The sequence below is a fragment of the Bufo gargarizans genome, chromosome 8 (assembly GCF_014858855.1).
Source record: "Bufo gargarizans isolate SCDJY-AF-19 chromosome 8, ASM1485885v1, whole genome shotgun sequence".
In the NCBI taxonomy this organism is placed as follows: Eukaryota; Metazoa; Chordata; class Amphibia; order Anura; family Bufonidae; genus Bufo; species Bufo gargarizans.
In genome coordinates this window covers 199,346,850-199,473,543 of record NC_058087.1, presented here as the reverse complement: position 1 = coordinate 199,473,543, position 126,694 = coordinate 199,346,850, and the positions used below count along the sequence as shown (strand labels likewise).

At 44.2% G+C, this 126,694-nt stretch overlaps 2 protein-coding genes across 2 annotated transcripts; both read left to right on the top strand.

The window, feature by feature from the left end:
- The first annotated feature begins 10,361 nt into the window (after positions 1-10,361).
- On the top strand, positions 10,362-69,318 carry LOC122945268. The gene is made up of 11 exons (XM_044304290.1): positions 10,362-10,544; positions 30,290-30,462; positions 30,922-30,944; positions 31,922-32,183; positions 48,571-48,756; positions 52,597-52,622; positions 55,127-55,406; positions 62,168-62,362; positions 65,010-65,053; positions 67,625-67,904; positions 69,005-69,318. The coding sequence occupies exons 2-11, from the start codon at positions 30,387-30,389 to the stop codon at positions 69,232-69,234; spliced, it is 1,602 nt and encodes a 533-aa protein (XP_044160225.1). The 5' UTR covers positions 10,362-10,544; positions 30,290-30,386; the 3' UTR covers positions 69,235-69,318.
- A 22,737-nt stretch (positions 69,319-92,055) lies between these two features.
- Positions 92,056-118,534, top strand: LOC122945565. Its single transcript, XM_044304630.1, has 12 exons — positions 92,056-92,116; positions 107,925-108,125; positions 108,280-108,369; positions 109,015-109,080; positions 109,164-109,189; positions 109,833-110,097; positions 112,009-112,203; positions 114,332-114,400; positions 114,506-114,543; positions 114,969-115,254; positions 116,208-116,402; positions 118,403-118,534. Exons 1-12 carry the CDS (start codon positions 92,056-92,058, stop codon positions 118,432-118,434), a joined length of 1,524 nt encoding a protein of 507 aa, XP_044160565.1. The 3' UTR covers positions 118,435-118,534.
- Positions 118,535-126,694: the final 8,160 nt, after the last annotated feature.

Here is a 126,694-nt window from a genome sequence, read left to right as displayed (position 1 = left end):
TACCCACCATAATGTGTCCCAGTGTAAAATGCCACTGTACAGAGCCCTCCATATAACATACCCCTTCTTTGTGGCCTCAGTAGATGCCCTTATAGTGCCACCTAATATTGTGCCAGTAAAAAGTGCTCCCAATGATGCCCCCTGGCCTTAATGTCATATTCCCCCCCCCCCATGTCACATTTCTCCCCCTCCATGTCACATCACCCTCTTTGTGTCACATTTCTGCCTCCCCCTCCATGGCAGCACTCTTCCCCATGGCACATTTCTCCCCCTACATGGGCCTGGCAGCAGCACATCTTAACCCCCCCCCCCCTACGGTATATTTCTCCCCCGACACCCTCTCTATGATGGCACATAGATAATAACAGTAGGTTATTATCATCAGGCCCTAAGGTAAGGTTCACAGTATAGCCAGCCGGGGGGGGGATGGGCACAGCAGCCAGCAGGACACACACCGACCTGACCTTGGGCTTCTTCGGGCACCACTGTTTGTCTGTGGGCGCCGGCTGCAAACAGACACAGACACTGAGGTGAAGCAGGGTCCTGGCTCCTTCTCCCCTGTGGCTGCGCAGCGCTCTGAGGGCGGGGCTGGCGTTGCGTTCCGTCAGAAGATGTGCCTGTGAGGCGGCACGCCCCGAGCCCCGGCAGCCACTGCTCTCTTAAAGAGGTAAAGAGGGGCTCAGAGCAGCCGGGCCGCGGCGGCTCTTATTAGTCCGCTTAGCAGACCACCCGCGGAAGCCAATAAAATTGTACTTGCGGTTGCAGCGGTGTCAGTTCGGGTGGGAGCCAGAGCGAGGCCCCCACCAGCGCGAGGCCTTAGACGGCGGCCTAAGTGGCCTAATGGAAGAGCCGCTTTTGATGACCAATCATCCCAGTAAGGGGTGGAGCAGGAGAGGACTGTCTCCTCCGACACACTGGCCAGAATGGCGACCTGTCTGCTTGCTTGCTTGCTTACACAGTGACAGGCATATCCCTCTAAGAAGTGACGCCACTCCTCAAACGCTAGTTTATTAGCTAATAGTTCCCTATTTCCAATATCATAGTTTTTCTCAGCTGCAGATAATTTTTTAGAAAAGAAAGCACAAGAACGCCATTTGCCAGGAGACGGACCCTGAGACAGTACAGCCCCCACTCCCACCTCTGACGCATCGACTTCAACAATAAAAGGCTGGGAGACATCAGGTTGGACTAGAACAGGTGCTGATGAGGTAAACCTCTCTTTTAGAGAGGAAAAAGCAACTTTAGTGGCGTCAGACCATTTAGAAAAATCAGTCCCCTTCCTAGTCATGTCAGTAAGGGGTTTTACGATCACCGAATAATTTTTAATGAACTTTCTATAGAAATTTGCGAAACCCAAAAACCGTTGTAGAGCTTTAAGGTTCTCAGGAAGATCCCAATCTAAAATTGCCTGGACCTTCCCAGGATCCATACGGAAACCTGAAGCAGATAATAGATATCCCAGGAACTGTATTTCCTGAACGGCGAAGACACATTTTTCAATTTTCGCATATAATTCATTCGTCCGTAGGACCTGCAGTACTTGTCTGACATGTACTTTATGTGTTTTCAGATCAGCCGAATAAATTAAGATATCATCTAGGTATATTACCACAAACCTGCCGATGAGATGACTAAAAATATCATTAACGAAATGTTGAAAGACGGCAGGAGCATTGGTCAGGCCGAAAGGCATAACTAGATTTTCATAATGCCCCTCAGGGGTGTTAAACGCTGTCTTCCACTCATCCCCCTCCTTGATACGAATCAGATTGTAGGCCCCCCTAAGATCAAGTTTGGAGAACCACCTAGCACCCGCAGTCTGGTTAAACAGGTCAGGAATGAGAGGAAGAGGGTATGGGTCTCGGATGGTTATCCGGTTTAGCTCGCGGAAATCTAGGCAAGGACGCAGGCCCCCATCTTTCTTTTTAACAAAAAAAAACCCTGCAGCCACGGGTGAAGAAGAGGGTCTGATGTGTCCCTTAGCCAGACTCTCGGAGATATAATCTTTCATGGCTTGTCTCTCGGGACCCGAAAGATTATATAACCTGGTCTTGGGTAATTTTGCACCGGGAATCAGGTTAACCGGGCAATCATAAGGACGATGGTGGTAGCTTCTGACAACCCTTTTCAGAAAAAACGTCCTCAAAGTCCGAAATAAATGTAGGTAGGGTAGCTATGGAGGCGACTAAGCAATTGCTATTTAAGCAATTTTCTCTGCAATGCTCACTCCACTCCGATATCTCCCTGGCCTGCCAATCCACCACTGGATTGTGCGCTACCAACCAGGGAAGACCCAGCACCACCGGAGCGGGAAGCCCCTCCAGAACATAACATGAGAGCATCTCGTTATGGTGGTCCCCTACCCAAAGGTGTAAGTTATGGACAACATGAGTGAGGTTTCTCTGAGACAGAGGAGCAGAGTCAATAGCGAATATGGGAATGGGTCTCTGCAGCGTACAGAGAGACAAACCCATAGTGCGGGCAAAATGGGCATCTATCAAATTTACCCCTGCTCCACTGTCTAGAAAGAAAGAAATGGTCTCCGTCTTAGGGCCAAAAACAATAACCGCTGGCAACACAAATTGAGATGTTCGTATGGAGGAAACGTATACCCCCCGGCTGACATCCTCCGCACAGCCTGGGGTTAGTAGTTTTCCGACGGTCTTTTGTTTTTGAGAAAGGAAGGACAGACATTAATGAAATGACCCCTCTCCCCACAGAAAAAACAAGCCCCCCACCTACGGCGAACCTCAGGAGGACGGACCTGACGAGAAGTTCCTCCTAGCTGCATAGGCTCATCTAGGTCCGTACAGACTAACTGCTGCTTGGGAGGGGTTACCAATTGCTCAGGAATTTTCGATCTCTCCCTAAGACGTCTATCTATTCTGATAGAGAGGGACATAACAGCATCAATGGAAAGGGGAGTCTCATACAGCGCAAGCGCATCCTTAACCCTTTCGGATAACCCAGAGCAGAACTGACTCCTGAGAGCCGGGTCGTTCCATTGGGTATCCGTAGCCCACCTACGGAACTCCGAGCAATACTCCTCTACCGGCCGCTCTCCCTGTAGGAGTCTCCGTTACTTCGAATCAGCCAGGGCGACTCGGTCAGGGTCGTCATAGATGAGACCCAAGGCCCCAAAAAATTCATCCACTGACCGGAGAGCCTGGGAACCAGTGGGTAAAGAGAACGCCCAGGATTACGGGTCCCCCTGCAGCAGGGAAATAACAATCCCCACCCGCTGTTCTTCATTACCAGAGGAGTAGGGGCGCAGCCTAAAATATAACTTACAGGCCTCACGGAACGTCACAAACTTGTCCCTTCCCCCAGAAAATCTGTCAGGAAGGACAACCTTGGGTCCTGCAACAACCTGGTTACCTGTAGCAACCGCTGGGCTTGCGGTCTGTTGTAATTGCTGCTGTTGTTGGAGGACAGACGCCTTCAATCCTGCCACCTCCAAAGACAGGCCATGAAGTTGTTTTGCCAAAGCAGCAATAGGATCCATACTGGATTCTAAATAGAGAGAGAAAAAAAAATAAAAAATAAGGGCCAAAAAATAAGGGCCAGATATAATATCACAACCGGCGTGCCGATCACATGCGTGACACAAAGGGAGGGAAAAGGGAAAGCCCTGCCCAAGGGAGAGGGAAAGGTGGTGACCCCTATCTCCCTTTGAGGCTGGCACCTGACTGCCCTGACGTCCCTAGACAGGTTCCTCACCCGTACGCCGATCGCGTGCCTAAACCCTGGCTTTCCCTAAGATGAGCCCTAGATAGTGAACAGGGTGGTGGGAACACTAGTCCGCACCACTAGCTCTAAAGGAAAACACCAAGGGGAGGACAGACAATACAGACTAAACATATAATCCCAGGAGGGCAACAACAGGAGACAACAAAAAGCCCAACAGGGATCCGGAGGGAAGCACTCTGGAACAACAACCAGGATTCACAGCTCCAGTGGGTCAGTATAGAAGTCCAGGCAGGAAGCTCTATAACTGGCAACTAGAGAAGTGAGAGGAGAATATAAGGAGGCTGGGAGTGGCAGACAAGGAACAGCTGAGGAGGAGAAGCTACGGATCCCTGAGTGAGACAAAAAGGATAGTAAGGCAAACACAGAAAACAATCACTAAGAAACAGCGTGATATTTAGACATAGAGCGCGCAGCCACCCGCTGCGACTTCCTGACCCCGGGGTCTTTACACCCTCGTGACAGCAGTCTGGTGATTACTGGACAGCCACGCTTCTAGACCCTCACTGTCAAAGAAAAATTAGAAATGTTTTACTTTTGCCAAAAATGAGGCCAAATTACTTTCTTACCAGGAAACACTGTGTACACAGCGGGGTATTGCCGAAAATTGGGAACAATTCACAATCTTTAAAGACAGATAGTGATGCCTCATTCCCCATATGTCTACTTTATGTTGGCATAATTTTATAAATGCCAGGAACAGCCGGCCTCCTGCTGCTGATCGGGTGGGCGCTGCTCCTGTGACCGCCTGATAAGCGTGCCGCGGCTGTACGTCGCGGGCGGCAAGTCACTTTCCGCAGTGCTGTAAGTGGGGAAGGGATTAAACACCATTTTCCCACGATAACATGCTGTATGTTAACGCCGTCATACGCGCGTTCCCCCACAGCTATGAATCTGAGGGTCACTCATTTACAATTGGTGTCATGGAATTCAAGAGCTTGGGGAGGGGGAGGGGGAGAGAAAGACAAACATTTGTAAACAACTTAACAAAAAGAAACATTGTTTCCTAAAACATATGACTCAATTTTCAGGCCAATTGGAGCAACTTTAATTCTCGATTTGGGTCTGACCTGAACTTTCTTAAAATTTTGCGAATTGGACACAAAGTGAATCTCACAGAGTTCATTCCCATGATACGGTGGAGACATTAAGGAACAGCCCCGTACTGGTGACCCAGGGTGCCTCCAATGACGGCCAGCTGTGCCACTGCCAGGAGACACCTGAGTACACTATATTAGTCATGGATATTGGTCAGTTGGAACAATTTCCTTACAATTTGGATTTCAGGGCAGTCCAACCAAATATGAAGATGTGTCTGCAGGGGAGCACGGCAGGGGGTTTATACCAAACGTCCATCCAGAAATAGAAGATGCTTATCCGATCCAATCCAATATCTGGCTCTCATTTCTACTGGAAAGCTGGCTCCATGTTTAATTGTCTCTTTCCTCTGTATTTCTGAGTTCAAAGAAGATAGGCTTTCTATGGAGTTAAGGTAACTGGGTGAGAAACTGGAGGGCATCATAGAAAAGAAGCGGAGAGAGGGAAAGGGATGCCCATCTCTCCACCCCACACCATGGGGTCAGTGGCCCAGGTCGCCAGCACAGCGGGATGATACAAGTGATATGCCGGCCAGCCCGCTCCTCCATCATACTTCTATTTTGTGAGGAGCCATAAAGGTAATCATGGCTGTTGTGAGGTAGGAGAGCAGAAGACCCGCCTGGATGATGATGGTAGGGGAGCAGTTAGATAACTGGTGGGGAGAGATGTACATTCTGCCTTCATTCTGGGAAACCCTGGATCGGGAAGCGAGATTCTTGTGAAGTGCTTCTCACATGCTCCCCGCTCCTCATTTTATATGTATTTTTTATAGTTTTTATTATATTCCATAATTTATAATTAGCTGATGAACGAGAGTTTCGCTCCTTAATTGGGTAATTGGCAGCTTATTTACACCGCCAGATAATCGCCAACGAACATTACTATGAACACTTGTTAGCAATGATCTGTTCAATTGTCGGCCCATGTAAAAGGCCCTTTAGAGACATCTCCACAGAGAGACAGGCTGCGGAGTGACCGGCTACGAGCAGCATTAAAGACACTGCTGTGAGGTGAGGAACTACGGGACAACCAACTCCCAGAATACTACTAGGCCTGTACGATACCAGCTCTAAACTGAAGCCATCCAATTGGCCTCCATCATCCCTACTGGTGCCAGAAGATTGCACTTGAAATGAACTGCCATTGAATGTATTTGGAGTTCTACATTGCTCTTAGGCCTCTTTCACACGGGCGTGAGTTTTTTTGCCCGGATATGAGCCGGGTGCGTTGTGGGAAAATGCACGATTTTTTCTGCGCAGGTGCAAAACATTGTCATGCGTTGCACTCGCGTGAGAAAAATCGCGCATGTTTGGTACCCAAACCCGAACTTCTTCATAGAAGTTCGGGCTTGGGATTGATGTTCTGAAGACTGTATTATTTTCCCTTATAACATGGTTATAAGGGAAAATAATAGCATTCTGAATACAGAATGCATAGTAAACCAGCGCTAGAGGGGTTAAAAAAATAAATAAATTTAACTCACCTTAGTCCACTTGCTCGCGAAGCCGGCATCTCCTTGTGTCTCCGCTGCTGATGAACAGGACCTGGGGTGAGCTGCTCCATTAAATACAGGTTAAGGACCTTCGATGACGTCACTCCGGTCATCACATGGTACGTCACATGATCTTTTACCATGGTGATTCACCATGGTAAAAGACCATGTGATGACCGGAGTGACGTCATCGAAGGTCCTTAAGCTCTATTTAATGGAGCAGCTCACCCCAGGTCCTGTTCATCAGCAGCGGAGACACAAGGAGATGCCAGCTTCGCGAGCAAGTGCACTAAGGTGAGTTAAATTTTTTTTTATTTTTTTTTAACCCCTCTAGCGCTGGTTTACTATGCATTCTGTATTCAGAATGCTATTATTTTCCCTTATAACCATGTTATAAGGGAAAATAATATTGATCGGGTCTCCATCCCGATGGTCTCCTAGCAACCATGCGTGCAAATCGCACGGCATCCGTACTTGCTTGCGGATGCCATCCGATTTTCACACACCCCATTCACTTCTATGGGGCTTGCGTCACGTCAAAATCGGAAAATATAGAGCATGCTGCGATTTCAACTGAACGCACAAGTGATGCGTTAAAAACATCGCTCATGTGCACAGCCCCATAGAAATGAATGGGTCAGGATTTAGTGCGGGTGCCATACGTTCGCCGCACGGATCGCACCCGCACGGAAAACTCGCCCGTGTGAAAGGGGCCTTAGTAAACAGGTCTTCACTTCTGGCCCGATTCATCATTAGTGTTGATCGCAAATATTCTCATCGTGAATTTTTATCCCGAGAATTGGAACTTAGAGAATTCGCGAATATCTAGAATATAGTGCTGTATCTTAGTAATCGTGAATATTCTAGATTTTTTTTCCAGTACCCACGATCCCTCACTGCTTCTTGCTTGTGGGACAATGAGAAGGCTGCAATATCTTTGACTTTAGGAGTAGTGTTTTCCGATTGCAGATTTTCGCAATCAAGAAAATAATGACTAGAGATCACGAATTCTCGAATATATGATGAATATTCACCCAAATATTTGCAAAATATCTCAAATTTGAATATTGCCCCTGCAGCTCATCACTGTTCATCATTACTATATTTCCATTGCACTGATCCCCAGGGAGCAAAGGCCTGAGGGAGTACACAGTGACCCAAAACTTCATCAGGGCCGCTACCCCTCCCATTCTCTGCACTGGCTCCTACGGGGCTCTCTGCACATACCCCTCGCACATACCTACTGTACATACATACATAAAGACACATACTACATATACTGACAAAGGCCTCTCACCCAGGGCAATTCCAGAGAGTCCGGATCTGCTGTAAACCAGTATACAGTGAAGCTGGAATGGCAGAGACAATGTTGCAGTTCATGGCTGCCACAGATTTGTATTGTGCCTCAATGCAAGTCAATGGGAATGACCAAGCAGTTTCCAGACTTAAACAACTGCCTGACCCAGCTAAACCAGACAGTCAAAAGTTCACTGTGCCTGTTCCTTTCCTCCAAAACTTAGCTCTGCTTGGACCCTTATGGTAACTGTAAAAAATTACTAGCTTCTTAGGGCACAGGCTGGAAAGTCCAAACGTCTTTTAGTACAAACCGGATTCCAAAAAAGTTGGGACACTATACAAATCGTGAATAAAAACTGAATGCAATGATGTGGAGGCGCCAACTTCTAATATTTTATTCAGAATAGAACATAAATCACGGAACAAAAGTTTAAACTGAGAAAATGTACCATTTTAAGGGAAAAAAATGTTGAATCAGAATTTCATGGTGTCAACAAATCCCCCAAAAGTTGGGACAAGGCCATTTTCACCACTGTGCGGCATCTCCCCTTCTTCTTACAACACTCAGCAGACGTCTGGGGACCGAGGAGACCAGTTTCTCAGGTTTAGAAATAGGAATGCTCTCCCATTCTTGTCTAATACAGGCCTATAACTGTTCCATCGTCTTGGGCCTTCTTTGTTGCACCTTCCTCTTTATGATGCGCCAAATGTTCTCTATAGGTGAAAGATCTGGACTGCAGACCGGCCATTTCAGTCCCCGGATCCTTCTCCTACGCAGCCATGATGTTGTGATTGATGCAGAATGTGGTCTGGCATTATCTTGCTGAAAAATGCAGGGTCTTCCCTGAAAGAGATGACGTCTGGATGGGAGCAGATGTTGTTCTAGAACCTGAATATATTTTTCGGCATTGATGGTGCCTTTCCAGACATGCAAGCTGCCCATGCCACACGCACTCATGCCACCCCATACCATCAGAGATGCAGGCTTCTGAACTGAGCGTTGATAACAACTTGGGTTGTCCTTGTCCTCTTTGGTCCGGATGACATGGCGTCCCAGATTTCCAAAAAGAACTTCGAATCATGACTTGTCTGACCACAGAACAGTCTTCCATTTTGCCGCACTCCATTGTAAATGACCCCTGGCCCAGTGAAAACGCCTGAGCTTGTGGATCTTGCTTAGAAATGGCTTCTTCTTTGCACTGTAGAGTTTCAGCTGGCAGCGGTGGATGGCGCGGTGGATTGTGTTCCCTGACAATGGTTTCTGGAAGTATTCCTGAGCCCATTCTGGGATTTCCTTTACAGTAGCATTCCTGTTTGTGGTGCAGGGTCGTGTAAGGGCCCGGAGATCACGGGCATCCAGTAGGGTTTTACGGCCTTGACCCTTACGCACAGAGATTGTTCCAGATTCTCTGAATCTTCGGATGATGTTATGCACAGTTGATGATGATAGATGCAAAGTCTTGCAATGTTTTGCTGGGTAACACCTTTCTGATATTGCTCCACTATCTTTCTGCCAACATTGTGGGAATTGGTGATCCTCTACCCATCTTGGCTTCTGAGAGACACTGCCGCTCGGAGAAGCTCTTTTTATACCCAATCATGTTGCCAATTGACCTAATTAGTGTTAATTGGTCTTCCAGCTCTTCGTTATGCTCAAACTTACTTTTTCCAGCCTCTTATTGCTACTTGTCCCAACTTTTTTGGGATTTGTTGACACCGTGAAAATTTACGTAACGTATTTTTCCTTTAAAATGATACATTTACTCGGATTAAACGTTTGATCCGTCATCTACGTTCTATTATAAATAACATATTGACATTTGTCATCTCCACATCATTGCATTCAGTTTTTATTCACAATTTGTTTAGTGTCCCAACTTTTTTGGAATCCGGTTTGTATTAGCTAGTTGTGCATTAACCCTTTCTACAGTGAGGTGAAACTATAGTGTAATAACAGTGCAAATGCAATAAACATACTGTATAAATGCAGTTCAACAGTATGAAGCAGTATAAGTGCACACAACAGCATAAATTACAGTGCACGTTAACCCTCCCAAGTGCACTAAAATAGTTTGTTGATGGCTTTGTAAAAAGCAATTGGAGCAAATGTCCACAAACTCCCGAATTCCAAAGAACCCTTGCTCCAGGGTACTACATCTGCAGACAGGAAACAAGTTCTCATAGGTCATGGAGGAGCAGGTGATTGATACCCTTATTGAAGCTCACCAAGTTGCAGTGCTCCTGAGCTTGGGAGAACATCATAGAAGGTCGTGACAGGAGAAGCTGCTACAGGGCTGATCCTCATCATTCACCTAGTGCAGTGATGGGCAAACTGCGGCCAGCTGTTGTAAAATTACAAATCCCATCATGCCCTGCTGTAGGCTGATAGGTGTAGGCAGACTGGGCATACTGGGAGTTGTAGTTTTACAAGAGCTGGAGAGCCACAGGTTGCCCATCCCTGAATATTGTAAACAGCACCTTTAAGGCTTTGTGCCAATTTTCTTTTCATTGCTCATAAACCTGTAAGTAAAGAGTTGCGGAGGAGCTGGGAGAGGAATGTGCCTCATGGACTTTGACCAGAGACTGATGAATATTGAAATATGTTAGATAAATTGGTGTCTACGTTTGCAATGAACCGAGGCTGGGTGGAGACCTCTTTCTCAGATCCGGGAACATTAAGGAAGAGCAATCAGCTGAAGGACTGGACAACTGGTCTGCCTCGCTAATGCTGGGGTGTGGAGAGCACGGTCTCTGGAGGTGGATCCTGGCAAGTGAGTGACATAATTACATTAATGATCGATAAAGGAGGGGCACGACCCAGGAACCACCCAGGAAACCTGCAGACCTCGAGGAAGAGAGGAAACGTCTACACCCACAGGGGCAGCCGGAGCAAGATTTCCCATTACAGACAGTAAGAGACCAGAACCATTCCCGCTCCATACAAAACTGTGTATGGTGATTGCAGAGTCATCTCAGATAAGACGTCGGAGTGTCTCATGAACGTAGCACGAATGTATCCTACGAGGAAATGATTGATGGCAATGATGATTGGGTGACTGATGATGATGACGACTGGGAGATTGATGATTATTATTGGTTGATTGATAATGATTGTTTAATGAGAATTGTTTAATCTATATATATAAAGAAGGACGTATATATGTGTGTATGTATGTATGTTCCGCGATCACTCAAAAACGCAACCAACTATTTCAGCGAATCTTGGTGTACACATCCCTTACTACCTGGAAAGAAATCTTATGGGGTCTCAGCTCTCTAGGACGTATGTTCCTGAGATATTCCCAAAAAATGACCTGCATTACTTAATACAAGCCAGCAGGTCTTTCTCTTCATATCCCAACTGACATACACACGGTCACATGACCCTTATCAGCCAATGGAAGCTCGCAGGCCCTTAGTCTCCACATACACACAGTTTTACTCCAGGTTTCCATAAAAACCCAGCCATTTTTTTTTTCACTGCTGTAGGTCAGGTTTAGGCCAGGGCTGCACGACAATAAGTCACACGACACATAGGACACAACTACACTGCCACATGTGTCGCATGACATGGGACTCAAGAGATGCAGAAAAATCCATCTTCGTGTCGCAGTGGCAGCATGTCACATGTCACAGTGCGACACCATAGCCTATAATTATAAAAATTGTTCAGGTAATGTAGCCCTAGCATTAAAGGGGCAGGCCGCTGTGGAGGTCACTGTTAAAGAGGCGTTCACTGTGGAGGTCACTGTTAAAGGGGCGGGCACTGTGGATGTTACTGTTAAGGGGGCGGGCACTGTGGAGGTCACTGTTAAGGGGGCAGGCCGCTGTGGAGGTCACTGTTAAAGAGGCGTTCACTGTGGAGGTCACTGTTAAAGGGGCGGGCACTGTGGATGTTACTGTTAAGGGGGCGGGCACTGTGGAGGTCACTGTTAAGGGGGCAGGCCGCTGTGGAGGTCACTGTTAAAGAGGCGTTCACTGTGGAGGTCACTGTTAAAGGGGCGGGCACTGTGGATGTTACTGTTAAGGGGGCGGGCACTGTGGAGGTCACTGTTAAGGGGGCAGGCCGCTGTGGAGGTCACTGTTAAGGGGGCAGGCCGCTGTGGAGGTCACTGTTAAGGGGGCAGGCCGCTGTGGAGGTCACTGTTAAGGGGGCAGGCCGCTGTGGAGGTTACTGTTAAGGGGGCAGGCCGCTGTGGAGGTCACTGTTAAGGGGGCAGGCCGCTGTGGAGGTCACTGTTAAGGGGGCAGGCCGCTGTGGATGTTACTATTAAGGGGGCAGGCTGCTGTGGAGGTCACTGTTAAAGGGGTTGTCCGGGATCAAACTTTTTTTTTTAAATTAAAACATCTTACTCACCTTTAGTAGCCGAGTCTATGTTCCCAAGGTGGTTTGAGGAAGCTTTTTCACTGGATCATGGCTCCTACAGTCCCCAACAGATTGTTTACATTTATGTTCATCTGTCCGTTCACTTCCTGCCGCACTGCGCTGTGGGTCCCAGTGCAGAGCGGCATCTCCTGGTTTCTCTCTGCACCCGTCCCCTCATACATATTCATGCATTCTGTGGCTTGGAGTAATCTGCCTCCATTCATTATAATGCTCAATGCCCGGTGACGTCACCGGACTGTAGGGGCGGGGCTTAGCGAGATGTCGGCCGGCCAAGTTACCGCCCCTCCATCCTCTCTGCATACTTACCTAGGCTGCCAGTGATGTCACCGGGCTTCCTGAGCAGAGGGAGAGGAGGCTTTGCTCGCCTGCCAGGGACCCGGTACGTCACTGAAGACAAGAAAATACTCACTTCTGGCCAAGAATTGACAGGAGGAAAGCGGGGCTTGAGAAATATGTTACTACATGCATGTTTGTAATGTGTATGTTAGTAGATTACTGATAGACAAATGTCCCCAATCCCGGACAACCCCTTTAAAGGGGCGGACACTGTGGAGGTCACTATTTGGGGGGGGGGGGGGGGGCACTATTAAAAGGGCAACTGCTGTAGAGGTCACTGTTAAGGCTGCGGGGTACTGTGGAGGTCTCTGTTAAGGCAGCGAGGTACTGTGGAGGTCTCTGTTAAGGCAGCGAGGTACTGTGGAGGTCTCTGTTAAGGCAGCGAGGTACTGTGGAGGTCTCTGTTAAGGCAGCGGGGTACTGTGGAGGTCTCTGTTAAGGCAGCGAGGTACTGTGGAGGTCTCTGTTAAGGCAGCGAGGTACTGTGGAGGTCTCTGTTAAGGCAGCGGGGTACTGTGGAGGTCTCTGTTAAGGCAGCGAGGTACTGTGGAGGTCTCTGTTAAGGCAGCGGGGTACTGTGGAGGTCTCTGTTAAGGCAGCGAGGTACTGTGGAGGTCTCTGTTAAGGCAGCGAGGTACTGTGGAGGTCTCTGTTAAGGCAGCGAGGTACTGTGGAGGTCTCTGTTAAGGCAGCGAGGTACTGTGGAGGTCTCTGTTAAGGCAGCGGGGTACTGTGGAGGTCTCTGTTAAGGCAGCGAGGTACTGTGGAGGTCTCTGTTAAGGCAGCGAGGTACTGTGGAGGTCTCTGTTCAGGCAGCGAGGTACTGTGGAGGTCTCTGTTAAGGCAGCGAGGTACTGTGGAGGTCTCTGTTAAGGCAGCGGGGTACTATGGAGGTCTCTGTTAAGGCAGCGAGGTACTGTGGAGGTCTCTGTTAAGGCAGCGAGGTACTGTGGAGGTCTCTGTTAAGGCAGCGAGGTACTGTGGAGGTCTCTGTTAAGGCAGCGAGGTACTGTGGAGGTCTCTGTTAAGGCAGCGAGGTACTGTGGAGGTCTCTGTTAAGGCAGCGAGGTACTGTGGAGGTCTCTGTTAAGGCAGCGGGGTACTGTGGAGGTCTCTGTTAAGGGAGTGGGGTACTGTGGAGGTCACTGTTAAGGCAGCGAGGTACTGTGGAGGTCACTGTTAAGGCAGCGGGGTACTGTGGAGGTCTCTGTTAAGGGAGTGGGGTACTGTGGAGGTCACTGTTAAGGCAGCGAGGTACTGTGGAGGTCACTGTTAAGGCAGCGGGGTACTGTGGAGGTCTCTGTTAAGGGAGTGGGGTACTGTGGAGGTCTCTAGTAAGGCAGCGAGGTACTGTGAAGGTCTCTGTTAAGGCAGCGGGGTACTGTGGAGGTCTCTGTTAAGGCAGCGAGGTACTGTGGAGGTCTCTGTTAAGGCAGCGGGGTACTGTGGAGGTCTCTGTTAAGGCAGCGAGGTACTGTGGAGGTCTCTGTTAAGGCAGCGAGGTACTGTGGAGGTCTCTGTTAAGGCAGCGAGGTACTGTGGAGGTCTCTGTTAAGGCAGCGAGGTACTGTGGAGGTCTCTGTTAAGGCAGCGGGGTACTGTGGAGGTCTCTGTTAAGGCAGCGAGGTACTGTGGAGGTCTCTGTTAAGGCAGCGAGGTACTGTGGAGGTCTCTGTTAAGGCAGCGAGGTACTGTGGAGGTCTCTGTTAAGGCAGCGAGGTACTGTGGAGGTCTCTGTTAAGGCAGCGAGGTACTGTGGAGGTCTCTGTTAAGGCAGCGAGGTACTGTGGAGGTCTCTGTTAAGGCAGCGAGGTACTGTGGAGGTCTCTGTTAAGGCAGCGGGGTACTGTGGAGGTCTCTGTTAAGGGAGTGGGGTACTGTGGAGGTCACTGTTAAGGCAGCGAGGTACTGTGGAGGTCACTGTTAAGGCAGCGGGGTACTGTGGAGGTCTCTGTTAAGGGAGTGGGGTACTGTGGAGGTCACTGTTAAGGCAGCGAGGTACTGTGGAGGTCACTGTTAAGGCAGCGGGGTACTGTGGAGGTCTCTGTTAAGGGAGTGGGGTACTGTGGAGGTCTCTAGTAAGGCAGCGAGGTACTGTGGAGGTCTCTGTTAAGGCAGCGGGGTACTGTGGAGGTCTCTGTTAAGGCAGCGAGGTACTGTGGAGGTCTCTGTTAAGGCAGCGGGGTACTGTGGAGGTCTCTGTTAAGGCAGCGAGGTACTGTGGAGGTCTCTGTTAAGGCAGCGAGGTACTGTGGAGGTCTCTGTTAAGGCAGCGAGGTACTGTGGAGGTCTCTGTTAAGGCAGCGAGGTACTGTGGAGGTCTCTGTTAAGGCAGCGGGGTACTGTGGAGGTCTCTGTTAAGGCAGCGAGGTACTGTGGAGGTCTCTGTTAAGGCAGCGAGGTACTGTGGAGGTCTCTGTTAAGGCAGCGAGGTACTGTGGAGGTCTCTGTTAAGGCAGCGAGGTACTGTGGAGGTCTCTGTTAAGGCAGCGAGGTACTGTGGAGGTCTCTGTTAAGGCAGCGAGGTACTGTGGAGGTCTCTGTTAAGGCAGCGAGGTACTGTGGAGGTCTCTGTTAAGGCAGCGGGGTACTGTGGAGGTCTCTGTTAAGGGAGTGGGGTACTGTGGAGGTCACTGTTAAGGCAGCGAGGTACTGTGGAGGTCACTGTTAAGGCAGCGGGGTACTGTGGAGGTCTCTGTTAAGGGAGTGGGGTACTGTGGAGGTCACTGTTAAGGCAGCGAGGTACTGTGGAGGTCACTGTTAAGGCAGCGGGGTACTGTGGAGGTCTCTGTTAAGGCAGCGAGGTACTGTGGAGGTCTCTGTTAAGGGAGTGGGGTACTGTGGAGGTCTCTAGTAAGGCAGCGAGGTACTGTGGAGGTCTCTGTTAAGGCAGCGGGGTACTGTGGAGGTCTCTGTTAAGGCAGCGAGGTACTGTGGAGGTCTCTGTTAAGGCAGCGAGGTACTGTGGAGGTCTCTGTTAAGGCAGCGAGGTACTGTGGAGGTCTCTGTTAAGGCAGCGAGGTACTGTGGAGGTCTCTGTTAAGGCAGCGAGGTACTGTGGAGGTCTCTGTTAAGGGAGTGGGGTACTGTGGAGGTCACTGTTAAGGCAGCGAGGTACTGTGGAGGTCTCTGTTAAGGCAGCGAGGTACTGTGGAGGTCACTGTTAAGGCAGCGGGGTACTGTGGAGGTCTCTGTTAAGGCAGCGGGGTACTGTGGAGGTCTCTGTTAAGGCAGCGAGGTACTGTGGAGGTCTCTGTTAAGGCAGCGAGGTACTGTGGAGGTCTCTGTTAAGGCAGCGAGGTACTGTGGAGGTCTCTGTTAAGGCAGCGAGGTACTGTGGAGGTCTCTGTTAAGGCAGCGGGGTACTGTGGAGGTCTCTGTTAAGGCAGCGAGGTACTGTGGAGGTCTCTGTTAAGGCAGCGAGGTACTGTGGAGGTCTCTGTTAAGGCAGCGAGGTACTGTGGAGGTCACTGTTAAGGCAGCGGGGTACTGTGGAGGTCTCTGTTAAGGCAGCGGGGTACTGTGGAGGTCTCTGTTAAGGCAGCGAGGTACTGTGGAGGTCTCTGTTAAGGCAGCGAGGTACTGTGGAGGTCTCTGTTAAGGCAGCGAGGTACTGTGGAGGTCTCTGTTAAGGCAGCGAGGTACTGTGGAGGTCTCTGTTAAGGCAGCGGGGTACTGTGGAGGTCTCTGTTAAGGCAGCGAGGTACTGTGGAGGTCTCTGTTAAGGCAGCGGGGTACTGTGGAGGTCTCTGTTAAGGCAGCGAGGTACTGTGGAGGTCTCTGTTAAGTTAAGGCAGCGAGGTACTGTGGAGGTCTCTGTTAAGGCAGCGAGGTACTGTGGAGGTCTCTGTTAAGGCAGCGAGGTACTGTGGAGGTCTCTGTTAAGGCAGCGAGGTACTGTGGAGGTCTCTGTTAAGGCAGCGAGGTACTGTGGAGGTCTCTGTTAAGGCAGCGAGGTACTGTGGAGGTCTCTGTTAAGGCAGCGAGGTACTGTGGAGGTCACTGTTAAGGCAGCGAGGTACTGTGGAGGTCTCTGTTAAGGCAGCGGGGTACTGTGGAGGTCTCTGTTAAGGCAGCGAGGTACTGTGGAGGTCTCTGTTAAGGCAGCGAGGTACTGTGGAGGTCTCTGTTAAGGCAGCGAGGTACTGTGGAGGTCTCTGTTAAGGGAGTGGGGTACTGTGGAGGTCACTGTTAAGGGGACGGGCCCCTGTGGAGGTCACTGTTAAGGGAGTGGGGTGCTGTAAAACTCACTCTTAAAGGGGCAGGCTGCTGTGAAGGTCAAAATTAAGGGGATGGGTTGCTGTGGAGGTCCAATTTTAAAGTGGTGGAGCACTGTGGGGGGGTCAGTGTTAAGGGGTGGGGGACTGTGGAGTTCACGGTTAAAGGGGCTGGGTACTGTAGATGTCACTGTTATGGGGGATACTGTCGATTTCTTTTAACGACACACAAACATTAAATGAAATAGATTAAATATACCCGTGCAGAGCCGCGTCCTTCTGCTAGATGATGTTAAAATTAGAATATTGTTTTTTTTTTTTTTATTGATGATGATTAGGGATGTTGTTGGATGTTCAGGTTCGATGGGTTTGGCCAAACTTTGTTTCAAAGTTCAGTTCGGGTCCTGAACTTGACCCCAGACACCAAAGTCAATGGGGACCCAAACATTGGGGCTGAAAAATGGCTGTAAAAAAGTAGTAGAAAGGGCTAGAGGGCTGCAAATAGATCCAATATGGGGGTAAGAGCAGTACAAGTGTGGATAGGGAAATGACTTAAAATAACATAAAAATAAAAAATAATAATCTTGAACCAGGAGGCGGAGGTCCAAGTGGAGTAGGTAGTTGAGGAGGCTGTGGACGCGGTGGTGTAAGTGGAAGAGGCGGAGGAGGAAGCCAACACTGTTTTTGTTTTTCTTAGCTTTTTTAGATTTGTCTGTTAATTCTGTGTGTGACCTTTAGACATTTTTTCGGGTGCGGGCGATATACTTCTCTACTCTGCCCAAGGTACGGACAAGTCCTGAGGGATCCAGGCCTGGTTCACTTTAATGAACGTGAGCTTGTCCACATTGGCTGTGGAGAAGAGGATACGCCTGTCCGTGATCTCCCCCGGCGTGCTAAACACACGTTCCGAAAACACACTTGATGCAAGGCAGGCCAGCACCTCCAAGGCGTAAAGGGCAAGCTCAGGCCGCTGTTGGTGCAGGAACCCACCCTCTGAACCACCTGTGGAAGACTGGCCTGAAAACCATGGGAAGGATCCCTGTTCCTCCTCCTCTTCCTCCTCCTGTGCCACATCCTCTTCCATCATTGCCAGAAGCATTTTTTCAAGGAGACATAGTAGCGGGATTGTAACGCTGAGGACACCGTCATCAGCGCTGGCCATGTTGGTGAAATACTCAAAACAGCACAACACGGCGCACACATCCCGCATTGTGGCCCACTTGCTGGTGGTGAAGTGGTGCTGTTCTGTAGTGCGACTGACCCGTGCGTGCTGCAGCTGAAACTCCACTATGGCCTGCTGCTGCTCGCACAGTCTGTCCAGCATGTGCAAGGTGGAGTTCCACCTGGTGGGCACGTCGCATATGAGGCGGTGAGCGGGAAGGCCGAAGTTACGCTGTAGCGCAGACAGGCGAGAAACAGCAGGGTTGGAACGCCAAAAGTGCGAAAAGACTCTCAGCTCTAACATCTGGGGGTAATTTGTCTGGAACTTATGCACCACTAAATTCAGCATATTCACCAGCCAAGGGATGTGCTTGAAACCGGCTAGGCCCAGAGCTGCTACGAGGTTTCACTCGTTGTCGCACACCAACAGGCCGGGCTTGAGGCTCAGCGGTACAAACCACTCATTGGTCTGTTCTTCCATGCCCACCCACAGCTCCTGCGTGGTGTAGGGTCTTTCCCCCAAACATATGAGTTTCAGAACAGCCTGCTGTCGTTTAGCCCTGGCCAGGGGCGTAACTACCAAAGCTGCAGACCATGCGACTGCTATGGGGCCCAGGGCCTGAGGGGGCCCATGGGAAGAGGGGCCTAGTCTTAGTTGGGATAATCCCCTCTTCTACTGGGGGTGAAATCTTGGTAGAACTCTACCCTCTAAAGCAAGCATGCTCAACCTGCGGACCTCCAGCTGTTGCAAAACTACAACTCCCATCATTCCCTGACAGCCTAAAGCTTTCATCCTACAGAAGGGCATCGTGGGAGATGTAGTTTTACCACAGCTGGAGGGCCGCAGATTGTGCTTGCCTGCTCTAAAGGAAAAACTTCTGTCCTGTGTGGGGGGTCTGGTTTGGTCCTTGCCATGGGGCCCTTAGTTCTCTATGTACACCACTGCCCCTGGCTGTGCTGAAGTTGGTGGTGCAGGTGTTGCGCTTAGAAGATGAGACGGTAGAGGAGGTTCTGTGGACCTTGCCACTGATGGTATTGCGCAGCGCACACCTGTTTTTTTCTGCCACTTGTTCATGCAGTGCAGGGAAAGCTGCTTGGAAAAGTAGAAGTGGTTTGGAACCACATACCATGGGGCAGCCACTGTCATTACGTTTTTAAAACTGTCCATATCCATTAGTGATGAGTGGCATAGGCAATATTCGAATTCGCAATGTTTTGCTAATTTTTGGCCAAATATTCACCATACATTTTCAAATTTGAGAATTCGTGATCTCAAGTCCTTATTTTCTTGATTGCAAAAATCGGCAATGTAATATATTAGCGATAAAAATTAGCGATTAGAATATTCGCGATCAACACTAAGGGGTAGGAAACTTTCCTATTGGTTGCTAGGGATGTTGCTAAATGCCGATATTCGTGATAAATTCATGATAAATTCACGATTAGAATATTTGCGATCAATGCTATTCGCGAATACGAATATATAGCACTATATTTTAAATATTCTCGAAGTGGTGATATTCGCAATTAAAATTTGAGATTAGAATATTCGCGCTCAACACTAGTCTCCACCAGACGAAATGGCAGCATTTCAAAGGCCAGCAGTTTTGAAATGCTGGCATTCAGGGCCAGGGATCGCGGGTGGGTAGGGGGGTACTTCCTCTTTCTCTCCAGTGTTTGGGCGATGGAGAGCTGAACGTTTCCATGGGAGTGTTGAGATGCTCGGTGACACTGTTGGTGGTGGTGTTCCTGTCGCAACTTTGTACTTTCTGCAGGGTAGCGGGTGGGAGACATGGAACGGGAGGCACTGTCAGACATCCAATCTACTACCGCCTCTACTTGTTCTGGCCTCACCATTCGTAGAGCGGTATTAGGGCCTACAAAATGACACAGAACCTCCTGTCGCCTACTCGCACCTGAGGAAGGAGTTTCATTTGGGTGTGTAGCTGGCACAGATCGACAATGTCCTATCCCTGCAGCCGGAGCTCCACCACCAGCAGCACCACGACCAAGGCCGCGTCCCTTTGATGCTCTCCTCATTTTTTTATGTTCAACCAAAAAATTGGCTGACAGACGAACAATTGTATTTCTGTGTCACGGGTGCAAATTAGGTGTTTCGCACCCCAAAAAATGGCTTTAGGTCACTAACACAATTAACAGACTGATTAACTCTCCTATTTAAGTAAGTCGCATGCGAAGGTGGTGTTATGAGCCCCAAAAAATGTCTTTATGTCAATGACATAAAGACAACATTCCGGTCCGAGTTTTCTCATCCCTAGTGATGATTGATATTGATGGTGCTGATTATGGATTCTGCTTTACGTTTAGGCAAATTTCCCATCTAAGATAATATTATATAAAATTGTCATCACTTAGTTGTTGTAATACCTGAGCCCTGGTGCCTGGGGTGGCTCATAAGAAGACAGTAGTATCATAAGTGAGTGGGGAGCTGGTAAAGATTAGTGATGAACGGCAGGGGTCATATTCAAATTTGCGATATTTTGCGAATATTTTGTAGAATATTCTTCGAATATTCGCAAATTCGAATATTCATTATATTCTATTTTTTTTTTACTCGAAAAATTGGCAAAGTAATGAGGTAAGTAAAACCTTACTTACAACTATTGGACAAAGAAAATTATAGCACTATATTAGCTAAATTGCTCTATATTCAATTATTTTTTTCTTGAATATTCGCTATATTGCTATAACTTAGTTTTTTCGAATATTCGTAATATTCTTAAACAAGTATATCTAGCAATATAGCGAATATTCGAAAAAAACAAATATAGAGTAATTTAGCTAATATAGTGCTATAATAATTTTTTTATAGTTGTAATTTTTTTCTCATCTGAAGTTCAGATGACAAAAAAAATTACAACTATTAGACAAAGAAGATTATAGCACTATATTAGCTAAATTGCTCTATATTAGTTTTTTTTTCGAATATTCGCTATATTGCTATATATTCTTGTTTTAGAATATTACAAATATTCGAAAAAACGAAGTTATAGCAATATAGCGAATATTCGAAAAAAAAACTAATATAGAGCAATTTAGCTAATATAGTGCTATAATCTTTTTTGTCTAATAGTTGTAAGTTAAAAAATTTGCTATAAAAATGTCGTATTATGAAAATTTGCATTACGAAAATTCGCAAACAACACTATTCCTAAAGTCAAATATACTGAAGCCTTCTCATTGGCCCACAAGCTAGAAGCAGGGAGGGATCAGTTGTACTGATTTTAAAAAAAAGTTACGAATATATATCACTATATTCAAAATATTCACGAATTTTCGAAGTACCTATATTCACGATAAAAATTCTAAATTTGAATATTCGTGATCAACACTAGTAAAGATTATACATTTTTTTAATTGGGATCCTGGGACCTGGAGGGCTCACAAATGCCCCTCTGCCTCATAAGGTGAGGGGTCCGAAATACGACCAGTACCACGGGCCACACAAGAGTTTAGGGAGATTAACAAGTGGCTCAAGAACTGGTGTAGGAAAGAGGGGTTTGGGTTCCTGGAGAACTAGTCCGACTTCTCTATCGGCTCTTTACTGTAAGAGCAGTGAGACTGTGGACTCTATACTGTAACAGCAGTGAGACTATGGACTCTTTACGGTAAGAGCGGTGAGACTATGGACCCTTTACTATAAGAGCAGTGAGACTATGGACTCTTTACTGTAAGAGCAGTGAGACTATGGACTCTTTACTGTAAGAGCAGTGAGACTATGGACTCTATACTGTAAGAGCAGTGAGACTATGGACTCTATACTGTAAGAGCAGTGAGACTGTGGACTCTTTACTGTAAGAGCAGCGAGACTATGGACTCCTTGCTGTAAGAGCAGTGACACTATGGACTCTTTACTGTAAGAGCAGTGAGACTATGGACTCTTTACTGTAAGAGCAGTGAGACTATGGACTCTTTACTGTAAGAGCAGTGAGACTATGGACTCTTTACTGTAAGAGCAGTGAGACTATGGACTCTATACGGTAAGAGCAGTGAGACTGTGGACTCTGTACTGTAAGAGCAGTGAGACTATGGACTCTATACTGTAATAGCAGTGAGACTATGGACTCTTTACTGTAAGAGCAGTTAGACTATGGACTCTTTACTGTAAGAGCGGTGAGACTATGGACTCTTTACTGTAAGAGCAGTGAGACTATGGGCTCTATACTGTAAGAGCAGTGAGACTATGGACTCTTTACTGTAAGAGCAGTGAGACTATGGACTCTGTACTGTAAGAGCAGTGAGACTATGGACTCTTTACTGTAAGAGCAATGAGACTATGGACTCTATACTGTAAGAGCAGTGAGACTACGGACTCTATACTGTAAGAGCAGTGAGACTATGGACTCTTTACTGTAAGAGCAGTGAGACTATGGACTCTTTACTGTAAGAGCAGTGAGACTATGGACTCTATACTGTAAGAGAAGTGAGACTATGGACTCTGTACTGTAAGAGCGGTGAGACTATGGACTCTGTACTGTAAGAGCAGTGAGACTATGGACTCTTACTGTAAGAGCAATGAGACTATGGACTCTACTGTAAGAGCAGTGAGACTACGGACTCTATACTGTAAGAGCAGTGAGACTATGGACTCTTTACTGTAAGAGCAGTGAGACTATGGACTCTATACTGTAAGAGCAGTGAGACTATGGACTCTGTACTGTAAGAGCAGTGAGACTATGGACTCTCTAAGAGCAGTGAGACTATGGACTCTACTGTAAGAGCAGTGAGACTATGGACTCTTTACTGTAAGAGCAGTGAACTATGGTTTCTTACTGTAAGAGCAGTGAGACTATGGACTCTATACTGTAAGAGCAGTGAGACTATGGACTCTTTACTGTAAGAGCAGTGAGACTATGGACTCTTTACTGTAAGAGCAGTGAGACTATGGACTTTACTGTAAGAGCGTGAGACTATGGACTCTTACTGTAAGAGCAGTGAGACTATGGACTCTTACTGTAAGAGCAGTGAGACTATGGACTCTTACTGTAAGAGCAGTGAGACTATGGACTCTTACTGTAAGAGCAGTGAGACTATGGACTCTTACTGTAAGAGCAGTGAGACTATGGACTCTTACTGTAAGAGCAGTGAGACTATGGACTCTTACTGTAAGAGCAGTGAGACTATGGACTCTACTGTAAGAGCAGTGAGACTATGGACTCTTACTGTAAGAGCAGTGAGACTATGGACTCTTACTGTAAGAGCAGTGAGACTATGGACTCTTACTGTAAGAGCAGTGAGACTATGGACTCTTACTGTAAGAGCAGTGAGACTATGGACTCTTACTGTAAGAGCAGTGAGACTATGGACTCTATACTGTAAGAGCAGTGAGACTATGGACTCTTTACTGTAAGAGCAGTGAGACTATGGACTCTTACTGTAAGAGCAGTGAGACTATGGACTCTACTGTAAGAGCAGTGAGACTATGGACTCTTACTGTAAGAGCAGTGAGACTATGGACTCTTACTGTAAGAGCAGTGAGACTATGGACTCTTACTGTAAGAGCAGTGAGACTATGGACTCTTACTGTAAGAGCAGTGAGACTATGGACTCTTACTGTAAGAGCAGTGAGACTATGGACTCTATACTGTAAGAGCAGTGAGACTATGGACTCTTACTGTAAGAGCAGTGAGACTATGGACTCTTACTGTAAGAGCAGTGAGACTATGGACTCTTACTGTAAGAGCAGTGAGACTATGGACTCTTACTGTAAGAGCAGTGAGACTATGGACTCTTACTGTAAGAGCAGTGAGACTATGGACTCTTACTGTAAGAGCAGTGAGACTATGGACTCTTACTGTAAGAGCAGTGAGACTATGGACTCTTACTGTAAGAGCAGTGAGACTATGGACTCTTACTGTAAGAGCAGTGAGACTATGGACTCTTTACTGTAAGAGCAGTGAGACTATGGACTCTATACTGTAAGAGCAGTGAGACTATGGACTCTTACTGTAAGAGCAGTGAGACTATGGACTCTTACTGTAAGAGCAGTGAGACTATGGACTCTTACTGTAAGAGCAGTGAGACTATGGACTCTTACTGTAAGAGCAGTGAGACTATGGACTCTTACTGTAAGAGCAGTGAGACTATGGACTCTATACTGTAAGAGCAGTGAGACTATGGACTCTTACTGTAAGAGCAGTGAGACTATGGACTCTTACTGTAAGAGCAGTGAGACTATGGACTCTTACTGTAAGAGCAGTGAGACTATGGACTCTTACTGTAAGAGCAGTGAGACTATGGACTCTTACTGTAAGAGCAGTGAGACTATGGACTCTTACTGTAAGAGCAGTGAGACTATGGACTCTTACTGTAAGAGCAGTGAGACTATGGACTCTTACTGTAAGAGCAGTGAGACTATGGACTCTTACTGTAAGAGCAGTGAGACTATGGACTCTTACTGTAAGAGCAGTGAGACTATGGACTCTTACTGTAAGAGCAGTGAGACTATGGACTCTTACTGTAAGAGCAGTGAGACTATGGACTCTTACTGTAAGAGCAGTGAGACTATGGACTCTTACTGTAAGAGCAGTGAGACTATGGACTCTTACTGTAAGAGCAGTGAGACTATGGACTCTATACTGTAAGAGCAGTGAGACTATGGACTCTTACTGTAAGAGCAGTGAGACTATGGACTCTTACTGTAAGAGCAGTGAGACTATGGACTCTATACTGTAAGAGCAGTGAGACTATGGACTCTTACTGTAAGAGCAGTGAGACTATGGACTCTTACTGTAAGAGCAGTGAGACTATGGACTCTTACTGTAAGAGCAGTGAGACTATGGACTCTTACTGTAAGAGCAGTGAGACTATGGACTCTTACTGTAAGAGCAGTGAGACTATGGACTCTTACTGTAAGAGCAGTGAGACTATGGACTCTTACTGTAAGAGCAGTGAGACTATGGACTCTTACTGTAAGAGCAGTGAGACTATGGACTCTATACTGTAAGAGCAGTGAGACTATGGACTCTTACTGTAAGAGCAGTGAGACTATGGACTCTTACTGTAAGAGCAGTGAGACTATGGACTCTTACTGTAAGAGCAGTGAGACTATGGACTCTTTACTGTAAGAGCAGTGAGACTATGGACTCTTACTGTAAGAGCAGTGAGACTATGGACTCTTACTGTAAGAGCAGTGAGACTATGGACTCTTACTGTAAGAGCAGTGAGACTATGGACTCTTACTGTAAGAGCAGTGAGACTATGGACTCTTACTGTAAGAGCAGTGAGACTATGGACTCTTACTGTAAGAGCAGTGAGACTATGGACTCTTACTGTAAGAGCAGTGAGACTATGGACTCTTACTGTAAGAGCAGTGAGACTATGGACTCTTACTGTAAGAGCAGTGAGACTATGGACTCTTACTGTAAGAGCAGTGAGACTATGGACTCTTACTGTAAGAGCAGTGAGACTATGGACTCTTACTGTAAGAGCAGTGAGACTATGGACTCTTACTGTAAGAGCAGTGAGACTATGGACTCTTACTGTAAGAGCAGTGAGACTATGGACTCTTACTGTAAGAGCAGTGAGACTATGGACTCTTACTGTAAGAGCAGTGAGACTATGGACTCTTACTGTAAGAGCAGTGAGACTATGGACTCTTACTGTAAGAGCAGTGAGACTATGGACTCTTACTGTAAGAGCAGTGAGACTATGGACTCTTACTGTAAGAGCAGTGAGACTATGGACTCTTACTGTAAGAGCAGTGAGACTATGGACTCTATACTGTAAGAGCAGTGAGACTATGGACTCTTACTGTAAGAGCAGTGAGACTATGGACTCTTACTGTAAGCAGTGAGACTATGGACTCTTTACTGTAAGAGCAGTGAGACTATGGACTCTTACTGTAAGAGCAGTGAGACTATGGACTCTTACTGTAAGAGCAGTGAGACTATGGACTCTTACTGTAAGAGCAGTGAGACTATGGACTCTTACTGTAAGAGCAGTGAGACTATGGACTCTTTACTGTAAGAGCAGTGAGACTATGGACTCTTACTGTAAGAGCAGTGAGACTATGGACTCTACTGTAAGAGCAGTGAGACTATGGACTCTATACTGTAAGAGCAGTGAGACTATGGACTCTTACTGTAAGAGCAGTGAGACTATGGACTCTTACTGTAAGAGCAGTGAGACTATGGACTCTTACTGTAAGAGCAGTGAGACTATGGACTCTTACTGTAAGAGCAGTGAGACTATGGACTCTTACTGTAAGAGCAGTGAGACTATGGACTCTTACTGTAAGAGCAGTGAGACTATGGACTCTTACTGTAAGAGCAGTGAGACTATGGACTCTATACTGTAAGAGCAGTGAGACTATGGACTCTTACTGTAAGAGCAGTGAGACTATGGACTCTTACTGTAAGAGCAGTGAGACTATGGACTCTTACTGTAAGAGCAGTGAGACTATGGACTCTACTGTAAGAGCAGTGAGACTATGGACTCTTACTGTAAGAGCAGTGAGACTATGGACTCTTACTGTAAGAGCAGTGAGACTATGGACTCTTACTGTAAGAGCAGTGAGACTATGGACTCTATACTGTAAGAGCAGTGAGACTATGGACTCTTACTGTAAGAGCAGTGAGACTATGGACTCTTACTGTAAGAGCAGTGAGACTATGGACTCTTACTGTAAGAGCAGTGAGACTATGGACTCTTACTGTAAGAGCAGTGAGACTATGGACTCTTACTGTAAGAGCAGTGAGACTATGGACTCTTACTGTAAGAGCAGTGAGACTATGGACTCTTACTGTAAGAGCAGTGAGACTATGGACTCTACTGTAAGAGCAGTGAGACTATGGACTCTTTACTGTAAGAGCAGTGAGACTATGGACTCTTACTGTAAGAGCAGTGAGACTATGGACTCATACTGTAAGAGCAGTGAGACTATGGACTCTTACTGTAAGAGCAGTGAGACTATGGACTCTTACTGTAAGAGCAGTGAGACTATGGACTCTTACTGTAAGAGCAGTGAGACTATGGACTCTATACTGTAAGAGCAAGTGAGACTATGGACTCTATACTGTAAGAGCAGTGAGACTATGGACTCTATTACTGTAAGAGCAGTGAGACTATGGACTCTTTACTGTAAGAGCAGTGAGACTATGGACTCTATACTGTAAGAGCAGTGAGACTATGGACTCTATACTGTAAGAGCAGTGAGGACTATGGACTCTTTACTGTAAGAGCAGTGAGACTATGGACTCTTTACTGTAAGAGCAGTGAGGACTATGGACTCTTTACTGTAAGAGCAGTGAGACTATGGACTCTATACTGTAAGAGCAGTGAGACTATGGACTCTATACTGTAAGAGCAGTGAGACTATGGACTCTTTACTGTAAGAGCAGTGAGACTATGGACTCTTTACTGTAAGAGCAGTGAGACTATGGACTCTGTACTGTAAGAGCAGTGAGGACTATGGACTCTACTGTAAGAGCAGTGAGACTATGGACTCTTTACTGTAAGAGCAGTGAGACTATGGACTCTTACTGTAAGAGCAGTGAGACTATGGACTCTTTACTGTAAGAGCAGTGAGACTATGGACTCTTACTGTAAGAGCAGTGAGACTATGGACTCTTTACTGTAAGAGCAGTGAGACTATGGACTCTTACTGTAAGAGCAGTGAGACTATGGACTTTACTGTAAGAGCAGTGAGACTATGGACTCTTACTGTAAGAGCAGTGAGACTATGGACTCTTTACTGTAAGAGCAGTGAGACTATGGACTCTATACTGTAAGAGCAGTGAGACTATGGACTCTTACTGTAAGAGCAGTGAGACTATGGACTCTTACTGTAAGAGCAGTGAGACTATGGACTCTTTACTGTAAGAGCAGTGAGACTATGGACTCTTTACTGTAAGAGCAGTGAGACTATGGACTCTTACTGTAAGAGCAGTGAGACTATGGACTCTACTGTAAGAGCAGTGAGACTATGGACTCTTACTGTAAGAGCAGTGAGACTATGGACTCTTTACTGTAAGAGCAGTGAGACTATGGACTCTTACTGTAAGAGCAGTGAGACTATGGACTCTTACTGTAAGAGGCAGTGAGGACTATGGACTCTTTACTGTAAGAGCAGTGAGACTATGGACTCTATACTGTAAGAGCAGTGAGACTATGGACTCTATACTGTAAGAGCAGTGAGACTATGGACTTCTTACTGTAAGAGCAGTGAGACTATGGACTCTTTACCTGTAAGAGCAGTGAGGACTATGGATTCTTTACTGGTAAGAGCGGTGAGACTATGGACTCTTTACTGTAAGAGCAGTGAGACTATGGACTCTTTACTGTAAGAGCAGTGAGACTATGGTCTCTTTACTGTAAGAGCAGGGAGACTATGGACTCTTACTGTAAGAGCAGTGAGACTATGGACTCTTTACCGTAAGAGCAGTGAGACTATGGATCTCTTTACGGTAAGAGCAGTGAGACTATGGACTCTATTACTGTAAGAGCAGTGAGACTATGGACTCTTTACTGTAAGAGCAGTGAGGACTATGGTTCTTTACTGTAAGAGCAGGTGAGACTATGGACTCTTTACTGTAAGAGCAGTGAGACTATGGACTCTTTACTGTAAGAGCAGTGAGACTATGGTCTCTTTACTGTAAGAGCAGTGAGACTATGGACTCTTTACTGTAAGAGCAGTGAGACTATGGACTTCTTTACGGTAAGAGCGGTGAGACTATGAACTCTTTTACTGTAAGAGCAGTGAGACTATGGACTCTTACTGTAAGAGCAGGTGAGACTATGACTCTTTACTGTAAGAGCAGTGAGACTATGGACTTTACTGTAAGAGCAGTGAGACTATGGACTCTTACTGTAAGAGCAGTGAGACTATGGACTCTTACTGTAAGAGCAGTGAGACTATGGACTTTACTGTAAGAGCAGTGAGACTATGGACTTTACTGTAAGAGCAGTGAGACTATGGACTCTATACTGTAAGAGCAGTGAGACTATGGACTCTTACTGTAAGAGCAGTGAGACTATGGACTCTACTGTAAGAGCAGTGAGACTATGGACTCTTACTGTAAGAGCAGTGAGACTATGGACTCTTACTGTAAGAGCAGTGAGACTATGGACTCTTACTGTAAGAGCAGTGAGACTATGGACTCTTTACTGTAAGAGCAGTGAGACTATGGACTCTACTGTAAGAGCAGTGAGACTATGGACTCTTACTGTAAGAGCAGTGAGACTATGGACTCTATACTGTAAGAGCAGTGGACTATGGACTCTTACTGTAAGAGCAGTGAGACTATGGACTCTTACTGTAAGAGCAGTGAGACTATGGACTCTTACTGTAAGAGCAGTGAGACTATGGACTCTTACTGTAAGAGCAGTGAGACTATGGACTCTATACTGTAAGAGCAGTGAGACTATGGACTCTTACTGTAAGAGCAGTGAGACTATGGACTCTTACTGTAAGAGCAGTGAGACTATGGACTCTTACTGTAAGAGCAGTGAGACTATGGACTCTTACTGTAAGAGCAGTGAGACTATGGACTCTTACTGTAAGAGCAGTGAGACTATGGACTCTTTACTGTAAGAGCAGTGAGACTATGGACTCTACTGTAAGAGCAGTGAGACTATGGACTTTACTGTAAGAGCAGTGAGACTATGGACTCTATACTGTAAGAGCAGTGAGACTATGGACTCTTACTGTAAGAGCAGTGAGACTATGGACTCTTACTGTAAGAGCAGTGAGACTATGGACTCTATACTGTAAGAGCAGTGAGACTATGGACTCTATGTAAGAGCAGTGAGACTATGGACTCTTACTGTAAGAGCAGTGAGGACTATGGACTCTATACTGTAAGAGCAGTGAGACTATGGACTCTATACTGTAAGAGCAGTGAGACTATGGACTCTATACTGTAAGAGCAGTGAGACTATGGACTCTATACTGTAAGAGCAGTGAGACTATGGACTCTATACTGTAAGAGCAGTGAGACTATGGACTCTATACTGTAAGAGCAGTGAGACTATGGACTCTTTACTGTAAGAGCAGTGAGACTATGGACTCTTTACTGTAAGAGCAGTGAGACTATGGACTCTTTACGGTAAGAGCAGTGAGACTATGGACTCTATACTGTAAGAGCAGTGAGACTATGGAGCTCTCTGCCTGAGGAGGGGGTGATGGTGAGTACAATAAAGGAATTCAGGAGGGGCCTGGATGTATTTCTGGAGTGTAATAATATTACAGGCTATAGCTACTAGAGAGGGGTCGTTGATCCAGGGAGTTATTCTGATGCCTGATTGGAGTCGGGAAGGAATTTTTTATTCCCCTAAAGTGAGGAAAATTGGCTTCTACCTCACAGGTGTTTTTGCCTTCCTCTGGATCAACTTGCAGGATGACAGGCCGAACTGGTTGGACAAGTGTCTTTTTTTCGGCCTTATGTACTATGTTACTATGTTACTATGTTACTATGTTACTATGTCCTGTTCTAGATTTTGCATTTGGCCCAGGAGCTTCAGGTTACTCTTCTAGGTCGCCTTTTATCTCTAACATTACATTTACTAGGACAACTTACTGACTTTACCTTTCAGAATGTCAGGGTTCCAGGTGTGGTAGGACAGATTGCCTGAAGAAAGGATATTGGTCTCGAGAAGATACAGAAGCAGAGAGGACCCGGAGATCAATACAATGCACTCTGACAAGATGGAGGGTGCAATGAGACAAAAACTGGACCAGATCAAGGAGATCATGGAGAAGACCAAAGGTTAGTCAGGAGATGATGTGGCAATGTGCTGATTCTTCATCCATCATAAGACTATAACATTACATCTTCCGAACCCCTGTGTTCACCCTAGTGATATGAAGCACGCTTGTGTTTATGGCTCACTCTGTTATTATTAGGGTTTTTCCTCAATGCATCATGATCTCCTCATAGTTTTTGTATCTTTGTATGCTCAGTCAGTCATCTTCTCTCTTCTTCTATTGACTTCACACTGTCATGTACTCTGGAGCACCACAGGGGATAGGTCATAACACGTTCCGTCCAACTTCCATTATTCCCATAACACTGATAACTGCATATGAGAATCTCCTCAGCTTTGGCTATGGCATCGCCCCTGTGGTCCCATTGGAGGTATCATGCTGGTAACTAATGACAGTGCCTTGTACTTCCATGTCAGTGTCCCAGTGTCAGCACTCTCTTACTGTCTCTTTGGTTTTTCAGGGATCCCAAAGGAGAAGAAACAGGTAAGATTCACTTTTCTTAAGATGCTTTTGAAAAAATGTTTCTGGTCTTATCTCTGAGGGATGTGCATGGATTATGAAGATTGGTTTATTGAGATGTTCATGTGGTGAAGAATCTACAAGAAACTGTGGCAGATTATTGGGGTGCACCAACGATAATGTAAATTATGCATAATTTTTGCAAACCCATTCCACGTGTAACAGGCAGGGCTTTATAATGACCGGAAGAATTCTAATCTCTTTGATTTGCTGTAAAACTTGCATAATCCATTATCCCAACTGTGGTTGGAGCTCAGAAGCAAGAGGTCCTTTGACCTAATAATGAAGTGTGGTTGAAGGACCCTTTCAGAGCTAGATTTCTGCTTTATTAAGACACAGCAAAGTAAGTCTTTGGTGCATTCCACCACGGACTATTGGCCCCGGATTGATGTAATGTTCATGGATACCGTGAGAAATGGAGAGACTTTCTCATGGCTTTTATTATATGTGTGTGGTTGTTTATCTATGTTGTGTGGTGTCAGTACGATGCCAATCAGTCTGGACCGGTAGGAGAGAAATCTAATTAGCATCCTCCTGCTAACAGTAGTTTATCGCCCCATGTAAAGCCACCTATAAGTTGAGGTTTCAAGATGTTATGACTTTTGTTATATTATGAACAGTCAAGTTTTTCTGGTTGAAGTAATAAAAGTCTATGTGTTTGGAGTTTTAAGATTGCAGTCAGTTCCCAGACTAAGCTGAATCTCCAATAAAATGCTACAAATTAACTAATTCTTGTGTCTATCACTGCTACTGATGGGGGTATAATATGGCCTGAGGGGTATGAATTGGCCTAGTCTGGACTGTAGGTATACTCTGTCCTGTTACACAGGGTCACCTAACAGGGCGGTGACAGATACCATAAATACAAGCTCGTTTCTGTCCTATCCTCATAATCAGTGGTGCCCGATGTTTAACTTTCATAATGCTCTGTGATATCACAGGGTAAGATGATGTCAGGACACAACGTCGCCATCGTCTCAGCTCTAGAAGATAAAGATGTCCAGTGGTTACTTAGAGAAATTCATTCTGTACATTTCCAAGAACAAGTGAGGAACGTAAATCTCATCAACATTATGGAAATGAAGGAAAAGAATTGGGAAAAAAAGTTTTCTGAATACACTTTCTGCATCTATGTATCGAAAGAACTTGAATGGACGCAGGGGACAGCAGCTTTTCAGAGGGTTAAGTCACTGTCACAGCGAGGTAAGAGACTTTCATGGGCTAGATGATGTCCAAACAGGGCAACGGTGGTCAAGGGGGTTCATTGTACGTGTACGTTGTACCGTCTCCCGATGCTCACTGCAAATAACAGTCCAAAACCAGCTCTGGGTGTCCATAGTGGCATCTATTTAGTCACAACATAAAAAATCTCCCTCAGAAAAACTCATTCATTTCTATAGCAGATTTCTGTGGGCATGCTTTGTGGTCTATGCAGGAGTCATTGTACAGGGAGAGAGAAGAGGCACTGTCCAGTTTTCAGCACATTTTAATTTTATATGAAAGAGTGGTGAGCATGCTCTGTGATGTGCAGAGGTTACTGTGTACAAAAGGAAAGGAGAAACTTCTAGGGAGGATTGTAGTAAGCATGCTCTGTGATGTGCAGAGGTTACTGTGTACAAGAGGACAGGAGAAACTTCTAGGGAGGATTGTAGTGAGCATGCTCAGTGATGTGCAGAGGGTACTGTGTACAGAAGAAATGGAGAAACTTCTAGGGAGGATTGTAGTGAGCATGCTCTGTGATGTGCAGAGGTTACTGTGTACAGAAGGAAAGGAGAAACTTCTAGGGAGGATTGTAGTGAGCATGCTCTGTGATGTGCAGAGGTTACTGTGTACAGAAGGAAAGGAGAAACTTCTAGGGAGGATTGCAGTGAGCATGCTCTGTGATGAGAAGAGGGTACTGTGTACAGATGGAAAGAAGAAACTTCTAGGGAGGATTGTAGTGAGCATGCTCTGTGATGAGAAGAGGGTACTGTGTACAGATGGAAAGAAGAAACTTCTAGGGAGGATTGTAGTGAGCATGCTCTGTGATGTGCAGAGGGTACTGTGTACAGATGGAAAGAAGAAACTTCTAGGGTGGATTGTAGTAAGCATGCTCTGTGATGTGAAGAGGGTACTGTGTACAGATGGAAAGAAGAAACTTATAGGGAGGATTGTAGTGAGCATGCTCAGTGATGTGCAGAGGTTACTGTGTACAGAAGGAAAGGAGAAACTTCTAGGGAGGATTGTAGTGAGCATGCTCTGTGATGTGCAGAGGTTACTATGTACAGAAGGAAAGGAGAAACTTCTAGGGAGGATTGTAGTGAGCATGCTCTGTGATGTGCAGAGGTTACTGTGTACAAAAGGAAAGGAGAAACTTCTAGGGAGGATTGTAGTGAGCATGCTCAGTGATGTGCAGAGGGTACTGTGTACAGAAGGAATGGAGAAACTTCTAGGGAGGATTGTAGTGAGCATGCTCTGTGATGTGCAGAGGTTACTGTGTACAGAAGGAAAGGAGAAACTTCTAGGGAGGATTGTAGTGAGCATGCTCTGTGATGTGCAGAGGTTACTGTGTACAGAAGGAAAGGAGAAACTTCTAGGGAGGATTGTAGTGAGCATGCTCTGTGATGTGCAGAGGGTACTGTGTACAGAAGGAAAGGAGAAACTTCTAGGGTGGATTGTAGTAAGCATGCTCTGTGATGAGAAGAGGGTACTGTGTACAGAAGGAATGGAGAAACGTCTAGGGAGGATTGTAGTGAGCATGCTCTGTAATGTGCAGAGGTTACTGTGTACAGATAGAAAGAAGAAACTTCTAGGGTGGATTGTAGTGAGCATGCTCTGTGATGTGAAGAGGGTACTGTGTACAGATGGAAAGAAGAAACTTATAGGGAGGATTGTAGTGAGCATGCTCAGTGATGTGCAGAGGTTACTGTGTACAGAAGGAAAGGAGAAACTTCTAGGGAGGATTGTAGTGAGCATGCTCTGTGATATGCAGAGGTTACTGTGTACAGAAGGAAAGGAGAAACTTATAGGGAGGATTGTAGTGAGCATGCTCTGTGATGTGCAGAGGGTACTGTGTACAGAAGGAAAGGAGAAACTTCTAGGGTGGATTGTAGTGAGCATGCTCTGTGATGTGCAGAGGTTACTGTGTACAGAAGGAAAGGAGAAACTTCTAGGGAGGATTGTAGTGAGCATGCTCTGTGATGTGCAGAGGTTACTGTGTACAGAAGGAAAGGAGAAATTTCTAGGGAGGATTGTAGTGAGCATGCTCTGTGATGTGCAGAGGTTACTGTGTACAGAAGGAAAGGATAAACTTCTAGGGAGGATTGTAGTGAGCATGCTCTGTGATGTGCAGAGGTTACTGTGTACAGAAGGAAAGAATAAACTTCTAGGGAGGATTGTAGTGAGCATGCTCTGTGATGTGCAGAGGGTACTGTGTACAGAAGGAAAGGAGAAACTTCTAGGGTGGATTGTAGTGAGCATGCTCTGTGATGTGCAGAGGGTACTGTGTACAAAAGGAAAGGATAAACTTCTAGGGAGGATTGTAGTGAGCATGCTCTGTGATGTGCAGAGGATACTGTGTACAAAAGGAAAGGAGAAACTTATAGGGAGGATTGTAGTGAGCATGCTCTGTGATGTGCAGAGGTTACTGTGTACAGAAGGAAAGGAGAAACTTCTAGGGAGGATTGTAGTGAGCATGCTCAGTGATGTGCAGAGGTTACTGTGTACAGAAGGAAAGAAGAAACTTCTAGGGAGGATTGTAGTGAGCATGCTCTAAGATGTGCAGAGGTTACTGTGTACAGAAGGAAAGGAGAAACTTCTAGGGAGGATTGTAGTGAGCATGCTCTATGATGTGCAGAGGTTACTGTGTACAGAAGGAAAGAAGAAACTTCTAGGGAGGATTGTAGTGAGCATGCTCTATGATGTGCAGAGGTTACTGTGTACAGAAGGAAAGGAGAAACTTCTAGGGAGGATTGTAGTGAGCATGCCCTGTGATGTGCAGAGGTTACTGTGCACAGAAGGAAAGGATAAACTTCTAGGGTGGATTGTAGTGAGCATGCTCTGTGATGTGCAGAGGTTACTGCGAACAGAAGGAAAGGAGAAACTTCTAGGGAGGATTGTAATGAGCATGCTCTGTGATGTGAAGAGGTTACTGTGTACAGAAGGAAAGGAGAAACTTCTAGGGAGGATTGTAGTGAGCATGCTCTGTGATGTGCAGAGGTTACTGTGTACAAAAGGAAAGCAGAAACTTCTAGGGAGGATTGTAGTGAGCATGCTCTGTGATGTGCAGAGGTTACTGTGTACAGAAGGAAAGGATAAACCTCTAGGGAGGATTGTAGTGAGCATGCTCTGTGATGTGCAGAGGTTACTGTGTACAGAAGGAAAGGATAAACCTCTAGGGAGGATTGTAGTGAGCATGCTCTGTGATGTGCAGAGGTTACTATGTACAGAAGGGAAGGAGAAACTTCTAGGGAAAATTGTAGTGAGCATGCTCTGTGATGTGCAGAGGTTACTGTGTACAGAAGGAAAGAAGAAACTTCTAGGGAGGATTGTAGTGAGCATGCTCTGTGATGTGAAGAGGTTACTGTGTACAAAAGGAAAGGTTAAACTTCTAGGGAGAATTGTGGTGAGCATGCTCTGTGATGTGCAGAGGTTACTGTATACAGAAGGAAAGGATAAACTTCTAGGGAGGATTGTAGTGAGCATGCTCTGTGATGTGCAGAGGTTACTGTGTAGAAAAGGAAAGGAGAAACTTCTAGGGAGGATTGTAGTGAGCATGCTCTGTGATGTGCAGAGGTTACTGTATACAAAAGGAAAGGATAAACTTCTTGGGAGAATTGTGGTGAGCATGCTCTGTGATGTGCAGAGGTTACTGTATACAGAAGGAAAGGATAAACTTCTAGGGAGGATTGTAGTGAGCATGCTCTGTGATGTGCAGAGGTTACTGTGTACAAAAGGAAAGAAGAAACGTCTAGGGAGGATTGTAGTGATCATGCTCTGTGATGTGCAGAGGTTACTATGTACAGAAGGAAAGGAGAAACTTCTAGGGAGGATTGTAGTGAGCATGCTCTGTGATGTGCAGAGGTTACTGTGTACAGAAGGAAAGAAGAAACTTCTAGGGAGGATTGTAGTGAGCATGCTCTGTGATGTGCAGAGGTTACTGTGTACAAAAGGAAAGAAGAAACTTCTAGGGAGGATTGTAGTGAGCATGCTCTGTGATGTGCAGAGGGTACTGTGTACAGAAGGAAAGGATAAACCTCTAGGGAGGATTGTAGTGAGCATGCTCTGTGATGTGCAGAGGTTACTGTGTACAGAAGGAAAGAAGAAACTTCTAGGGAGGATTGTGGCGAGCATGCTCTGTGATGTGAAGAGGTTACTGTGTACAGAGGAAAAGGATAAACTTCTAGGGAGGATTGTACTGAGCATGCTCTGTGATGTGCAGAGGGTACTGTGTACAGAAGGAAAGGAGAAACTTCTAGGGAGGATTGTAGTGAGCATGCTCTGTGATGTGCAGAGGGTACTGTGTACAAAAGGAAAGGAGAAACTTCTAGGGAGGATTGTAGTGAGCATGCTCTGTGATGTGCAGAGGGTACTGTGTACAAAAGGAAAGGAGAAACTTCTAGGGAGGATTGTAGTGAGCATGCTCTGTGATGTGCAGAGGGTACTGTGTACAAAAGGAAAGGAGAAACTTCTAGGGAGGATTGTACTGAGCATGCTCTGTGATGTGCAGAGGTTACTATGTACAGAAGGAAAGGATAAACTTCTAGGGAGGATTGTAGTGAGCATGCTCTGTGATGTGCAGAGGTTACTGTGTACAGAAGGAAAGGATAAACTTCTAGGGAGGATTGTAGTGAGCATGCTCTGTGATGTGCAGAGGTTACTGTGTACAGAAGGAAAGAAGAAACTTCTAGGGAGGATTGTAGTGAGCATGCTCTGTGATGTGAAGAGGTTACTGTGTACAAAAGGAAAGGATAAACTTCTAGGGAGAATTGTGGTGAGCATGCTCTGTGATGTGCAGAGGTTACTGTATACAGAAGGAAAGGATAAACTTCTAGGGAGGATTGTAGTGAGCATGCTCTGTGATGTGCAGAGGTTACTGTGTACAAAAGGAAAGGAGAAAGTTATAGGGAGGATTGTAGTGAGCATGCTCTGTGATGTGCAGAGGTTACTGTGTACAGAAGGAAAGGATAAACTTCTAGGGAGGATTGTAGTGAGCATGCTCTGTGATGTGCAGAGGTTACTGTGTACAGAAGGAAAGAAGAAACTTCTAGGGAGGATTGTAGTGAGCATGCTCTGTGATGTGCAGAGGGTACTGTGTTCAGAAGGAAAGAAGAAACTTCTAGGGAGGATTGTAGTGAGCATGCTCTGTGATGTGCAGAGGGTACTGTGTACAAAAGGAAAGGAGAAACGTCTAGGGAGGATTGTAGTGAGCATGCTCTGTGATGTGCAGAGGGTACTGTGTTCAGAAGGAAAGAAGAAACTTCTAGGGAGGATTGTAGTGAGCATGCTCTGTGATGTGCAGAGGGTACTGTGTACAGAAGGAAAGGAGAAACTTCTAGGGAGGATTGTAGTGAGCATGCTCTGTAATGTGCAGAGGTTACTGTGTACAGAAGGAAAGGATTCACTTCTAGGGAGGATTGTAGTGAGCAGGCTCTGTGATGTGCAGAGGTTACTGTGTACAGAAGGAAAGGAGAAACTTCTAGGGAGGATTGTGGTGGGCATGCTCTATGATGTGCAGAGGTTACTGTGTACAATAGGAAAGGAGAAACTTCTAGGGTGGATTGTAGTGAGCATGCTCTGTGATGTGCAGAGGTTACTGTGTACAGAAGGAAAGGATTAACGTCTATGGAGGATTGTAGTGAGCATGCTCTGTGATGTGCAGAGGTTACTGTGTACAGAATGAAAGGATTAACTTCTAGGGAGGATTGTGGTGAGCATGCTCTGTGATGTGCAGAGGTTACTGTGTACAGAATGAAAGGATTAACTTCTAGGGAGGATTGTGGTGAGCATGCTCTGTGATGTGCAGAGGTTACTGTGTACAGAATGAAAGGATTAACTTCTAGGGAGGATTGTGGTGAGCATGCTCTGTGATGTGCAGAGGTTACTGTGTACAGAAGGAAAGGATTAACTTCTAGGGAGGATTGTGGTGAGCATACTCTGTGATGTGCAGAGGTTACTGTGTACAGAATGAAAGGATTAACTTCTAGGGAGGATTGTGGTGAGCATGCTCTGTGATGTGCAGAGGTGACTGTGTACAGAAGGAAAGGATAAACTTCTAGGGAGGATTTTAGTGAGCATGCTCTGTGATGTGCAGAGGTTACTGTATACAAAAGGAAAGGATAAACTTCTAGGGAGAATTGTGGTGAGCATGCTCTGTGATTTGCAGAGGTTACTGTATACAGAAGGAAAGGATACATTTCTAGGGAGGATTGTAGTGAGCATGCTCTGTGATGTGCAGAGGTTACTATGTACAGAAGGAAAGGAGAAACTTCTAGGGAGGATTGTAGTGAGCATGCTCTGTGATATGCAGAGGTTACTGTGTACAGAAGGAAAGAAGAAACTTCTAGGGAGGATTGTAGTGAGCATGCTCTGTGATGTGCAGAGGTTACTGTGTACAAAAGGAAAGAAGAAACTTCTAGGGAGGATTGTAGTGAGCATGCTCTGTGATGTGCAGAGGTGACTGTGTACAGAAGGAAAGGATAAACCTCTAGGGAGGATTGTAGTGAGCATGCTCTGTGATGTGCAGAGGTTACTGTGTACAGAAGGAAAGAAGAAACTTCTAGGGAGGATTGTGGCGAGCATGCTCTGTGATGTGAAGAGGTTACTGTGTACAGAGGAAAAGGATAAACTTCTAGGGAGGATTGTACTGAGCATGCTCTGTGATGTGCAGAGGGTACTGTGTACAGAAGGAAAGGAGAAACTTCTAGGGAGGATTGTAGTGAGCATGCTCTGTGATGTGCAGAGGGTACTGTGTACAAAAGGAAAGGAGAAACTTCTAGGGAGGATTGAAGTAAGCATGCTCTGTGATGTGCAGAGGTTACTGTGTACAGAAGGAAAGGAGAAACTTCTAGGGAGGATTGTGGTGAGCATGCTCTGTGACGTGCAGAGGTTACTATGTACAGAAGGAAAGGAGAAACTTCTAGGGAGGATTGTAGTGAGCATGCTCTGTGATGTGCAGAGGTTACTGTGTACAGAAGGAAAGAAGAAACTTCTAGGGAGGATTGTAGTGAGCATGCTCTGTGATGTGAAGAGGTTACTGTATACAAAAGGAAAGGATAAACTTCTAGGGAGAATTGTGGTGAGCATGCTCTGTGATGTGCAGAGGTTACTGTATACAGAAGGAAAGGATAAACTTCTAGGGAGGATTGTAGTGAGCATGCTCTGTGATGTGCAGAGGTTACTGTGTACAAAAGGAAAGGAGAAAGTTATAGGGAGGATTGTAGTGAGCATGCTCTGTGATGTGCAGAGGTTACTGTGTACAGAAGGAAAGGATAAACTTCTAGGGAGGATTGTTGTGAGCATGCTCTGTGATGTGCAGAGGTTACTGTGTACAGAAGGAAAGGATAAACTTCTAGGGAGGATTGTAGTGAGCATGCTCTGTGATGTGCAGAGGGTACTGTGTACAAAAGGAAAGGAGAAACGTCTAGGGAGGATTGTAGTGAGCATGCTCTGTGATGTGCAGAGGGTACTGTGTTCAGAAGGAAAGAAGAAACTTCTAGGGAGGATTGTAGTGAGCATGCTCTGTGATGTGCAGAGGGTACTGTGTACAGAAGGAAAGGAGAAACTTCTAGGGAGGATTGTAGTGAGCATGCTCTGTAATGTGCAGAGGTTACTGTGTACAGAAGGAAAGGATACACTTCTAGGGAGGATTGTAGTGAGCATGCTCTGTGATATGCAGAGGTTACTGTGTACAAAAGGAAAGGAGAAACTTATAGGAAGGATTGTAGTGAGCATGCTCTGTGATGTGCAGAGGTTACTGTGTACAGAAGGAAAGGAGAAACTTCTAGGGAGGATTGTAGTGAGCATGCTCTATGATGTGCAGAGGTTACTGTGTACAGAAGGAAAGAAGAAACTTCTAGGGAGGATTGTAGTGAGCATGCTCTGTGATGTGCAGAGGGTACTGTGTACAGACGGAAAGAAGAAACTTCTAGGGAGGATTGTAGTGAGCATGCTCTGTGATGTGCAGAGGGTACTGTGTACAGAAGGAAAGGAGAAACTTCTAGGGAGGATTGTAGTGAGCATGCTCTGTGATATGCAGAGGTTACTGTGTACAGAAGGAAAGAAGAAACTTCTAGGGAGGATTGTAGTGAGCATGCTCTGTGATGTGCAGAGTTTACTGTGTACCGAAGGAAAGGAGAAACTTATAGGGAGGATTGTAGTGAGCATGCTCTGTGATGTGCAGAGGTTACTGTGTACAGAAGGAAAGAAGAAACTTCTAGGGTGGATTGTAGTGAGCATGCTCTGTGATGTGCAGAGGTTACTGTGTACAGAAGGAAAGGAGAAACTTCTAGGGAGGATTGTAGTGAGCATGCTCTGTGATGTGCACAGGTTACTGTGTACAGAAGGAAAGGATTCACTTCTAGGGAGGATTGTAGTGAGCAGGCTCTGTGATGTGCAGAGGTTACTGTGTACAGAAGGAAAGGAGAAACTTCTAGGGAGGATTGTGGTGAGCATGCTCTATGATGTGCAGAGGTTACTGTGTACAAAAGGAAAGGAGAAACTTCTAGGGTGGATTGTAGTGAGCATGCTCTGTGATGTGCAGAGGTTACTGTGTACAGAAGGAAAGGATTAACGTCTATGGAGGATTGTAGTGAGCATGCTCTGTGATGTGCAGAGGTTACTGTGTACAGAAGGAAAGGAGAAACTTCTAGGGAGGATTGTGGTGAGCATGCTCTGTGATGAGAAGAGGGTACTGTGTACAGAAGGAATGGAGAAACTTCTAGGGAGGATTGTAGTGAGCATGCTCTGTGATGTGCAGAGGTTACTGTGTACAGAAGGAAAGGATAAACTTCTAGGGAGGATTGTAGTGAGCATGCTCTGTGATGTGCAGAGGTTACTGTGTACAGAAGGAAAGGAGAAACTTCTAGGGAGGATTGTAGTGAGCATGCTCTGTGATGTGCAGAGGTTACTGTGTACAGAATGAAAGGATTAACTTCTAGGGAGGATTGTGGAGAACATGCTCTGTGATGTGCAGAGGTTACTGTGTACAGAATGAAAGGATTAACTTCTAGGGAGGATTGTGGTGAGCATGCTCTGTGATGTGCAGAGGTTACTGTGTACAGAATGAAAGGATTAACTTCTAGGGAGGATTGTGGTGAGCATGCTCTGTGATGTGCAGAGGGTACTGTGTACAGAAGGAAAGGATTAACTTCTAGGTAGGATTGTGGTGAGCATGCTCTGTGATGTGCAGAGGTTACTGTGTACAGAATGAAAGGATTAACTTCTAGGGAGGATTGTGGTGAGCATGCTCTGTGATGTGCAGAGGTTACTGTGTACAGAAGGAAAGGAGAAACTTCTAGGGAGGATTGTAGTGAGCATGCTCTGTGATGTGCAGAGGTTACTGTGTACAAAAGGAAAGGAGAAACTTCTAGGGAGGATTGTGGTGAGCATGCTCTGTGATGTGCAGAGGTTACTGTGTACAGAAGGAAAGGATTAACTTCTAGGTAGGATTGTGGTGAGCATGCTCTGTGATGTGCAGAGGTTACTGTGTACAGAATGAAAGGAGAAACTTCTAGGGAGTATTGTAGTGAGCATGCTCTGTGATGTGCAGAGGTGACTGTGTACAGAAGGAAAGGATAAACTTCTAGGGAGGATTTTAGTGAGCATGCTCTGTGATGTGCAGAGGTTACTGTGTACAGAAGAAAAGGATAAATTTCTAGGAAGGATTGTAGTGAGCATGCTCTGTGATGTACAGAGGTTACTGTGTACAGAAGGAAAGGATTAACTTCTAGGGAGGATTGTGGTGAGCATGCTCTGTGATGTGCAGAGGTTACTATGTACAGAAGGAAAGGAGAAACTTCTAGGGAGGATTGTGGTGAGCATGCTCTGTGATGTGCAGAGGTTACTATGTATAGAAGGAAAGGAGAAACTTCTAGGGAGGATTGTAGTGAGCATGCTCTGTGATGTGCAGAGGTTACTGTGTACAGAAGGAAAGGATAAACTTCTAGGGAGGATTGTAGTGAGCATGCTCTGTGATGTGCAGAGGTTACTGTGTACAGAAGGAAAGGATAAACGTCTAGGGAGGATTGTAGTGAGCATGCTCTGTGATGTGCAGAGGCTACTGTGTACAGAAGGAAAGGAGAAATCTCTAGGGAGGATTGTAGTGAGCCTGCTCTGTGATGTGCAGAGGTTACTGTGTACAGAAGGGAAGGATTAAAGGGGTTGTCCAGGTTCAGAGCTGAACCCGGACATACCCTTATTTTCACCCCGGCAGCCCCCCTGAGCCTAGCATCGGAGCATCTCATGCTCCGATGCGCTCCAGTGCCCTGCGCTAGATCGCGCAGGGTACAGGCTCTTGTGTATTCAATAACACACTGCCGGGCGGTAACTTCCGCCCAGCAGTGTGTTCGGTGACGTCACCAGCTCTGAGGGGCGGGCTTTAGCTCTGCCCTAGCCGTTTTACTGGCTAGGGCAGAGCCAAATCCCGCCCATCAGTGCCGGTGACGTCACCGGGGTTCCTGTCAGCCCCATAGAGAGCCCGGTACTTCACCGGAACTCAGAAAAATGCCTTTGCCCTGCGCGATTTAGCGCAGGGCAAAGGAGAGCATCGGAGCATGAACTGCTCCGATGCTCATGTCAGGGGGGCTGCCTGGGTGAAAATGGAGGGCTGTCCAGGTTCAGCTCTGAACCTGGACAACCCCTTTAACTTCTAAGGAGGATTGTAGTGAGCATGCTCTGTGATGTGCAGAGGTTACTGTGTACAGAAGGAAATGATAAACTTCTAGGGAGGATTGTAGTGCGCATGCTCTGTGATGTGCAGAGGTTACTGTCTACAGAAGGAAAGGAGAAATCTCTAGGGAGGATTGTAGTGAGCATGCTCTGTGATGTGCAGAGGTTACTGTGTACAGAAGGAAAGGATTAACTTCTAGGGAGGATTGTAGTGAGCATGCTCTGTGATGTGAAGAGGTTACTGTGTAAAGAAGGAAAGGATTAACTTCTAGGGAGGATTGTAGTGAGCATGCCCTGTGATGTGCAGAGATTACTGTGTACAGAAGGAAAGGATAAACTTCTAGGGAGGATTGTAGTGAGCATGCTCTGTGATGTGCAGAGGGTACTGTGTACAGAAGGAAAGGGGAAACTTCTAGGGAGGATTGTAGTGAGCATGCTCTGTGATGTGCAGAGGTAACTGTGTACAGAAGGAAAGGAGAAACTTCTAGGGAGGATTGTAGCGAGCATGCTCTGTGATGTGCATAGGTTACTGTGTACAGAAGGAAAGGAGAAACTTCTAGGCAGGATTGTAGTGAGCATGCTCTGTGATGTGCAGAGGTTACTGTGTACAGAAGGAAATAAGAAACCTCTAGGAGGATTGTAGTAAGCATGCTCTGTGATGTGCAGAGGTTACTGTGTACAGAAGGAAAGGATTAACTTCTAGGGAGGATTGTAGTGAGCATGCTCTGTGATGTGCAGAGGTTACTGTGTACAGAAGGAAAGAAGAAACTTCTAGGGAGGATTGTAGTGAGCATGCTCTGTGATGTGCAGAGGTTACTGTGCACAGAAGGAAAGGAGAAACGTCTAGGGAGGATTGTAGTGAGCATGCTCTGTGATGTGCAGAGGTTACTGTGTACAGAAGGAAAGGAGAAACTTCTAGGGAGGATTGTAGTGATCATGCTCTGTGATGTGCAGAGCTTACTGTGTACAGAAGGAAAGGAGAAATCTCTAGGGAGGATTGTAGTGAGCATGCTCTGTGATGTGCAGAGGTTACTGTATACAGAAGGAAAGAATAAACTTCTAGGGAGGATTGTAGTGAGCATGCTCTGTGATGTGCAGAGGTTACTGTGCACAGAAGGAAAGAAAAAACTTCTAGGGAGGATTGTAGTGAGCATGCTCTGTGATGTGCAGAGGTTACTGTGTACAGAAGGAAAGGATAAACATCTAGGGATGATTGTAGTGAGCATGCTCTGTGATGTGCAGAGGTTACTGTGTACAGAAGGAAAGGAGAAACTTCTAGGGAGGATTGTAGTGAGCATGCTCTGTGATGTGCAGAGGTTACTGTGTACAGAAGGAAAGGAGAAACTTCTAGGGAGGATGGTAGTGAGCATGCTCTGTGATGTGCAGAGGTTACTGTGTACAGAAGGAAAGAAGAAACTTCTAGGGAGGATTGTAGTGAGCATGCTCTGTGATGTGCAGAGGTTACTGTGTACAGAAGGAAAGGAGAAACTTCTAGGGAGGATTGTAGTGAGCATGCTCTGTGATGTGCAGAGGTTACTGTGTACAGAAGGAAAGGATAAACATCTAGGGATGATTGTAGTGAGCCTGCTCTGTGATGTGCAGAGGTTACTGTGTACAGAAGGAAAGGAGAAACTTCTAGGGTGGATTGTAGTGAGCATGCTCTGTGATGTGCAGAGGTTACTGTGTACAGAAGGAAAGGAGAAAATTCTAGGGAGGATTGCAGTGAGCATGCTCTGTGATGTGCAGAGGTTACTGTGTACCGAAGGAAAGGAGAAACTTCTAGGAAGGATTGTAGTGAGCATGCTCTGTGATGTGCAGAGGTTACTGTGTACAGAAGGAAAGGATTAACTTCTAGGGAGGATTGTGGTGAGCATGCTCTGTGATGTGCAGAGGTTACTGTGTACAGAAGGAAAGGAGAAACTTCTAGGGAGGATTGTAGTGAGCATGCTCTGTGATGTGCAGAGGTTACTATGTATAGAAGGAAAGAAGAAACGTCTAGGGTGGATTGTAGTGAGCATGCTCTGTGATGTGCAGAGGTTACTGTGTACAGAAGGAAAGGATAAACTTCTAGGGAGGATTGTAGTGAGCATGCTCTGTGATGTGCAGAGGTTACTGTGTACAGAAGGAAAGGATAAACTTCTAGGGAGGATTGTAGTGAGCATGCTCTGTGATGTGCAGAGGTTACTGTGTACAGAAGGAAAGGATAAACGTCTAGGGAGGATTGTAGTGAGCATGCTCTGTGATGTGCAGAGGCTACTGTGTACAGAAGGAAAGGAGAAATCTCTAGGGAGGATTGTAGTGAGCATGCTCTGTGATGTGAAGAGGTTACTGTGTACAGAAGGAAAGGAGAAACTTCTAGGGAGGATTGTAGTGAGCATGCTCTGTGATGTGAAGAGGTTACTGTGTACAGAAGGAAAGGAGAAATCTCTAGGGAGGATTGTAGTGAGCATGCTCTGTGATGTGAAGAGGTTACTGTGTACAGAAGGAAAGGAGAAATCTCTAGGGAGGATTGTAGTGAGCATGCTCTGTGATGTGCAGAGGTTACTGTGTACAGAAGGGAAGGATTAACTTCTAGGGAGGATTGTAGTGAGCATGCTCTGTGATGTGCAGAGGTTACTGTGTACAGAAGGAAATGATAAACTTCTAGGGAGGATTGTAGTGAGCATGCTCTGTGATGTGCAGAGGTTACTGTGTACAGAAGGAAAGGAGAAATCTCTAGGGAGGATTGTAGTGAGCATGCTCTGTGATGTGCAGAGGTTACTGTGTACAGAAGGAAAGGATTAACTTCTAGGGAGGATTTTAGTGAGCATGCTCTGTGATGTGAAGAGGTTACTGTGTAAAGAAGGAAAGGATTAACTTCTAGGGAGGATTGTAGTGAGCATGCTCTGTGATGTGCAGAGGTTACTGTGTACAGAAGGAAAGGAGAAACCTCTAGGGAGGATTGTAGTGAGCATGCTCTGTGATGTGCAGAGGTTACTGTGTACAGAAGGAAAGGATAAACTTCAAGGGAGGATTGTAGTGAGCATGCTCTGTGATGTGCAGAGGTTACTGTGTACAGAAGGAAAGTAGAAACTTCTAGGGAGGATTGTAGTGAGCATGCTCTGTGATGTGCAGAGGTTACTGTGCACAGAAGGAAAGAAGAAATGTCTAGGGAGGATTGAAGTGAGCATGCTCTGTGATGTGCAGAGGTTACTGTGTACAGAAGGAAAGGAGAAACTTCTAGGGAGGATTGTAGTGAGCATGCTCTGTGATGTGCAGAGGTTACTGTGCACATAAGGAAAGGATAAACTTCTAGGGAGGATTGTAGTGAGCATGCTCTGTGATGTGCAGAGGTTACTGTGCACAGAAGGAAAGAAGAAACGTCTAGGGAGGATTGTAGTGAGCATGCTCTGTGATGTGCAGAGGTTACTGTGTACAGAAGGAAAGAAGAAACGTCTAGGGAGGATTGTAGTGAGCATGCTCTGTGATGTGCAGAGGTTACTGTGTACAGAAGGAAAGGAGAAACTTCTATGGAGGATTGTAGTGAGCATGCTCTGTGATGTGCAGAGGGTACTGTGTACAGAAGGAAAGGAGAAACTTCTAGGGAGGATTGTAACGAGCATGCTCTGTGATGTGCAGAGGTTACTGTGTACAGAAGGAAAGGAGAAACTTCTAGGGAGGATTGTAGTGATCATGCTCTGTGATGTGCAGAGGTTACTGTGTACAGAAGGAAAGGAGAAACTTCTATGGAGGATTGTAGTGAGCATGCTCTGTGATGTGCAGAGGTTACTGTGTACAGAAGGAAAGGAGAAATCTCTAGGGAGGATTGTAGTGAGCATGCTCTGTGATGTGCAGAGGTTACTGTGCACAGAAGGAAAGAAAAAACTTCTAGGGAGGATTGTATTGAGCATGCTCTGTGATGTGCAGAGGTTACTGTGCACAGAAGGAAAGAATAAACTTCTAGGGAGGATTGTAGTGAGCATGCTCTATGATGTGCAGAGGTTACTGTGTACTGAAGGAAAGGAGAAACTTCTAGGGTGGATTGTAGTGAGCATGCTCTGTGATGTGCAGAGGTTACTGTGTACAGAAGGAAAGGAAAAACTTCTAGGGTGGATTGTAGTGAGCATGCTCTGTGATGTGCAGAGGTTACTGAGTACAGAAGGAAAGAAGAAACTTCTAGGGAGGATTGTAGTGAGCATGCTCTGTGATGTGCAGAGGTTACTGAGTACAGAAGGAAAGGATAAACTTCTAGGGAGGATTGTAGTGAGCATGCTCTGTGATGTGCAGAGGTTACTGTGTACAAAAGGAAAGGAGAAACTTCTAGGGAGGATTGTAGTGAGCATGCTCTGTGCCATGTTCGGAGGTTGCTATGCAGGGAGGTGGGTTAGAAGCTCACTTGTCTGCATGGACTACTGTCAAAGATGTGATCCTATGCTAGGTGTGCAATGAGCTGGATTGGGGTATGCACTCTGACGCCAAATTATGCAATGGCTGGGTCAGGTGTAGGTGATAGTCTATAGTTTTGTTTGTGACGCCAATTGCAGCATGCGCAGGGTACAATCACAGGGCCCTCCAAGGTGTTACAACTCATGCCCCAGGCTAGGAATGCCAGAGTGGTGTAATATCTCTGTATGGTGGTGATAATGGTGTCAACGGTGTCTCCTACCTGGGTACAGCTGGACTCCTGGATCCTGGCTCACTTGCAATAAATTGAGTGTGGTGCTAGTAGGAATAATAGAGGGATTTGCTTCAGTAATTGAGATCCAGACCCTTAGTAAAGTTCAAACTTGTCTTTACTGATTGTAGCTTTCATCCAGCTTTAGTCTTAGGTTCCAGCAGGTATTGGCAATGGTTGGCAGGAATTTATGCTTCTGCTCTCTCTATCTTCTGCTGTCTGGGGACAGACTAGCTGAGGAGGAATATGGCTTCTCCTGGGTCTCTGGACTTTACTCATAGCTATCTTCACAGGGTATGCTTCTTCCCAGTACTTGATTTGTCTGCTTGCTTCTTCCAGCTGAGGCTGAAGGGCTCAAGCTGGGGATGATGATCAATGTCTCAGCCGAGACAAGATCCTGGCTTTGATTCCCTATATCTGGGAGCTCCTACACACACAGCCTTCCCCTAACAGGGTTGGCTAGCACACCTCACTAACTTCCTACTCTCCTCATGCTGCAGTATATGGGCACAGCCCACTCTGCTCACAGAGGGGGGAGCTAAGCTGGAATGAACAATTCCAGCTAGATATACTAAATTGAAACTAAATCCTTGCCAGAACATTGCTGCCACCTGCTGGTGAACATGGATATTACAGCAATATACGTTCAACAAGGTTTGATAATGCACATCAGTGAAGATATAAGGTAAAATTACATCAGATGACAGGTTTAATGCTCTTAACAGATTGTAACGGGGTAAAAGAGTTTAGTAACACAACTCTGGGGTGTTACAGATGCTTCCAGATTTATAAAAGGATTGCTCGTTTTTTGCTAGTTTGTAACTTCACCCACTTATGATAATGAGATGACTACTGCCCTGCCCCTAGTGTACACAGCATCAGCTGCAAAAGGACAGTCTATTGTGAGGATGCACATTATCATATTGTCAATATGCACATTGAAATATTTCATATTGAGCCTTTCATGGAAAATTCTAAAAATAAAAATCAGCATTTTTATCAAAACATTTTTACCATAAAATTTTGGTTTAATCAATAGTTCTGTCTCTGAGTAAAGCAGTGTGGTTACAGGAAAAAAGAACCTGGTTGTGGTGGTCGATGAGGTCAGTAATGAGAAGCAGACTCTGACGCTGGAACACCATCGCGATATAAGGAACTATACCAAGGGCTTCTTCATCTTCAGCAAGACGGAGAAGGAATCCCAGTATCAGAGGATGGTGACTTCCCAACAGCCGGCACCAGACAACGACGCCAGAGGTTAGTCCCTCCAGAGGTCAGTGCCTATAGAGGTTAGTCCCTCTAGAGGTCAGTTCCTCCAGAGGTTAGTCCCTCCAGAGGTCAGTTCCTTCAGAGGTTAGTCCCTCCAGAGGTCAGTACCTCCAGAGGTCTGTGGAAACAAGCATAAAAGTTCTGAAGGATATGAATGGAATGATACGAGGAGAGTAAAAGAGAGTATTACAGTCTTCCATATAATATAATATAACAATAGTAGTATTAATAAAGCTAGTAATAGTGAGTATAGTAATAACAGTAATAGTGAGTGGAGTGATAATACTAGTAATAGTAATGAGTATAGTAATTGTATTATCGTAGGATCTGAAGTTCGGGAAAAAAAAGGCTTAACACGACGTAGGTGCATAAACAGTTTTTTAAACTATGATCAAAGTTAAACAGTGCCTTGATAAAGTATTCATACCCCTTGAACTTTTTAAAAAAATATTCATGTTCCACCCAAACACAGGGCTCATGCACACGAAGGTAATTTTTTTTCTGTTTGTACCGTCTTCTTTGTGGCCCGTATGTGGAACCATTCACTTCAATGGTGCCGCAAAAACAACAAAAATGACTCTGTGTGCTTTCCATGTTCGTGTGTCCGCAAAGCCGTGCCGCCAAAAAATCATGTCAGAATTCGCAAACACATCTCTGATATTCCACATCTTAAGACCAGAAATGTGTCTGCAGTCAGTTTACACTATGCTATTACTCATCAGGGAGACGTCTCAGGTTTGCAGGTTCAGGGGTTGGAAAGGGTTAATCCACCCGTTCGGGGTGGAGACCACAGGAGATTGCTTTTGAACAGGAAAGCATTTTTGATTTTTTGTATGGGCTCGTGTATCCCCAAAGGTTTAAATCGCAAACATGATCTCTTCCTTCATTATTGATTCTTACTGAATTATTCTCTTAGTTTTTTCTTTTTCTTTTTCTTTGTAAGTTAAGTTTCTTGATTTTAATTGTATTAGCTTTTTGACTTCAAAAACGAAAGTGGAGGTGTGGCCAAGATTGATTGTGTTCACCTGGATTTGGAGTTGGCTACTATTTAAACTCAGGTGTGTATGTCTATCCTTTGTCATGAGTAAGGATCGGTATTATGTGATCCGAAGCGCGTAGACATGGACTATTTGTCGTTTTTTATTGCACTTTTTTGAATAAAGGCTGTCACATTTTTGGAAGCTGGATATATATGTCCTATTATTGTCTGCATTACGGCCCAGGATAGGACTGTTGTATTATAGCCCAGACATTCAGTTTCACAAAATGTGGAACACACACGGCTGGTATCTGTATTTTTGCGGCCCACAAAACAGGCATGAGCCCTTAAAAGTATTTTATTGGGATTTTATATGATCGACCAACACAAAGTACAAGTCTGTGTGAGGTGAGAAGGAGATGATACAAGGTTTTCAAAATTTTTAATAAATAAAAATCTGGACAGTGCGGGGTGCATTTGTATTCAGCCCAGAACTTTGTAGGACCACTTTTCTCTGCAGTTCCTGCTGCAAGTCTTTTGGGGTCTGTCTCTACCAGCTTTGCACATCTAGAGGCTGACATTTTTGCCCAGTCTTCTGTGCAGAAGGGCTTGCACTCAGTCAGATCAGATGGAGAACGTCTGTGAACAGCAATTCTCAAGTCTTGCCCCAGATTCTTAATTGGATTTAGGTCTGGACTTTGACTGGGCCGTTATAACTCATCAAGATGCTTTGATCTAAGCCCTTCCTTTGTAGTTCTGGCTGGATGTTGAGGGTTGTTATCCGTCTGGAAGGTGAACCTCCGCCCCAGTCTCAATTCTGTATTTAGCTCCATCCATCTTCCCATAAGCTCTGACCAGCTTCCCTGTCCCTGCTGAAGAAAAGCACCCCCAAGCATGATGCTGTCACCACCATGTGTCATGGTGAGGATGGTGTGTCCAGGGTTATGTGTAGGGTTAGTTTTCTGCCACACATAGCGTTTTGCATTTAGTCCAAAAAGTTCCACTTTAGTCTCCTCTGACCAGAGCATCTTCCACATGTTTTGTTTGCCGTGTCCCCTACATGGCTTGTAGAAAACTGCAAACGGGACATCCTTTGGCTGCTTTCAGAAATGGCTTTCTTCTTGCCATTTTTCCATAAAGGAGTCCACGACTAATAGTTGTCCTGTGGACAGATTCTCCTACCTGAGTTGTGGATCTCTGCAGCTCCTCCACCAGTGACCACGTGGCTGCTTCTCTAAGTAGTGCCCTCATTGCCTGTGCTGTCAGTTTAGATGGACGGCCGTGTTTTGGGAGGTTTGCAGTTGTGCCATACTCCTTCCATTTTCAGATGATGGATTGAACAGTGCTCCATGAGGTGTTTAGAGCTTGGGATATTTTTTTTAACCTAACCCTGCTTTACACTTGTCCACAACTTTATCCCTGCCCTGTCTGGTGTGTTCCTAATGTTCCTAGAGAACTAATGTTCTCTAACAAACCTCTGAGGCCTTAACAGAACAGCTAGAGTTACACTGAGAATTACTTATACACAGGTGGACTTTATTTAGGTTACTTCTGAAGGCAATTGGTCATATTGTATTTTATTTAGGGGTATCCGAATACAGGAGGGCTGAATACACAAACGCATGCCGCACTTTGCAGATATGTATTCATTAAGAATGTTGAAAAACCATGTATCCTTTTCTTGTGTTGGTCGCATAAAATCCCAATAAAATACATTTAAGTTTGCGGCTGTAACAAGATAAAATGTGAAAAAGTGAATGCTATGAATATTTTTTCAAGGCACTGTATAAACAAAGAGTAAAGATAAGTAACAGTCACCAAGAATTGTGCAAACACACGAGCCAGCTCCTATCGACCAGTGACCAAGATGGCACTCAGCCGACGACATATGATGCAAAGAGAGGTCATGGTATCCAGACATCCTGCCATGATGATGTCTTTAATAAAGGTGAGAGCCTTGTTACAAAACTAAGTGTTTTCTAGTCCTCTGGGGCCTCCTCGCCCCACCTAAAGGTTACTACGTATGTTCAGTTACCTCATACTGCAGGAATGCGGCCAGGTATCAGGCATCACTAACCAACTACATGGAATTAAAAGGGAAGCACTAATTAAAACCTTGCTTTACAGTAGTGATAATACTAGAAAAAATGAATACCAGAATAAGTATAGTAGTAATAATATGAGTAATGGTAACAGTAAAAATACTGTAGTAGGGATAATACTAGTAATAATGAGTATAATAGCAGTAATACTAGTAATAATGATTATAGTAGTGATATTAGGAATAGTAGCAGTAATAATAATGAGTATAGTAGTACCAATGCTTTTAACAGTAATAATAATAAGAAGGTATAATTTTAGTAGTGTTAGAAATAGGTGTAGTATTTATAGTAGTTGTAGTAACGGTAGTGATAATACTAGTAATAATAGTAGTATTAGCAGTAGAACAGAATTTGCATTTAGTAATATTAGTATTAGGCCTCATGCACACGGCCGTTGTTTTGGTCCACATCCGAGCAGCAGTTTTGGCGGCTTAGACGTGGACCCATTCACTTCAATGGGGCCACAAAAGATGCGGACAGCACTCCGTGTGCTGTCCGCTTCCATTGCTCCGTTCTGTGGTCCGCAAAAAATATATAACATGTCCTATTCTTGTCCACGCTTTCCGGACAAGAATAGGCAGTTATATTAAAGGCTGTCCATGCCGTTCCGCAAATTGCAGAACACACACGGACGCCATCCGTGTTTTGCATATGCGCGATTTGCAGACCGCAAAACACACCATTGTGAATGTAGCCTTAAAACATTTTCTCAGAAATATTTTATCAAAATCTTTTTTCACCCCGCAGGTTCTTACGTTGTCTCTCCCCCAAAGGTGAGCTATAAATGATCAGTTTCCCCTGGTCCCCCATGATGGCCCATGTAGCCTGCCATCCGTGACACTGGAAACTCACAATGACTGATAGGGGTTACAAGTGAGGCGGACTGTAGCTCAGTGCCCTGATCACCCCATTTACTGTGAGCAGTGGGTGCTGATGATTACAATCACAGTCACCAGCTTAACTACCGCCTTAAAAACAGCACAAACACATCTGTATTTTATATAGAAATTGGAAAAATTTTCCCTTTCAGGGACTGTCCAGGAATTTCTGGATGGGTGACAACTCTGCTTGCAATCTGTGTCAGTCACTTCCAGCTACCTCCTCTATTTGCAGATTAGAAAGAATATGGAAGAAAGACAAAAGAGTCTCTAAATGCCATATAAATCATAGCCAGGGGTAAAGGAGCAATTTAAAGGAAACCACTGCCACTAATCAGCCACGTATGTGATGACTGTGTATAGAGGTTTATAGGGCAGAACCTAGGAAAGGGTTGTACAAGGCTTCTATATAACCTGAGGAAGGAACGCTCGGGAAGGAATGCTGGGGAAGGAAAATTGGGGAGGGAACGCTGCGAAAGGAAAACTGGGGAGGGAATGCTGGGGAAGGCATGCTGGGAAAGAAAAACTGGGGAGGAAACGCTGGGGAAGGAAAACTGGGGAAGAAATGTGGAGGAAGGAAAGCTGGGAAAGAAAAACTGGGGAGGAAACGCTGGGGAAGGGAACCCTGGGGAAGAAATGCTGAGGAAGGAAAACTGGGGAAGGAAAACTGGGGAGGGAACGCTGGGGAAGAAATGCTGAGGAAGGAAAACTGGGGAAGGAAAACTGGGGAGGGAACGCTGGGGAAGAAATGCTGGGGAAGGAAAACTGGGAAGGGAACGCTGGGGAAGGAATGCCGGAGAAGGAAAACTGGGGAGGGAATGCTTGGGAGGGACCACTGGGGAAGGAACGCCGGGTAAGGAACACTGGGTAAGGAACACTGAAGAAGGAACACTGGAAAAGGAATGCTTAGGAAGGAACACTGGGGAAGGAACGCTTCAGAAGGACCACAGGGGAAGGAACACTGGTTAAGGAACACTGAAGAAGGAACACTGAGGAAGGAATGTTTAGGAAGGAATGCTGGAGAATGAACACTGAGGAAGGACCGATGAGGAAGGAACACTGAGGAAATAACACTGAGGAAGGAATGTTTAGGAAGGAATGCTGGGGAAGGAACACTGGGGAGGAAATGTTGGTCAAGGACCGATGAGGAAGGAACTCTGGGAAAGAAACATTGGGGAGGGAACACTGAGAATGAATGCTGAGGAAGGAAAACTGGGAAAGTACCACTGGGGTAGAAATGCTTAGGAAGGAACGCTGGGGAAGGAACGCTGGGGAAGGAACGCTGGGGAAGGAACTCTGGAGAAGGAACGCTAGGGAATGAATGCTGGGGAAGGAACACTAGGAAAGTAACGCTAGGGAAGGAACGCTGGGGAAGGAACTCTGGGGAAGGAACGCTGGGGAAGGAACGCTGGGGAAGGAACGCTGGGGAAGGAACGCTGGGGAAGGAACGCTGGGGAATGAACGCTGGGGAAGGAACACTAGGGAAGGAACGCTAGGGAAGGAACTCTGGGGAAAGAACGCTGGGGAAGGAACGCTGGGGAAGGAACGCTGGGGAAGGAAGATACACTGAGGAAGTCCTAATTGATCCCCACCAGTAAGTCCCACTCAATCCACACTAGGGTTTCCCACTCAATCCACACTAGAGATGAGCAATTCAATTCTTACGATTCATCTCATCAAGCAGAGTTGTTCACCTGTAGCTGAGGATACATGACACTTGATTGATATGACACCTTGGCAGTCTTGACAGTCCCGCACCTTCTGCTATTGAAGCAGCAACTGTTCATGTGATCTCTACTTAGTAAGTCTTCCTGGAACCTCATTAGTTATTCCCAGTCCATCTATATTAGTAAATCACACTCAATTCTCACTAGTAATCCCCAAATGATCTCCATGGGTAAGTCCTTGATCCTCGCTAGTCATTCTCAATTGATCTCCACTAATAAGTCTGACTGGAAACCCACTAGTAATTCCCAATTAAGAACTGGATCCACACTACTAATTCCAAATCAATCCCCACAAGTAAGTCCCACTAGATCTACACAAGTAATTCCCAGTAGTAATTCCAAATCAATCCTCGGTAGTAATTCCCTTTCTATCCTTACTAATAATATCTACTCTATCTCCACTAGAAAAATCCCACTTGATCCCCACTAGCAATTCCCAAATTGATCTCCATTAGTTTGTCCCACTTGATTCCAACTCAGTCTCCACTAGTCAGTTCCACTCTATCCAAACTAGTAAGCTCCAATCAGCCATCCCTAGTCTCGATTAACCCCATTAGTAAGCCCCAGTCAGCACCAGTAAAGCTTTCTCCACCCCACCCCTCCAGTAATCTCAGCTGTGCTTCATGGCATGCAGTAATACCGTGTAACATCTGGGTCTGGTATTATTTCCAGGTTGTGATTGGAATAAAACATAAAGTCGGGATTTTCTCCAGATCAGCAGATAGAGATTTCTCCTGGCTGAAGTCTCTGCTGACATCTGAGGTCAAAGACCACGTCCTGTCTGTCCAGTCATATCTCATCTCTAATAATGGATACCAGCAGCTGAGTGAGGACTTGTCCCACTGCACATTCGGGATCCTCTATCATACCAAGAATAATGGCAGAGTCAACATTACCAATGTCACCGACAGTCTGTACGATGAGGAACTACAGCTTCTGTCTAAGACCCTCGGTAAGAACAAAAAATATTAAGAAAGACTGCTACAAGGATGAGACAGAGCTGGAGTGAGATCCAAAGCTGTGTCAGGAACCAAGGTTCTTATGTGAACAGAGCCTTAAACATGCAGCACGCTGTTAGGGTTAGGTATAGGACTTGGTCTAAGGTTACTATTTTAAGGTTGGGTTTGATTTAGGATGAGGATTGGGGTTTAGTTTAGGGTTTAGTATGAGGGGTAATTAGAGTACAGATTATATTTAGGTCAGGCTTAGGTTTCAGGTTAGGATTAGTTATAGGCTTTAGTTTGGGTTAAAGGTTAGTTTTATGGTTAAGGTTAGGATTAGATTTAGGAATTTGGGCTGGTTTAGGCCTCCGTTTACCTTCCGTTTTTTGCGTTCCATATACGGACCGTATATGGAACCATTCTTTTCAATGGATCTGCAAAAAAAAACCCGAAGGTACTCCGTATGCCTTCCGTTTCCGTATTTCCGTTTTTCCCTTCCGTTCAAAGATAGAACATGTCCTATTATTGTCCACATAACAGACAAGGAAAGGACTGTTCTATTATGGGCCACCTGTTCCGTTCCGCAAAAAACAGACTGCACACGGACATCATCCGTATTTTTTGTGGATCCAAGCCATACGGTCGTATGCAAGAGGCCTTAGGGTTATATATGAGGAGTAATTAGAGTCTGGGTTAAATTTAGGATTAAGCTTAGATTTGAGGATAGAATTGGGTTAAAGGTTAGTTTTATGTAGAATCAGAATTTTGTCAGACTTGTTTGGGTACAATTTGAGAGACAGAGAGAGAGAACTTGAGCATTGACTTCTGGTTCAGTCTGCAGTTCGTGCCAGCCACACCACTCGCCATGCCATCCAGCATCTTGGTCGGTGGCATTCTCTCCATGCTCCACTAAGCTGTGCACTCACTTCTGCTTCTGTCCCCTTAAAGGACCAGTGCATGCGCTCTCAAATTATTCCCGAGACAATGCACAGGGTCCCTGGATATTTAGAGGGAACCTGTCCACTAGAAAACGCACCATAAACCACCAGCATTACCTTACAGATGTTCTCATCATGTTTCTAAAGTTGGGTTTCTCTTTGCTCTCTGAAGCACCTAATCGCAGAAAAAATTTGTGAGATTTCAGGCTGGATTCGTACATAAAATTACAATCAAATGTGAAGGGGGCGTGGAGAGCTTGACTTCAAACCAGAAAGTTGCTGCCCCATTGACTTCAAGAACTTCCTTACATACAACCTGCGGGGGAATCAAACTGTTTTTTCTGCAATCAAAGAGAAAACCAACTTTAGAAACATGATGAGAACATCTGTAAGATAATGCTGGTGGTTTATGGTGCTTTTTCTAGCTGACAGGTTCCGCCAAAAGGCGCGTTGGGGCTGGCGCCATCCCAGAGGAAGCACAACATGGGTAATGGGTTCTGCTACATTATGTGTTTGTGATGTCTTTATTGCACTTGCACTTTAGTACTATATCTTACATGGACATTGTAATTGAGCTATTGCCCTGGTGTTTTCCTCCTGAGGATGCCGCCTTTCCTGCACTTGTTTCTATTTTTCATTGGTCTTTATAAAAAATAAGGGGTTCTTTTTTCTGCACAGAGCTGCAATGCTGTACCTGCAGTCTGCGGATGTTTTGTCTTTTCCATCAGACCAGGAGCAGACGGACTCAGTGTTATGCAAGTGGATGTGCAACCACTGACCGGCTATACTCTGGAGGGGCATGACTAAGTAACTACCTGCTCTTCACTAGAGCCTCTGATGGTGAGGATAGGCTTGGGCCGTTAGGGTAGAGACCAGGTGCCACTCCAGAGCAGTCCCTGTGTGAGTAGCAGAAGACCAGGGGGTCAGAGATACCGGTGCAAGCACAGAGGGGAAGTCCATGGTCAGGAAGTCAGGAGTCAGGGCAGGCAGCGATCAAGCAAAGTCCGTAATCAAAGTCCAAGGTCAGAGGCAGGCGGCAAAATCAGTTAAATGTAAAAGCAGGGTCCGGTACACAGCAAAGCAGAAATGTCCAAAACTCCTTGACACCAGGAACTAGACGAGCTAGTGACCAAGATTGCTCAGGGACCTTCCAGTGACAGGAAATGCCTTTAAATACTTCCTGCATAGGCTCGGGAGACAGAGGGCGGGTACGTGCTGCCTCACAAGGGAGGAGAGACATGTCCGTGCACGCCATAACAACATTACAGGACTCTAAGCAAGAAGGAAACTGTGGACGGAGCACAGATACAACAGTTGAGCTACCTGCTGCCCGCACAGCAGCAGGAGGGAATGAGGCGGCCCGGCACCTGTGGGTAGGGGCAGCAGGGCAGGCACGGAGCGCTGGGCTAACACTCAGACTACCATCCTCTCAGTAGTTTAGAAATAAGAGTTATTAGATGACAATACAAAGTGCAAGTGAAAGTACCAGTCTCACAACTAGAAAAACAGTTAACCTTTTGTGACAGAACAGCTCAATATTTTTAATAAAGGCCAACTGTAAAAAAAAAATTCAGCCAAAAATTAGTAACATGCAATCGTAAAAAAAAATGCCTCCAAAGGTGTATATAGCCTTTAAGGTTAAGATTAGGATTATGTTTGGTGTTCGGTTTAAGATTTATCATAAAAAGTAATTCATATATTTTGCATACGATTTTATCACGGTTTGGGTGATGGATGTCTGAGCCGCAGTCCCTCAACTTGCAGAAGTGTCTGTGAAGCTGTGATTGAGCTGATGACTTTGCTGTCTTGTCACACTGATGCTTTCTGAAAGCTGTGTTCTGCATTCTGATGATGTCTCATAAGAGAACTGGATATGGTTCCTAGGAGCAGGGGCTCAGGCATATGCTTCCTTTTCCTTCACTGTCTGAACTGCAACTCCCCCTTCTGGCAGGAAGCAGGACCAGCCCACTAATACCAAGAGGGGAGGCACAGGGCGGTTAGACTCGTTCCTGCAAACTACTGTCAACCATTCCTCCTCTGCTGCAATAAACAACCAAAACATTAAAAAATACATAATAATAATAATAATAATAAAACATTTGCCGATACCTTCAGCCCTGGGGAACTACATATTTTCCTATATGACCAGGCAGCTTGCTGACATAAGGGCCGGCTCCAATACTGTGGCCTGCGTCTCACCTCCTCAGTCGTCATCTTAATTACAGATAACTGGAAGAGGAGGACAGACTGTGGCAGCTGGCACTGACCACCACAGAGGGGCAGCTTCTAGCAAGGTATTTGGTTCTGCTGGGGCAGTATATTGTGCTGCACTGTGGTATCTGGTACTGCTGGGGCGGTATATTGTGCTGCACTGTGGTATCTGGTTCTGCTGGGGCGGTATATTGTGCTGCACTGTGGTATCTGGTTCTGCTGGGGCGGTATATTGTGCTGCACTGTGGTATCTGGTTCTGCTGGACAGTATATTGTGCTGCACTGTGGTATCTGGTTCTGCTGGGGCAGTATATTGTGCTGCACTATGGTATTTGGTTCTGCTGGGGCGGTATATTGTGCTGCACTGTGGTATTTGGTTCTGTTGGGGCAGTATATTGTGCTGCACTGTGGTATCTGGTTCTGCTGGGGCAGTATATTGTCCTGCACTGTGGTATTTGGTTCCGCTGGGGCAGTATATTGTGCTGCACTGTGGTATCTGGTTCTGCTGGGGCAGTATATTGTGCGGCACTGTGGTATCTGGTTCTGTTGAGGCGGTATATTGTGCTGCACTGTAGTATTTGGTTCTGCTGGGGCAGTATATTGTGCTGCACTGTGGTATTTGGTTCTGCTGGGGCGTTATATTGTGCTGCACTGTGGTATCTGGTTCTGCTGGGGCAGTATATTGTGCTGCACTGTGGTATCTGGTTCTGCTGGGGCGGTATATTGTGCTGCACTGTGGTATCTGGTTCTGCTGGGGCGGTATATTGTGCTGCACTGTGGTATCTGGTTCTGCTGGACAGTATATTGTGCTGCACTGTGGTATCTGGTTCTGCTGGGGCAGTATATTGTGCTGCACTGTGGTATTTGGTTCTGCTGGGGCGGTATATTGTGCTGCACTGTGGTATTTGGTTCTGTTGGGGCAGTATATTGTGCTGCACTGTGGTATCTGGTTCTGCTGGGGCAGTATATTGTCCTGCACTGTGGTATTTGGTTCCGCTGGGGCAGTATATTGTGCTGCACTGTGGTATCTGGTTCTGCTGGGGCAGTATATTGTGCGGCACTGTGGTATCTGGTTCTGTTGAGGCGGTATATTGTGCTGCACTGTAGTATTTGGTTCTGCTGGGGCAGTATATTGTGCTGCACTGTGGTATTTGGTTCTGCTGGGGCGTTATATTGTGCTGCACTGTGGTATCTGGTTCTGCTGGGGCAGTATATTGTGCTGCACTGTGGTATCTGGTTCTGCTGGGGCGGTATATTGTGCTGCACTGTGATATCTGGTTCTGCTGGGGCAGTATATTGTGCTGCACTGTGGTATCTGGTTCTGCTGGGGCAGTATATTGTGCTGCACTGTGGTATCTGGTTCTGCTGGGGCGGTATATTGTGCTGCACTGTGGTATCTGGTTCTGCTGGGGCGGTATATTGCGCTGCACTGTGATATTTGGTTCCGCTGGGGCAGTATATTGTGCTGGTCTGTGGTATCTGGTTCTGCTGGGGCGGTATATTGTGCTGTACTGTGGTATCTGGTTCTGCTGGGGCAGTATATTGTGCTGCACTGTAGTATTTGGTTCTGCTGGGGCAGTATATTGTGCGGCACTGTGGTATCTGGTTCTGTTGAGGCGGTATATTGTGCTGCACTGTAGTATTTGGTTCTGCTGGGGCAGTATATTGTGCTGCACTGTGGTATTTGGTTCTGCTGGGGCAGTATATTGTGCTGCACTGTGGTATCTGGTTCTGCTGGGGCGTTATATTGTGCTGCACTGTGGTATCTGGTTCTGCTGGGGCAGTATATTGTGCTGCACTGTGGTATCTGGTTCTGCTGGGGCGGTATATTGTGCTGCATTGTGATATCTGGTTCTGCTGGGGCAGTATATTGTGCTGCACTGTGGTATCTGGTTCTGCTGGGGCGGTATATTGTGCTGCACTGTGGTATCTGGTTCTGCTGGGGCGGTATATTGTGCTGCACTGTGGTATCTGGTTCTGCTGGGGCGGTATATTGCGCTGCACTGTGATATTTGGTTCCGCTGGGGCAGTATATTGTGCTGGTCTGTGGTATCTGGTTCTGCTGGGGCGGTATATTGTGCTGTACTGTGGTATCTGGTTCTGCTGGGGCAGTATATTGTGCTGCACTGTAGTATTTGGTTCTGCTGGGGCAGTATATTGTGCGGCACTGTGGTATCTGGTTCTGCTGGGGCGGTATATTGTGCTGCACTGTGGTATCTGGTTCTGCTGGGGCGGTATATTGTGCTGCACTGCGGTATCTGGTTCTGCTGGGGCAGTATTTTGTGCTGCACTGTGGTGTCCGGCTCTGCTGGGGCGGTATATTGTGCTGCACTGTGGTATCTGGTTCTGCTGGGGCGGTATATTGTGCTGCACTGTGGTATCTGGTTCTGCTGGGGCGGTACATTGTGCTGCACTGTGGTATTTGGTTCCACTGGGGCAGTATATTGTGCTGCACTGTGGTATTTGGTTCCACTGGGGCAGTATATTGTGCGGCACTGTGGTATCTGGTTCTGCTGGGGCGGTATATTGTCCTGCACTGTGGTATTTGGTTCCACTGGGGCAGTATATTGTGCTGCACTGTGGTATCTGGTTCTGCTGGGGCAGTATATTGTGCTGCACTGTGGTATCTGGTTCTGCTAGGGCGGTATATTGTGCTGCACTGTGGTATCTGGTTCTGCTGGGGCGGTATATTGTGCTGCACTGTGGTATCTGGTTCTGCTGGGGCGGTATATTGTCCTGCACTGTGGTGTCTGGTTCTGCTGGGGCAGTATATTGTGTTGCACTGTAGTATTTGGTTCTGCTGGGGCAGTATATTGTGCTGCTCTGTGGTATTTGGTTCTGCTGGGGCAGTATATTGTGCTGCACTGTGGTATCTGGTTCTGCTGGGGCAGTATATTGTGTTGCACTGTAGTATTTGGTTCTGCTGGGGCAGTATATTGTGCTGCTCTGTGGTATTTGGTTCTGCTGGGGCTGTACATTGTGCTGCACTGTAGTATTTGGTTCTGCTGGAGCGGTATATTGTGCTGCACTGTGGTATTTGGTTCTGCTGGAGCGGTACATTGTGCTGCACTGTAGTATTTGGGTCTGCTGCAGAACCAAATACCAAAGTGTACCAGAAAATACTGCTCCTCTATGGTATTGCTGGCCATCTACTTGAGTTGACCAAACCTACTCATGTTGCCCACCTTCTTTTAATTTGAAAATACCGCTCCTCTCATCCTGGCCCTGATAGGACTTTTTCAGACCTGGTGCTTCGGGTTGCAACAGCTCTAAATACAGCCCTGCTAATTACTAGCACTTCCTATGGTATAAGGCGTCCCACAGCCCAAGTTCCAGTCTCTATGGATGGTCTCTCTTGATGCTTACTGTGTTTTATGGAAAACATTAGGATTGGATGGATTGTACCTTTCCCTCACTGCAGACATGAGGATCTTGTTGTATTTTCTCCATGTGGATATAATTGTCAGGGATGAACTATTTTCTTTGGGAGGCTATCACATGATCTTGAGGAACCTTCTCCTCCAGTACTTGTGATTACTACTCCACTGGAGACCAAACAACAACCTGAAAGAATGAGGTCCTCCGATAAGCTCTCTAATTCAGCTGGTGTTTTTCACTTTCAGGGAAGAAGAATACGATTGTGATAATTGATGATCTGGAGGACGCTAGTGATCAGCAGAAGAGGATTATCCTTCACACACAGCCAATGATTGCCCATTGTGCCAATGACCTGGTCCTAATTTCATATGAAGACAAGACTGATAACATGGGGCAGTCAGCAAAATCCAAGATCTTAAACCATTTCTTCAGCACCTCAGGTATCAAACGTGATGCGCGTTACTCATCCCCTTACTGCAGCTGACAATGAGTCTGTGTGAGAAGTTCAGATAGGACTGTCTGAGTGGGACAATATTAGGACTGCTATCACAGAGGAATACATTAAAGGGTTTCTCCAGGAATAAAGAAAATGAAAATACTTAAATATTACTTTATTCTAAATATATTCCCAAATGTCTTTCAATAGTTAATGGTTCGTTTGGTCTGGAGAGCGATCATTGGGAGAAATAAAATAGTCGCCATCCTATTAGTACACACAAAACCTGTCCTAATCACACAGCAGGACGGGTTACTTCAGAGCACTGAGCTAAAGACCTGCTTCAGCCTCCTCTCTGCTCTGCTTGTCAGGGATCCTGAATACAGCTGATAAGATCTTCAGCTCAATCTCTGTAGGAATGGAGTCCATGAGGAGACATGAAGTACAAAGAAGATGGTGGGGATGTGGATGATGAGCAGCAGCACTTGTCTGCTGTCTCCATTACCACAGTCTGTCTGTCCTGTCTGTACTTCATGTCTTCTCATGTCAGATCAGACCCGAACCCTAATAAACTCCGGCAGATTGTAATGACACCCAACATCCCTCTCAATAATGGCCAGTATTTACTGGTCAAAATACAAATTTTATAAGCCTAGTCCTAGCCAAGGACCAGCTGTCCAGATTACTACTGAATGGCGATACCTTCATTAACTCTACAAGGGCCGGATGAGGCCTCCATCCCATAAGCATCGGGAGCTGTGAGGCAGGAATATATCTCTTGACATAGGAGAGAGGTCAACCTCCCTGATCAAGAGGCTTCCAGAACTATAACATCTTCATTCAGACACGTTTCCTTCTCCATATCATCATTTTTTCTTTCAATCCTTTTGAATGACTAATTCCCGATCCATACAGGGCGCACCCTGAACACGTACAATAGTCGTGGTAACAACACCATTCTGATAAGTACAATGTACTCTGCTAGATAGAGGTTCTTTTGACCAGATCGCAATCTTGGCCCTAGTCTTGGATATTAACGCCATCAGATAAAGCAAAATATAGTCATTCAAATCTGCTCAGACATTAATATCCCAATACTCAGGTACCAGACACGTCCAAACCCTCAGACCACCAAATCATGCCAGGGGATGTCCTCCAGTGGAGGAAGTGTAGTTTTAGACCAATTCATCTCAAGGACTAACAACTATTCACTTGGTATAAAACCGTCACTGAAATTCAGAATTAATCTCTGCTATGAGTAGACGCAAAAAAAAAACAGGTTTTAAAAAAAGGACAGATGCACTTACCCATGAAACGCAAGAAAGAGGGAGGGAGGAAAAAGGGTAAATGGTGGTGATCAGGGTACATGCACCCCCAGGCCTCCGGTATCCCCTAACCTACTGTATCAGTAAATAGGGTGTATTAAAGGGCCATTTTGTAGGGGTTAGCGGAGGATAGTGGCTCACACCCAAAAACGCTCATCCCCCTGACAACACAGTTTGGTGTGAGAGCAAAAAACTCTCCTACTTAGCAGTGCGCCCCAAATCACGTCAGAGGCCGTAGTGAACAATTCTCTGTATTGCCAAGAGGGGTGCAGCGAGCGGCAGTCAATAGGTCACAACCTCAATTAGTTCGTTATTTTCCCCCCAAATCCTTTTGTTCTTCAAAAAAATAAGCTACCACCAGAAGTATCTGGAGGAGGGGGAAGGCAAAGTAGTCTGGGAAGTAGAGAAGGATGGAGGTAACAAAGGCATCTGGAGGGGGCAGAGGAGTCTGGAGGGGGCATAGGGATCTGAAGAGAAACAGATGTCTGAAGGGGACAGAGGAGTCTAGAGGGGACAGAGAAGTCTGTAGGGGACAGAGGGATCTAGAGAGGAACAGGGATGTCTGGAGGGGACAGAGGAGTCTGGAGGGGACAGAGGAGTCTGGAGGGGACAGAGGGATCTGGAGGGGACAGGTATGTCTGGAGGGGACAGAGAAGTCTGAAGGGGACAGAGGAGTCTGGAGGGGACAGAGGGATCTGGAGAGGAACAGGGATGTCTAGAGAGGACATAGGGATCTGAAGAGAAACAGATGTCTGAAGGGGACAGAGGAGTCTGGAGGGGACAGAGAAGTCTGTAGGGGACAGAGGGATCTGTAGAGGAACAGGGATGTCTGGAGGGGACAGAGAAGTCTGGAGAGGAATAGAAGGAAGAGTTTGGACGGGACAAAGGACTCTGGAAGGGATAGCAGATTCTAAAGGGTGTACTGGTGTCTGTAGGATGATAAAGGAGTCTGGAGAGGGACACAAGAATCTGGAGGGGACTAAAGGAGAGTGGAGGGGATGGAAGAGTATGAAAGAAGAAGAGCAGTGTGAAGGGGCCGAGAGGTCTGGAGAGGATAGATGAGTATGAAGGAGAAAGTACAGTCTAGAATGGAAAGATGAGTTGAGTTTGGTAAGGACAGAGTAGTCTGTTCTCTTTCCATTGAAAACATGTAAACACTTGTCTGAACTGACCGTCTATGTGTACAGGGACATAGGAAAACAGCTATTAAATGTTTATGGGTAGCCAAAATAATCTATTTGCCTCTTTAAGTTGTTTAATAAAACTGTAGCCACAGAGACACCATTATGAAGATTCTAGATGCTGGTGCGTATGTTTGTTTTACAGATGAGAGACTGAAATATCCACCAGTAAACTCAGGATATGAACATGTGAGTAATAAAAGGTTGACAAGTCACTTAACTTACACAAAGTACCTGCCTGAAAAATATTCCATCCATGCCTAGACCCAGTACAGATCTGGAGTACCATGTCCATTCCTTTCAAGTTTGTCAAAATTTTGTTAGCTTCAGAACGGAGTCGATTCTACCCAAACCAAAATTACTAGATGACATCCTCCAGTCTTCTAGGTCTCAGCATTTTTCGGAAATCCTGTTATCTCTTTTTGTTTGCAGCGTAGCATGGAACATACATGGCACTAGGTCAGCAGTCTATGGGTGGTAGCAGTAGTAGCAGCAGCAGCAGCAGCGTGTTTTAGTGTTAATAGTGGAGGCAGTAGAGTATTAGCAGCTGCAGCGGTGGCAGAAGAAGCCACATTGTACGGAGCTTATTGGTATGCAGCAGACAGCAGAAATGGCCTGATTACAGCAGTGGCAGCAGCAGTATGGTAGGCAGGCAGACAGCAGCAGTGACAAGATGGGGCACCGTTAGCAAGGCCTGATCTATTCATCGGCCTCAGCCCGAAGAGTGTGAAAATCCTTCAGAATCCAGACTTGCTTCATTTAAACAAAAGTGATGTTGAACACTCACAGAGGACAACTCTGGGTGTCACCACTCCCTGCATACCCTCTCTGAGAAGACACAGAAGATTGGCCAAGAAAGAAGAAAGAGAGCGTGTTGTGCCAGTTCGAGTCATTGTTCCAGTCTGCCTGCCCAGAAGTCCATGGGGTCAGTGAACTGGGTATGAACCAGGGAAAGGCCACAGTCATTGAGAAAATGAGAGAATTTCAAACATTTTTTGTTGATAAGTAAAATGGACGGCTGACCAAAGTAAGAATATCACACAGCAGAAGGACATTTTGGTGAAGGCACAGAAGTGCGCCATGTTTCCACATTGACGAGACAAGTCTTGGCAGGTGACACAGCAGTGAAAAAACCTGTTCCATCATGAAACAACTAGCCAACTGAACTGCCAGCTGCGGCCTCTGCTGCTGGTTGTATCAGAGGAAGCTGGAAAGAGGTGACTAAAATTTGACTGAAAGAGCCGAAGCACGCTACATTTGAGGATTGAGTAAAGTCAAATTTTTTTGGACTGTGGTGGTACTCTTGCTTGCCTGGTGAAAAGTCCCAGCACTGGGGCTAGAGCCCAGAAAAATGTAATTTAGGGGAAAGCCAGGAGCTCAACCAATTGGGGGTTCCGCTTGTGCATACGCTACATTATCTTTCGCTTTATAGGACACAGCTGATTTTTAAAGTAGGAAAATAAGAGACAAAATATTTTTCATCAGACCCCAGAACAGACACCTATATCAGATCCTCAGATCAGACCTCCATATCAGATCCTCAGATCAGACCTCCATATCAGATCCTCAGATGAGACCTCCATATCAGATCCTCAGATCAGACCTCCATATCAGATCCTCAGATCAGACCTCCATATCAGATCCTCAGATCAGACCTCCATATCAGATCCTCAGATCAGACCTCCATATCAGATCCTCAGATCAGACCTCCATATCAGATCCTCAGATCAGACCTCCATATCAGATCCTCAGATCAGACCTCCATATCAGATCCTCAGATCAGACCTCCATATCAGATCCTCAGATCACAGTATTGGTGCCGGTAATGTTTCTGTCTACTGTGTAATTTGCATTTAATAATATTGGTTTAGCAAAGAGCTTTCTGTAGTATAAAACCAATGCTGCAAACTTGCAATGCGATTATTCCCCCTCACCTACAATATAACGATGCAGGAAAGGCCAATAATGCTTCTGTCTACGGTGTAATTTGCATTTCATTTCACTGGTATAAAAATAGCTCTATTGCTATAAAATGCTTTTGCTATAAATGCAATTAGTTTAATAGAGATTCTATGCACTGAAAAAAAAAAGTACATTTGCTAAGCATTTGCAGCAGAATGCTGTTGGGGTGCTGTACTGGCAATAAACGGGCAATAAGCCTATGTAGGTGGTTGGTTTTGTAATGCAGAACTACTGGAATGAGGTGCTGCAGCAGTTAAGCAGTGTACCCAGCCCCTCACTCCCTCTAAGCTTTCCCTGATCAAAGATCCTCAATTATTTAGTTTTATTCTGTTCCTAAACTGTCCTTGTTACACTACAACAGCTGCGTGTGCCTCAGTATACTGTGTAAGATCGATTTCTGTCGAGCATTGCATCGACCCATCCACTCTCATCAGAAGATCAACAGAGAATGACGTCTGCTTGTCCCTCACAGTCTACTGCCACTTCTGATTGGCTGATAAAACTGCCAACCTGTGAGCCAATCAGGCCAAGCTCCCTGCCGAACTTCCTTCCATGGTAAAGCGAGCATCTTTTTTCTTCCTCCCTCATGGTTTTGGTAGCCACAATGTGCAGTAAAATGTTGCTGTGCACTGTTTTACTGGATGCATCTGAAGCAAACTTGAAAAACATCAGGTTTGTTTGGCTGACAATTTTTTGTCAAATTTGTAAGGAACCCAATAGGTAAAACTGCCATTTGCTAATCACTATCTATAATAATAATATATTAATTCTGAAAATCTAATTAAAGTTTTTTTCTAGGCAGCATCAACTCCATCAAGATCTATCATTGGCATCTTCTCTAGATCTGAGGAGGATGACTACTCCTGGTTGAAGAGACTACTGACATCAGAAGAATTTGGACATAAGACTGTTCAGTGTTGTAACCTTTCTGGTAATGATAACGAGGCCTTGCTAAAGGTGGCCTTCAAACTTCAGCTTGGGATTCTATATCACAGTGTGAAGAATGGGAAGATATGTCTCACTGATGTCAAGGATTCTCTGTATCATGAGGAGCTGGAGAAGCTGTCGACCAGACTTGGTAAGAGGCTGTACTATGAGCCGTCAAAGACAGGAGATCATTGAACAGGATTTATCTCCTTGTCTTGTTGTCATCTCATTCCCTGTCTTCCTATCTCTCTTCTATTTTCTATTTGCCTTCCTCTGGATCAACTTGCAGGATAACAGGCCGAACTGGATGGACAGATGTCTTTTTTCGGCCTTATATACTATGTTACTATGTTAATGTTACTATGTTATTCCACCATGATTTATATTTTTCTGTTTTCCTCTCTTTTAAGTCATTTTCTTTTCTTCATGTTCTTCCTTCTCTGTTCTTCTGTTTCGCTTCTTTCTCTGCAAACTTCTCGAGTTATCCTCCTTATGTTATGTTCTTATTCTTTTTTACTATTCATGTTCTATCCTCCTTCTCGTCTTCATTTTTTCTCTGTTCTTCTCCTTTTTTTCTGAATCTAAAACGGCTCATTTTATCACCTTGTCTTATTTTCATCTTTCTGATTTTCTTTCTCCTCTTCTCTGTTCGTTCTTCTTCTTTCTCTACATACTTATATTCCCCTTAAAGTTTTCATCTTCCTTGTTTTTCAACTCTATTTTTCTACGTCTCTACTTTCTCTATAATTTTCTATTTTATCTAGTTTATATTTTGTTCTCATCTTCTTCATCCTTATTTTATTCCTTCTCCCTTATTCTGTTCTTCTTTCCTCTTTTTTACAGTTCTCAGTGTCATCTCCTTCCTGTCTTGTCCTCATCTTCTTCTTTGTCTCCTTTTTATCCTCTTAATTTTTGGGTGTCTTCTTCTTCTTCATAGTATTTACTCTTTCTGTTTTCCACCTCCTGGCTTAGTCTTCTTCCTCTTACATTTTTTATTCTCTTCATGTTCTCTTCATCTTCTTTCTTCTTCTTTCTCTATAGACTATTTTATCTCCTTCATGTCTTGTCCTTCACATCTATTTCCTTCACTCTTCCTCTGCTCCTCTTTATAGTTCTCTATGTCATATCCTTCACCTCATCTTCATCGTCCTCCGTTTTAATCCTCTTCGTTTTTTGACCTCTTCTTCCTTCTCTCTTCCTCTATATTCTTCTGTTTTATGTGACTTGCCTTTTTTTCTGTCGTTGGTTCAGGGAAGAGGAAGATGATTGTGGTGATTGATGATCTGGATGAAAGTGGAGATAAGATGAAGCAGAAGATCCTGAAGAAGCAGCCAAGTCTAGGAAGCCTGGCTGGAGACATCTTCCTCTTCACTGAAGCTGAAAAGAAGGAGGTGGATCGTCAAAGTCAGGGCAAACATGGAAATAAAATGAGCAAATCAGCAAGAGACAAAATCAGCAACATAATGAGACTTGTCACCTAAAGGTTGAGGCTAAAATCTTAATCAGTGACTGCTCCAGATCCATTACCTGTAATAAATGTGTTTCAGAGATTGAGAAATTCCTGAACAGTGATTACGTCAATTATTTAATCTATGACATTACTTATCCTGTACTGATCCTGAGTTACAGCCTGTATTATACTCCAGAGCTGCACTCACTATTCTGCTGGTGCAGTCACTGTGTACATACATTACTTATCCTGTACTGATCCTGAGTTACATCCTGTATTATACTCCAGAGCTGTACTCACTATTCTGCTGGTGCAGTCACTGTGTACATACATTACTTATCCTGTACTGATCCTGAGTTACAGCCTGTATTATACTCCAGAGCTGCACTCACTATTCTGCTGGTGCAGTCACTGTGCACATACATTACTTATCCTGTACTGATCCTGAGTTACATCCTGTATTATACTCCAGAGCTGCACTCACTATTCTGCTGGTGCAGTCACTGTGTACATACATTACTTATCCTGTACTGATCCTGAGTTACAGCCTGTATTATACTCCAGAGCTGCACTCACTATTCTGCTGGTGCAGTCACTGTGCACATACATTACTTATCCTGTACTGATCCTGAGTTACATCCTGTATTATACTCCAGAGCTGCACTCACTATTCTGCTGGTGCAGTCACTGTATACATACATTACTTATCCTGCACTGATCCTGAGTTACATCCTGTATTATACTCCAGAGCTGCACTCACTATTCTGCTGGTGCAGTCACTGTATACATACATTACTTATCCTGTACTGATCCTGAGTTACATCCTGTATTATACTCCAGAGCTGCACTCACTATTCTGCTGGTGCAGTCACTGTCTACATACATTACTTATCCTGTACTGATTCTCAGTTACATCCTGTATTATACTCCAGAGCTGCACTCACTATTCTGCTGGTGCAGTCACTGTGTACATTCATTACTGATCCTGCACTGATCCTCAGTTACATCCTGTATTATACTCCAGAGCTGCACTCACTATTCTGCTGGTGCAGTCACTGTGTACATACATTACTTATCCTGCACTGATCCTGAGTTACATCCTGTATTATACTCCAGAGCTGCACTCACTATTCTGATGGTGCGGTCACTGTGTACATACATTACTTATCCTGTACTGATCCTGAGTTACATCCTGTATTATACTCCAGAGCTGCACTCACTATTCTGCTGGTGCAGTCACTGTGTACATGCATTACTTATCCTGTACTGATCCTGAGTTACAGCCTGTATTATACTCCTGAGCTGCACTCACTATTCTGCTGGTGCAGTCACTGTGTACATACATTACTTATCCTGTACTGATCCTGAGTTACATCCTCTATTATACTCCAGAGCTGCACTCACTATTCTGCTGGTGCAGTCACTGTGTACATACATTACTTATCCTGTACTGATCCTGAGTTACATCCTGTATTATACTCCAGAGCTGCACTCACTATTCTGCTGGTGCAGTCACTGTGTACATACATTACTGATCCTGTACTGATCCTGAGTTACATCCTGTATTATACTCCAGAGCTGCACTCACTATTCTGCTGGGGCAGTCACTGTGTACATACATTACTTATCCTGTACTGATCCTGAGTAACATCCTGTATTATACTCCAGAGCTGCACTCACTATTCTGCTGGTGCAGTCACTGTGTACATACATTACTTATCCTGTACTGATCCTGAGTTACATCCTGTATTATACTCCAGAGCTGCACTCACTATTCTGCTGGTGCAGTCACTGTGTACATGCATTACTTATCCTGTACTGATCCTGAGTTACATCCTGTATTATACTCCAGAGCTGCACTCACTATTCTGCTGGTGCACTGACTGTGTACATACATTACTTATCCTGTACTGATCCCGAGTTACATCCTGTATTATACTCCAGAGCTGCACTCACTATTCTGCTGGTGCAGTCACTGTGTACATACATTACTTATCCTGTACTGATCCTGAGTTACATCCTGTCTTATACTCCAGAGCTGCACTCACTATTCTGCTGGTGCAGTCACTGGGTACATACATTACTTATCCTGTACTGATCCTGAGTTACATCCGGTATTATACTCCAGAGCTGCACTCACTATTCTGCTGGTGCAGTCACTGTGTACGTACATTACTTATCCTGTACTGATCCTGAGTTACATCCTGTATTATACTCCAGAGCTGCACTCACTATTCTGCTGGTGCAGTCACTGTAGTACATACATTACTTATCCTGCACTGATCCTGAGTTACATCCTGTATTATACTCCAGAGCTGCACTCACTATTCTGCTGGTGCAGTCACTGTGTACATACATTACTTATCCTGTACTGATCCTCAGTTACCTCCTGTATTATACTCCAGAGCTGCACTCACTATTCTGCTGGTGCAGTCACTGTGTACATACATTACTTATCCTGTACTGATCCTGAGTTACATCCTGTATTATACTCCAGAGCTGCACTCACTATTCTGCTGGTGCAGTCACTGTGTACATGCATTACTTATCCTGTACTGATCCTGAGTTACATCCTGTATTATACTCCAGAGCTGCACTCACTATTCTGCTGGTGCAGTCACTGTGTACATACATTACTTATCCTGTACTGATCCTGAGTACATCCTGTATTATACTCCAGAGCTGCACTCACTATTCTGCTGGTGCAGTCACTGTGTACATACATTACTTATCCTGTACTGATCCTGAGTTACATCCTGTATTATACTCCAGAGCTGCACTCACTATTCTGCTGGTGCAGTCACTGTGTACATACATTACTTATCCTGTACTGATCCTGAGTTACATCCTCTATTATACTCCAGAGCTGCACTCACTATTCTGCTGGTGCAGTCACTGTGTACATACATTACTTATCCTGTACTGATCCCGAGTTACATCCTGTATTATACTCCAGAGCTGCACTCACTATTCTGCTGGTGCAGTCACTGTGTACATGCATTACTTATCCTGTACTGATCCTGAGTTACATCCTGTATTATACTCCAGAGCTGCACTCACTATTCTGCTGGTGCAGTCACTGGGTACGTACATTACTTATCCTGTACTGATCCTGAGTTACATCCGGTATTATACTCCAGAGCTGCACTCACTATTCTGCTGGTGCAGTCACTGTGTACGTACATTACTTATCCTGTACTGATCCTGAGTTACATCCTGTATTATACTCCAGAGCTGCACTCACTATTCTGCTGGTGCAGTCACTGTATACATACATTACTTATCCTGCACTGATCCTGAGTTACATCCTGTATTATACTTCAGAGCTGCACTCACTATTCTGCTGGTGCAGTCACTGTGTACATACATTACTTATCCTGTACTGATCCTCAGTTACCTCCTGTATTATACTCCAGAGCTGCACTCACTATTCTGCTGGTGCAGTCACTGTGTACATACATTACTTATCCTGTACTGATCCTGAGTTACATCCTGTATTATACTCCAGAGCTGCACTCACTATTCTGCTGGGGCAGTCACTGTGTACATACATTACTTATCCTGTACTGATCCTGAGTAACATCCTGTATTATACTCCAGAGCTGCACTCACTATTCTGCTGGTGCAGTCACTGTGTACATACATTACTTATCCTGTACTGATCCTGAGTTACATCCTGTATTATACTCCAGAGCTGCACTCACTATTCTGCTGGTGCAGTCACTGTGTACATGCATTACTTATCCTGTACTGATCCTGAGTTACATCCTGTATTATACTCCAGAGCTGCACTCACTATTCTGCTGGGGCAGTCACTGTGTACATACATTACTTATCCTGTACTGATCCTGAGTAACATCCTGTATTATACTCCAGAGCTGCACTCACTATTCTGCTGGTGCAGTCACTGTGTACATACATTACTTATCCTGTACTGAACCTGAGTTACATCCTGTATTATACTCCAGAGCTGCACTCACTATTCTGCTGGTGCAGTCACTGTGTACATACATTACTTATCCTGTACTGATCCTGAGTTACATCCTCTATTATACTCCAGAGCTGCACTCACTATTCTGCTGGTGCAGTCACTGTGTACATACATTACTTATCCTGTACTGATCCCGAGTTACATCCTGTATTATACTCCAGAGCTGCACTCACTATTCTGCTGGTGCAGTCACTGTGTACATACATTACTTATCCTGTACTGATCCCGAGTTACATCCTGTATTATACTCCAGAGCTGCACTCACTATTCTGCTGGTGCAGTCACTGTGTACATGCATTACTTATCCTGTACTGATCCCGAGTTACATCCTGTATTATACTCCAGAGCTGCACTCACTATTCTGCTGGTGCAGTCACTGTGTACATGCATTACTTATCCTGTACTGATCCTGAGTTACATCCTGTATTATACTCCAGAGCTGCACTCACTATAGATTAATGTAATGTTTATACATGTTGCGTGACTCCGAGGTTTATTGGAGAATAGGAGATAATACAGAAAATAGTAATAATGCTATAAATCTAGAGGACATTGGATTCTGGAGATGATTTACATATTTCTTGTATTTTTAAAGTAAAGAAAGCAAAGAGCAAAATATGTTGATTTCAGCTCTGAAGCCTGTAATGTTTCTATGTACATTCTCATACAGTATGCTGTTTGTTTACCTGCCCTCATAGCTAATCCCATTATTCCTTATGTGATCATCTGGGGTCTGTTTGATGTGACTGTCATCGAGTGAATGAAGATTTGTTGGTTTAGAAAGTAAATTTACAGTAAGATTTACACAATCTTCGTGTCTCAGGGATCTCTCCAAACTCCAGTGCTGGGGTCGCTGTCATTCAGCGTGCAGCAAAAACCCTTGACAGGTGCAAAGCAAATCACGACCACTGGGTGGCGGCAAAAGGACACATATAGCATAAACATCTCATGAAACATCTCATGACTCATTTTTTTAGCTGATTATTTTGTGCACATGCAGTATTTCAAGGTATGTTAAGCTAAAAGCAAAAGTAAGTAAGGACACAACTATACATAGGATGGGAGTAGTAGTGCTGGTTCTGTCTTTGCAGATGACACTGGTGATACACAGCGTGATACAGTCTGCAGATATCAGCTTCACCTGTTAAACTTCTGATGTCATCCGGGGGCAGAATTGTCACTCCATATGAAAACAAATTTAATTAATATTTCAGAATTATGACAAAGTAAAAGTGGAGGAATTTCCAGCAGCAAGTAATCAGGTGTCATGGCCCTGGATATCTGATTGGTTCCTGTGGTGTCTCCTCCATTCCCCCATTGCACTAGTTTAGGTAGATCACCTCCATCTAAGCAGGTAACATAGATACATACATGTTTGGGGGGCTCCAGGGCTCCATTCTGTAGGGGACTCATCCATCCTCCTTATAGTCTTCATACTTTGAATTCCTGCAGACGTCTCTCTTGTATCTCTCAGTTCAGGGTTGAACATTGGACTCCAACATTCCTGGAGAGATAAGAAAATATTAATTTCACAGCTTCAGATGTAAAAACCACGGTCTGTGATGGGAGGGGAGCAGCAGAAGGACCCACAGAAAAATGAGGATAAGATCACACAGGACATTTCCCAAAAACTGAGAAAGAGTTTCCACTGAGCTGTGTGGAATCAGCTGTGACCCGATAGGAAGACAGTGAGGACACCACAACCTAAGTATAGAAGAGCTGAGAACATCTCCAGACCACCAGTCAACATGGAGAAAGAAACACTGATGAAGTTTGATGAGATGAAATACATCACGGAGGAAACACAAAGTAAGGTTTATAGTGATTGCCGTGTCTTCTCCATTCTGTCTCAAAAAACTTCGGTAATTCATCATCATCAACAATCTGGGAAACAGATTGGAGACCATTTGTGCCCATGAGTCAGTTGGTGATATCTTTCAGTTTACGCTACTGAAAGGGAGCTAATGGTGACATCTCCAGTGATCTACAGCAGGGAAGGGGTTAATGGTGACATGTCCAGTAATGTTAATAGTAACATTTCTAGTGGTCTAGGGTGGTGAAGGGGTTAATAATAAATTCATTAATGGTCTAGATTGAACATTGAAGGGTTTTATTAATATCCCATGTAGTAGCGAAGGGGTTTAAGGTTACATCGCTGGTGGTGAAGAGGTCAGCATGGTTATCGCGTGTCCTCCCTGCCTGATCTTCAGTTCCTCTTCTTGCCTTGGACATACAGATCATATAGATTATAGCAGGAGATAGCGTGCACCGGGAGCCACATAACAGTCGCACCGCTCTTTATGGGGGCAGAGCATAGAAACAGAAAAAGCAGGGAGCCGCCGGACTAAAAAGTCGGACATGCGTGCACTGCCGTGCTGCGCCAGAGCTCCGCCCCCGTCCCTATTATAGTCAATGGGGACGGAGTGGCGGTCCGGCGGCACGCCGAAATAGCGGAAGGACGGATCTGACATGGTGAACAGCCTGTCGGAACCGTCATGCTGCAAGTGAGAAAGGACCCCCTAGTGAGGAGACTGCCCTCCGGAACCTTATTAAACCTTTTACATATGTACAGTTTTTGTTCATGTCTATGCTTTCCCTTATTTCCTTGTGTAACATATGTGAAGGTTTCAATCATGTCCCCCTTCCCTTCTTTCCTTGTGTAACATATAAAGGTTTCGATCATGTCTCCCCCTTTCCCTTCTCTCATGTAACATATAAGGGTTTCGATCATGTCTCCCCCTTTCCCTTCTTCCTCATGTCACATATAAAGGTTTGGATCATGTCCCCCTCTCCCTTCTTTCCTTGTGTAACATAGTTTTGATCTTGTCCCTCTTTTCCCTACCAGTCTGATAAATGACCCCATAGGTTCTTTCTGTCTGTCCGGATATGTTTCAGCTTCAGACCATCCAACATTTTTTTAGGTCTTCTCTGCGACCGCTCCAATTTATCTACATATTTTTGCAGGTGAGGTCTCCAGAACTGGACAGTATTCCAGGTGTGGTCTCACTGGTTTTCTACACAGCGGGATCACAATCTCTCTCTTCCTACTGGTTATACCTCTAGCTGTACAGCTGGCCATTCTTCCTGCTTTCCCTGCCGCCTGTCCACACTGTGCACTCATTTTGAAGCTGTCCTACTCTTCTGGTCCCTGCCCAGCGACTGCCCTCCAAGTATACATGTGTCCTATAGAGTATATACAGCTCCATCATGTGTTGTACGTGTACCGTATCTGACATGTCATATAATGATCTATGTGTTTTTGACCCAGATAGTCTTCTCCGAATGACAGGACCCAGTAAAGCCAGTAATAGACACGCCGTAAGTATCTATCTATCTCATATCTATCAATCTCGCTACCTCTCTACCTCTCTTCTATCTATCTCTCTATCATCGATCTACATATATGTATTGTTTCTGTCCAGGTCCATAGTGAGTATCAGACGTTACGAGTGATATGTGGAGGAGGAGACACTGATGACTGATGCAGATCAGAGCTGTGGCGATGTGTGGACTAGTGATGGGGACTCTCATGTGTGTAGGAGCAGATATCGCACTTGCCGTACATTCACTATCGCCTACAGTGAAGAGATCAGGGGCAGCGGCTCGTTATTCGTTCAGCTCGTTATTCCAATCTTATTACAAGATGATTCCTCAGCAGAGACCTTATCCTCCTGGCTTATTTCAGGAGGAGATGCCCCGTCCTACATGGCTCCATACAAATGACTTTCTACAAGTGTCTTGATTTCCGCACATATTGTGTTTTCTCTAATGTATGAGACGTTTCAGACTCCTTTATTGGCTCATCACCTCATGAGCAGTGCCACGTCCAGTCTGTAGGGTCCACCACTGGCTCCTTGAAGAGTCATTCCTAAACGTCTATCAGATATTAATAATCAGTGGATGGAGTCCTCAGAAGGTCCCCGACACTCTACATATGTACATGGGAAAAGGGGGAATAGTCCTTCTAGAAAAGGTTCTCCAATCCATTCACAGGAAGTGACCAGGGTTGTCAACCTAAATTTTTATTTCTTCTGGACAGTTTATCCAAAAATCACAGACGGCCAACACTTTTTACAGGCAAATTGGAAAACTATAACGAACTGTAAAGATTATAAGTTATACATGTCTATAAGTCCGATACTAATACTGAGTTTCCCATAAGCTTTAAAATGCTGTGAATTACAATGAAAGTGACCTGCTGAAGTCCCACCAAAACCCCCCATAATCACGGATACATCAATAATTTATTTTCACAGACACTGGAAAAAAGTCCCATATTTTTACAGTGTCCAGGAATTTCTGGACAATTGGCAACCCTGGAGGTGACCTGTCAGACCTGTCCTGGATCTTCATCTGGGAATCAGGCAATCTGTAGGCTTGACTGTAAGACAGGATATTTTACCACTATGGATATTTTACGTGTATCAGGTGATGCCATGACTCTAATGTATGTTTCCCTCTTTTCATTAAAACATAATCCCTATGAGTAAGAGCTTTGAAGCATTTCAAGTGTAAGCTGTTGGGAGGTTAGTATACCAGCAGAGCCCGGTTTTATGGTTTCCCACTTGTGCTACAATTTCTGTGACTTGTAATTATCACTATACTAGATCCACCAGGTGACAATACACATACAGTACCTGACAGGAATACTCAGTTATACTTCTATAACCAACAACAGATGAGTAATACTCCGTTCCTTTTTAAAAGAATTAACTTTTTATTAAACATGATTGAGACACTAATTATTTCATAATTACAGTAGAGATTCAAACACATGACGCCATATTACATTCTCACTCACAGGATCATAACAGCATGATAGAAAAAGGTACCAAGAATCTTTAATATCCCACGTATATTAAATTTACGTAAGGTGTAGAAAACTATCTCCTTCTTACTTATTGCTGTTAGCTATAATATGCTGGGTAGGTGTAACATATAATGGGTTGTTCAATGCCACATCTAATGTTCCCGTGGCAGCTTCCAGGAGATCAGAGAGACTGGCAACACAGGGGTTAAATTGACAAGTTCCTTGTGGATCTTATAGTGTCTGTGTTTTGGTGAATGCCACACCCGTTGCTTCAGGTGTTGCTTGTTGGTAATTTACCTTCCCCATTAGTAGCCGCTTCTCACTCTTGGAGGTGCGGTTTATAGATTGTCTCCCTGTCTTCTTACTAGCTGGTCGGTTGTACTCTGTGCTGCTTCTGGAGTTGCCTGTTTTCTACTTTAAGCTAAGTCTTGTCTTTTCTTATTGTATTGTGTTTGTTATATTCCCTGTTGTTTGTATCTGGGCCTGAGACAGAGACTTCCATTAGTCCATCTGGGGAGGAATGGGTTGTCTCTGGTCCTAACCTTATTCCAGGGCCTTATAGGGAAATCAGGGCCTAGGTATACAGCATATGAATAGTCCTACCTTCAAGGTCTATTCATATTGATAGGTAGTTAGGACACAGATTAGGGCTGTTTAGGAGGTGACCTGTTCCTTCCCTTGTTTCCAGACCCAGTTACTGTTCCACTTCCCTCCTGTGTTCAGTTTGGAGTTTTCCCCCCACCCTGATCATGACAATACCCAGAATAATTGCAAATCTCTCCTTGCTATCAGATAAATCATACAAATGTGGTCTAATATAATAGGATAACAATAGGACCTTTCTATTTATGACATACCTAAATTGAGATGTAAGATGGCGACTTCCCCTTGAAGGGTCCTATTGTTATCCTATTATATTATACCACATTTGGATGATTTATTTGATAGCAAGGAGAGATTTGCAATGATTTTGGGTATGGTTTAGAGGCGGTATTGAACAACCCATTATCTGTTACACCTACCCAGCATAATATATATAGCTAACAGCAATAAGTGAGAAGGAGATAGTTTGCTACACCTTACATAAATGTTATATACGTGGGATATTAGAGATTCTTGGTACCTTTTTCTATCATGCTGATATGATCCTGTGATTGAGAATGTAATATGGCGTCATATGTTTGAATCTCTACTGTAATTATGAAATAATTAATATCTTAATCATGTTTAATAAAAAGTGAATTATTTTAAAAAGGAACAGAGTATTACTCATCTGTTGTTGGTTATATAATTTCTGTAACTTGCTTGTCGGTAAATACACATTAGTAATCATCTCTCATTACCTCCTTCTCACATACAATATTCTCCCCCATTGCTCCAGGGAAGGTTCCAGTGTGATTTTTGTTTAGGTTATTATGTTCTATCTGAATCTTTAGATCAAATCCATCAAGACCTACCATTGGCATCGCCTATCCATCAATAGAGAGTTCAAGATCCCCAGCTTACATGGCTCCTGCAGAGCTACCAGCCCCCTCCAACATACATGCAAGCTGTACATTTCTTGTTTTGTATCAAGGACTTTATATAGAGTTGAGTACACTGTAGTCCCACAACATTCACCAGTTCTTGTGACCTTCGGTAAACACCATTCCTATTCTTATTACTTTACTTCATATAATATACTTCTGCTCTCCCAGGGCCTCGTGGTCAATTTACTCTATGGAAGTTTCCAGTATGAACTTATGAATATATACATTTTTAGATTCTAAATAAATCTTTAGATCTTTGACTAGGCAGCATCAGCTCCATCAAGATCTACTATTGGCATCTTCTCTAGATCGGAGGAGGATGACTACTCCTGGTTGAAGAGACTGCTGACATCAGAGGATTTTGGACACAAAACTGTTCAATGTTGTAACCTTTCTGGTAGTGGTAATGAGGCCTTTCTAAGGGTGGCCTTCAAATTTAAGCTTGGGATTTTATATCATAGTGTGAAGAACGGGAAGATACGTCTCACTGATGTCAAGGATTCTCTGTATCATGAGGAGCTGGAGCAGCTGTCAACCAGTCTTGGTGAGAAGCTGTATTATGATGATCCATCAAAGACAGGATTTATCTCCTTGTCTTGTCATCCTCTCATTCCTTGTCTTCTTACATCTCTCCTCTTCCACCATTTTTTATATTCTTCAATTTTTATCTCTTTTATGTTTTTTTCCCCCCTTACATTCTGTCTTTTCTGTTCCTTTTCTTTCTTTTTATCTTCATTATGTTCTGTTTTTGTTCTTTTTTCCCCTCTTATTTATATTTTATCTTGTTTTCTTCTCTGTTCTGCTCCTTCTTCTATGTCTTTAATGCTTCTTTGTTTATCCCATTCATGCCTTTCTTTCCCTCCTCTTTTCCCTTTTTCTTTTATTCTGTTCCTTTTCTTTCTCTATATCCTTCTATTTTATCTTTAATTCTAAAGACATTATCCTTTTAGTCCCCTGGTCTTCAACTATTATACTCTATTTATAGAATTGGAAATTGCTGCAGGGCAACTACCAAGCCACTAGCTTGTGAAGTAGTCTACGTAAGATCCATAGCTGACCCATGAGGGACAGAGACACTGGGGCACAGCAACAATGTTCAGGCAAGATTGAGGTCAGGGCTGGCAGAGTGCATGCAATATAGTAAATGGTCCAAGGTCAGGGCAGGCAGCAGAGCATTAATAAGCAAGGTCAGGCACAGGTCAGGCAGCAGAGGGTCAGAATACAGTAAAAAGACAGAGGTCAGTACTCTGGCAGACAACCTATTGCTCAAACACCTCAGAGGAAGGTGTATTAAGTACTCAAAGTTAACCAGCCATTGGCTGTTGGGGATAAGGGTGCATGCATTGACCCTTTAAGAGCTAAGGGTTAGGGTTAGGGTTAGGGTTTGCCTACATAGCAAAGCTGAGACCTGCATGGAAGGACAGGCGACAGCTCTGGCGGCTGGGCCCACAGTGAGGAAGGAGAGAAAGGACAGCAGGTCCATGTTGTTAGAGTCAGAGAGAAGGGGTGAGTGCAGTGGTTCCAGCGCTCCTTCATGTCTTGTTCTTCTCTATTTCCTTCTCTCTTCTTCTGTTTCTCTTCTTCATCTCAGGTCCCTTGTATTATCTCCACATATTTTTCTCATCATCTTCGCCTCCTTGCTTCTCTTTTTATCCTCTTTATCTCATCTCCTTCCCTTATTCCTCTTCTCTATAGTTCTCTGTGTCCTCTCCTTCATGTTTTGTCCCCACCTTCTTTCTTGACTCTTCTTCTGCCCTGCTTTGTTCTTTATATTCTAAAAGTCTTGTCTTTCTTGTCTATTGTCTTCTTTTTCTCCCTTCTACTTTTCTTCTTTATATATAAAGCTGTTTTACTTCCTTCATATCTTCTCCTCATCTTCTTCTTTGTCTTCTTCATTCTCTTTTTATCTTGTTCATCTTTTGACTTCTATCTCCTCTTCTTCCTTCTCTCTTCTTTTGTTTCTCTTCTTTACAGTTTTGTTTGTCTACTCTTTCACGTCTTGTCTCTATTTACTTTTTCATCTTCCTCCTTCTTTAGCCTCTTCATCTTTTGACCTCTTTTTCCTCATCCTTTTCCTTTTCTGTTCTTGTGTCCCTCTTTTTGTCTATATTCTTCTGTTTTATGTGACTTGCCTTTATTTCTGTGGTTGGTTCAGGGAAGAGGAAGATGATTGTCGTTATTGATGATCTGGATGACAGTGGAGATAAGATGAAACAAATGATCCTGAAGAAGCAGCCGAGCCTAGGACGACTTGCCGGAGAGATATTCCTCTTTACTGAAGCTGAGAAGAAGGAGGTGGATCGTCAAAGTCAGGGCAAACATGGAAACAGAATGAGCAAATCAGCAAGAGACAAAATCAGCAACATATTGAGAATCATCACCTGAGAATGGAACCTTGTTCAGTGAAAGCTTCAGGTCTATTTCCTCTAATAAAGGTGCTTCATGAGGAATTACCACATTGGTTACATTGGTCATCTATTTCACCTTGTTAGCAATTGATGTCCGGAGGCTGAGAAGTGATTTAGGCGTAGCCCTATGCACACTGCGTATACAATAAACGCATCCTGCACAATAAATCCCCTGAGCTCTGTGATACAGGACATATATCGATGTTCTGTCCTTCTTATGTGTGAGGGGCATAAGAAGAGAGGCAGCTAAACCCCCTCCTAGCAACTCATTCACAAAGAAATAAATCCAACCTGAACTTTTATTGCAAGGATATGATAAAAGTGAAGAACATAAAGAAGATGTGCGCACTATAGAGAAAACGCATGTGACAATACGCTAACATATTACAGTACACAACGAGCATGGAATAGATTCCATACAGTATACATAAATATAAGAGGTGAGCGAATTTCCACTTCTGAAATTCAGTCACGCTCCATTTACTGGTAAAAAGTTAATCGCATTATGGATTCCATTACCACGGACCATAACGCAATTCTATGACGGAATGCATAACCAAATGCCTTTAGAGGCATTCCATTATTAATTCTATCATAACAGAAGTCTATGGGCTGTGAAACGGATCCGTCCTGTTTCCATTATGCAGGAGAGGACTCAGGATCAGGAGAGGACGCCCCTGCATAACGGGCCGGATCTGTTTTGCAGCCCGTAGACTTCTATTATGACGGAATAAATAACGGAATACCTCTAAAGACATTTGGTTATGCATTCCGTCATAGAATTGCGTTTTGGTCCGTGGTAATGGAATACATAACGCAATTCACCTTTTACCAGTAAACGAAGCGTGAACGAAGTTCAAAATATGAAATTCCCTTATCTCTAATAAACGCACATCCTGTAATGCTAACAGCATGAGACCTACCAGCAATGCCATGTGAGCAGGGACGACGTAATGATGAGCAAACCAGGTTCAATTTGAACTTTGCTATTTTGTCACAGAGCAGACGAAACAGAATATTTTCATGTTCGTTTTGGACAAATCCACTCCGTAGCACCATTTTAGTGCACATGTCGGCAAGAAAAAAGCACCAGGGAGGAAGAAGAAAGGTTCTCACATGACCCTGAGAGCAAGTGGCGGAGAGGGCTTGCCCTAATTGGCTCCCAGGCTGACAGACAGCCTGGATGAGCCAATCAGTGCTGCAGCAGGCAGGGGGCTGCCCGAGCAGATTGTCATTCTGCGCCAGGCTATGAATGAGGGTGGATGCGACTTACAGTGTCTGCCAGAAAAACCATCTTAGGGAGTCAATCAATCAGGGAGAATCAGAAATCAATCAGGGAGAGTGAGAAATCAATCAAGCTTGTATTCTACTGCCAGGGAGAGTGAAGGGAAAGGCTAGAATGAAATTAGAAGGAAGAGAAGCTGTCAGCAGCTTCTAGCAGAAATGCAGCTGCTGAAAACCTCAAACGCAGCGACCTATAAGGACATACTTTTATTTTTCCCCCCATTTTCACCAAAATTTGGGGTTGGGGGGGGTGGAATAAGCAAAAACTGTACAACACGTGCTCTACCATCTATCTAGAATAGCATATAGAATACTAGTGAGGTCATCTCACATATTTATTTATTTTACTTTAAAAAACTGTATGAATCAGCGATTGAGAATGTAATATTAGGGCTAAATCCATTTATTATCTCCATACACACGCAGTTCAATTTTTTTTTGGGGGGGAGGAGGTCATTGAATGTAATAATCCAGCGTTTAGGTGATCAGTACGCCAATACACAGGCTAGGGCGGCAATTATACCTATGAGTGGTAACATGAAGTTGAGTATCGGGCCTGGACCTCAATCATCTGTTCTTGTTTATGTCCACATGGTTGAAATTTTATTTTTTAAGGGGGAGGAGGTCAATTTAATGAATTCAGCATATACAGATGTAGCAGGGTTAACACTCAAACTCTTAACTCAAATTTCTTAACTCATTGTGTTATCTTGAAACAAAAGCCATTGAAAAGCAATTGAAGGTGTTTGCGTAATGCATTTAGTTTAGATAACACATCTGATAAAGCATGAGTGTTAACTCTACTACATCTGTAGGTGATCAGTAAAGCAATGCACAGGCTAGGGAAGCAATTTACCTGTGAGTGTTAACTTTATATCAAGGGTATTTCCACATGGTTGGAACTTTAATTTCTTGGGGATTGTTCAGTTGAATTACTTAAGCATATAGGTGATCAGTAATGTTGAGCGAATCGAAGTATCTAAAATGGACTTCAATCCAAAGTTCAGGAAAAGTTTGATTTGATTTCCTGCTACTGAATTAATTGCAGTAAAAAAACAAAAAAAATACACACTCACTTCATCAATTTGCTCATGGAGAGGCCTTGGTGGCCAGCGTGATGACGTCACCGCACCTGGCCAGCGTGATGACATGGTGACGTCATCACATCAGCGAGTGCAAGATTTAACGGCGCTTTTCTTCAGACAAGCCGCGAAGAAGAAGGGTAAAATAAATGGTGATGTCAACAAGGCCAAAAACTATTAGCCCAGTCACAGAGTGGGTAGGGTAGCAAAAGCATGAGGAGTCAACATAGTGGCCCAGTCACCGAGTGGGAAGGTGTGGGGGCAACAGCAGTGGCAGTAACAGCACAAGATGGTGGCAGTAAGAGAAGATGGCAGCAGAGGCAGCAGGTGTGTGGCATCAGGCAGGTGGCAGCATCAGAATAGTGGCTGAAGCACGTGGCTAGAAGTAAGGGGTCATTTTTCACAATGTTCCGGTGTGGCAGCACACTGCAATCAGAACATTATTGCCAGAATGATCTAGTCTGATTCATCAGGCACTGGCATGTGGAAGTCCTGGCTGATACATGCCTGATTCATCTTTATAAGGGTTAATCTCTCAATATTTCCTGCATTTTCATTGCCGCACTAAACACCCTCTCTGATGCCACACTACTGACCAGGCAGGAAAGCTCACCCAGGGAAAACTCGGCCAGTTTCAGCCACAAATCCAGTTTAGCTGTCCAGTAGTCCAGGGGATCTTGGATGTGGGGTGGCAGGGTGCAGTCCAAGTATGCCACCACTTGCTGGTTCAGGTTCTGCTCCATGTCCTGCTGCTGCTTGGTGGTTTCTTCAGTAGGCGGGTGAAGAAAAGTGCTCATTAGAGACTCCAGACTTAAGTTGCTGCTGATGGAGCTGGTGCTGCTCCTGCCCCCCGCCCTCCATCAGTCATGGCGGTAAAGACCTTCTTTAGGATGGGCGATAGTGCACTACAGCAGCGACCAACCGACTACACAGAATGTCTCGATAGTAGTTGAGATGTAAAAAAAGGCCCCATTTTGGAGCAGTAGCAGCATGGTGGAGAGCCAGTAATCTTCCCTCTTCCGAATGGTGATAATGCTGCTGTCACTACGCAAGCAACTCAGCATGCATCTGGCCATTTGTACAAGGGAATCAAAGGGACTCCCAGCCTCCATCTCCAATGCATACTGCCAAGGTGTGTCAGGGTCATCTGCCTGGTCTTCCTCATCGCCCTCAAACTCTTAATGCTCCTCCTGTTCCTCTCTTGTTGCTTGTGCAGATAAACCACCTATTTCTGTATACATTTCCACATCTCACACTGCTGCCACTCTGCTGGATCACAGCCTTACTTGCACCCTGGTGGCTCAACCGCACGCTGCCACGGTGCCCCTGTCTCACAGGCCTGCTGCCACCCTCACCCCCTGATGATGAAGCCCTCTGTTTACCCTGCTCCCACATGTGATCAGCTATATCATCACTCACTACCGTCTGCTTGTCACTTATGTCACCCTCACCAGTGGCCACATCCCTGACTGCTCGCAACACCTGCTCCCATGCTTCATTGTTGTTACTTGCACGCCTACAGGAGGAAGCAGTGGACCTCTCTGCCAAATCTGGGCTGGCCAGTGGCTGCTGACTGTCCTCAATAAGCTCATCTTCACTGAAAAGCGGAGCAGAGCCGCCGGCATAAATCACTTCCCTGGCAGAAGGGTCGGCCACGGAAAGAGGCAGGTTCAGGACAGGTGAGGGCACAGAGCTTGTTCCCAGGCTATGCCAACTAAGTGTGGTGTCAGAGGAACCCAACGACTCCTGGCTGTGGGTGTCTGATGTCAGTTGGGATGATGTGTAAGCAGGGGTGGGATTCAAATTTTTAACAACAGGTTCCCTACTCAGCGGCGGACACGCAGCGTCACGACACGCAGCGTCACGACACGCAGCGTCACGACACATGTTTACATATACATACACCATATATATATGCAACACACATAAATACACCATATACATTTTGGCGCCCCCCCCCCCCCCCCCCCGCAGCTCACCTGGCCCTGGTCCCGTCTGCAGCAGCTGCTGTTGTCACATTTCCCCCCCCCCCCCCCGCCCTCTTCATCCATGTTGTCACATTTCTCCCCCCCGGCCCCCTCCATCCATATTGTCACATTTCTTCCCCCCGGCCCCATCCATGTTGTCACATTTCTCCCTCCCCTGGCCCCCTCCATCCATATTGTCACATTTCTCCCCCCCGGCCCCATCCATGTTGTCACATTTCTCCCTCCCCTGGCCCCCTCCATCCATATTGTCACATTTCTCCCCCCCGGCCCCATCCATGTTGTCACATTTCTCCCCCCCCCCGGCCCCCTCCATCCATATTGTCACAATTTTTCCCCCTGGCCCCATCCATGTTGTCACATTTCCCCCCCTTCATCCATGATGTTGTCACATTCCCCCCCCCCTGGCCCCCTCCATTCATGTTGTCACATTTCTCCCCCCCCCCGGCCCCCTCCACCCATATTGTCACATTTCTCCCCCCATCTATGATGTTGTCACATTTCTCCCCCCCCGGCCCCCTCCATCCATATTGTCACATTTCTCCCCCCCTGGCCCCCTCCATCCTCCATGTTGTCACATTTCTCCCCCCCTGCCCCCCTCCATGCCATCCATGTTGTCACATCATACTCACTACCCTAACACGACCTGACCTGTCCTGACTCCTGCTGACTGCGACTCTTCAATCTTTCTGACGGCTGTGTCTGGACTGTGTGACTCGGTCAGACTGACACAACACAGTCATTCAGCTCTAACCTCAGACAGTCCCTCTGCTCTGGCTGCTTCCCGCCGCCGCCGCGCCGTTCACTCACTAGTCACGCCCCTGTGGCCTGAGCCCATGTGACCGTGTGTTGCCATGACTCCGAGCGGCCGGCACACGCTGGCTGGGGGCGGGCGGACCGGTGGCAGCGCTGCGGCAGTAGCGGGGGGAGATCATTTGAGTGAGCGGCTGCTGGAGCGTCGGGTTGAAAATAATCAATTATGTTATGTGCTGCAGGACCGGGTCTGGATTCCTGATTCTCACCGGTCCTGCGAACCTGCTGTAAATTTAACAAACGGTTCGGCAGAACCGGAGAGAACCGGCTGGATCCCATGCCTGTGTGTAAGAACTAGTCAACTATTCCAGGACAGCGGGATTGATTGTCAAAACACATGCTGGCTAATTCTGCTGGCTACAGCAACATTTTGCCACCGCCTGTTCACTCAGAGGGTCCTGGTACCTGTCTGTTGTACTGTACTGTAACAGTAACTGTATATGTAAAATAAGTTATTCAATGTCAATGTGGAAAGCCAATAACAATGGAAAAGCTTCTCTATTAAACAAAGAGGACACTGTTCAATTAGATAGCTCTGGGCCCTACATTGTGGATTGATTTAGACTGTGCTGTCTCCTACGGATACAGCTTCAGATTACAGTCCCTGGACTATCCCTGTGCTGTCCTTGCACTCTCCCTATGCTCTCCATATAGTTTGTAAAAACTCTCCCTACAATCTCCCTATATTGTCCCTGCACTGTCCCTGCACTTTCCCTATCCAATATTCCACAATATCAAAAGGCATCTTGAACACTGTCCCTAGTACTTGTCATGTCTCTCCCTATGCTCAGTTTTTAGTAAAAGGGCAGAGACCTCGCGGGATGAGGATTTTATAGGGTTGTGACATCACAGAGGCTGGTTAGCTGCGGATTGGCTGTCTGCGCTGCATTATGAGTGATCTCGCATTCCCGAGCTTCTTATCTTCACTTTGTAACACGTGTAGCCTCCATTTTAGGGAAAAAAATCAATATCATGAAGCACAAGGAAATTTGGATTGGTTGCGAATCAAATTTTCCCTGAACTTCGGTTCAAATTCCACTTCAGATGCTTTGATTTGCTAACCACTAGCGAGAACATGGAATATTGAAATCTCTTTGAAACCTTTTAAATCTTCCGCCAAAAATAATTCCCTTCCTCCAGTATCCGGTTTATCAGGGGGTAGGTGTTGCTTTTTTTGAAGTTGGTACAAGGTAGCCAGAGGTGTTAGATATGACAGGATTATGAGAAGATCTGTCCTCAGGTGGAGCGAGGTTGTCCTGTAGCTGGTAGAGACCCAGCCTGCCGAGCTCCATCACAGTGGAATAGAATAGAGGCTTCGACGCAATCAGCCATTTGCTGAATGAACCTTCTCTTCAGCAGAAATCACACATTATGTACTACCTTACATTACGGATACGCAGCCCATGTAATCCTATTATATTTGTTACATGTATGTACCTCCACAACATATTTATGAGCCTGTATGATACTCCAGAGCTGCACCCGCTATACATTAATGCAATATTTCTACATGTTGCGTGACGCTGAGGTTTATTGTAGAACAGGAGATAACACAGAAGATCGTAATAATGCCATAAATCTCGAGGACATTGGATTCTGGAGATGATTTTTATAATAGTAATGAGAGCAAAGAGCAGAAGATGTTGATTTCAGCTCTGAAGCCTGTAATGTTTTTCTGTACATTCCCCTATGCTGTTGGTGTCCCAGCCTTCATAGCTAATCCTCTCATCCCTTATGTGATCCTCTGGGGTCTGGGATTCTCTCTGATGTGACTTTCAACGAGTGAATAAAAGGTCTGATGGTTTCAAAAGTAAATTAACACGCTGATCGCTTCCGGGGTTTTTTATCTATTTTTCTGGACAACTTATTCCAAAATCACAGACAGCCAATATTTTTTTATGGACAAATTGGAAAACCATAATGAATTATATCGATCATAAGTGATCCATGTTTATAGCTCAAAATACAGATAACACCTCATCACCAGCATTTACTGTAAAATGGCCATGTTTATGCAAATGAGTTTCGATGACAAAACAGTATAGAAAGGTTATTGAATATAAATGTTAGAACAATTAGAAAACTGAAATTTTTTATGCAGTGAGAGTAGAGTTAGCTGGCATCCCAATTTTTTTTTACAATTTTTGTCACCCTAATGATAATGATCTAGGTGTGCAGGTCCCCCAAACCATCCAACTGAAACCAAGCAAGTTTGAACCTTACTGGGTCTCAGTCAGATGAGAGCTGGTCTTGAATGTCTCATTGCAGGTTGCCATTGTAAGATATGCTGACTGTACCTGTCTCATGGATAGATTGATGGCTTGCACATACACAGATTTTGACATACAGCCTTTGTCTAATTGTCTGTTATATGTTGTCTATTGTATGTTAAAGATAATGATTTATTTAAAAAAATATATAACATCTATAAAAAGAAGTTATTAATTATAGGAAAATGTTTATAATAAAAGTTTATTAATGATAAGTTAAATAATAACTATTAAAAAGAGGTAAGAATAACAGAAAGAATAATAGGGATAAAGAGAAGCTATATACAATAAATGAAAAAATATTATAGCTTCATCTAGTGATAAACAAATCAAGAATATTCGCGATTGCAAAGATATAGCACTATATTCTAGAATTTAGAAAATTCTCGAAGTGCCGATATTCGCAATAAAAATTTGCGATTAGAATATTCGCGCTAAAGACTAAGGCTGAGGACACGGTGGAGGATGAGGAGGCGGATATTGTCGCAGGATCAATGGCGTGAGAACGTAGAGGCGGAAGCGGCCTCACCTGGCCAAGTTGCTGGTGTGGCTGGGCAGGAACCACATTTACCTAGTGGGCCATAAAGGACGTGTATTGTCCTTGACCATAGTTACAGCTACTGACCAATTTTTCCAAATACTGTATCACAAACAAATTTCACCAATGAATAGCTAATCTACGCAATTATTCAGTCCATACAGAAGAAAGTCTACATTCACCGACCAAGGCTGTATCACAAACAAATGTCACCACTGAACGACAATGTAAATTCACCGCAGAACGGCTAACAACGCGGACTTATTCTTCCCATTAATAACAATGGCTGAATAACGATGTCGGTTCACTGCAGACCGGCTAATAAGACATATTCTTTTTCCTATAAATACACCCCTAAAAAATTAATATAACAATAACAATTCACCACAGAACGGCTTATAGGACATATGTATCTATCCTATTAATACACCCCGTAAATGGCTGTAGTACAATGGAACTTCACCGCTGAACGGCAAATAATATATATTTTTTTGCCACTAATATAAGCCAAAAAGAGCTGCAATTTTCTCACTTCAACACACAACAGCTAATAAGTCCTTTTTCTTTTTCCCCACTAATACATACCAAAAAGGGCTTTAGAACATATAACTGCACTGCTGAATGGAAAATAGGCCCTTATTTTTTTTTTCCGCTAATACACGCCACAAAAGGCTTTAGAACATATAACTGCACTGCTGAACGGCAAATATATATATATTTTCCCCACTAATACAAGCCAAAAAATGCTTTAGAAGTAACTGCACTGCACAAGGGCAAATAAGAAATATTTCCCTCCCTGTAATAACCCCTGTTAATGGCGGTATCACGCAGCACTTACACCCCAATAACAAGAGCGGTTTGCTGGAATTACAGAGCTGTATACTGGCAGTGTGGATGCGCAGTCAGTGCAGCAAGGTGTAACAGGATTGCTCCTATTCCCCAGGCTGTAACCTCCCCGACTGAACCCTGTTCTACATAAATGCTGTGGAATGATTCCTCCCTGTCCTTTCCCTGAACTTGTAAATGTTTTTTCAGCACAATGAAGTCTTTCCTCGCACTGTCCCTAGCGCCTGCTGACGTCTCTCCCTGCACTAAGTGCACTGGAAAATGGCAGAATCTAAGATGTCTGAGGCTATTTATAGGGCTGTGACATCACAGGGCTGGCTGGCTGCTGATTGGCTGCATGCATGGCATTATGGGTGATCCCGCCTTCCCAGAGTTCCTTGCTCCATGTCCTCACACGTGCAGCAGCCATTTTAGGAAAAAATGTGATTTGTTTCCATGAAGAGTGAGGAAATTCGGATGCGAATCGAATAATTCCTGAAATTTGGATCGAATTCCACTTCGTCAGCTTCGATTCGCTCATCACTAATAGTGATCTCCAAACTCCAGTGTTGGGGCTCCTTCCATTAAACTTTTTTGTATCTGGCAAAAGTCTTCAATATCTCATGTGCAGCAAAATGCTTGATAGGCGGCAATGCACATCACAACCACTGTGTGGCGACACATGGACACACATAGGATAGACATCTCATGACACAGTATCACAAAAGCAGTTTTTTAAGCTGAATATCTTGTGCACATCTCAGTTTTTTTTTATTCAAGAGTAAAGCTAAGTAACCACAATCAGGTCATTGCTGTCCTTCCCCTAAGGGCCCCTGTTGCTGTGGTGTCTCCTCCATTCCTCTATTGTACCAGTGTTGGTAGATCACTTCCATCTCAGCAGTTGACATATATAAATGTGTGGGGTTTTCCAGTGCTCCAATCTGTAGCAGATTCATCCTCCTCAGGGGCTTCATACTATAAATTCCCACTTTGTGAATTCTTGCAGATGTCTGTCTTCTATCTCTCAGTTCAGAATTGAACATTGGACTCAGAGGGATCCAAGAAAATCTTTCCTCATTCCCGAAGAGATAAGAAACAAGGAAGTTCTCAGCTTCAGACTTAATGACCAGAGTCTGTGGTGGGAGGTCAGCAGAAGGACATGTAAGATCCACAGAATACTTAGGCCAAGACAATGAAGGATATTCCCCAAAACCAGAGATAGAATATCCACTGAGCTGCGTGGAATCAGCTGTGACCTGAGCAGCAGACAACACTACAATCTAAGGACAGAAGAGCATCTCCAGACCAACATTCAAGATGGAGCAAGAAGCACTGAAGAAGTTTGATGAGATGAAACACATCATGGAGGAAACACAAAGTAAGGTTTATAGTGATTGTCATGTCTTCTGTTTGACCCTACTAAGAAACTTCGGTAATTTATCATCAATAATCCGGGGAACAGATGTCGTGACCATTTGTTTCCATGAGTCGTTCTCTCTAGATTTTGTCTTCCTTCATGTCTTAATTGAGGAGGATTCATGGAGAACAGTTGGTTCTACCTTTCATTTAAGGCTACTGAAAGGGAGTTAATGGTGACATCTCCAGTAATCTACAGCAGTTAAGGGGTTAATAGTGACATCTCCAGTGATGTAGATGAGATGGTTGATAGTGACATCCTAGTTGTCTAGGGTGGTGAAGGGGCTAGTAGTGAAGTCTTGGTGGTCTAGAGCATTGAAGTGTTTTATTACTGCTCCATGTAGTAGTAAAGGAGTTAATAGATGCATCTAGGGATGAGCCAATCGACTTTGGATGATCCCTATTTAAATCTCTGGTGGTGTAGAGGTTGACATGATCATCCTGTGTCCTTCCTGCAGATCATATAGACTATAGCAGGGGATAAAGCTCTCCGAGAGCGACACAACATCCGTCCGGGTCTATAGGGGGCAGAACGCGGGGGAAAATCATCAAATAGCCTGAAAGCTGAAGCAATTGTCTGCAGGATAAATTAGAAAAATACCCCAGACCCCGGGTATAGGACCACCTGCTCCTGCCATTCCCTGCCCACCCACTGCCCTCCAAGTATACATGTGTCCTATAGAGTATATACAGCTCCATCGTGTGTTGTACATGAAATTAGCCTAATAATTAGATTTTTGTTAGATTTTATTATCACATGGGGTTTATATAAATTACTTTTTAGAATTAGTGACTTTTAAAAATACCTTTATTAGTGATAATGTGGGTATAGGTATGTATATACCAACAGAGTGTGCTACAATTTCAAAATAATTTATATATATATATTTCTCTTGACAGGGGAGTAGTGACCCCTAAACAGTACATTTACTAGTGATACAAAAAGTCAGTAGGCTTAGACAGTTCGAGGATCAAGTCAAAAAATAAAAAATAATAATAAGACAGGGTCTGAGGAAAGGGCAGGGCAGACACAATGCTTACCCTAAAAGGCCCTAAAAAGCTGCTCAGCCCAGGGTGACCCCCTGATGGTGGGGGTTCCCTGTCCCCGAACCTAAGACTAATCAAATCCCTAGGTTGACCCTAGCCAGGGAAAAATAAATGGTATACAATAACCGTAATGACGATGAATCGGGAATGGAAGGTGGTTCAAATAGATGGGGTCACTACCTGCCCTTTCCGAAAATCAAAAATATATATGTTATACAAACAGTATAAGGGTGGAAGGGGATCCAGATACTGCGGAGATCACCATTCCACTCATGAGTACAATACGCACGTTTTAAAATATGCACATCTTATTACACACACCACGACGTGTTTCACCTGTATACAATCAGGTTCATCAGGAGGTAGGTAGAAATTTGGACAGAGTCCAACTAAGATGTAGATGTGATCAATGATATAGGGGCGATAGTGTAGATAGAGCGATACTTAGCTACAGATGTTCAGTAGGGAAGGCGTAGATACAGCATTACCAGAGGGCATGATGATTACAACCACAAGGGATATACATGGTAATAGTGCTGGCCATTAGCTCCCCCAGTAGCCTATTTTGGGCCCAGGCCCATGTGTTGTACATGTATCTAACATGTCATATAATGATCTATGTGTTTGTGACCAAGTTATTCTCCTCCAAATGACAGAACCCAGTAAACCCAGTAAAGGCAGAACTGGATGCACCGTAAGTATCTATCTATCTATCTATCTATCTATCTTTCTGTTGATCAATTCAAATCAGCTTTATTGGCAGGACTAAATACATAATAGCATTGCCAAAGCAAGTGGGAAATAATTGGGCATGGTCGGGGAATGGGGACACATCCAGGGTAGGAGTAAAGGAGTCTTCCAGCAGTCTGGAGAGTCTCTCTTTCTCCTCCATGGAGGCAAAGTCTGGGCAGAGATCTGTCAGTCTCCCAAAGTGGGTGTTCCTCACTGATGAGTATTTGGGGCACCGCAGCAGGAAATGAGCCTCATCCTTCACGGCCTCTTGGTCTCACTGCTGGCATAGTCTGCTTTCCCTATGCTTGTACCTATGTCGGTGCTGCCCGGATTCGATGAGCAGGCTGTGGGCGCTCAGTCTGTACCGGCTCAGGATCTTTCACTCTGGGGTTGGGGAGATTCTACAGATATGGGGCCAGTTTGTACTTCCTCTGCAGGCTCTGGTAGATCGTCAGATTCTGTGATATTCTTATGTGGTTCTTCCAGACACTAATATATTCTTCTTTGCTTTTGTGTATCATTCTCTGAATTTCCCCCTTTGTCAGCGTCTATTGGTCGTGGCTTAGTTTGGGTGACTTCTTCCAGGGTGCTTTGTTTTTCTGGGGCTCCATGGTGAAGCAAGGCTTTGTGGTGGTAGGAACTGGGACTGCTGCTATGTAGATGGGCTCTGAATGAAGGTAAAGTGGGAATCTGCCAAGCTCTGATCGACAGGCGCTGTTAGAAATACTTCCGTGGACCTGGAATAGGTGTTTGCAAAATTCTAGATGGAGTATTTCTGTTGGCCAAGAGTTCCACTTTGATCCGTCTGGGTATGCACCTGAGCCCCAGACTTCGCTGCCATACAGGAGGATTGGGGCAATGATGGAATCAAGGATTCTAAGACAGATGGCATAGGTTTTGCACGCCTTGTCTTTCAGTGTCTCTATGGCTTGCTTAAAGCTCCTGACTCGCTAATGTCTAATCCCAGGTAGGCGCATCTGTCAGTTTCTGTAAGCAGAAAGTTGTTTAGCAGAAAGGGAGGATGCCCGGCTGGTTTCTAATTTCTCTTCTAGAACACCATGAGGTTTTCCTTGGATTTATGGGCAATGCCCACGTTGTCGTAAATTTCTCCAGGATTTCTAGGTTATCTTGGAGAACTTTTTCAGCTGGTAATAGTAGTAGAAGGTCATCTGCATAAAGCAGAAATTTCACCAATCACCTCAGTGTCATGAAGGGTGAGACCTGGTCCTGAGGAGGACTCCAGAGCCACTGCTAGCTCATTGATGTAGATGTTGAAGAGGGTTAGACTGAGGCTTCATTCCTGTCTGACTCCTCGGCTCTCCTGGAAATAAGCTGCTCCCCTCCCATTTACCCTCACGCCACATCTGTTCTCAGTGTAGGAACTTCTGAAGACATCATACGTTTTTTCCTCCTATTCCGCTTTCCAGAGGTTTCAGGAATAGGCCCGGGTGCCACACTGAGTCAAAGGCCCCCTTATAGGCTATTTACACCTTTGGGGGCAAGTTTTTATGATTGCATTGTACTCGTTATGAGGTAAAAATCTTTTTTTCAATTGGTCTTTATAAAAAATATGGAATCCTTATTTCTGTACAGAACTGAGATGCTCTAAAAGCACTCTGAGCTGATGGGCTCCTTATCTCTGATCTCTGACATTGCAAACACTCATTATAGCTCAATCCTTATCTTACTGATAAGAATGTGGCTTAAATAAGTGTTTATGACCTCTTAGTAGCTTAGAGATGAGGTTTATTAGATGACCGGCACACAGTGAAAGTGGAAGTACCAGTCACACGGCTAGAAAAACAGTTAATAAAGGCCAATTGAAAATATCAAAAACTAAAATTGCCTCTGAAGTCGTTCATAGCCTTTAACGTCCACAAAGCAGGCTTAGATCTTTCCATGCTTTGTATTGTGGACATGGCTCTTGATGAGGTTGTGCAGGGTGTAGATGTGGTCCGTGGTTTGGCATGAAGCCTTGCTGAGGATGTTGGGTTGGGTGAGAATTGTCCGTCTATCTATTTAATATCTATCTATCTATCTATCTATCATCTATCTACTGTCTATTTTCTATCCTATTATCTATTTATAATGAAGCACACATTTTCCTGTCACACAGGGGGATACGAGACCCTCACACAGGGTTGGGATTTTCACTGAAGTTGGAGATAATGATTTCAGATGGTTACATGGAGCGCTGAGTTCTAATTACTTCTCAGATGTGATAAAGACGATCATATTCATTGACACATCTGACATTGACCTGAAAAAGATACTAGACGAGATTTCCTCCTGCACCTTCTACATAGTCATTTACAGAGGATATCACCGGGGGACATTCTCAGCCATCAGACAGCAGATTGGCTTCATGTTCGGTAAGAGATCGGAGAACAACTTATAGAATAAACAGCATGACGTAACAGGGACCGTAAATCCGCAGACAAGTCCTTCAATATCTTCCTTGTTTGCTCATTATTTCCTGAGATCTGGGGCACCAGATGATACCGTGACATTGTGTCACAAGATTTCTATCCTAAATGCCTATGTGTGGCCGCCCAGTGGTTGGGATGTGAATTACAGTCTGGAACAGGTTTGCTGTAATGTATTGAATTTGTTTCCAGAGGAATTCCCAACCAAAAAAAAGCTTAGAAAGATCCAAACTGTATGAAGGTAAAAGTAACAGGATCATACATAGATGTGAACTAAGAATCATACATAGATGTGGACACACAGGATCATATATAGATGTGGACACACAGGACCATACATAGATGTGAACACTGGATCATACATAGATATGGACACAAAGGATCATACATAGATGTGGACACACAGGATCATACATAGATGTGGACACACAGGATCATACATAGATGTGGACACACAGGATCATACATAGATGTGGACACACAGGATCATACATAAATGAGGACACACAGGATCATACATAGATGTGGACACACAGGATCATACATAGATGTGGACACACAGGATCATACATAGATGTGGACACACAGGATCATACATAGATGTGGACACACAGGATCATACATAGATGTGAACACTGGATCATACATAGATATGGACACAAAGGATCATACATAGATGTGGACACACAGGATCATACATAGATGTGGACACACAGGATCATACATAGATGTGAACACTGGATCATACATAGATATGGACACAAAGGATCATACATAGATGTGGACACACAGGATCATACATAGATGTGGACACACAGGATCATACATAGATGTGGACACACAGGATCATACATAAATGAGGACACACAGGATCATACATAGATGTGGACACACAGGATCATACATAGATGTGGACACACAGGATCATACATAGATGTGGACACACAGGATCATACATAGATGTGGACACACAGGATCATACATAGATGTGAACACTGGATCATACATAGATATGGACACAAAGGATCATACATAGATGTGGACACACAGGATCATACATAGATGTGGACACACAGGATCATACATAGATGTGAACACTGGATCATACATAGATATGGACACAAAGGATCATACATAGATGTGGACACACAGGATCATACATAGATGTGGACACACAGGATCATACATAGATGTGAACACTGGATCATACATAGATATGGACACAAAGGATCATACATAGATGTGGACACACAGGATCATACATAGATGTGGACACACAGGATCATACATAGATGTGGACACAAAGGATTATGCATAGAGTAGACACAAGATCATGCAAAGATGTGAACACACAGTATCATACATAGATGTGGACACACAGGATCATACATAGATGTGGATGCACAGGATCATACATAGATGTGGACACACAGGATCATACATAGATGTGAACACAGGATCATACATAGATGTGAACACAGGATCATACATAGATGTGGACACAGGATCATATATAGATGTGGACACAAAGGATCATACATAGATGTGGACACAGGGTCATACATAGAGTAGACACAAGATCATGCATACATGTGTACACACAGGATCATACATAGATAGGGTTTTCACCTTTCTCAAATACAAGCCAAGTTTACATGAAAAAGGGGTGTGGCTTATAAACGAGTGTGATTTGGCTCCAATGGTATGATCATATTTAGTTTTTTAAATAAAACGTATTTTTTTTTCAAATTAGAGAAACCCAGGCATATTTCCCATTCATTAATTTTTTAAAGTTGTCTCTGCCAGGAATTAAACCTTCAACCTTTAGCACTGAAGGCATAGACTCTAACTGCTGAGCCACAGAGCTCAAGGCCGGTCAATGAGAGATTGTCTCTGGCTAAAAACCTCCGCAGCGTGTTTCTCATAGATTACGTATTCAGAGGTACATTGTACTGGAACCTACAGATACATCTGTATACTATACATATCAGGCAGTTCTTTTTCTTTATATACCAGGGCATTTTACATTTTTGTAGCAATTGTAAAAAAAAGGTAATGGCACAAAATAATTACTATAATCACAAAACTGTTCATTTCTGTCATTTGATGGAGATGACACTTCTATTATTGTAATTGTTCACCTTCTACAATGGTTAATTGTGTGATTATTGTAATTTATTGTGTGCCATTACATTGTTTACAATTGGTAAAAAAATATAAAATGTCCTGGTACAGTACCTTGATAAAGTATTCATACCCCTTGAACTTTCAACATTATTTCACGTTACACCCACAAGTTTAAATGAATTTTATTGGGATTCTATGTGATAGACAAACACAAAGTAGTAAGTATATGTGAGGTCTGTATTTAGCTCCATCCATCATCCCATGAACTCTGACCAGCTTCCCTGTCCCTGCTGAAGAAAAGCCTCCCCGCAGCATGATGCTGCCTCCACCATGTGTCATGGTGGGGATGATGTGTTCAGTGTGATGTGCAGGGTTAGTTTTCCGCCACACATAGCGTTTTGCATTTAGGCCAAAAAGTTCAGATTTGGTCTCATCTGACCAGAGCACCTTCTTCCACATGTTTGCCGTGTCCCCTACATGGCTTGTGACAAACTGCAAACAGGGCTTTTTATGGCTTCTTTCAAAAATTACTTTCTTCTTGCCTCTCTTCCATAAATGTCAGAATTGTGGAGTACATGACTAATAGTTGTCCTGTGGACAGATTCTCCCACCTGAGCTGTGGATCTCTGCAGCTCCTCCAGAGTGACCATCGGCCTCTTGGCTGCTTCTCTAATTAGTGCTCTCCTTGTCAGCACAGTCCGTTTAGGAGGACAGCCTTGTCCTGGTTGGTTTGCCATTGTGCCATACTCCTTCCATTTTCAGATGATGGACTGAACAGTGCTCCGTAAAATGTTCAGAGGTTGGGATATTTTTTTACAACCTAATCCTGCTTAACACTTCTCCACAACTTTATCCCTGACCTGTCTTATGTGTTCCTTGGTTTTCATGATACCATTTGAACACTAACGTTCTCTAACAAATATATGAGGCCTTCACAGAACAGCTAGAGTTATACTGAGAAGACTTCACACACAGGTGGACTCAATGTATTAATGAGGTGACTTTTGAAGGCAATTGGTCAGACTGGATATTATTTAGGGGTATTAGAGTACAGGGGGGCTAAATTCAAATGCAACCCACAATTTTCAGATTTTTATTTATTAAAAATCTTGAAAACCATGTATCATTTTCTTTTCACTTCACACATACCTGTACTTTGTGTTGGTCTATCACATAAAATCCCAATATAATTAATTAAAGTTTGTGGGTGCAACGTAAAAAAAAGTTAAACAGTTCAAGGTGTATAAATGCTTATCAAGGCATGTATAGAGATATTTCTGTAGGCTTCAGTACATAGTTTATCTGAATACATAATTCACAGGAAAATACTACCGAGCTTTTTAGCTCTAGAAAATCTCCCATTTGCCAACGTTGAGCCCTATAGCTCAGTGTTTAGAGTCTTTGACTTCAATGGAAATGGTTGGGGGTTTAATTCCTGAAAGTGAAAATTTAAATTTAGAGACTAAATTAAGGTTAAATGCACAGCTATGTCCCCAGGCATACAGATATGGGGAACACACCTTTGGCATCATAGCACTGACTCCATATATAAACACAGAGTATGGCCTGTCTGGCTGTAAAAAACATACTGGTACTGACAGTCTAAGCAGAATACCTTCTAGAATGCAACCCTATCAGCACAGATGTGGACATACAGAGCCAGTGAGAATAGGCCCCACTGCATCAATGCTTTCTCTAAATGTGATATCGGTCATTTGAAATGCACAATGGGCAGTGGTAACCCATCAGTGGTTGCTTTTGTTGCCCTTCAATACAGGGGGTCCAGTATTTAAATATTACTTCTGGCAAGGTCTGCATGGAATTTGTATGTTCTCCACATTATTTTATGGGTTTCCTACCACACTGATTAGATAATATGGAATTTAAATAGAAAGCCCTAATGTGGACAGGGAGTAATGGCGATCTGTGTGCCGCGTTATGGAAAAAAACAACACTATTAACCCATTCCTGATTGCCTCAATATGTTTAAAGTAGAAGTCAAGTCTTTAAAGATGGTGCATCAGAGGTGGCCCTCCCTAGGAGTGCTGCGCTCCCGGAGCCTGAATGGCTTCCCCAAGTGGAGACTGAGGGAGCCTTTTGTTGTCTGTTTCTCTGAAGAAACTTGTGCTATTACAGCTGCAGTTCTTATGGAGGCCTGTAGGTGGCAGAGCTCCATAAGGACATATCGAATCTGAAACACAATCTAATAATAATTCATTGCAATATAAGGCAGAAGTGATGTGAAGATCACATATAAGTCCCCTAGGAGGAGCTAAAAAAAACATAAACATTTTTTAAAAATAAAAAAATAACAATAAAAAATAATCATGAGCACTGTTACATACCCAAATGCACGAATGCCGTAACAGCAAAGATTTTTTTTTTGTGCTTCAACACCCCAAGGAAATTGAATAAAAAGTGATCACAAAGTCATACACAGAAATATCCTTGAAATCTACGGCACCCACACAGCTCCGCAGACATAACAGTAAGAAGTTATGGGAACCAAAATGTGGCAATGAAAAAAAAATATTATTATAAAAAAATACTATTATATTTAATAGTTTTTTATTTTCTGTATTACAACACAAAAAAAACTATATAAATGTGCTATCATTAATCACTGTATTCATACTGACCCGGAGAATGAAGAGAACAGGTCAGTTTTATCTCATAGGGAACGCTGTAAATACAAAACCCATAAAACTATATAAATGTGTTATCTCTGTAATCGTACTGACCGGAGAATGAAGAGAACAGGTCAGTTTTATCTCATAGGGAACGCTGTAAATACAAAACCCATAAAACTATATAAATGTGGTATCACTGTAATCGCACTGACCCGGAGAATGAAGAGAACAGGTCAGTTTTATCTCATAGGGAACGCTGTAAACACAAAACCCATAAAACTATATAAATGTGGTATCTCTGTAATCGTACTGACCGGAGAATGAAGAGAACAGGTCAGTTTTATCTCATAGGGAACGCAGTAAACACAAAACCCATAAAACTATATAAATGTGGTATCACTGTAATCGCACTGACCCGGAGAATGAAGAGAACAGGTCAGTTTTATCTCATAGGGAACGCTGTAAACACAAAACCCATAAAACTATATAAATGTGGTATCTCTGTAATCGTACTGACCGGAGAATGAAGGGAACAGGACAGTTTTATCTCATAGAGACACTGTAAAACAAAACCCATAAAACTATATAAATGTGGTATCACTGTAATCGTACTGACCCGGAGAATGAAGAGAACAGGTCAGTTTTATCTCATAGGGAACGCCGTAAAAACACAACCCATAAAACTATATAAATGTGGTATCGCTGTAATCGTACTGACCGGAGAATGAAGGGAACAGGTCAGTTTTATCTCATAGGGACACTGTAAAACAAAACCCATAAACTATATAAATGTGGTATCACTGTAATCGTACTGACCCGGAGAATGAAGAGAACAGGTCAGTTTTATCTCATAGGGAACGCTGTAAAACACAAAACCCATAAAACTATATAAATGTGGTATCACTGTAATCGTACTGACCCGGAGAATGAAGGGAACAGGTCAGTTTTATCTCATAGGGAACGCTGTAAATACAAAACCCATAAAACTATATAAATGTGGTATCTCTGTAATCGTACTGACCCGGAGAATGAAGAGAACAGGTCAGTTTTATCTCATAGGGAACGCTGTAAATACAAAACCCATAAAACTATATAAATGTGGTATCACTGTAATCGCACTGACCCGGAGAATGAAGAGAACAGGTCAGTTTTATCTCATAGGGAACGCTGTAAACACAAAACCCATAAAACTATATAAATGTGGTATCTCTGTAATCGTACTGACCGGAGAATGAAGAGAACAGGACAGTTTTATCTCATAGAGACACTGTAAAACAAAACCCATAAAACTATATAAATGTGGTATCACTGTAATCGTACTGACCTGGAGAATGAAGAGAACAGGTCAGTTTTATCTCATAGGGAACGCAGTAAAAACACAACCCATAAAACTATATAAATGTGGTATCGCTGTAATCGTACTGACCGGAGAATGAAGGGAACAGGTCAGTTTTATCTCATAGGGACACTGTAAAACAAAACCCATAAACTATATAAATGTGGTATCACTGTAATCGTACTGACCCGGAGAATGAAGAGAACAGGTCAGTTTTATCTCATAGGGAACGCTGTAAAACACAAAACCCATAAAACTATATAAATGTGGTATCACTGTAATCGTACTGACCCGGAGAATGAAGGGAACAGGTCAGTTTTATCTCATAGGGAACGCTGTAAATACAAAACCCATAAAACTATATAAATGTGGTATCACTGTAATCGCACTGACCCGGAGAATGAAGAGAACAGGTCAGTTTTATCTCATAGGGAACGCTGTAAACACAAAACCCATAAAACTATATAAATGTGGTATCTCTGTAATCGTACTGACCGGAGAATGAAGAGAACAGGACAGTTTTATCTCATAGAGACACTGTAAAACAAAACCCATAAAACTATATAAATGTGGTATCACTGTAATCGTACTGACCCGGAGAATGAAGAGAAGAGGTCAGTTTTATATCATAGGAAACACTGTAAATACAAAACCTATAAAATTATATATATGTGGTATCACTGTAATAGTACTGACCCGGAGAATGAAGAGAACAGGTCAGTTTTATCTCATAGGGAACGCCGTAAAAACAAAACCCATAAAACGATATAAATGTGGTATCACTGTAATCGTACTGACCCGGAGAATGAAGGGAACAGGTCAGTTTTATCTCATAGGGAACGCTGTAAATACAAAACCCATAAAACTATATAAATGTGGTATCTCTGTAATCGTACTGACCGGAGAATGAAGAGAACATTTCAGTTTTATCTCATAGGGAGCATCGTAAAAACAAAACCTATAAAACTATATAAATGTGGTATCACTGTAATCGTACTGACCCGGAGAATGAAGAGAAGAGGTCAGTTTTATATCATAGGAAACACTGTAAATACAAAACCTATAAAACTATATAAATGTGGTATCACTGTAATAGTACTGACCCGGAGAATGAAGAGAACAGGTCAGTTTTATCTCATAGGGAACGCTGTAAATACAAAACCCATAAAACTATATAAATGTGGTATCACTGTAATCGCACTGACCCGGAGAATGAAGAGAACAGGTCAGTTTTATCTCATAGGGAACGCTGTAAACACAAAACCCATAAAACTATATAAATGTGGTATCACTGTAATCGTACTGACCTGGAGAATGAAGAGAACAGGTCAGTTTTATCTCATAGGGAACGCCGTAAAAACACAACCCATAAAACTATATAAATGTGGTATCGCTGTAATCGTACTGACCGGAGAATGAAGGGAACAGGTCAGTTTTATCTCATAGGGACACTGTAAAACAAAACCCATAAACTATATAAATGTGGTATCACTGTAATCGTACTGACCCGGAGAATGAAGAGAACAGGTCAGTTTTATCTCATAGGGAACGCTGTAAAACACAAAACCCATAAAACTATATAAATGTGGTATCACTGTAATCGTACTGACCCGGAGAATGAAGGGAACAGGTCAGTTTTATCTCATAGGGAACGCTGTAAATACAAAACCCATAAAACTATATAAATGTGGTATCACTGTAATCGCACTGACCCGGAGAATGAAGAGAACAGGTCAGTTTTATCTCATAGGGAACGCTGTAAACACAAAACCCATAAAACTATATAAATGTGGTATCTCTGTAATCGTACTGACCGGAGAATGAAGAGAACAGGACAGTTTTATCTCATAGAGACACTGTAAAACAAAACCCATAAAACTATATAAATGTGGTATCACTGTAATCGTACTGACCCGGAGAATGAAGAGAAGAGGTCAGTTTTATATCATAGGAAACACTGTAAATACAAAACCTATAAAATTATATATATGTGGTATCACTGTAATAGTACTGACCCGGAGAATGAAGAGAACAGGTCAGTTTTATCTCATAGGGAACGCCGTAAAAACAAAACCCATAAAACGATATAAATGTGGTATCACTGTAATCGTACTGACCCGGAGAATGAAGGGAACAGGTCAGTTTTATCTCATAGGGAACGCTGTAAATACAAAACCCATAAAACTATATAAATGTGGTATCTCTGTAATCGTACTGACCGGAGAATGAAGAGAACATTTCAGTTTTATCTCATAGGGAGCATCGTAAAAACAAAACCTATAAAACTATATAAATGTGGTATCACTGTAATCGTACTGACCCGGAGAATGAAGAGAAGAGGTCAGTTTTATATCATAGGAAACACTGTAAATACAAAACCTATAAAACTATATAAATGTGGTATCACTGTAATAGTACTGACCCGGAGAATGAAGAGAACAGGTCAGTTTTATCTCATAGGGAACGCCGTAAAAACAAAACCCATAAAACTATATAGATGTGTTATTAGTGTTGATCGTGAATATTCTAATCATGAATTTTTATCGCGAATTTGGCACTTTAAGAATTCGCGAATATCTAGATAATAGCGCTATATCTTCGTAATCGCGAAAATTTTAGATTTTTTTTCATCAGTACCCATGATCCCTCACTGCTTCTTGCTTGTGGGCCAATGAGAAGGCTGCAATATCTTTGACTTTAGGAGTAGTGTTGATCACAAATTTTCTTATCGCAAATATATGACAAACATTCGCCCAAATATTCGTGAAATATCGCAAATTCGAATATTGCCCCTGCCGCTTATCACTATGTGGCATCACTGTAATCGTACTGACCCGGAGAATAAGGAGAACAGGTCAGTTTTATCTCATAGGGAACGCTGTAAAAACACAACCGATAAAACTATATACATGTGGTATCACTGTAATAGTACTGACCGGAGAATGAAGAGAACAGGACAGTTTTATCTCATAGGGAACGCCGTAAACACAAAACCCATAATACTATATAAATGTGGTATCACTGTAATCGTACTGACCTGGAGAATGAAGGGAACAGGTCAGTTTTATCTCATAGGGAACGCTGTAAACACAGAACCCATAAAACTATACAAACGTGGTATCTCTGTAATCGTACTGACCGGAGAATGAAGAGAACAGGACAGTTTTATCTCATAGGGAACGCCGTAAAAACACAACCCATAAAACTATATAAATGTGGTATCTCTGTAATCGTACTGACCCGGAGAATGAAGAGAACAGGCCAGTTTTATCTCATAGGGAACGCTGTAAACACAAAACCCATAAAACTATATAAATGTGGTATCTCTGTAATCGTACTGACCCGGAGAATAAAGAGAACAGGCCAGTTTTATCTCATAGGGAACGCTGTAAAAGCAAAACCCATAAACTATATAAATGTGGTATCACTGTAATCGTACTGACCCGGAGAATGAAGAGAACAGGCCAGTTTGATTTCATACGAAACGCTGTAAAAGCAAAACTAAAACCTTCATATGCCTATGTGAATGGAAAAATAAAAAATGCTGTTGTTTTGGGAAGGCCGAGATCAATAAACGAAAACATAAAAGTGAAAAATTTCCCAGGTCTGAAAGGGATACATTGTGTAAAATAAGGATGCGGCATCCTATATTATAAATTACTATAAATCTAGAGCTCACCTACTGAACTGAAAAACTCCAAAAAACAAAAAAACAGGAATGGATGGCTTTCAGATTACGGCTTAAAAATCGAAATCCATGAAGACATATATCGGCCTGTGAGACAGACAGCCCTTCTAGACCTCAGTAAATCAACAATAGTCCTCCGCTTATATTTTTTATCTGTGTGCATTTTTTGGATAGCACATTGACCTATTCACTTTTATGGAGCCTGTAAGGGATCGCCTCTTATTCGGGGGTCACACTCACAGATATCTTCGCAGACACAGTTATAATGTCCAAACTCTTGCTTTATTTCAGACACTTTAGCAAAGCACAGGTTATGAAGTCACAGCTTCAACTTATCACGTGTGACATCCACACAAAATAACAACCCCTTGCCCGGCGAGGCTCTAACTAAACACAAGCGTATCCCTGACTCACCTAGAGAGCCCTGTTCACACATGACTTTCCTCAGCCATTCAGTCCAGCAACCTCCAAGCTGTGACACTTCAATACCTTTTGGGGGATTGTGGCCCAGTAGTCCTCCCGACTCTGGCCTCGTGATCCTTGTTTCCACGGCGTCACTGCGTCCCCCGAAGTTCAGGCTGTCGCCTAGACTTGTGGCCCCTCAGCCCACCCGACTGAGACCACTTACATAGAGCCTCACCAGGACTCTGCTTCACAAGACACTCCAGAGTGAGCCACACCCAAGATCCAGTAGCAGGATTAATTAGGATCCCTGGACATGAGCATGCCCTAAGTCCTGGACTGGAACCTGGGGAACAGGCACCTGCCCAACACATTGCCTGTTCCCAGTAAAAGCCCGCCCTATTTTAGTGGACACCTGAACTAGGGCTTTTATTCCACCAAGGCCGGGCCCCTTGGTGACACGCTCCCGGTGCACACAACCCCCTTTTTATCATGCTTCCCCGTGACTTTACTGCACATCTCAATGTTCACATTGCCACAAGCCATACATACATCTATTTTTTGTAGATTCGTTTGGCTGTTCCACTACAGAATATATACCATTTTGTTCCACATCGCGGAAGAGAATAGTCATTCCTAGTGTTGGGAGTGAGAAAAATACTGAATGTACAGAAAGGGTATCTGAATTTTGTAGACATGAGGATTGCAGACCACAGACACCGCTGACTAAACAAGGCTTTAGTGTAATATACAGATGTGGTGGGTCCCCCGGAGTTAGATAAAGCTCTAGCAGCAAACAATTACTGTGCAATTTTTGCAGTGTGGCCGATGCATTATCTTCTTGGAAGAGACCAGGTACCACCTCACAAAACATTGTATTGGTCAGTACAACGTTACATGGCACGTATCACTGTGATGGCACCATGTATATCAGGATCTTTGTTCCAGAACATAAACTTCAAGAACTTCCAACCTAAATCAATATCAGATCGGTGCAGCCTCTTGTTCATGTTCATCGGTCACATGACTAAGGCGCAACACAGTCCCATTCAAGTGAACGGGCTGAGCTGTTATATTAAGAACAACGATGATACAATTGACGGAACTGTTCATGGTGGGTCACAGCGCTCAGTGTAACACGTGGTCTCTTCAAACAGCATAGTGCTAGGGGTGCCTGGAGCCAAACCCCCCTTATCAGATATTGATGATAGTGATATCCTGAGGTCATCAAAATGTAAATGCCTGAGAACCCCTTTAATGTTGTGGCTGATCGTTGTGTGACCCATCTGCTGCCCTCCGTCTGTGGTCTGGAGACATTTAACAATCTAATGTTGATGTTCTCTTCTCTTTCTCCACCATGTCTCGTGATCTCATCTCTGCAGACAGGAAGAATCTGATCATCATCCTTCAGAATCTCCAGGACAGCACTGACCCAGAAAAGAGGAGAATCCTACAAGAAAACCGAGACTATATCCGACTCAAGGAGAATCTCATCCTCTTCAGCAAAATGGAACAAGGATCAAATTTTCTGAGCCGTTTAGTCAATGACCATCCCCCGAGGAGCATGAGAGGAAAGAGCAAAGGTTGGCATGAGAAACAGCTGGAATCACTGGGATAAATCTAGAGCAATTACTAGAGTTACACAATTCTGCACAAATCCTTCGTAGATTAAACAATCAGCGACCAGTTATCTATTACTGATACTATAGCTGATTATGGTGCTGGGGGTCTTTTCAGGGTCTCGTCTTCCACACGTGAAATCAATCTGGAGTCACAATAGCAGCAATCAGCAGCAGCGTCAGGACACGGGAAACCACAAGAGGGCAGGTGATAATAGTATAGTCATGCGGATATCCTTCTATACATCTCTGGAAAATAGAAAGTCGCCAAATCTTCATTCCTTCATTCTTTGATCTTTCTTTCTTCCTTCCTTCATTCCTTACTTGATTCCCTTCCATCTATCCTTCCGTTCTTTCTATTTTCCTTCCTCCATTCTTCATTATTTCTAACTTTTTTTCCTTTATTCCACCCTCTATCCAGGGGTAGGCACTCAAGTTGTTGTGAAACTACAATTCCCAGCATGCTCTATTTATTTCTGAGAAGTTCTGAGAAGAGCAAGTATGCATGCTGGGAGTTGTACTTTTACAACAGCTGGAGTGCCGCAGGTTGCCCGCCCCTGTAACCTTCCTTCAATCTGTCCTTCATTTCTTTCCTTTCTCCTTCCTTCCCTCTCTTAATTAAAATTCCTTCCCTTTTTCTTCCAGCCTTCTCTCCCCTTTCTCTCATTTTCTCCCTTCCACCTTCATTTATCTTTGCTCCCTTCTTTGCGTACATCCATCTTCCTTATATCTTCCCTTTCTTCTTTCACTCATTCCTCCTTTTCTTCCCTCTTCCCATCTCTTTCCTTTTTGCTTCCTTCCTTTTAATTTTTCCTTTTTCTAGTTTTTATATTCATGTCACTTTCTTGGACAGATGTGAAATTCTCCTCAGAATCCGTCACATATGACCCAACTCGGCAGAAGGAACGGAAGAGACGAGGTCCTGACAGTAAAGGTCATATACTATAATTTTGTAGCTTCTCTTGGGTGATATACGCACTGACAATGGATTTATCTTCACAGGTTTCACTGAGGAGCATTACTCGCAGGTAAGAGACCGGAGGTTGGGGTTCTCCACCAACCCCTTGTGCATCCTGTGGTGATACATTTCAACAGCTGTAGTTGTAATTTAATGAATTAACACATGACTGTCACATATAGCAATGGTACTATTACTCATGTTCACACCATTGCTGCTTCTATCAGTAAAGTATGAATGTGATTGCTCCAGAGTACTTAAAGTGGTTTTCCAGGCTTTTGATATTGATGGCCTACCCTCAGGATGGGTCATCAATAACAGATCGGAGGCGGGCCTGTAAGCCGTGTATTGGGGTGGGCTCCCCAGGATGCAGCGAAGTCACGAACGAGGAAAGCAACTCAGACTCCAGTTTCACCAAAACCATATTTTACTTAAACGTGGTCATGAACACGACCACAAATGCTGGTAATACACAATACATTTACATTTACAATGACCCTTGTGCTGCACAGCGCTGCGCCCTCCGATGGATGCTAGAGGTATTAGCGGTAAATGTACCTACTGGCGGGCTCAACTAAAACAGCCACACCTTACCTATTATTACCCTAAAATCAGGAACAATTGTTGGGTGCGTGGTGCGGGCTAGCCTGCGGTGCAGCACAACAGCTTACAATCTTATTCCATACTGTAATAATTCCCTTGCATGTTATCAGACGACAGGACACAGAGTGGGAATCTTCTCCAGTTCGAGTGACAGAGATTACTTCTGGCTGGTGAGCTTGCTGAGATCAGAGGATTTCCACTCCCAGGTCAGCGCTGTCCGGAGCTGGCGCATCTCTAAAGAAACAGTCAGGGAGTTCATACAAGAAGTCGGAGAATGTACCTTTGGAATTCTCTATCAAAACAAGAAGATGGAGAGAGATAAGGTCACCACTATAAAGTCCCGCCTGCAACTGGAGACCCTTTGTTCTATACTCGGTAAGAGCAGTGAATGAATAATCCAGGTCTAGATTGTTCTTCAGGTTACAGAAAGATTCATGAGTTACATGAGAAGAATCTGCAGAACTAATCAGATGCTAAATATCTGCAAGTCCAATGTATGTATGAGAAGATAGCCAAGATGATTGTCTATAGGATTGTCTATAGAGGAGTCTCATGTTCAAAGCTGTAGTGGATGGTGAGATATGGAGCCTGAAAGTCAAAAGTTCTAAACATTGTTACCCTTTTGCTCGTCAGTGTAAACAAAACAGCAGCTAGGCCAATGCATAACTGCCCCCCCCCCCCAATCCCTGTAGTAGAAATGCCTGATCTAACAAGAGCAAGGAGGTGCAGCTCACCTGGAATTCAGACCTCATTGTGTTTGAGCTCTAATTCCAGAGTATCCCAGGGGTGGCGCCCTGGGCAATTGCCTATATCTGCCTACCCTTCATCCCGGCCCTGCTTGCCAGCTTTGGTGGGATTGGTTGACCTTCACATGTGTATAGCATGTCGTTGCTGAGGCAGAGCAGATTATAAATATCGCTGGTTCCTCCACCACCCTGAAAATTGTAGGCTTAGGTTAGGCCCAGGAGAGGCGGTTCTGTTAGTGTTAGGTACCTATCTGCAGAAGCCACCTTGACATTGGTAGATGGACCCGACATACAGTATATTTGATCAAAAATGTGCACAAAGAGATTCAATTTTTTATGTATATTTGCTGGAGTATCACTTTATTCTAGAATAATCCCTAATCCCTAGTTCTGTTTTTTGCATGTGTAATGGTGTGCCGCCATACGTTTTTTATTTGCTGTCTGCTTGCTGAGGGTAAAGTGAGTTTCAACCTGCCCTGTTCTTTGCTCACATAAGAGATAAGCCAACGCCTGGGGAGACTGCTTGTTCCCCGATCTCCATTAACATCCGCAGACTCGGCCAGCCCAACATACACCACACATGAATGGTGGAGGAGGATTCATTAACCAGCTGGTAAACAGGCAGTTTCAGATGGTGATCTTGTAGAGAACCTCCCAGAAGAAAACCAGAGTAAGTCTGGGAAGGATCTCATTCACCCAGGTCATGGTTTACCAGTGGTAATAAGTCAGAGCAACTAGTGGACTTTTGTATTTTTTCTTAAAAGTGTTTTGTTAGTCATCCAACCAACTTTCTCAATTAGAATGACTTATAGAATCTCCAATATTACATACTTTTAAGTCAATCATGCTAACTGAGAAAGCTAGTTGGATAACTAAAACACCATAAAGAAAAAAGTACAGGTCCAATAGTTGCTCTGACTTATTACTACTGATAAAACCATCAGTGGTCTCCAATGTTCTCCAGTGGTCCATGGCTTTTCAGCAGGCTGGACAAGTCTAAGGGGATCCAGGGGTCAGTGACCACAGCCCCCTATCCTTGTTACTCTTGTTACATCCCCCACAGCTCTGCAACTACATGTAAACAAAGGGCCAGAACAGATATAGGAAAATGAGGAACTGTAACTTTGTTTTGCCTAAAACTTGCTTAGCTTTCTGACCATCAGATTTACAGTGTTTTTGTTTTATTTATATAAGTTGAACAACCCTGTTAAGAAATATAAGAGAAATGCTTGAGTTACTGTACGTCCAACCCCTACTGGACGTAGAAGACATTGGTCGGTCACTATGAGATTTGCGTGATGTCAGTTTTGTTTGAACATTGCAGAGTACGGTCATGTGGAAATTCTTTTTTTTACTATTTTTCATCACTATTAATAAAAGAAGAGGGGCTCTGACAACGTCTAGGCCAGTGTTGTTATAAAATCATGGAGGTTGTCACCATAACAACAAGCCTTATTACAGCATTACAAATGTATTTATTAGTTCATAATAATAAATGATGCCTCCTGCCATGATGACCTGTGACCTCTGCTGTGTACAGGGAAGCAGAACGTGATCATTCTCATTGATGACGTAGAGGACAGCAGTGACAATGAGAAGTCCCGCATCCTGAAAACACAGCATGAGGCTGCACAATGGGCCGCAAATTTACTTCTTGTGTCGGACCTGGACAAGATGATGAGTCTGGAAATGATAAAGAGGAAATTACGGATACAGATGCAGATACAAGGCTCAGGTGATGAACACTCATTTTACTTACTCTTTGTCTCAGTTTTGGTAAATTTACTGAGAGATGATTCTGCTGACCCCACCGTCTAATGATAATGAGATGACTCTGCTGACCCCACCGTCTAATGATAATGAGATGACTCTGCTGACCTCACCCTCTAATGATAATGAGATGACTCTGCTGACCTCACCCTCTAATGATAATGAGATGACTCTGCTGACATCACCCTCTAATGATAATGAGATAAACTCTGGTGACCCCACCGTCTAATGATAATGAGATGACTGTGCTGACCCCACTGTCTAATGATAATGAGATGACTGTGCTGACCCCACTGTCTAATGATAATGAGATGACTGTGCTGACCCCACTGTCTAATGATAATGAGATGACTGTGCTGACCCCACTGTCTAATGATAATGAGATGACTGTGCTGACCTCACCCTCTACTGATAATGAGATGACTCTGCTGACCCCACTGTCTAATGATAATGAGATGACTGTGTTGACCTCACCCTCTAATGATAATGAGATGACTGTGCTGACCTCCCCCTCTAATGATAATGAGATGACTCTGCTGACCTCACCCTCTAATGATAATGAGATGACTCTGCTGACCCCACCGTCTAATGATAATGAGATGACTCTGCTGACCCCACTGTCTAATGATAATGAGATGACTGTGCTGACCCCACTGTCTAATGATAATGAGATGACTCTGCTGACCTCACCCTCTAATGATAATGAGATGACTCTGCTGACCCCACCCTCTAATGATAATGAGATGACTCTGCTGACCCCACCGTCTAATGATAATGAGATGACTCTGCTGACCCCACTGTCTAATGATAATGAGATGACTCTGCTGACCCCACTGTCTAATGATAATGAGATGACTCTGCTGACCCCACCCTCTAATGATAATGAGATGACTCTGCTGACCCCACCGTCTAATGATAATGAGATGACTCTGCTGACCCCACTGTCTAATGATAATGAGATGACTGTGCTGACCTCACCCTCTAATGATAATGGGATGACTCTGCTGACCCCACTGTCTAATGATAATGAGATGACTGTGCTGACCTCACCCTCTAATGATAATGAGATGACTCTGCTGACCCCACCCTCTAATGATAATGAGATGACTCTGCTGACCCCACCGTCTAATGATAATGAGATGACTCTGCTGACCCCACTGTCTAATGATAATGAGATGACTCTGCTGACCCCACTGTCTAATGATAATGAGATGACTCTGCTGACCCCACCCTCTAATGATAATGAGATGACTCTGCTGACCCCACCGTCTAATGATAATGAGATGACTCTGCTGACCCTGCCCTCTAATGATAATGAGATGACTGTGCTGACCCCACTGTCTAATGATAATGAGATGACTCTGCTGACCTCACCCTCTAATGATAATGGGGTGACTCTGCTGACCCCACTGTCTAATGATAATGAGATGACTCTGCTGACCTCACCCTCTAATGATAATGAGATGACTCTGCTGACCCCACTGTCTAATGATAATGAGATGACTCTGCTGACCTCACCCTCTAATGATAATGGGATGACTCTGCTGAATACATCTGATAACGATTATGTGATGACTCTGCTGACCTTACCCTCTCATTATCATGGGATGACTCTGCTGACCTCACCCTTTAATGATAATGAGAAGACTCTGCTGACCCCACTGTCTAATGATAATGAGATGACTCTGCTGACCTCACCCTCTAATGATAATGGGATGACTCTGCTGACTACATCTGATAACGATTATGAGATGACTCTGCTGACCTTACCCTCTCATTATCATGGGATGACTCTGCTGACCTCACCCTTTAATGATAATGAGAAGATGCTGATGACTCCTCCCTCCAAAGATAATAGGATGACTTTGCTGATCACACCCTCTAATGATAATGAGATGACTCTACTGACTCCATCCTTTAATGATAATCAGATGACTCTGCTGACCCCATCTTCTAATGATAATGAGATGAATCTTCATTGTCCTTTACGCTGATTGGTGTCAGGTATATTAGCTATCTGAGTTATTATAACAAATGCTGAGAATTGTTGTGTATTTATCCTTCATCTTGTTTCATACATTGTTTTATTATAGATAGCATCATCTCTACAAATCCGGTCAAACATAGGAAGTCCAGTATAATGAGAAGATTTTCTTCCTTTGGTAAAATGTGATTTATTGCGTTCCTAATCTGTGTACTTTATGTAATAATAACACAACTAATATGACCATGTCATGTGACAACTACAATCCTCTATCACTTTACAGGTAGGAAACCTAGGGACAAAGAACATTACACTTCACAGGTAAGATATAATGAGGTGGCAATGAGCATCTTCACCACCACCAAGACTTCATGGTCCATAGAACAACATTTGCTATAGTTCATAGCGGATGTCTAGGTAAGGGAGCCCCTCCAGGACATTCATAAGCCATAATAGCTCAAGGTATTACAACTTTTCCCAAGCCTAGATTTACACATTTGCCATCATTTGCTCAAGGCCTGTGGATGGTCCGAGTCATTGTCCAAAGTATATGAGCCTTTGATGTTAATCCTAAAACTGTTGTTATGTATGGAGTCTGCACTATGTTGTCTATCAGGAGTCTGCACTCTGAGCAATAGATAATGAGCTCTTTGACCTGTTATTGTAGAAGGATAAATGAGACTCTACTAGTGTTTTCCCGCCTTTTACTCCAGTGAACATCTTCTAAACATTCTGCCTTTTATCAGGGACCAGAAATAAAATGTCACACAGTTGGAATATTCTCAAGATCAAGTGACAGGGATTACTCCTGGCTGGTGGCAGAGCTTAGATCAGAAGCTTTCGATCGTCATGTTTCCAGTGTCCAAAGTTACATCATCTCTAACAACCAAAACTACCAGAAGTTCTTAGATACCGTCAGCCAGTGCACGTTCGTGATCCTTTATCACAGCAAGAACAGAGGACGAGTCAACGTCACCAATGTGACTGACTCTCTGTATGACCAGGAACTGGAAACCCTTTATATGATACTTGGTAAGAGATGAGATCTGGGGGACATGTTCTTCTTTATAGTTCATTATTTCCTGGATGATCACAGTGGACAGAGCAGAGATTTAGAGGAAGTAAAAGGATTGTATATCCCAGAAAATAAGCAAAGCAAGTAATACTGCAGAGAACATAGCCATCCACCAACAATTCAGTACTCCTGACAGGAGGAACTTGTCAACCCTGGTTACCCGCAGTTATCATTCCTCTATGCATATGTCGTGACATGTGTGATGATATTACTCATCTGTGACACTGCAGAAGAACGAGGCTCTGACAATCTCTCAGGCATCTTCATGAAACAGACGGTGGTTGTGTCACTACAGAGAGACCATGGAAAAGGGACTAGAACAGAAACTGAGTGCGAGCGAAGATGACTATGGTAGTAAGATGAGGGTTATGACAGAAGTCATGGTACTACCACAGATTATCCGAGGTTAGAGCTGATTATGACATTAGCTAATTATACTTGTTATCTTTAAAGTGAAACTCTATACAAAAAATGAATCGCCCACAACCGAAGCCTCTGCCCTCCATGGCCACCTGACAGTTTACAGATCTGACAGGCACCGGCCATTGTAGTATTCCCCATGGGGACTAGCAGGCAGCCCAGCTAGCACAGGCTTCCGCTGGGACTGACCTCAACCTGAATGATAGATTACTGGCCAGAGTTAATAATAGTTGATAATAAATACTCAAATATTAGTCATTGTTCTGGTGACTACAGGAGGAGCAGCCATATTAGATGCCACTTGCTTACTTCTTGATCAGGCTGTTCTCTTAGAAAATACTTCAAAAGTGACAACTAAAATGGAGACACTTCCTGTTTTGTAAACATTTCAGCCATATCTGGAAATCCTCTTTAATACCAAAAACCTCTATAAATAATGAAAATGTCAATAGCACAATCCCTGGCTTTGATGGGGCTCTCCTGTGTACAGGGAAGAAGAACGTGCTGGTTATCATTGATGATCTGGAGGACAGCAGTAATCCCCGAAAGACGTGGATCCTGCAGGAGCAGAACAGCATTGAGGAATGGGCCGCTGACTTACTTCTAGTGTCACACAATGATAAGAAGGACAGGAGGATACTGAGACAGAAAATGAATACACTAAAGAATCTTCTGCAAGGTCCAGGTATGTTCATGTCATGGTTAAGACCTGTTCTATGTACCTCCCATCAGCCCAGGGACCACGTGTCCCCAGTTATTGTTTGCTTAATTAATTGCATGATGCTAGTATGAAGTGTGAAGACATCCTTCTATGCTGAGATCTGCACACATGATATTACCAAATCCCGTCTATGTCCACATGGACTCACATGACTGCCAATAATGAAGCCTCAGAGGATGTAGATGATGTTGGTAGTTGGATGAAGATTTGGTAGTTTGGATCCATATAAGATCTTCCTGTAAACACCAGACCGGGTAAAAAGTAGAATGAGACATGTGGTCTCAATATTGCCTAAGGGGGTCAGACCTTCCTAAGGACATTTCAGGCCCTTGAGTGCTATACGTTGCTTTCCTCTCAATGGTGGCAGAAGGAACACAGCTGTACACAAATGTGACTTTAAATAAAACTAATTTTAGTAGACTCACATGGGGCAACAGGCTTAGTGGTTACAGGAATCTTAAATGAGGTGGCAGGCTTGATAGTTACAGTCTCATGTGGGACACGGTTGTAGTCTTTATTTAGTGGAAACAAACAAAAGGAACACAATCTCTTTAAGAAGCAGCAGCTTACTCCCCCTTCCCTGGGTAACGACACTCGGACTGTAGTTTCCTCGGGGAACAGTTGTACTTTCAGTTGACACCACAGCACTTCCTCCTCATGGACCAGTAATGATCAATCGACCCAGACACTCAGTATTCTTCTCTCCGCAGCACACACATATTATTGCACACAGGTCACCAACGTCCAGGACATGATGTTTCCCTTTGCCCACAGATACACCACTGAGAAAGTCCAGATAACTGGACATGTTGAATAAAGTGTTCTAAACTGTAAAGACTTTTGTGAAGTGCTGTCGACTTCCGTCTTACAATTACGGACTGCCGAGTCCTCCACAGACACCCTCCATGGTGAATGATTTCAGCTCTAATTTTCTCTGAAGATTGCTAACAGTTCAGACACTTCTGTTCCACATCCTGAGCAGAAGGCTGAGTAATCTCTATCACAGACATGGCTTCTCTACAAGGATCTAGCTACTTAAGAGTGTGGGTGGCGGGTTGTCTATGAACTACCCATATGCTCTAGCTTCCCACTCGTCTACGGTGCCCAGACACTTAACTTCCCTATCCAGGGCCGGAGGTGGTGCACCTGTATGATGAATAACACCCACCACCACTTGCTAGCTAACGACAGGCAGGTGTATTGCTGGTTCTTTCTATCTCACTAATCACAACATCACTCAGCTCACCCTCTGCATCTCTCTCACCACAAGGTGTTAACCCTTCATTGCCACAAATTTACCTTAACAAATCATTGCAATGTAGATTAAATACAGTGTGTTTCCCAAATGTAATATTGTGCCCATCTTCAATGCCCACCAGCATCCTGCTGACGGCAATGTAACCTCCAAAGTGACATCATCACATCATTATACATTCCCGCCATGATCTAAATACATACAGGATGTTTCACTCGCAGTAGTGCACATCATACATGTGGTTACATCGATGACGTCTGTCAGCAGTATAAGAGACTTTTACATGGCATCACAACATGACGTATCATTCATGGTGCAAATGACATAGAATACTTAAGGGTGGGGAGAAACACATGCATAAACATCACGTAAGCATAATGCTCCCGTGTCCTCAGCAACAGTCACAAACTGGGTAACAGTTCAAATGTGATGGTATTGCCACGACTATATGATCAACTGTAACCCAAAGCAGAAGGACACAGAAAAGGATCTCTCTGTAAGAGGGGCAGAGCTGTTTCACCCCTCGTACAAGTGCAGCCTTTGGATCTCAGCATAGAAGAAGAATGGGTTACAAAATGTCTTCCACTTGTCTTCTGGGAGGTTTCCTTTGAAAGAATAATGTTTATTATGCTATTAGGTCTCAATTTTATATCTTATTATGTGTGGTCCTGTGTGAATACCTGGGGTAACAGGACTCAATGGTTCTCAGATAACAGAAGATCCACCATGAAGTATTTTTAGGAACAGAAGACGGCTTACTATATGTGAATATACAATCTCTCTCGACCGGATTAAGACTCGTCGGGGTCAATGCTCTGAGAAAGTTCAGCAAAAAGTCAATGAAATCATCAGAAAATTGGAGATGATGAAATGAATGTGTTCAAGCAAAAGCAGTGATTTGTGGTTTGGGGCCCTTTTACTTCTGACTCATATTGACTCTGGTGGATTCCACTGGATGGACGTCTCGTCAGCCTGAGCCCCACAGGATTTTTATACAAGACAATAAAAGTCACTGAGAAAATCAAAACCGTTTTTTGTCCTTCTTGTTGGTAAAAAAATGGGTGACATGGCCCGATTTTCCATCGGAGGCAGTGACACAGTGTGGTTCATCTTGCCACGGTTGCCGTGCAGGCTGGCTGCATGCTCTCCTGTGTACCGGCTTCAGGCTTATTCCTGTGTATACTGGTTGCTTGGGGCTACTTTCTGGCTGCGGTATTTGTGGCCTGTGTGTGAACTGCTCCTTATAGATTGATGCTTCCTCCCTATTTGTCTGGGTCATTTTGGATTAATGTCTTGGTCTGGGTGTGGTCACTGGGTGCTTATATTCCTGTGAGCTGTGGTTTAGGGGTCCGTCTGTCTTCAGCCTTGCTAAGTGTAGGAGCTATGCACCTGACCTGGGTTATTCTGCCCTGTCTGTGTGTCCACCTACTAAGTCATCGAGGTCACCTAGCCTGGTTCTATGTTTTGTGTGCAGCACTGCCTGTTGGCCCATGGCCTTTTTCACATGGGGAACAGGCATCTGCTAGTCTGGTTCCATGTCTTGTCTGTTTGGTTCCATGACTGGTCTGTGACCGCTATGTGTCGTTTTGCATGGGGTCCTGACATCCTCCTGTCTGCGTCTTCTTTGTACAGCTGTCTGTTCACCCATTGTCTACTCGCATGGAGAACAGGCAGCTGCGAGTCCTAGTCTACTCCTTGAGAAAGGGCTCCTGGGTCCTCCAGAGGGAGGACATTTAGTCTGTGTGCAGCTCTCTGCTTGTGACTGATGGCTCATTCCACATGGGGTTCAGATATCTGATAGTCTGCCTGTTTGGCCAGCTCTGCCAGAGACCACCATGTGTCTTTCTGCATGGGGTCCAAGCAACTGCTTTTGTGCTGGTTCCCGTTTGTCCTGTCAGAACTGTGTCCTGTGAGGTTTGTTCAGGTTCCAGGAAGAGTGCCTGTGTCTCAGTCCTTGTTTGTGTGGACTGCTGGTGCTTGCACCAGCAGTCTCTGCAGGTAAGTGGCCAAGTGCACCGGGACCATCCTGGAGTTGCAATCAGTGAGCCTTGGCTAAGTGTCATCCCCACCATCTGGGGCTTTGTGAAGAATGGTGCTCACTGAGTCGCTGCCCTCTGGGTTTGGCCCAGTAGTATCTCCAGTCCCTCACCTGCTGGTCCAGTTTCCAGCTTTGTATTGATCTCCGTAATAATGTATCCTGTTTTGTTCATGGTCATGTCTCTGTCTGATTGCTTGCATTTGTGTTTGCCTGAGATGTTCTGGAGGTCGGTAGGACCCTCGCAAGAACATGACAGGCAGGTTTGTTTTTTTTGCTCTTTTCTATATGTCCTTTTATCGCTTAATATAATCAGTTAAGCCGGAGTCCATGGCTTGACCCTAAAACAGAGTCAGGTAAGGATTTAATAACAGCCCTGGCACACAAGCCCACCCGGCTCACCCAGCATACCCTAGTGGCATGCAATGCGTATCACATCCCTAAATATGTTAAACCACACAAGAGTGGCACATAGAAACAGTCAGACTTTGCTTTTACAGTGGGTCAAGTGTACACAACCAATGTACAGGCACCGACGCACCAATATAACCAGCAATGCCACCTAAAGTGACCATATAGAGTCGTACACAGGACCTCTGCAGAGTATTATCACACTGGAGACTATACAGATTAGAGATGAGCCAACCTGTCGAGATTCGGTTAATTTCCAGTTTGCCAAATGTTTCAAAATGTTTAGTTTGAACCTGAATCGATTCTACCTGAACCAAAGTGGCTCCAGTTGCCTTGGAAACTGGTAGATGACACCCTGGTCTTCTAGGAAAATGTATTATCTCTTTTTGTTATTATTTTTATAAATGTTTACATTTTCTTCCCCCTCCTCAAGGTCTGGAAAGCAATGACACAAAGGTAAATGATGTCTGAGTGACACGGCATACATGGCTGTGGGGAAACACATGTATGATGGCGGTAACATACAGAGTGTTTAATATCACACCGCGCCGGCACACGTGTTCTGCTTCTTCATATTCCAAAGCTTCCAAAAATTGTCTCTAATTTGGGGCAGATGATGTTTAAACACATAAAAAACGATGCATCTGTTGTCAGGCCTAGTTAGTTAGTTTGTTATCTATAGGACACTGGTCACACCGAGCACTCTTGCCCGGCCTTATTCTGTGTGATTTTGCCACCTGCAATTCCATGCAGCCTTTTTATTATTCTGGGGTGGGCAACCTTGGCTACGTGTGACCTTTTTTACCTTGTATAAGCATGCAGCATACTTACCATTATATGTCACTTTGGGTGTACCTACAGTTCACCCATATCATGCGGTCTCATACCCAGGGCTGTGGCCCCTCTTTCCCTGTCAGTTGGGTTTTGTGAGGGTGGTTGCTTTTGACCCTGCTACACGGGGGCCCCCACCCTCCTCTATCCTTGTGCTTTATGTCATTCTATTGTTTGTGATTTGATTATGTCTTAATAAATTACATATATTTTATATGTGCATTTTTCATCTTCTTTGGGGTTATTGGGCTGGTTCTTTTGTTTGGTTGAGACCCCAGACCCCAGTGTTATCTTACATACCATTTGAGTAAGTTCTTCTTTATAGGTTGGTCTAACGGGATATTATCTGTTGCCTGGGGCAAATGCCATGATATAATGATGTGATTGTGCACACTTGAACTATATGTAAACCTTAGGTGTGGGGACATTGAATGAGGTTTTATGATACACTTGTATTTATACCTACCGCTATTTAATTGTTTGTAACCTCTGGTTTGCACTTGATCAAGATCTGGATATGTCTACATAACTACAGTCAGGTCCATAAATATCGGACATGGACACAATTCTAACACTTCTGGCTCTATCCGCCACCACAATGGATGTGAGATGAAACGGACAAGATGTGCTTTACCTGCAGACTGTCAGCTTTACCCGCAGACTGTCGGCTTTACCCGCAGACTGTCAGCTTTACCCGCAGACTGTCAGCTTTACCCGCAGACTGTCAGCTTTACCTGCAGACTGTCAGCTTTACCTGCAGACTGTCGGCTTTACCTGCAGACTGTCAGCTTTACCTGCAGACTGTCGGCTTTACCTGCAGACTGTCAGCTTTACCCACAGACTGTCAGCTTTACCCGCACACTGTCAGCTTTACCCGCAGACTGTCAGCTGTAATTTGAGGTATTTCCATCCAGATCAGGTGACCGGTGCAGGAATTACAGCAGTTGCATCTGTGCCTCCCACGTGTTAAGGCACCAGAAGTAATGGGACAGAATAATAATCATAAATCAAACTTTCATTTTTTAATACTTGGTTGCAAATCCTTTGCAGTCAATTACAGCCTGAAGTCTGGAACGTATAGATATCCCCAGACACTGGTCTCATCCCTGGTGACGCTCGGCCAGGCCTCTACTGCAACTGTCTTCAGTTCCTGCACTGTTAACCTGATTTGGATGTAAATACCTCAGATTACAGCTGACAGTCTGCAGGTAAAGCTGACAGTCTGCAGGTAAAGCTGACAGTCTGCGGGTAAAGCCGACAGTCTGCAGGTAAAGCTGACAGTCTGCGGGTAAAGCTGACAGTCTGCAGGTAAAGCTGACAGTCTGCGGGTACAGCTGACAGTCTGCGGGTAAAGCTGACAGTCTGCAGGTAAAGCTGACAGTCTGCAGGTAAAGCTGACAGTCTGCGGGTAAAGCTGACAGTCTGCGGGTAAAGATGACAGTCTGCGGGTAAAGCCGACAGTCTGCGGGTAAAGCTGACAGTCTGCGGGTAAGGCCGACAGTCTGCAGGTACAGCTGACAGTCTGCAGGTAAAGCCGACAGTCTGCGGGTAAAGCCGACAGTCTGCGGGTAAAGCCGACAGTCTGCGGGTAAAGCCGACAGTCTGCGGGTAAAGCCGACAGTCTGCGGGTAAAGCTGACAGTCTGCGGGTACAGCTGACAGTCTGCAGGTAAAGCTGACAGTCTGCAGGTAAAGGTGACAGTCTGCAGGTAAAGCTGACAGTCTGCAGGTAAGGCTGACAGTCTGCAGGTAAAGCTGATAGTCTGCGGGTAAAGCACATCTTGTCCGTTTCATTTCAAATCCGTTGTGGTGGTGTATAGAGCCAGAAATGTCAGAATTGTGTCCATGTCCCAATATTTATGGACCTGACTGTATATTTGCAATAGCTTGTACCAGTCATAGTCAATTATGTGTTAATTCCCTCATGCACTTTCCATACTTATATTCAGCCGCCTTAGGTTTACAGTTGCAAGAAAAAGTATGTGAACCCTTTGGAATGATCTGGATTTCTGCACAAATTGGTCATAAAATGTGATCTGATCTTCATCTCAGTCACAACAATAGACAATCACAGTTGCTTATGCTAATTACACACAAAGAGTTAAATGTTACCATGTTTTTATTGAACACACCATGTAAACATTCCCAGTGCAGGTGGAAAAAGTATGTGAACCCATGGATGTAATAACTGGTTGACCCTCCTTTAGCAGCAATAACTTCCACCAAACGTTCCCTGTAGTTGCAGATCAGACGCGCACAACGGTCAGGAGTAATTCTTGGCCATTCCTCTTCACAGAACGGTTTCAGTTCAGCAATATTCTTGGGATGTCTGGTGTGAATCGCTTTCTTGAGGTCCTGCCACAGCATCTCCATCGGGGTGAGGTCAGGACTCTGACTGGGCCGCTCCAGAAGGCGGATTTCCTTCTGTTTAAGCCATTCTGTTGTTGATTTACTTCTATGCTTTGGGTCGTTGTCCTGTTGCAGCGCCCATCTTCTGTTGAGCTTCAGCTGGTGGACAGATGGCCTTAAGTTCTCCTGCAAAATGTCTTGATAAACTTGGGAATTCATTTTTCCTTCGATGATAGCAATCCGTCCAGGCCCTGACGCAGCAAAGCAGCCCCAAACCATGATGCCCCCACCACCATACCTCACAGTTGGGATGAGGTTTTGAGGTTGGTGTGCTGTGCCTCTTTTCCTCCACACATAGTGTTCTGTGTTTCTTCCAAACAACTCAACTTTGGTTTCATCTGTCCACAGAATATTTTGCATTAGCTGTTCTTCTTCCGCTGTCCCTTGTTAAATCAGCATGAGCGTCTGTTCTAAAATAAATATCAGGGGGTGACATTGTTCCTGATACAGTTGTCCCTACTGACAGATCCTGTGGTCTCTTCAAAGGGCTTCAGTACGCAACAGGCGTCTCTGATGAGCTGCCACTGCCCGACCATCAAACAAGACCGGCTCATTGCTGAGGCGGTCTGGTGCATGACTAAATTATTCACAGCATTCTGCAGCTTGTACAGATGCTCTAGCATGTGAAATGTTGAATTTTAGTGAGTTGGAATATGGCAGATAAAGAGGTGCAGCTGCAGTCACTGCAAGTCCAGGAGAACGCTCGTTGCCAAATAAGAAAGGCTGAAATGCGAGGACGGTCACCTGGAAATTGCCAGCACCTTCTGCAAGCTAGTATACTTTTTAAAAATGTGTTGCATGACTAGATTTATGAGATGTACCAATCAAGTAGCATGCATTATTTACAGAGCGACACGGAATACACTTCACAATTTATTACAGCTGTGTATGCTAATTAAAATGCAATACAATAAAAATGCACATAAAAATAAATATAAACAATATAAAATGCAGTATTCCCAATATGCACAATACATTTAATTAATGGCTCGCAATATCATTGGTCACCTGATATCATCAACCTAGAATCAACCGCTAATAAATGTCCACAAATATTGCAGATGCCCTAAGGTATTTCTTTGGTATATGTCCTATTTTGTTGTTATGCAAAAAATTGTGACAAAAAATGGCGCATAAGTTGTAGATCCTACTTTAGTAGATGGCAAAACGTTCATATAGCTAAATAGCGCATGTAGCGATAGTTTGTGCCGCAGTAAGAATGCACAAAGTCCACAGGTATAACAAGATGGTAGTTAGGACTTCTCTAGTGGACGAAAGTATGGCTTTGCAGCAAACAGGTGCGTTCATCCACTTCTAAGTGCGGCCCACCCACTTTTCAAACACACTAGATCAGATATTTGGAAAGTGAGAATGTTCACAAAAATTCGCATAAAAGGTCAATGCTGAAGGTATTTGCAAGGTGCGCATAAGAGTCAGTACTGGTGACCCACGTTTATGGGCTTACCTTCTTTTGTTCCCAGCTGGTTTTTAGTTTTGTGTGTTAATTGTTGTGACCGGCTACTGACCGGCGTCCCGGCTTCTGTTTCGTCGGCGTCTCAATAGTGAATCAGTTTGTCACGTGGGTTATACTCACAGTACTGATATTTCAGCGGGTTGAAGCGAGTTTTGCGATGCTTTTTTTTTTATATCCTCAAGGTATTTGTAGGTAACAGTGCACTGTTAAATCGCGACTCAGGTTCTTGTGGGGTGAGACATTTACCAGACGCGTTTCGGGGATAACTTTCCCCTTCTTGAGTGGCAACACCCCTTACAAGTGGATTATGGGTTTTTATACTCTTCAATGGTCATTTGTAAAAAACGATTTGGATTCCTTAAATGTGGATTTTTCGCATATACGGTTATTCTGTTGGTCTCATAAAATTCTCTATTGCAATAACAACATACATTAGCTTGTATTCTTCATAATCAGAGAAATTTTACTATTTTTCATATATTTTTGTACAAACCGGATTCCCAAAAAGTTGGGACACTATACAAATCATGAATAAAAACTGAATGCAATGATGTGGAGGCGCCAACTTCTAATATTTTATTCAGAATAGAACATAAATCACGGAACAAAAGTTTAAACTGAGAAAATGTACAATTTTAAGGAAAAAATATGTTGAATCAGAATTTCATGGTGTCAACAAATCCCCAAAAAGTTGGGACAAGGCCATTTTCACCGCTGTGCGGCATCTCCCCTTCTTCTTACAACACTCAGCAGACGTCTGGGGACCGAGGAGACCAGTTTCTCAGGTTTAGAAATAGGAATGCTCCCCCATTCTTGTCTAATACCGGCTCTAACTGTTCCATCGTCTTGGGCCTTCTTTGTTGCACCTTCCTCTTTATGATGCGCCAAATGTTCTCTATAGGTGAAAGATCTGGACTGCAGACCGGCCATTTCAGTCCCCGGATCCTTCTCCTACGCAGCCATGATGTTGGGATTGATGCAGAATGTGGTCTGGCATTATCTTGTTGAAAAATGCAGGGTCTTCCCTGAAAGAGATGACGTCTGGATGGGAGCAGATGTTGTTCTAGAACCTGAATATATTTTTCTGCATTGATGGTGCCTTTCCAGACATGCAAGCTGCCCATGCCACACGCACTCATGCAACCCCATACCATCAGAGATGCAGGCTTCTGAACTGAGCGTTGATAACAACTTGGGTTGTCCTTGTCCTCTTTGGTCCGGATGACATGGCGTCCCAGATTTCCAAAAAGAACTTGGAATTGTGACTCGTCTGACCACAGAACAGTCTTCCATTTTGCCACACTCCATTGTAAATGATCCCTGGCCCAGTGAAAACGCCTGAGCTTGTGGATCTTGCTTAGAAATGGCTTCTTCTTTGCACTGTAGAGTTTCAGCTGGCAACGGCGGATGGCACGGTGGATTGTGGTCACTGACAATGGTTCCTGGAAGCTGTAAGAGCAGTGAGACTATGAACTCTACTGTAAGAGCAGTGAGACTATGGACTCTTTACTGTAAGAGCAGTGACACTATGGGCTCTTTACTGTTAGAGCAGTGAGACTATGGGCTCTTTACTGTTAGAGCAGTGAGACTATGGGCTCTTTGCTGTAAGAGCAGTGAGACTATGGACTCTTTACTGTAAGAGCAGTGAGGCTATGGACTCTGTACTGTAAGAGCAGTGAGACTATGGACTCTATACTGTAAGAGCAGTGAGACTATGGACTCTTTGCTGTAAGAGCAGTGAGACTATGGACTCTTTACTGTAAGAGCAGTGAGACTATGGACTCTGTACTGTAAGAGCAGTGAGACTATGGACTCTTTACTGTAAGAGCAGTGAGACTATGG

Coding starts and splice junctions, on each gene's coding strand:
- LOC122945268 (XM_044304290.1), top strand. CDS start 30,387: ATGCACTCTGACAAGATGGAGGGTGCAATGAGACAAAAACTGGACCAG. Junction 32,184..48,570: donor TAAGTCACTGTCACAGCGAG/GTAAGAGACTTT, acceptor GTGTGGTTACAG/GAAAAAAGAACCTGGTTGTG. Junction 67,905..69,004: donor GAAGCTGTCGACCAGACTTG/GTAAGAGGCTGT, acceptor TCGTTGGTTCAG/GGAAGAGGAAGATGATTGTG.
- LOC122945565 (XM_044304630.1), top strand. CDS start 92,056: ATGGAGCAAGAAGCACTGAAGAAGTTTGATGAGATGAAACACATCATG. Junction 92,117..107,924: donor CATCATGGAGGAAACACAAA/GTAAGGTTTATA, acceptor TCATCTCTGCAG/ACAGGAAGAATCTGATCATC. Junction 109,081..109,163: donor GAAGGAACGGAAGAGACGAG/GTCCTGACAGTA, acceptor TTATCTTCACAG/GTTTCACTGAGGAGCATTAC.